The following is a 136762-nucleotide window of genomic DNA, read 5'->3' on the forward strand; positions in this document are numbered from 1 at the left end:
TTTGGCTGCGTTGGGTCTTCTTCACTGCGCGGGCTTTCTCTGGTTGCATCGAGCAGGGGCTACTCTTCGTTGCGGTGCATGGGTTTCTCATTGTGGTGGCTTCTCTTGTTGCGGAGCACGGGCTCTAGGTGCGCGGGCTACAGTAGTTGTGGTGCACGGGCTCAGTAGCTGTGGCTCGCGGGCTCTAGAGCGCAGGCTCAGTAGTTGTGGTGCATAGACTTACTTGCTCTGTGGCATGTGGGATCTTCCAGGACCAGGGCTCGAACCCGTGTCCCCTGCGTTGGCAGGCGGGTTCTTAACCACTGCGCCACCAGGGAAGCACCCATATATCTTTTCAAATTAGTGTTTTTGTTTTCTTTGAGTAAATACCCAAAAGTGAAATTGCTGGATCATATGGCAATACTATTTTTATTTTTTGAGGAACCTCTGTACCGTTTTCCATAGTGGCTGCACCAATTTACAATCCCACCAACGGTGCACGAGGGTTCCCTTTTATCCACATCCTTGCCAACACTTGTTATTTGTTGTCTTTTTTATTATAGCCATTCTGACAGGTGTGAGGTGGTATCTCATTGTGGTTTTGATGTGCATTTCTCTGAGGATTAGCGATATTGAGCATCTTTTCTTGTGTCTGTTGGCCATCTGTTTGTCTTCTTTGGAAAAATGTCTATTCAGGTCCCCTGCCCATTTTTAGTCAAGTTGTTTGGTTTTTTGATGTTGGGTTGCATGAGTGTTTTGTATATTTTGAATATTAACCCCTTATCGGATATACTGTTTGCAAATATCTTCTCCCATTTAGTAGGCTGTGTGTTTTTTTTTTTTTTTTTTTTTTTAAATTTTTTTTTATTATTTATTTATTTTTGGCTGTGTTGAGTCTTCGTTTCTGTGCGAGGGCTTTCTTTAGTTGTGGCGAGTGGGAGCCACTCTTCATCGCGGTGCGTGGGCCTCTCACTATCTCGGCCTCTCTTGTTGCGGAGCACAGGCTCCAGACGCACAGGCTCAGTAATTGTGGCTCACGGAGCTAGTTGCTCCGCGGCATGTGGGATCCTCCCAGACCAGGGCTCGAACCTGTGTCCCCTGCATTGGCAGGCGGATTCTCAACCACTGCGCCACCAGGGAAGCCCTGTGTGTTTGTTTTGTTGATGGTTTCCTTCACTGTGCAAAAGCTTTTTAATTTTTTGTAGTTCCATTTATTTATTTTTGCGTTTGTCTCCCTTGCCTGAGGAGACAAAAAGATGTTGTTAAGACCAGTGTCAAAGAGCCCACTGCCTATGTTTTCTTCTAAGAGTTTTATGGTTTCAGGTCTGACATTTGGTATGTCTAGTATAGCAGCCAGAACGGACTGAGACACCACAGGAACATTTTCTTATGAGGACATCACATGTTCGGTGTGCCTGGGTAGAAGTCATTTGAGAATGACACTGTGAGAGATATTGAGGTGTTTTAAATTTCAGGAAGGGTGGGTTTGCAGTGAGGTAAGCGGGATGGTTGTGGTGACTTAGTGTTTGCTTTGATATGCTCTCCCCCGGCAGAGACTCAGTTGTACTGAGGTGCAGTGAAAAGAGCAGAATCATTATTTGTAGGTTCAATGAGAATGAATGCAGCCTTTTTGGATGAGCAACGGTTGCAAATGTGTCCAGAGCCTGAGAAATATTCCCTGTAGAGCTGCAGTTCTTCAGGACTCTGGACAGCAGAGATCCTGGTGACTGGGGCTCAAGGGTCAGTGTGTGCCGGGGAAATGGAGCGCCCTCTGGGGGCAGCATCCTGAACTGCAGCACAAGCGTTATGGGCGGGAACTGGGATAGGTGTATCTGAATGATACAAAGATGCTAGCCAGGGGGTGTCTAAGATACTCCCTTCCCCCCAACAAAGGCTCCTAAGCACCCTCAGGGCCTCAACTACAGCCAGACCCAGACTCTTCATTCACCACTGGAATGCTTGCCTACATCTCCTTCATTCATCCCTCCTAATGAATCCAGCCCTCAGACCCACACCCAGCACCCTTCTAGGGCAGAATCCTGAACTACCTACCTACCTACCTCTCTTCCTCCTCCTCAGTTGCTCCCACCCCATACCTTCCCACCCACCCCCAGTCTCACTTCCTCTCAATATCTGTCTTTGCCCCCGTTGTGACCTCAGGGACAGACAAAACAGGTGTTCAACATCTGTTGAATTAGAGAAGGAAACCAGAGGCTTGTAGAGCTTTTTTCTTAAGGAATAGGCTCAGAGAAAAATCTGAACATTCTTAGGCAGAGAAGACAGATATGAGGATGACCGATAAAGATTCTCGTGGACTCAGGTAGCCCCTAGTCTGTGGTCTGCCCAAGGGTGGGGTGGGGGGGAAGGGTGGCTTGGATGAGAAGGCAATTGCAAAGTGGGGAGGTGCTCTGGTCACACTGAGGAAAGGTGGAAAGTTCAGAGGAGGCCAAAGAAATCACCAAAAATCTGGAAAAGTGTACGGGTGGGGAAATGTTGGGGCAAGTTGGTTGTAAGGTCAGGAAAAGCATTTCAGAAGAGATGGCCTTTGAGCTGAGAACAGTGAAAAGGGGGCCAGCCACGGGAAGAGCATTCCTGGAAGAGAGAACAGCTAGTGTCATGTTCTTGAGGCGGAAATGAATTTGGTAAATGTGAGAAACAGAGTGGGAATCGCCGGCGGGAATGCAGAAGTAAAGTTCTGGGTTCAAAGTGAGTTTGCAGGGGTCATTGGCGGTAACATCAGGTCGAGTTCTATAGGTTATGGTGATTAGTTTGGATTTTCTCCTAAATATAATAAGATGCCATTGAAATGTTTGGGCAAGAGGGTGACTTGATCTGATCTATATTTTAAAACTAACTCTGGTTGTTGTGTTGAAACTGCATTACGGGGGGAGCAAAAATAGAAGCAGGGAACTGTATTCAAGAGCCTGGGATAAACCGTAATGGAAAAGAGTCTGAAAAAGAATGTCTGTATATGTATCACTGACTCACTTTGCTGTACAGCAGAAATTAACATAACAATGTAAGTCCACTATACTTCAATAAAATAATTTTTTAAAAAAAGAAGCAGGAAGAATCATCGATAGATTTTTGTCAAACAGATGAGTGGTGATGGTGACCAGGACCTAGATAGTCATTCTCAATCAAGGGTGATTTTTATCAACAGGTGACAATGCCTGGAGACATTTTTAATTGTCACGACTGTGATGGGGGGAGGGAGGCAACTGGCATCCGGTGGGTAGAGGCCAGGGATGCTGCTCAACATCCTACAAGCTCGCAAGAGTTCACATGCCATAACTAAGGAGCCCGCGTGCCGCAACTAAGGAACCCACCTGCCACAACTAAGGAGTCGGCGAGGCAGAACTAAGGAGCCTGCCTGCTGCAACTAAGACCCAGTGCAACCAAATAAATAAATAAATATTTTTTAAAAAAAACAACAACAACATGCAGGAGAGAAGAGGCTCCGACGGTGTCAGGAGCCCTTTCTGCCGCACGCTGGCACACCTGCCACAAGCTTGTGATGCAGGAGTCCTGGAACCTTCCTGTCCGAAGGCCCTCGATAAGAGGCTAAATCCTTCCCTGGCAGCCACGGTGAAATAGACATCAACACACCCATCGCCACATCCTGTGTGTTTCCTATTCAGTCAGATTCATCCACGTCCATTGATTTTGGGATCCTCCTCTTACCATGTCACTTGCTTTCCCATCTCCTAAGTGCATACAGAAGAACTTCATTAGAAACACGTTTAGAAGCTATCCCTAATCATTTTCCAAATAGTGACAGAAAAGTAAGCAAATGTGATAGTAAGGAACTGGTTAGGCTACTTTATGCATTTTTTCATCCTCTGGGTGACCAAAGTAATAATCAAGACCTTGTATGTAGAATATAGGTTCTGTAGCATGTTCTTATTATATATCAGTGTCCTTCAAATTTTGACAAGCTTATTTGTCACCTTGGGAACCATGCTAAAATAAAGATTCCTTTTTTTAAAACAAACAAACAAACAAACAAAAAAACATCCTACAAGCTCAGGGCAGCTTCTACTCCCCAAGAATTATCTGACTCAAAATGTCAATAGTGCTGAGATTGTGAAATCTTGGCCTAGGGTAATGAATGGTAGTGGGGATGGGGATAAGTGGATAGATATTTTTTTAATATTTAAAAAGTTGAACTGACAGGTCTTGCAAGGACTGAGGCAAAGGAAGACATCAGAATGTTGCTAGGATATGGGCAGATGTTGGTACCACAAAACAATAACATTTAGACAACTGAAAAGGAGAGGGTTTGAGATGAGAAATAAGAATGCTGCATGAAAATTGAGATACCGAGTTTGAGATGCCCATTATATAGTCCTGAGTAGATGTCAAGTAGACAGGGGAGAATTGAAATATATAATTTAGGAGTCATCAGCATGTTTCTTTATTGTTGTTGTTGTGTGTCTTGTGATCATTTATTTTAGTTTGTAGTTTAACTTCATTTTGAAGCAACTAGAGACTCAAAGGAGGTTGCAGAGAAATGTACAGTGACGTCTCATGCATTCCACTTACCCCCAGTGTTAACATCTTACACAACTGTAGGACAATATGAAAATCAAAAAATTGATATTGGTAGTACAATTCTGATTACCGATTTCAAAGTGTGGGCCGGGGGGAAGCTCCCCACACCACCAGGCAATTCTCCGCACTAGCTGGGCATCCTACAACTCAACGCAACTCTGACACCACCTACCTGGAGATAGTGTCAGATCCCACAGGTTAAGGGCTCAGTCCCATAAGACTGTCCCCCCAACCCGCTTCAGATGCCAATCACAAGTTCATGTTGTCACTTGTGCTTCTGACTGATGGAGTATAGATCGGAGGTGCTCATGACCCATTCCTTGGGTTCAATTAATTTGCTAGAGTGGCACACAGAACTCAGAGAAACAGTCTACTTCTGAGATTACTGGCTTATTATAAAAGGATATAACTCAGGAACAGCCAGATGGAAATGATGCATAGGACGAAGTATGGGGAAAGGGCTTGGGGCTTCCATGCCCTCTCTTTGGGGAGGTGCACCACTCTCCCCAAATCTTCACGTGTTCTCCAACCTGGAAACTCTCCGAACCCCATACTTTTGGTTTTCATGGAGGCTTCATTCCATAGGCATGACTGATTAAATCATTGGCCATGGGCGACTGACTCAACCTCCAGCCCCTCACCCCTTCTGGGAGGTCAGGGATTGGACTGAAATTTCCTACCTTCTAATCACGTGGTTCATTCCCCTGGCAACCAGCCCCCATCCTTATGTGCTTTCCGAAAGTCACCTCATTAACAAAAACTCAGGTGTGGTGGAAAGGGGTTTGTTATGAATAGCAAGACATTCATTTCTGGCTCTGAAGTGTTTTCAGGAACTGAGGCCAAGAGACCAATATTATAACAAAAGATGCTCTCGTTGCTCTTATCACTCAGGAAATTCCAAGGGTTTTGGGTGCGGTGAGCCAGGAACCATGAACAAAGACCAAAATATATACTTACTATAAATCACAATATCACATGTAGCATGCATTTTTAAAGTCATGGATGAAATAGGACATCTAGGGAGAGTGATCCTGATGCATTCTAAGGTTTAGGAGTCAAGGGCAGAGGCAGAACCATTAAAGATGAAGAAGAGTGTCTAGAAAGGTCGAAGGAAAACCAAGGAAGTAATGGTGTCCTCTGTATGCTATGGGCAGCCCGACTCCGGCAGGTGCCTTCGAGATGGCAGTTCTAGGTGACAGGGGAAGCCAGACTGAAGTGTTTCAAGAAGGAAGGGGTGGGGCTTCCCTGGTAGCGCAATGGTTGAGAATCCGCCTGCCAATGCAGGGGACACGGGTTCCAGCCCTGGTCCGGGAAGATCCCACATGCCGCAGAGCAACTAAGCCCGTGCGCCACAACTACTGAAGCCCGCGCGCCTAGCGCCTGTGCTCTGTAACAAGAGAAGCCACCGCAGTGAGAAGCCCGTGCATCGCAACAAAGAGTAGCCCCCGCTCTCAGCGAGTAGAGAAAACCCGCGTGCAAGTGAAGACCCAGTGCAGCCAAAAATTAAATAAATGAATAAATAAATAAATGTATAAAAAAAAAAAGAAGGAAGGGGTGACGGAGCACACCAAATGCTGCTGGGCAGGCGGCATCCAAATTAGATGAGAATAGAAGTTACCTATGGGTTTTAGCCATTTGAGATCCTTGGTGATCCTGACAAGAAGAGTTTGAGGGATGCAGGGATGGAGGCAAGATTGGACTAAGATGTGCAGGATGGACAGTAAATAAAGGGCAGTTCCTGTGAAGAGAAGAGCGAACCCTCAGGGTTTCCGGGAAAGCGGAGGAGGGGAGCTCAGGACCACCTCCAGGAACCTGTTGGCAGCTGCCTCCGGAAGGGGATGGGTTGGTCCACAAGTGGGGTTACTGAAGGGTCCCCTGGCTCCACTCTGTTTCCATCTCTTCCTGGCCGCTTGGCTATGGATATAAAGCTGCCCAACTGACCTCACCTGGTACAGGAGACCTCCTCACCTCCACATGTCAGGGATCAGCTCTGAGCTTTGAAGGCATATCTAACCCTGAGGGTGGCCCACATTCGTCGGTGGGGCGTGTGAGACCTCTGGGTTGGCCTGGAGGAGCTGGGGATTGGTTTCTTTCAGCCCCAGGGTAGCAGACGGTCCTCTCTCCCTTTTCTGTCTGATGGGGTAGCATGGAATAGTGTGGAGAAACCCACGGAAGGCCTGAGATGTTGCCACTCTCCTGGTTCCTACTCCCATCAGCCCCATAGAGGCATGGAGATGCTCCAAGGCAGAGGTGAGGCTGGATCTAAGCTTTGGGGGGTGGGGAAGCGCAGTTCTCAGCTCCTTCAGGGCAAGCCCTCAGCAGGACCCAGGCATCCTTCCCTCCCTCTCACTCCTCCCTCTGAGAGGCCCTTCCTCTGTTAACTTGACAGAAGGAAGGGTGTGATGTCCCTGGATGCAAGGGCTCCCCTGGGAGAAGGGAAACCGCTTCCCCCCAGAGAAAGCCCAGGTTGGGCAGTGGGGACCCGGGAGCAGAGTGAAGAGGAGGGTGGATGTTATGGGTTGAATTGCACTCCCCCTGCCCCCAAGTTCATATGTTGAAGTCTTAAGCCCCAGTATCTCAGAATGTGTATTTGTAGATAGAGTCTTTGAAGAGGTAATTCAGTTGAAATGAGGTCATAGGGCAGAGTCCCAGACCAGTATGACTGGTGTCCTTATGGAGAACACACATACACACAAGGAAGACCAGGTGAAGACTGGAGGAGAAGACGGCCGTCTCCAAGTCAAGGAAAGAGACCTCAGAAGAAACAAACACTGCTGACACGTTGATCTTGAACTTGTAGCCTCCAGAACTGTGAGGAAATACATTTCTGTTGTTTAAGCCACTCATTCTGTGCTCTTTTATTATGGCAGCCTGAGCAGACTAATACATGGATTCAAGGACTCTTTTATTACGCAGCCTGAGCAGACTAATACGGTGGATTGGAGGACTCTTTTTTTTTTTTTTTTTAAGGAAATTCTTTTTTTTACATATAAACTTATTTATTTTATTTTATTTATTTTTGGCTGCGTTGGTTGCTGTGCATGGGCTTTCTCTAGTTGTGGCGAGCGGGGGCTACTCTTCGTTGCAGTGCATGGGCTTCTCATTGCAGTGGCTTCTCTTGTTGCAGAGCACGGGCTCTAGGTGCGTGGGCTTCAGTAGCTGTGGCACGTGGGCTCAGTAGTTGTGGCTTGAGGGCTCTAGAGCACAGGCTCAGTAGTTGTGGCACATGGGCTTAGTTGCTCCATGGCATGTGGGATCTTCTCGGACCAGGGATCGAACCCATGTCCCCTGCATTGGCAGGCAGACTCCTAACCACTGCGCCATCAGGGAAGTCCCTCGAGGACTCTTTTATTACACAGCCTAAGCAGACTAATGCAGTAGATGCGAGGACAGGGATAGTTACATGTCACTTCCTCTGGGAAGCCCCTCTTGACTTTGCCAGGAAGTAGTGACCACCCTTTCCCCAGGGCCCAGCAGGAATATCTGCCCCAGCATGTGGGGGGCAGGGCACTTATGAACACTTCAGTGCTCTTCTGTTTCTAAGGATCTTCGTTTACCAAGCTGGGTTCCCTTGAGGTCAGACACTGTCTGATTTACCTATGTGTGTCCCCCTCTGCCATATACAGCATGACACCTGCCACACACAAGCTTCCAGAGCATGGAGGTCAAATAGGCAAACACAGTGTCTCTACGTGACCAAAACAGAGAGTCATTTCAAGGGGAGGGGAACAACAGTCCGCATCTGGGGGAGTTTAACTGACTCACTCCACAAATCCCATGCCCCTTACATTGCCTAAGTCTCCCACCATCAGCATCACCCCTGGGTGTCTGTGTTCTTATCACAGCAGGTGTTACAAGTGTGTGTCGTCCAACTGTGTGACAGAAGGGGAGACTGGGAAGCAGACAAAGACCTTGGGGTGGGTGCTCCTGGGGGACCAGGAGTCAGTGAGTCCATCAGGGAGGGTGAAGGGTTGCCAGATTTAGCCGATAAAAATGCAAAGTGCCCAGTTAAAGTTGAATTTCAGATCTCAATAATGAATGATTTTAGTAGAAGTGTATCGCATGCACTCTCTGGGACATACTCATACTAAAAAAATTCATTATTTATCTGAAAACCAGTTTTAACCGGGCATCCTGCCTCTTGTCTGGCAAGACTAGCCCTGCACTATCACTCCCACCCTCTGCCCCAGAAATCCACCCTGCCCAGCACCCATCACCATCACCAGAGGCCCCTGTAAGAAGGACTTACTGGGGACTTTCACTTCTGCTTCCCCAACGGCTCAGGGTCCAGCGGGAGAGTCCCCAGCTTCCACCCACCCAAAGCCAGGCCCCAAGTCTAGACACATGTCCTCCACTCCCTCCCCCAGAGATGACTCGGGAAGGTGACCAGCTCAGGGACCCCAAACGTCAGGCGAGCCCCTCAGGAAAGAGTGAGTTCAAGTGGGCGAGACGGGGGTGGGGAGAGTCCAGAAAAGGAAAATGAGTAGTGTGGGTCTCAGAAGCTCATTTCATGCATCAGTCCCCCGGGGCTCAGCTTCCGCCTTCTGCCCTTGCCGAGTGCCAGACACAGTGTCTGGGGAATGAGCGTGTCCCAGGGCAGGTCCCCGTGCCTGAGATGCTCCCACCACTGCTCTTGGCTGTACTGTGGGCCGGTGAGTGAACGAGGTGGGGGGCCAGGAGGGGCCCGGTTGGGGGCCGGGACTGGGGTGGCAGCTTGAGCCTCTCTCTGTCTCCCCATAGGGTCATGGGCTCAGGATCCAGGTTTCCAGCTGCAGGTGCAGGAGTTGGTGAGGGTGCAGGAAGGCCTGTGCGTGGTCGTGCCCTGCTCCATCTCCTATCCCGCCATAGGCTGGGTTTCCTCCACCCCGGCTTACGGCTTCTGGTTCAAAGACCAGACCGCCACAGACAGTGGTCTGCCAGTGGCCACAAACAAGCCGGGTCAAGACGTGCAAACACACACCGAAGGCCGGTTCCAGCTCCTTGGCAATGTCAGACAGAATTGCTCTTTGCTCATCAGAAATGTACGTATGGAGGACAGTGCATTGTACTTCTTTCGCTTGGAGAGAGGCCGTTACGTGCGATATAATTTCATGGAATACAAGTTCCGTCTGGAGGTGACAGGTACGGAACTGGCTCGAGCTGGAATGGGGTGGGACCCCCCTCCCCCCTTCTCATACTGGGGAGGGGCTATGGGGAACGGACCATGGGGGACCCCCGGGAGTACCCCCATCGGGGTCTAGCATCCCACCCTCTCTCCCTCCATCCCAGCCCTGACTCAGAAGCCAGAGATCTACATCCCAGAGACTCTGAAGCCTGGGCACCAGGTGACACTCATCTGTATGTTTGACTGGCCCTTTGAGGAATGTCCAGCCCCTACTCTCTCCTGGAGGGGGGCCGCCGTCTCCGCCCACGAGGCCAGACCAAGAGCTTCCTACCTCTTAGCCCTCACCTTCACACCCAGACCCCAGGACCACGGCACTAAGCTCACCTGTCGAGTGGACGTCTCCAGAAAGGGACTGAGCACAGAGAACACCGTCCTACTTAGCGTGGCCTGTGAGTTTGGTGGCGGGAGGGACGTCAGGGTGCGCAGACAGGCACGGGGGATGCGGAGGTGGAGAGAGGCAGCAGGGCGATGATGGTCAGCTCTCTGCGGATCCGTGGGGAGGAAGGCGTGGAGTCTAGCGACGCTTGCCTCGGCTCAGGGAGGGGGAATGGGGATGCCGTCTGGACCTGTGCCCATAAGCGCATCTTTGGCACTCATTTGTCACTTGTCTTCCCGGAGGGTAGTCACACTTTCTTCTCCCCGAGGGGGTTCTCTCTGGCGGTGGGGAATCTCTCATTCCTCCCCAAAGCCAGCTCCCCATCCTGTTACAGATGCCCCCAAAGACCTGGTTATCAGCATTTCCCAGACCGATGTATCAGGTACTGAGGGCCACTTGGGGGTGTCAGGAGGGCTGGAGAGTGGTGTTCCCCCCTGCAGTCCTTCTCTCTCGCGCTCTCTCTCTCTGCAGCCCTGGAGCCGCAGGGAAACAGCCCCCATCTGGAAGTCCAGAAAGGCCAGTTCCTGCGGCTGCTCTGTACAGCTGACAGCATGCCGCTTGCCACACTGAGCTGGGCCCTGCAGGACAGAATCCTCTCTTGGTCCCACCCCTCGGGCTCCAGAACCCTGGAGCTGGTGCTGCCCCGGGTGAAGGCAGAGGATGCGGGTCGCTACACCTGCCGAGCTGAGAACGGGCTTGGCTCTCAGAGCCGCAGCCTGGAGCTCTTCGTGCAGTGTAAGTGTGACCAGCAGGGGCCTGGTTTGGGGGGGGGGCGGGGGGCGGGGAGGAGGGAGGGGGCTGAGGGCAGGGTCCCAGAGCTCTACGGGGACCTGGAACCCCAGGCCTATGGGGCTAGGGATTCTGCTTCCAGCTCCGACTGCGGTGCGCGCGGGGGCGGGGGCGGGGGATATCCCCACGCCACCAAGCAATTCTCCAACATCAGTGGCATGTGCTACGATTCCACTCAGTTCTGACGCTATCTACCCGGAGGTAGCGTCAGATCCCACAGGTTAAGGGATCAGTTTCTGGAAACTGGCCCCGCCCCCGCTTCAGCCACCAATCACAAGTCCAGGTTGTCTCCTGTGCTTCTGACCGGCCAGTGATAGATTGGAGGTTCCCATGACCTCCTCCTTGGGTTCAGTTAATTTGCTAGAGCTGCTCAGAGAAATATTTTACTCACTAGATTACCGGTTTATTATAAAAGAATATAACTCAGGAACAGCCAGATGGAAGCGATGCCTAGGGCAAGGTATGGGGAAGGGGCATCTAACTTCCATGCCCTCTTCCTGGGCACCACTCTCCCCAAATCTCCAAGTGTTCACCAACCTGGAAGCTCTCCAAACCCCATTTTGGGGGGGGGGGTGGTTTATGGAGGCTTCATTACATAGGCACGATTGATTAAATCATTGGCCATTGGTGAATGAACTCAATCTCCAGTCCCCTTTCCCTTCCTCAGAGGTCAGGGGGTGGGACTGAACGTTCTAACCCTGTGATCCTAACCCTGTGATCCGTGGTTGGTTCCCTTGGCAACAAGCCCTCACCCTTGGGCGCTTCTAAAAGTCACTTCATTAATGTAAACTCAGGAGTGGTGGAAAGGGGTTTGTTATAAACAACAAGGCACATTTATCATGCTTATCTACCATTCAGGAAATCCAAGAGTTTTAGAAGCTCTGTGCCATGAATAGGGACAAAGATCAAATACCTATTTCTGTTATAAATCACAATATCTTAGGGACCTGCCCTTCTTACGGGTCTATTCCCTTGGGTCATTCATCTGAGAATCACTCAGTGGGTGATTCAACCCCCCTCCCCCTCCCAGCCCTTCACCCCCAGGGACGTTCACTTTGCCCAGAAGGAAACCCCTGGCTTGTTTAGAGTCAAGTACCCTGTCTCTGTTTCAGATGCCCCAGAGGACCTGAAAGTGATGGTCTCCCAAGGAAACAGGACAGGTAGGAAAGGAGATCAGAGGAACCAGGGCTCCTCAGTGCCAAACTGGGAACCCAGACGTCTGGAATGTCAGCAGGAAGAGGGTCCCTGTGCCCTCAGCTGTTCATCCATCCTGCCTCTTCCCTCCCTAGTCCTGGAAAACTTCAGAAATGGCACATCTCTTCCGGTCCTGGAAGGCCAAAGCCTGCGTCTGCTCTGTGTCGCTCACAGCAACCCCCCAGCCCGGCTGAGCTGGGCCCGAGGGGGACAGACTCTGAGCCCCTCCCAGCCCTCAGATCCTGGGGTCCTGGAGCTGCCTCAGATACAAACAGAGCATGAAGGAGAATTCACCTGCGGAGCTCAAAACCCTCTGGGCTCCCAAAATATCTCTCTGAGCCTCTCCGTGGTCTGTGAGTGCGGGGACCCCTGGGGGCAGGACACCTGGGTCCCGGGGTGGGGGGAGGCACCGCTGACTCTCCTCCCTCTGTACAGACCCCCCGCAGCTGCTGGGACCCTCCTGCTCCCTGGAGGATGAGGGTCTGCACTGCGACTGCTCCTGTCGAGCTCAGCCGGCCCCCTCCCTGCGCTGGCGGCTGGGGGAGGGGCTGCTGGAGGGGAATTTCGGCAACGCCTCCTTCAAGGTCACCTCCAGCTCGGCTGGGCCCTGGGCCAACAGCTCCCTGAGCCTCAGCGAGGGGCTCAGCTCTGGCCTCAGACTCAGCTGCGAGGCCCTGAACGTCCACGGGGCCCAGAGCGCCACTGTCCTGCTACTGCCAGGTCAGGGGCCAACTGGACGCCCCGTGGAGGCGGGGGCTGAGAGCGACAGCGACAGGGTCCTGTGGTTGGGGCAGGAGCTGGGGAGCGGGGACACGGGGGCGCCTGTGGCTGGGGATGCGGAGCGGGGAAGTTAAATCGGAAAGCCTGACACTTGGGCCTGGGGTGTAGCGGAGTCTCCAAGAAGTCGATGGGAAGGGGCTCTAGATAAAAACCTCTGGAATGGGAGCCGGAAGCCGGAGCGCCTAGTGGCGGGTGGACGTGAGGACCCACGGAGATGGGAAGGGCTCAGAGATGGCTGACCGTTTCCTCGTGCAGATGAGAAGGGATTCGCCTCCAAAGCGTTCTCCAGCGGAATATTTCTAGGAATTGGCCTCATGACCCTCCTTTTACTCTGCCTCATACTGATCATGTGAGCTAGGTGCAGGGGCAGCGATGGAGGGAGCGTGGGATCCGGGACCGTGGAAAGGGGGGCGGGGCCGGGGCGCACACCAAGGCGGGGTGTTCCCTCAGCGTGAGGACTCTGAGGAAGAAGTGGACCCAAGCAGAGGTTCCGGCCCCGGCCCCGGGAGAGACTCCGAGGTCCAGGGTCTCACGGAAGAGCACGATCCTGCATTACATCAACGTGGTCCCTAAAACTGGCCCCCTGGTGAGTGGTCCCAACCAGCTGTCTCTTCTTCCCCCTCTCGGACTCCTGTATACCCTCCTCTCCAGCCCCGCCCCCGCCCTTTGCCCGGGAGACATCGCAGTGGAAAAGGCCCGGGTGCTGGATTCAAATCCTGATTCTGGCACTTAACGTCTATGAGATCTTGACCAAATCCCTCCCTCCACTGAGCCTCTACTGCTTCCTCCTTGAGAGTTGGTTTGAGGATTACAACACACGTTATTACCTAATAGGTAGCAGTTATTCCATTATTACTACTACCAACGACATTACTAAGTAAAATTAATGATGTCACCAATGATTAATATCACTGAGAGACGGTATGTCCTAGTGATGATTAAGGGTAGGGCTCTGAAGTCAGCCTGCCTGGGTTCCTGTCTGCTTTCATCACTGTGTGTTCTGGGATGAGTCACTTAACTTCTCTGTGCCTCGATTTCTTTAACTGTAAAATGGGGATAATAGTAGTACCGACCACGTAGGCTCATTCTGGGTATTCAGTATGCTCATTTTCTACTTGTAAAGCATTTAGAACAGTACCAGGCCCCTGGTAAGTGTTGGGTGAATGCTGGATATTTTCAGGAGAGAACATCTATATGCGGATGATTCCAAAATTTACGTCTCCCAGACTCATCCCTGAACTCTAGACTCATAGCCAACTGTCTAGGCAGTATCTCCATGTGGATGTCTAATAGGCCTCTCAAACTTAGCCTGTCCAAAACCAAACTCATGACTAAGCACCACTTAAAACCCTTCTCTTCCATCCTCTGCATCTCAGCAAATAGCACCACATTTGCCCAGCTGCTCAAGCCTAAAGACTTTAAGTCATTTCTTACTCCTCTCTTTTTTATCCACCCCGCACAATCAATCCATCTGCAAATCTCCTCCCAAATCCATCCAAACCATTTCTCCCCCCTCGGTTGGATAGAACTTAGGGACCAAGAAAAAAAAAAGTGAAAAATGCCAATTTCAGATGGTCACATACACAGGATTCCGTGTATATAACACTCTCAAATGATAAGATTGTAGAGATAGAGGACAGGTTAGTAGTTGCGAGGGGTTCGGGATGGGAGGATGATGAGAAGGACAGCAGGAGGGAGATGTTTGTGGTGATGGAGCAGTTCGGTGTCTTTTGGTGGTGGTTACACCAATCTATCTGCATTAGTTTGCTAGAGCGGCCATAGCAGAGAACCACAAGCTGGGAGGCTTAACCACAGACTTGTCTTTATTGTTTGTTCCTGTCCCGAGATGGAAGGCGAGCTCAGCGAGGGCAGGGTCTTTGTTTTACTGCCTGATGTAACCCCAGTTCCTCCATCGGTGCCTAGCACGTGGTAGGGGCTCAAGTATCTGTTGAATGAATGAATGAATGAATGAATGAAGGATGGTCATTTTTCCCTTAGGCTCAGAAACAGAAAGCCAAACCAAGCAGTCGTTCCTGGGCCCCTGCTCCAGATACTCACCCCCCGGAACCCAGAAAGAACCAGAAGGAGCTCCATCTTGTTTCCCACAATTGTCCAGGACCCAAATCATCCCCTCAAGCCCCAGAATCGGAGAACAACCAGGAGGAGCTCCATTATGCTGTCCTCAACTTCCCAGGCCTCAGACCATGGGACACCCAGAGGCTCAAGGATACTCACCCAGAATATGCTGAAATCCAGTTCCACTGAGGGTCTACTGGGCTGGAGAACTGGGATCCAGACCAGGGAGGAAGGCAGAGCAATTGGGAAGAGGAGAACAGAGCGTAGTCTGTCTGTCTTTCTGTCTCCCTCTCTCTCTCATTTCATCGTCCAAGGTTGGGATGATCCCATCCCAGATCCTAGCATTTTGGAACAGCTTGATGAATGTCTCCAGAGCGGCCTTCTCCAAATACACTATTCTAAGCAAGGTAAAACTTTTCCTCTGACAAACCCAGGCACCACCCTGGCTGAATACTCACAGTCTCAGTTTCTCAATGGTGGGAGGGCCTTTCAAGAAGATTAAGCGCTCATCTTTGCCAACCTCACAGGTCAAGTCTGGGCGGCTGCCTATTTTGCTGCCACCTGTGAGCCAAGAGTGTGTTTTACATTTTAAATGGTTAAGGGGAAAATCAAAAGAAGGATGCTTTATGATGCATGGAAATGACTTGAGATTCAAATTTCAGTGTCCATAAATAAAACTTTATTGGAGTGCAGCCATGCCCATTTTTTTCTGTATCGCCTATGGCTGATTTCAGGCAGAGTGGAGTTGTTGCCCTGCTAAGCCTAAGATAGATAGCCTTCGGTTTAGGAAAAGTTTGTGGAATTTTCATGTAATGTAAACTCACCCACTTATTTGTACAGAAGAGCAAACAGAAGCGGAGGTCCAGAGAGAGTTCAAGAGTAGCCAAGGTGACACTGGCTAGCTCTGTGACTAGATGGAAGGTTTCTAGGGTGAGAACTTGTAGGGCGAGGAGACTTGAGTGGCAGTTTAATAGTAAGAGGGAGGAAATTAATATTTTTGAACACCTGCTATGTATCACATTGTGAGCCAACTGTGCTGTAAGATTTAAGAGTATCTCCATTGGGAAGATATCTGAGACTCAGAGAGGTGAATTAACTTATCTAAAGACACACAGGAGAAATCGACAATATCAGGGGTCCCACCCATGGCTGACTCCAAAACCACTGCTCTCCCTGCTTTTTCACAATCCCTCCTGAAGTGGCGCTCTTGAGTGAAAAGGACCCAAAACTCAGGGCAGAACGTGAGGATGGTCAGTCATCTCAGATATAAAGAGAGGCTAGCTGGTCACCTCATCTCAGCAGGAAGGAGTGGTCGGGCTGTGTCCATGAAGCTGGCCTGTGTTGATCTTTTTTTTCCTTTCTAAGACCATGGTGGGGGAGTGGGGGTGGAGGGGATGTCTTTACTCCTTAGAAGGATAAATGCAATTAGATAAAGAGGGAAAGAAAAGAAAGAAAAAGATTTTGAGTTGGAATTTTCCAAGGGTTCCTTTATACAGATATTATCTCTATTATACAATTGGGCAAACTGAGTCATGAGAAGGTTACAGACACATCCAAAGCCACAGGATTAGTAAGGTTTGATTCCAGAGCCCAGGCTTTTGGTCATGACCTTATATTGGCCTCTTGGTGGCTTGTTGAGCAGAGGGGACCTGATAAGGAGGGGTGGCAGGTGCAGTATATGGAAAGGACAAAGGACTTGCACTTGTGTCCAGATTCTACTACATACTAATCAGAATAAGTGTAGGCAAGTGACTTTCTCTCTCTGAGCCTCGATTTCCCCATGTATTAAAATGAAGGTAACACCCTTACTTGGAAGGCTTGTTATAATGATTGAATAAGAGAGTACAGATGAGGGGGGTGGGGCAGTATAGGGGTAGGGGATTAAGAGGTACAAACTCTTAGGTATAAAATAAGCTACAAGTACGTATGGTACAACACAGGGAATATAACCAACATTCTACAATAATATAAATGGAATATAACCTTAAAAATTGTGGATCACTCTGTTGTACACCTGTAATTTATGTAATATTGTACATCAACTATACTTCAATAAAAACATGTTTTTTAAGAAAAAGAGAGAACACAGATGAAGGCACTTTATAAACTGTAAACTGTTACCCAGACTTTAAGTACGATGATCTGAGTATCAAGTATGATGAGTTATGTATGGTGGGTGTCCTTCTTTGATTCGGAAGAATAGAGAAAGTTATCATCTTACATTTGTTTAATGGCAACTATAGTGTTTTAAATTTTCTCAGCTTGTGGAAGGTATTAACTGACTAGCCCAGTTGGCTGAGCCATGGAGCTCCAGTCTGCAGGTGGGATGCAAATAGCTTTGGAGAAGAAGGTAGCAAAAAAGAGAGCTGTGCTCACTGTGTCCTAAGCGCTCTCTGTTTTTCCTCCATAGTCACCCCCGGAGCCCGGATTTGGTAGTTACTGCATATGATGATATGGTAAGGAGGCCCACGCTGACGTGTTTTGCCTCCTAAGTGTGCCAGTGCCTCTGTGTACTGAATAAAATAAAAAACTGAACTAGCTGCAAGCACTGAAGTTGGCCACCAGAAGCCAGTATACCCAGAGTAATTGAATTACAGAGCCATGGAGTAGGATCAACCAATGCAACTGCCTCATTTTTTAAAATTTTTTTTAAAAAATTGAGGTATAGTTGATATACAATATTATATGTTTCAGGTGTAAACATAGTGATTCACAGATTTTAAAAGTTATACTCTTGTTTATAGTTATTATAAAATATTGGCTCTATTCGCTGTGTTGTAAAAGATACCTTATAGCTTATTTATTTTATACATGGTAGTTTGTACAACTGCCTCATTTTATAGATGGGGCTTCGAGAGGGACAGGTTCACACAAAAAAATAGCAGAAGTGACATTCAAACTCAGACAGGTCCTAAAAGGGATGACCACTGCAGGTCCTGAATTCCTTTTAATAAACTTAGAGGGGGCAGAATGCTGGAGGGGCCTCTGTTTCCCTCCCTCTGCCCCCAAATCCTGCCGAGCGACCCTTCAAAATTTGTTTGACCTGGGAAATTGCAAGATTATGTTGCTAGGACAACAGGTTTGACCAGGGGTCAGTAACTTTTTTTTTTTTAATTTATTTACTTTATTTATTTTTGGCTGCATTGTGTCTTCGTTGCTGTGCGTGGGCTTTCTCTAGTTGCGGCGAGCGGGGGCTACTCTTCTTTGCGGTGCACGGACTTCTCATTGCGGTGGCTTCGCTTGTTGCGGAGCACGGGCTCTAGGTGCACGGGCTTTAGTAGTTGTGGCGCATGGGCTTAGCTGCTCCGCGGCATGTGGGATCTTCCCGGACCAGGGCTCGAACCCACGTCCCCTGCATTGGCAGGCAGATTCTTAACCACTGTGCCACCAGGGAAGCCCGGGGGGTGGGGGTCAGTAACTTTGAAATACATGTGTTAAAGTCCTGACTTCTGGAATAACGACTTGGGACTTGGAGTGGGGGGTTGGGGGAGGAGGGTGGTGGTGTCCTGTCCTCTTGGGGAAAGGCAGGTGTGGATGGATAGACACAGCGACAATGACAACGGGCTTGGAGCCAGTAGACTCAGCTTGGCGATTCCGCATTGCCAGATGCTCTCTATAGCCAGTTAATTGGAGACTATGAATGCCAGGAGGTATAACTAAAAAATAGGTCTACGTTTCTGATTTCTGACTCGATCGTGCTCTGTTAAAACTTTTTCTTATCTCCTAACAGTATCTCAGACCTTCTGTTACTGTCCAGTCAGCTCTGATTATTAAAACTCAGCCTGGTCTTAAATCTTCACCTCCAACTCCGTTTAAATCCCTTCGCCTCCCCTCTCCATCCAGTGGAGGTTTTAAGCGGGGACTGGACTCCATGGAGAAGGGAGGGAGACCAGTTGTCCCTGACACAGCCCCCGTTTCCCAGAGTATTGGGGCCTAGAGGAGGGACACCATGTATGGGGACAAGTGACTCTTGACCTAAGTGGCCACAGCAGTGGCCTCTTGTTGGTGGAAGCTTCTTCTCTGGCTAATCCTGGATGGCGCTCTGAGTGGCAGGTGTCCAAACACTGGCTCTGTTGTGGAGCAAAAATGTGAGGACTTGGGTGGATGGGTCTGAAGAGGTTTCCTGGACTCTTCTGCTGCTTCTTTTTTTTTTTTTGGATGGTAGTCACCTTTAAAAAAATTGTTTTTTAATTGAAGTATAGTTGGTTTACAATGTTATATTAGTTTCAGGTGTACAGCACAGTGATTCAGTTATATACATATATGGAAAAGACTATGAAAAAATATATATATATGTATAACTGAGTCACTTGCTGTACAGCAGAAATTAAACACAGTAAGTCAACTATACTTTAATAAAATTTTTTTTAAAAAGGCTTTCTAAAGACAATAAGAGAACTTGGAGTAGCTAACATTTTATGTGGAATGTATAAGGTAAAGTTCACCTAGTACTTCAAGTAAGCATGATTATAAATTATATACAACAAACTCCTCCAACATATAGTATGATTCTGATGTGAAATTTTGGGTGCATTTTCAATAAAGAACTGGTGAAAACCTTAAAAAAAAAAAGGTTATTATGACGAAGAGGCAGCACAAGAGAATCTGGAGGGATGATAAAAATACGCTGGATCTTGTTTGTGGTGATGGTTACATGGCTCTATACATTTGTCAAAACTCGGAACTGCACACCAAAAAGAGTGAATTTTACTGTATTAAAAGATAAATAGGGCTTCCCTGGTGGCGCAGTGGTTGAGAATCTGCCTGCTAATGCAGGGGACACGGGTTCGAGCCCTGGTCTGGGAAGATCCCACATGCCACGGAGCAGCTGGGCCCGTGAGCCACAACTACTGAGCCTGCGCGTCTGGAGCCTGTGCCCGGCAACGGGAGGGGCCGCGATAGTGAAAGGCCCGCGCACCGCGATGAAGAGCGGTCCCCGCACCGCGATGAAGAGTGGCCCCCACTTGCCGTTAACTAGAGAAAGCCCTCGCACGAACCGAAGACCCAACACAGCCAAAAATAAATAAATAAATAAATAATAAAAAAGTAGAAAAAAAAAAAAAAAAAAAAAAAAGATAAATAATACAAATGCAAAACAAACAGAGCACTTTTTAAAAGATTATGAGAATTTAAATGAGTTAATGCAAGTGAAAGTGTCTAAGTGATCTCCCTTTCTGGGGCCCTTCGACCTCCAGACTCCCACAGCCACTTGAGCAGACACTTCTAGCAAATCCCAGCTTCCAAGCAGTCTAAAAAGCATTCATGACAGCCACATAAACCTAGGGGCACTCATTCCAGCACAAACCTCAGCCCACGAATCTCTCACGCCAGTAACTTCTTGCCAAGCATCCCGGCCATTTTCTGGGGTAGTGGAAAAACCCCAAGACTGGAAGGGCCCCTAAGTTGGAGAAGTTGAACGAGTGGGTAAGGCTCAAGGGAGAGAGCAGGGCCCCCAGGGATCTCCTGCAGGGGGACGGAAGGCGGGGGTGGGGGTGGGGGTGGGATGGGGACTTAAGGGAATCCGTGAGCCCTGTGGGCTGGGAAGGCCCTGAAGATCTAATCTTGGGACTTTGACAGTCCGAGCCCTGTAGGGGGCAGTGAAAGGAAGAGACTGGTCCTAAGACTGGTAAGGGGCAATGAGGCTCCCTAGTGGGCCAAGAAGACCCCTGTATGGGACTCCCCTCAGCCTGAGGACCCCTCTCCACTCCAAGCTTCGCTCAGCATCGCTAGGCCTAGACTGGGTCTCCCCGGACGCGGACGCTGCCACCGTGCCGGAGATCAGACAAGGGACTCTGCTAAAGGCCGGGGCAAAATAGTCAGTTACAGCCCGGAGAAGGCGCGGAAAAGGAACAGCCAATCAGAGGGCGAGAGAGAGAGAATCGCGCTCAGAAACGTAGCCAATCAAAAAGCGAGGGTACTAGCCCTCCCCCCCCCGGATTTGACGGACGGAGGGAGGAGACGCGGAAGCAACGTGAGCTTACCCGCCAATCAGAGCTGAGGATTACGTCTCGCGCTGTTCAACGTAACAAGGAGTGGGCGGAGCTCAAACCTATTGCTGCAGGCGTTCCCCAACAAATCGGAACCTTCGTTCCCTCCCGACGCAGGAATTGATTGGTCACTTTTCAGAACTTGCCTGTCAATTGTGAAAGCTGGGTAAAGGGCATTTCCTTAGAAGCGCAAGAACACGCCTCCGCTCTCCCAGCTCGGGGAGGAGGGCCTTAAAGGGCCAGGTACATGGTAAGTGGCGAGGTCGGACCCTGACCGCAGAAACAGGAGGGACAGTAACAGAACAAAACCAGAAGCAGTGCCGTTACGCTGGAATTGAGTTTTATGTCGCAAAAATCCAGAGACTTAGCTTACTTTAGGTCAAGAGTCAGTAAGAAGCGGAACGAGGATTCGAACCCTTATTTCGGAGCCCTGTTCGACATAAGCTTCCTAACCGGATGGATGAGACCTGCATGCTAATCATAGGCGCCAGGAAAGGAAAGCCAGCCTTCTTGGTAAAAATCTTTAGATTCCAGCCACCTAGCCTTTGCTCGCGCCGTTTCTTCTACATCAAATACCCATTCACCCTAGACCTAGCCCAAAGGCCACCTCCTCTAAAACAAAACAAAACAAAACCCAAAAAACCCAAAAACCTCTCCGACCTTCTCCCCCACGCCTTGCAAGCTAGCAACAATGTTTTCCTGGCCCCCGACCTCCCCCTCCACCTCCTTGCCTCCAGGCAACGTTTAATCCGCTTCCGGCTCTCACTGTCCTGTTCCTCCCTGTGTCCCGGCTCCCATCACCCCAGAATGTTACTGTCCATCTCTGTGTCTGTCCCCCACCTCTCAAGACTGAGAGCCCTTCGAGAGCAGGTAGCGGTTCTGCGTCATCTCGGCGTCACCAACATCATCCAGCACAGAACTCGAAAGCTAGTCTCGGATTTCTCATCCTCAAAGTGGGATGTTGTGAAGTTCTTGTAAGAAAATTCATATTCAAAGGCGCCGCTCAGGTTGAGAACTTTGCATCATCCTTGATTCCCCATCACTCACGTCCAGCAGCCCCGCAGCAAATCCTGATGGTTCTCCCTCCAAAATACATCTTAAATCTATTCACATCTTCCCATCCCCACTACCCCCACCCTCCTTGGAGCCGTCACCACCCATGCCTGGAGGATGGCAGCTTTCTCCCTAGGCTTCCTGCTTCCACTCTTGCGTTCCACCACAACCCACTCTCCAAGCTGCAGGCACAGTGCTCTTCTTAAGACATAAATTATGTCACACTTCTGCTTACAAATGTTCAAAGTCATCTCAATGTTCCAGAATTAAAAAAAAAAAAAAATTCCAAAGTCAGCCTAGAAGGTACTATACAGTCTGCCTCCTACTTGTGTCTCCATTAATCACAGACTCTGGAGCCAGGGTTCAAATCCCAGTCGTGCTACTGACTAGCTCTGTGACCTTGAGTAACTTACTTAGCCTCTCTGAGGCACAGTTTGAACCTCTGTGAAATGAGGACTAAATAAATTGGAATTATTCATTAAAATAGACCTCTAGTTTGTTAAAAAGAAGAAACTGACCAGTAGTCCTCAAAGCTGTCAAAGTTGTGAAAAACAAGGAAAGACTGAGAAACTGCTGCAGAACAGAGGCGACTGAGGGGATGTGATGACTCAGTGGGATCCTGCCTTGGATTCTGGAACAGAAAAAAGAGGACATTCGTGTAAAAACTGGCAAAATCCAAATCAAGTCTGGAGTTTAGTGAGAAGTCTTAAGAGTCATGTTGGTTTCTTAGTTGTGACAAATGTTCCACGATAATGTAAGAAGATAGCAAGAGGGGAATTGGGGTGAGTTACAAAGTTATCTTTGTAACTTTTCTGTAAATATGAAGGTATTCCAAAATTTTAAATATATATATATTTTAAAAATAGACCTGTCCCTCTCCTCCTAGCTTATTGCTTCCCAGTCCCTCAAACACTATGTTTGCTTCACCCTGAGGGACCTTTGCACCTGCTTGTCCCTCCACTGGGAATAATCAACTCCCAGGTCAGCTGGCTGTGTCCCACAGTATCCTTCTCTAACCATCTTATCTAAAATAAGCCCATGGGGGACTTCCCTGGAAATCCAGTGGTTAAGACTCTGAGCTTCCACTGCAGGGGAACGCAGGTTCCATCCCTGGTCGGGGAACTAAGATCCCACATGCCCGGTGGCATGGCCAAAAAATAAAAAATAAAATAAAATAACCCTCTGCCCCCTGTGCATCTATATCACTTGTCCTGTCTTTACACCTTCACAGCCCTCCTGCATATAGGAAATGTACTGTGTATTGTGTGTTTCTCTCCCAACATGTAAAGTTTCGTTAGCGTGCATGTATTTTGTCCCGGGCTAAATCCCCGGCGCCCAACCTGGGGCGTAGCATATAGCAGGCACTGAATAATATTTTTTAAATAAATAGATATGAGAATGACTATTGCTTCTCAATAAAATACTACCACGACCACCAGCAATAACAATAAGAAACTCTCATTGGTTTGAGACTAATTGTAGTCCAGATCATGTGTTGACTACTTTACGCACGTGATACATCCTTTAAACCTCACGAGATCCGAGAAGGTAATATTAGTCCCGTTTCTCAAAAGCACAGAGACTAGAAGGGCTTAAGCTCACAAAGTTAAGTGAGAGACAGAGCTTAGAGTGAAATCCAGCCTCTACGATTGCCAATCCATCTACTAACCCCTCTGCCCCCGGGAGAACCCAATGTCCAGACTTCCCTAAATGTCCCTTTAGTCCTAAAGAACACCATCGGGTCCCATGAGGACACGGCCCAGGAATACAGGTGGAGAGAGAGGAGGGGGCTAGGGACTCCTGGGTCTGAGGGAGGAGGGTTTGGGGGCGGGGACTCCTGGGTCTGGGGGGGGAGGGGCCGGGGGCCTGGATCCTGGGTCTGAGGGAGGAGGGGCCGGGGGCCTGGACCCCTGGGTCTGAGGGGGGAGGGGCCGGGGGCCTGCACTCCTGGGTCTGAGGGGGGAGGGGCCGGGGGCCTGGACCCCTGGGTCTGAGGGGGGAGGGGCCGGGGGCCTGGACCCCTGGGTCTGAGGGCGGAGGGGCCGGGGGCCTGCACTCCTGAGGCTCGGGCGCCCGGCTCCTGGGTCTCCGGCAGGCGGGGTCTGCGACGTGAGATACGTGGGGTTGACGAACTGGAACCCCGCGAACTCAGCCGTGCACGCTTTCCTGCGGCTCTGCACGCCCCGCAAACCACGCCCCCTTTCTGACAAAGTCCCACCCATCTTCTTCCAGACGCCTCCCCGTCACTGGGCCCTGGAGAAATCGACGCGAAGGTGCTCGAAAAGACTTGAAAGACCCCGGTGAAGATGGAACAGCAAAAGGAAGGGACTGGGTCAGAGGGGTGAGAGACGCAAGACTTCTCGCGGGGGGCACGAAGACCCAGAAAGAGGGAGGACAGAGAAAATCAGAGAGTTGAACAGACCCAGAGAGTATCAGGAAAAAAAAAAAAAGTCTTGGGTATCATGACACAGAAACAGAATCTTCGACGATCTTGGTGACAGAGAGAGTTGAGCGAGATGCTTAGAAATAGGGAGAGAGCTAGAAATATATTTGTGGAACAGAGAAATTTCGAGAAGGAATCAGGAGAATTGAAGATGCCAGACACAGCCGTAGGGCTGGAGAAATAATAATTGTCCACATTTATTGAACACTTCCCAGACCCAGCCCTTTAATAGGCACCTTTGATACCACCAGAAGCTATCTCTTGGTATGAAAAAGTAAGGTTAGGAATGGGAAAATGATTTGCCCAAACACACCGCGAGGGAGGCAGCCTGGAATGGGAACCGCGTTCTGTGGGATGCTAAAGCTCTGGCAGAGCTGTCTGTCTGTCTGTCTGTAAAGAAAACGGGAAGAAACAGAGAGAGAAAGGGGCCCGGAAGTCAGAGGCCAGCTCCGTCCTGAGGATGGGGAGAAGTGGACTCCTGGCAGAAGCCGGGAAGCAGAGAGGCTGCAGTAGGGAAGGCATATGCAGATGGGGAGACCCGCTGACCTGTCCTTTTGTCATTCTAGGAACAACCTGCCGTCCCTGGGGACTGAGTCGTGGCCGCCTGCACCTTTCCCAGCCCTGTTCCCTTCTCTCCTGGGCACCCCAGATCCAGCCCACCTGGGGCTCCCCGAGACCCTGGCCTCTGTCACTGTGCCCGTCCGTCTGGATGCCCTCTCCTACCTCCTGCACAGCGCCCTGATGGGAGCCTACACGCTTCAGCAGTCCTTGCCCTCCTGCCCCTGCGCCCCCAATGCGTGCTGCACTCAGCCGGGCACCGCCAAGAGGCCGCCCAGGGGGCGCGGGGGCTGGGATGTCCGACGCAGGCCGGGCCGGGGTCAGGGCCAGCGGCAGTGGGGACTTGGGAGGGCTGAGCAGGCAGAGAGGGGCTGGGTGGGGAGCCCTGGGGCTGGCCCCAGGACCCCCCCGGTGACGCTGCCATCACCAACACCACCGGCCCAGGATGGGAAGAAGGACACCCAGGGTCCGGAGCCGCCCCTGGAGACGCCGCCTGCTGAGGACTGGGAGGCCGAGTACTAGGGCCCCGAGGACCCTGCACCCTGGACTCCGGAGGGCGCCCTGGAGGGTCACCAGGAGGGTGTTCCTGGAGCCCAGGGTGGCCTCAGCCCTGCCAGAGACACCCAAGAAACATCCTGCTCCCATCCCTCTTCCTCCCAAACCACAGCCTCAGCAGGGGGTCCTGCGAGTCGCCTGGTGAAACCCAGACCTGACATAGGATCCCAAGCCAGGGAGACAGCCCCGAACCTCAAGCCCAAACCCAAGCCTCTTCCCATTCCTGACACTGTGCCCAACTACAGCGACAACGCTCACCTCACTCTCGATGCCCAGGGCTCCTCCAGCCGTGCCCAGGCCCAGCCCTGACCCCAAAGCCATTCCCACCTGCCTCTGCCAACCCCATCCCCTGGCCGCACTGAGGCCCACATCCCCCAGCCGCTCACCCCCATTCCATTCTCCGTCTCTGCCCTGACCCATCCTCATTCCCAGCTCCCTCATCCCCATCCCCATCTGCCTAAAGGCCAGCCAACCCTCATCCTTGATTTCTCCTGCCTCCAGCCCATCTTCAACCCCGGCCAGCCCCGCCTCGTCTTCAACCTCCTTTCTGTCCCAGCCCCAAAGGTGACATGCCCTGTGACCCCACTTGCGAAGAACCCCATTGGCCCAACATACCCAGAGCCCTGCAGCCCCACCCCATTTCCTGCCTGTGGGGGAGGGGCCGGGCTGAACAATAAACGGCTCGGTGTCCCCATGTCTTGCGTCTGCGTGTGCTTACACAGCTTGGGCTAACCCCGAGGGTGCCGTGGAACGAGGCCTGTGAAAGGGTGCTAGCGTGGCTGGGAGGGTCACAGAGAGAGGCCGGTGGGACCAGGGGCTGCAGGGAGGGAGGGCCTGGATTCCTGCTTCAGCGAATTCCATCTGGGGCGTCTGCCACCACTGCACTTCTGCCTGCTGGAAGCTGCTGGGCCATGGGGCCATTGTATGGGGAGGCTTAAGGGATTTGGGAGACCCTGGGAGCAGAGAGGCCAGCGGCCTGACTGGGCTCAGTCTGCACAGAGGGGCCGAGGCAGACGGAGGGTTCAGGGCAGGCTCTGCCCCTCAGGTAGGGACCAGGCGTGGGAGCCATGGGCCCCTCCTCCCCCTAAACCTAGGCGGCCAGGCCTCCCTTCTCTCGCAGGGACTTGGTGGGGTCCTAGCCCTAGCCCCCTCCTCACCTCGAATCTGGGAGTCCAGGCCCCCAGCCCCCTCCATCCCCCAAAGACTTGGTGTCCCAGTGGCCAGCCCCTTCCTGACTTAGGACCTGGAAGTCTAGGCCCCCAGCCCCCTTCTCCCCCCAGGACCCAAGGGTCTAGGTTCTCAGCCTCTCCTCCCCCAGACTCAGGAGTCCAGATCCCTCCCTCTGCCCCCCAGACCCAGGGATCCGGGTGCCCAGTTCCTTCCTCTCATTGGGACCTAATGTCCCAGCCCCCCAGCTCCCTCCTCACCTAGGATCTGGAAGTCTAGGGCCCCAGCTTCTCCTCCCTCAGACTAGGAACCTAGTCCCCCAGCCCCTCCTCCCCCAGGACATGGGAATCCAGCTCCTGACCCCATCTCTCCCCTTACCCACAGATCACCATGTACAGCTTCATGGGTGGTGGCCTCTTCTGCGCCTGGGTGGGGACCATCCTCCTGGTGGTGGCCACGGCGACAGACCACTGGATGCAGTACCGGCTGTCGGGGGCCTTCGCCCACCAGGGCCTGTGGCGATATTGCCTGGGCAGCAAGTGCTACCTGCAGACGGAGAGCATCGGTGAGGCTCCGGGGCGGGGTCTGGGTTGTGCCTGGGATCAGAGCCTCCCGCAGGGCAGAACCTTACGGTGGAAAGGCCACCTGTTTTGCAGATGGAGAACCTTGTGGCTCAGAGAGGGAAAGCGTCCAGCCCAAGGTCGTTCAGCATGGAAGGGGCAGAGCTGGGATTTCAGTAGTTTTTTCTAGTACAATCACAGGATGTACCGATTGAGAGGTTAAGTAGAGAGGTGACATTTCCTGGCATGAAATAGAGGTCAGGTATAGCAGTTGGGGCTGGGGTTATCAGAAGAGCATTTTCTAAATATCTACTAGGTGTCGAGAACTATGTTAGGTACCAGGAGGATACAGAAGCAATACGGACCCTAAATTTGCTAATACTGGATGAGATACTTTTTAATATTTGCTGTGAGCCAAGCCATGTCATACATATGTGTATATGTATATATGTGTGTGTATGTATATGTGTATATAGGTATATACGTGTATATATTACATTATATATTGTAAAAATGGGGATAAAAATAGTACTTACAGTATAGGGTTCCTGCAATCTATATTATATAATACATATTTTTATAATATACTATGTACCTCTATGTGCCTCTTTCCATATACATATATATTTGTATATATGTACAGTCTTCCCTCAGTCCCTCAGTAGCCACAGAGAACTGGTTCCAGGACCCGCCGTGGATACCAAAGCCCCCGGATGCTCAAGTCATGTAGTCGACCCTCCGTATCCGCGGTTCCGTATCCGTGGTTCTGCATCTGGGGATTAAACCAACCGCGGATAGTGTAGTACTGTATGTATTTACTGAAAAAAATTCTCGTGTAAGTGGACCTGCACAGTTCAAACCTGTGCTGTTCAAGGGTCAGATGTGTATACATGCATATACATGGAAAGAGAGATGCATAGAGATGTATAGTGTATTACATAATATATATTATACAATATACATTATATAATATATTAATAATATATAGTGTATCACATGTTCTATATTATCTGTATCCAACACTAGTGTAGTAATAATAATAATAACAATTACTGGCATGTATTGTTACTGTGTCCTACGTGCTATTCTAAGCGCTTTGCCTGGATTAACTCCCTTCGGTGTCCCAACAACACTAAGAAGGCTGTTCCGTTGTGTCTATGAATTAAGACATGATACTTGACCTCAAAAAGTCAATTCTTTTGGTGGGGGGGGGTTGGGAGGAGGACCCAACCCTCACTGAGCCCTGTGATATGACAGGCTCGTGGCAGATTTCACCTACCCCATCTCACCAAACCTGCCCATTTGCTGGAGGGATAAATTGAGGCAGGGAGAAGTGGAAAGGTTTGCCCTGGGCTACCAGTTTCAGAGCCCCATCTGGCTGACTTGGTGCATCCTTTTCATTTCTGGCTGTCTCCTTTGTCACACTTCTACCTTTCCTCCTGCTTCAGACTGGGAATACCACCAGACACTCTGAGTTCCCTCTGCTGGGGATGGGAGAGAGGGAAGCTGGAGGGAGGTCTTCAAGTTCATTTGATATCTTCATGACCACAAGACTGAGAGCCTCAGGGACATACCTCACCCCGATTGATTCTTGGGTATTTGTCCAAACAGCAGGTTTAATTTGTTCATCCATTGTATAGCTGATGTAATCCGATCACCAAAATTAGAGCAGGAGCCCTGAGCTTGCTTCCCAGAGGCCAAACCCAACCCAAGACATGTATGCATAGCATTTTTTAAGTTTCCAAAGTCATTACCAGTATTTAAAAAATCTGGAGATTTTACATTAAAATCTGGACTTGCAGCTCTTTTTGAATAATCCAGTTTTGCCTGTCTTTTCCAGGCCCATGGTCAGCTGGGTATGAGCAGCAAATGCCCCCTTCAAATGGGGTACAACACCAGTCAGGGTCCCCTCAGGAGACGGAAACCACACTGTGATTTGAATAGGGAAGGTTTTATCTAAAGATGAAGCTGATAATTGATCGTTGGTACGTGGGACATACATGTTCCCCATGCAGCCTGCCGTCTCCTGCCTTTATTCACAGCTGCAGCCAAGCCTCAGAGGCATTTGTGTTTTCCACTCCTACATTAGCCCAACCATGAGAAAGAAATAGGCTATAACATCCCCCAAAAGTCCTCCAGACTTTTAAATACCCAGAGGCACGTGTATTCGTTTTCTAAGACTGCCATAACAAAGTACCACAAACTGGGTGGCTTAACAGAAATCTATTGCCTCACAGATCCGGAGGCTAGAAGTCCAAAATCAAGGTCTCTGCAGGGTTGGTTCCTTCTGAGGGCTGTGAGGAAGAATCTGTTCCCTGCCTCTCTCTTAGCTTCTGGTGGTTGCCTGGCAACCTTTGGTATTCCTTGGCTTGTAAATGCACCAGCCCATCTCTGCCTTCATCTTTGCGTGATGTTCCCCTGGGTGTGTGTCTGTCTCCAAATTTCCCCATTTTATGAGGACACCAATCATATTGGATTAGAAATCCACTCTACTCTGGTATGACCTCATCTTAACTACTTACATCTGCAAAGACCCTATTTCCAAATAAGGTCATATTCCGAGGCAGTGGGAGGAGGGGGGGAGCAGTTAGAACTTCAACATATGAACTTGAAAGGGGAGACACAACTGCAACTCAGCAACCCATAACAACATCCGTGGAGAAGTATCCAGGAATTGTTCTCCCCTAGACTTTCACAAGACGAAAGACTGCATTTTGCAAAGATCTAAGGCTTTTTCAGTGGCAGGATCCCCGTTCTGCCCGGGGTGATAATTGTCCTGGGTACTCCGAGAGACAGAATAACAAAGCAGTTAAGACTGAGGGCATGGAGCTTGGTTTTCAACTCCAGTGTCTCTGCTAATTATGGGACCTTGGGCAAATCACTTCACCTCTCTGAGCCTCCATTCCTTCACTTGAAAAATGGGCATGAAAATATTACTTAGAGCATAGGGCTCTTGGAAAGAATAAATAGGATCATACATGGGAAGGGAGCCTGGCACGTACTTGACAGTTGCCAAATGGAAGATGAGATCGTGATGAGTGGTCCCAGGGCATCTCCATTCATTCCACATGTTTCTTGAACACCTATTACATGCCAGGCACTAGGTGCTGGGGATACAGCAGTGAGTGAGAAAGCCAGGCCCTTGTCCTCACAGAGCTGAGAACTCGGTGGAGAGAGATAGGCAAGATAAACAAGTTAGAAATAAATAAATGGGACATTTCCAAATATGGGTAAGTGGCATGAAGGAAGGGAAAGGGAGCATGGGAGAGAGGATAGAGAGTGAGTAGCAGGAGGATATGGGAAATCGGCATTCATTCACTCATTCATTCATTGAACAAACACTTCTCCAGGCCCATGTGCAAATCAAACCTCTGCTGGGTGTGTCTGCGGTGTAGAATCAACCAGGTCCCCGTCCTCAGGGAGCAATCAGGCCGGAGAGGGAAACAGGCAAGGAGAGTCTCAGCCCAGAGCAGGGAGTGAGGATGGTGCCTGAGGGGTGAAGGGATAGCTTCCCAGAGGAGGGGATCTGGGAGCTGGGTTTTGGAGGATGAATAGGAGTCTGCCAGGTGAAGAGGAAGGCTTTTTCAGAGAGGTGAAGGAGGAGCTAGGTCAGGAATACTGAGAGGGGTGAGGCATTCCTGCCCTCAGAGGTAACAGCCTTCCCCACTGAGGGCAAGGAAGGCACAGGAGTGACCGTGAGGTGCTCCCACAGCATACTGGAATGCCACCCGGGCCTTCATGATCCTGTCCTCCCTGTGTGCCACCTCTGGCATCATCATCGGCATCATGGCGTTCTCTCAGCAGCCCACTTTCACCCGCTTCTCCCGGCCCTTCTCTGCGGGCATCGTGTTTTTCGCCTCCAGTGAGTGAATCACCCCCTACACCTACCCCTCTCCCAGCTCCCTCTCCAGCTCTGCCCCCAACACCACGTTCATTCCCCACTGCTCCTCACTCTCCGCTGCACCCGCACCCGAATCCCACCTCCACCGTCAACGACAACTTCAGGACTATTTCTAATGCCAGTCAGTTCTGACACCAGCTATGTGTACTGCCATTCAATTCTGGCACTAACCACCGGAGGTGGCATCAAACCCCACAGGTTTAAAGGCACTGTTCCCAACCAGACTGCCCCAACTTCAGCTGCAAGTGGGGTCCCCAGCTCACCTGTACTTTTGACCAATCGGCTACAGATTCAGGGGTTCCCGGGACCTGCTCAGGTTCAGAAATGTGCTAGAATAACTCACAGAACTCAAGAAAGCATAATACTTACAGTTTTATTCTAAAGAGTACAACTCAAGACCAGCCAACTAAAGAGATGCATGGCGTGAAGCCGGAGAGGGGTCCTGAACATGGAGTTTCCATGCACGCTCCCTGCAGAATTAGGGCTCGTCAGCCCCCACCCCCCGTCCCCGTCCCCCCAGCTCATCCACGCACTCACCAAACAGGGAGCTCCAGTGAGCGCCAGCATCCAGCATTTCTACTGGAGTTTCATTACAAGGGCATGAATCACTGGCCATGTGATTGAACTCAGTCTCCAGCTCCCCTTTCCTCCCCAGAGGCTGGACTGATTCCAAGCGGCTCAGAGCCCCAACCCTCTATTCCCACGGCTGGTCTTTCTGCTGACCAGCTCCTGTCCCCGAGTCATCTCTGCTCATCAGCATAGACTCAGGTGTGATCCAAGAACAACAGAGACACTCCTGGTACTCAGAAAACTCCAAGGATTTAGAGTTTCCCTCCCAGGAACCAGACACAAAGACCAGTCAGATTCTTTACGGCACAGCACAACCCCACAGCATTCCCACCCTAACCCTACTCCTCATTCATTTTTACTCCCACTTTCAACTCAACCCCCATCCTCACCCTTATCCCTACCTGCACCCATACCCCCTTCTCAATTTATTCATTCCCACCCGCATCTCCAAACCCGCCCCCATCCCCATTCCCCCTCCCTCCCCCCTCCCATCCACCGACCTCTCTCTCCAGCCTTTTTCGTCCTGCTGGCCTTGGCCATTTACACTGGAGTCACTGTCACCTTCCTCGGTCGCCGCTTTGGGGACTGGCGCTTTTCCTGGTCCTACATCCTGGGCTGGGTAGCCCTGCTCATGACCTTCTTTGCAGGTACTGGGTTTGGGGGTGGGAAGGCCAGTGTCTGTGGCACTGCGGGCAGCACTCAAGAGGGTGAGATGATGGGGGGGGTCCCACACAGGCGCCCCCGGCACTGAACCAGAAGGCAGACCCCAAGCCCTGTGGACACCAGGGAGAAAGGGAATCCTGTGTCTTTGTCTTGCGCTGGGAGCAGGGGCTGGGAGGGCTGATGGGGGTCTGGGCGGGGTCAACCGGGATCTCTTCTCGCGCAGGAATTTTCTACATGTGTGCCTACCGGATGAATGAATGTCGGCGCCTGTCCACTCCCCGCTGAACCCAAACGTGTGCCCCGACTTCATCTGGACGTCAAAGTCAGGTCACTGAAGAGGAGGGGGAGGGTCTAGAGGCCTGAAATCCTGGTTCCTAGGGCCTGGTGGAGGCAGTTGAGGAGACCCAAGGCCCCAGCCACCAGGGGGTGTTGTTAGAGAAATGGAATATCCATTAGAGAGATTTTTTGGAGTCTAATAAAACTGACGGAAACTACTGACGTGTGGTCCCTGAGGGGTTCGGGTGGAGAGAAAGAGGGGTGAAGTGTGGTGAGTGGGGCAGGGGTGGTGGCATTAGAGTAGACCCGCCTGCTCAGTTCCTGTAGGGATGGGCACAGAGATAAATTACACAGTCCCCACCCTACTAGGTTCACCCATTTTTTTTTTTTTTTGGCTGCACCCCTCGATGTGTAGGATCTTAGTTCTCCCGCTAGGGATCGAACCTGGGCCCCCTGCAGTGGAAGTGCGGAGTCCTAACCACTGGACCATCAGGGAAGTCCCTGGGTTCAACTGCTAGGAAACCGATGTGTAGGTCCAATTCTGATGGGTGTGCTTTTTCCCTACACCACCAAGCGAGTAACTCAATTCTGACACGATCTCCCTAGAGAAAGTGTCAGATCACACAAGTTAAAGACACAGCCCTAGAGGACCACCTCCCACTTCAGATGCCAATCACAAGCCCAGGTTGTCACTTGTGCTCCTGATCAACCAGCAATAGACTAGAGGTCCCAACAGCCCCCTCCTTGGGTTCCATTAATTTGCTAGAGCAGCTCCCAGAACTCAGGGAAACATTTTACTTACTAGATTCACCAGTGTTTTATAGAAGGATATAACTCAAAACAGCCAGATGGAAGAGATACACAGGTCAAGGTAAGTGGGAAGAGGTGCGGAGCTTCCGTGCTCTCTCCAAGTAGGTCACTCTCCCCCAAAAAGCACATGTTCACCAGCCCGGAAGCTCTCTGAATCCTCCTCTCCTTCTGGGTTTTTCTGGAGACTTCATTACATAGTTATGATTGATTAAATCATTGGCCTTTGGTGGTTGAACTCAATCTCCAACTTCTCTCCCCTCCCAGGAGGTCAAGGGGTGGGACTGCAAGTTCTGACCCTCTAATCATGTGGTTGGTTCCCCTCGCTCTCACAACTTAGGAAATTCCAAGAGTTTTAGGATCTCTATGCCAGAAGTGGGGACAAAGACTCAACAATATATATTTATCATAAAACATAATATCACAGTAGGATAATACGATAAATGAAAATATCTGTGGAACTTCCCTGGTGGTCCAGCGGTAAAGACTCCACACTCCCCATGCAGGGCGCATGGGTTCCATGCCTGGTCATGATAGGGACAGAATAAAGGGACAAAGTAGGTAATGAAATAGGGGATTAGTTAAATACGGGATTTACTTACACTAGGGGATTGTAAGTAAAGAAAAAGTATGGGAGACCCCTGTAAGTTAATGATCACTTAAGAAAGCAGGTTTGCTTAACCACAAAACCAAGCAGGCTTGCTTAGCAACAAAACCATGCGACAGAAGCATGAGACATGCCCCAAACAATAAAACAGTGGTGGCCTGAGACCCACATCCTGTCCAGTGAGCTCAGTAAGTTCATAACCCCTATGACATGCTCTCTGCACACATAAAAACCAATAATTTATGGAAAGGTGACATTTCAAAGTGAAAGACCCTCATTGTACTGAGACCTGAAATAATTTTTCCATAGTGCCATGACAGTCCTGGCTTGACCATGTAGGGACAAAAAAACTCCCCTGCCCAACTTGGAGGCGGAGCTGATGATGGAAGTATGACGACTACTCAAGAATGAGGAAGAAGGTGGTCTTCTCCCCCTCCCCACTTTTCCTTTGATTATAAAACGGTAGCCCACTAAGTTCTCGGGGAGGCACCCTCTCGCCCACCCGCTTGTAAGCCTCACAAGTGTCCTATTCAAATAATCTAATAAATCGCTTCTTATCTCACCACTTTGCCTCTCGCTGAATTCTTTCTGTGCTGAGACAACCAGAGCTCCTTGGAGCCCTCCAAAACGCCACTGAGAGAATTCAGCCTGGGAACTAAGATCCCACATGCTGCCCAGCACGGCCAAAAAAAAAAAAACAACAACTGTGAAAAACAACCTCCTTGCCCACTCGCGCCATCTCCAGTTGGCTCTCCCAAACTCCTGTCCCTTCCCTGGATGGACCCTTCCAAGGAGAAGCACCAGAACTCTGATCTGCACCTCGTCCTGCACCTGCCTCTTCATCCATCATTCATGACCTAGATCTTCTCTTCATTCACTCATTCATTAGTTCATTCAACAAACTCATGCCAACCGCCATGAGATTTACTAAAGCTTATCATAAAATAATAAGACTGGGCTTCCCTGGTGGCACAGTGGTTGAGAATCTGCCTGCCAATGCAGGGGACACGGGTTCGAGCCCTGGTCTGGGAAGATCCCACATGCCGCGGAGCGCCTAGGCCCGTGAGCCACAACTACTGAGCCTGCGCGTCTGGAGCCTGTGCCCCGCAACGGGAGGGGCCGCGACAGTGAGAGGCCCGGGCACCGCGATGAAGAGTGGCCCCCGCTTGCCGCAACTAGAGAAAGCCCTTGCACAGAAACGAAGACCCAACACAGCCAAAAATAAATGAATAAATAAATAAAAAATAAAAATAAAGGAATTCCTTTAAAAAAAAAAAAAGACTATTTAGGGAGGCTTATTCCAATAATAAGAACATTTATTACAGCCTATGCTAGGAACTGTTATATTAATAGAGGCTTACTCCCTAGAAATATTTATTGGGACCTCCTCAAATAACAAAAATACTCTATTTATAGAGGCTTCCTCTAGTAATAATAGCAACTGAAGGCTTCTTCTCTAATTAGAATTTATTGAGGCCTATTTAAGTAGAAATATTTACTGAGACTTATTCCAGGAATCATATTTATAGGGGCTGACTCTAGCAATAATAATGATGTTATAACTTCAGACTCGTATCTCCAACTACTTACTCAACATTTCCACTTGAAAAGAAGCGGCATCTCAATTTCCGCATATCTGAAGTTGAGCTCCTGATCTCTCTTACACTCCGCGTCTCCTCCTCCCGTGGTCTCCCCCAACTTAGTAAATGACAAGTCCATTTTCATCTAGCTGCTCAAGCCGAAAACATTGGGATCGCCCTCCATAGCTTTCCTTCTGTTACATCTCACATCTGATTCATCAGCAAATCGTGTTGGCTCTACCTTAAAAATGTATTCGGAATTTGACCCCTTCTTGCTCAGCCATGGTTACCCCCTGATCCAAGCCAACATCATATCTCACCTGGCTTCTTGCCACAGACTTCTAATCAGCTCAACCTCAACCCTTACCCACACCCCACCCAACCCCTGCCCCTGCAGTCCATTCTCTACACAGTATGTAAAGGATTTTTCTTTTCATTTTTTCTTTTTTTAATTTAATTTTTATTTTATATTGGTCAGGGAACTAAGATCCCGCAAGCCATGCGGTGTGGCACACACACACACACACAAAAGTAAATAAAATAAATAAATAAAAGGATGGGATTGAATTTGTTGTTGGGAATGAGAATGGGGTTGGGTTGGAGGGTAGGGACGGGGCTAAGGATGGGACTGGAGCTGCCTGCAGTTGGGATGGGGTCAAGATCACAGATGGGGGGAATTCCCTGGCAGTCCAGTGGCTAGGACTCCTTTCTTTCACAGCTGAGGGTCAGGGATCAATCCCTGGTTGGGGAACTAAGATCCCACAAGCCATGCAGTGAGGCCAAAAAAGAAAAAGAGAGAGAGAGAGAGGAGAAAAAAAAAAAAAAAAAAAAGAGAGAGAGAAAAAAAAAGATCTCAGATGGGTTCTGTGCATGTGATCACCACATGCCCTCGGCTGCGACTTCCTGAAGCTTGTCCGGCTGCTAATCACAGGAGCCATGTCCAGTGCCATTTTTGTGATGGCACCCCAGCTGCTCCAGACCTGGATCCCCTTCTGGGAGCCTGTCCTCATGAGCATGTTTTTAGGACTGGCCAGTTACCCCACTGGTGAGGACCTGGGTGAGGGATGGGGGCCTGCAAACTGGAGTCTCCAACCGAGGAAGAGGACCCAGCCTCCTGGGTCACTCCGGTTCTCCCCTTCGCCAGCTGTCCTGGGACTGTTAGCTCAGCTCATCTGCGGGACAGAAGTCCTCTTCCAGGTCATTCCTGCTTCATAGAGGTCAAGTTTGTCTGGGCCTTCTACCTGGGCTGTGGCACCTTCACCTTGTATTTGAGGTGGGGCCCAGGACCTGATGCTGCCGCGAGGGGAGGGCCAGAAAGTCCTGCACTGACATCCTTGACCCCCAACTCCCGCTCCCTGACCACAGAAACCCAGATCCTGTTGATGCAGCGCACCAGACTGAAGGCCTTGCTCAAAACAGCACTAAGTGTGAACTCATGTGTCAGATGAGGATGTGGGCACGTCTTCCCTCCACAAGCTCAAAACTGCGATCTCTGTTTACCTGCCCTGGGCATAAGCTCCAAGCAAGGAGCCGGGAGTCTGAGTGTCCCCACGCTCAGGACCTGGAGTCTAGGCCTCCTAGCGGCTTCCTCCTTCAGCCCCAGGTTTCCTAGCCTCCTGCCCCCTCCTTTTATGGAGACCCTAGAATTGGGGCCCCCGTCTGCCAGAACGGAAGGTTGCAGAACCCACAGGAAAGAACGAAAGAAGTTGGGGCCCCCAACTGTCCCCTCTGGCCACACCTCGCCCTCCCATTTAACTCACACCCTGGCCTCACTCACCACACCCCACCTCTGGGCCTCCCAAGCCTCTCTCTCACCTCTTCCAGGAAGCCCCCTCTGGGTGTGGAGGGCTCCAAGGGCAGGAGGCATAGAAACTTCTGTAGAGACAGAGAGGCACGTTCCACCCACCCAAACCACTGACAATGTGACATCTCCAGGGCCCTCCCCCCCACCATATACTGTGAGGGGAACCTCAAGGGGTGGGGGGGGGGGCGGGTGCCGATGAAAGCCGGGAAGGGAGGATGTGTGACATGAGTCAGTTGCCAGGAACTGGGTGAGACCAAACTAGTCTGATCTGAAAGACCACAGGTCCCCCAGCTGCCCCAACTGCTTGACTCTCCCAGGAGTCCGGGGGGCATAGCTTCCTCCTCTCTCAGAGACCCAGGAATCTGCATCACCAGGCTGTTCCTCACCCAGGACCCAGAAGCCCAGCCTTCGCCCCCATGGAGCCCTGCCGGTCCCTGGCCCTGCTCACTAGCTCCCTGGGCCTGCTGTCTCTCTTGGTGGCTCTGAGCACGAATTTCTGGTTTGTGGCCGAGGGGCCCAGCTCCTTGTCTCACTCGGGCCTCTGGACAAGGGGGGATCAGGGCTCAGTAAAAGGTAAGGGGGAGCGGTCTCCCTCGGGGTGGGGAAGGGCCTGAGGGGACGGGCACTCAGCGGTCCCGTCTCTGAGCAGGCTATATCCACGTGACACAGAGCTTCTGCATTCTGGCTGCCCTTTGGGGCCTGATCTCTGTGAGCTTTCTGGTCATGTCCTGCATCCCTTCACTGTCTGCCCCTGGACGCGGCCCCATCGTCTCGACCTTCATAGCCTTTGCCGCGGGTAAGGACTCCGGGCTGCGCTTGGGGCGCTGGGACCTGGTGAGTTTCTGCGGAGGGGCTGAGCCGTCTCTCTTGTCTCCGTCCCCAGCCCTCTCCCTGATAGTGGCCATGGTGGTCTACACTGTCGAGCGGTGGAAACAGCCTGGACACCCCCAGATCCAGTCCTTCTTTTCCTGGTCCTTCTACCTGGGCTGGGTTTCAACTGTCCTCTTTCTCTGTGCAGGTGACTGCTGCCCTGGGGAGTTCCAGGGGGTGGATAGGGGCCCAGCTGGGGGCTCTGAGGGAGCAGGGCAGGAGCAAGGGTCTAACTTCTCTCTGCCAACCCAGGTGGCCTGAGTCTGGGAGCTCACTACGGGGCCCACCGGCCTGGCTATGAGGCCATGTGAACCACAGGATGGCTTTGGCACTCCATTCTCTGAAGGCATCATCAGGAACCACGAAAATAGCTGGCTCTCCTCCCTGCCCTGACTCCCAGCGTCTGCAAGCTCTTTCCTTTGTGTCTTCATTCATTCAACAAAAATTTGCTGGGATCTGGTCATTCCGAGGTTAATGCTGCCACAACGGAAGGAGACGACACTCCAGCTCCACAGTGGATGACACTGGGCACCCAGAGAGGAGTCAGTCCTGCTACCTGCCCTGCCCTAGAGATGCTCCCACCAGAGTGGGGACCAGTGTGGGCTCGGGCATGGCCCCAGGGCCCTCGTCTCTCCATCCTTTATCTCTTTTCTTCCCTTCGTCTTTCTCCCTTTAGCTCTTTTCTTCTTGCCCCCTCTTTGATTTTGTCACCCTTGCCTTCACCCTTAGTGTGCCTTGCTCATTTCATTAATAAATTCCCTCTTGGGACTTCCCTGGTGGTCCGGAGGTTAAGAATCCGTGCTTCCACTGCAGGGGACACGGGTTCAATCCCTGGTCAGAGAACTAAGACCCCGCAAGCCGCGGGGTGCAGCCAAAAAAAAAAAAAAAAGAAAAAGAACAAATTCACTCTTTCAGCTGGCTTTTCCTGAGTGCATCCTTTCTGCTGGGCCTCCCACTGGGGATGCTGAGGTGAGTCAGATCAGGCCCTGCCCGCCAGGGGCTCCAAGTCCGGTGGGGGCAGGCAGAGCCCAGGGTGGGTTCGGCAGGAAGACTGGCTGTGTCTGGAGGAGGGGTGCGGTGTGGAGGTGAGCTTTCTGGGGAGATGGTGTTTAGGAACTTCTCCAGGGCCGAGGGAAGGTAATGCAGGCAGAGGGACCCTAAGGTGAAGGCGTGGAGAGGCTGGGAGTTTTCAGAGGATGGAGAATAGTGCTTTGTGGTCCACTGTAGAATGTGAGGGTACGGGGAAATGAGGATGGAGAGGCGGGTAGGAGGCAGCGCCTCTAGCCCAGCAGTTGACTGTCCCTTGAGGGTGATGGGGAGCTAAGGGTGTGAGCAGGGGAGGGACAGCGTCTGGTCTGGGTTCCAGAAAGCTCCTTCTGGGGCCCATGGGGGAGGCTTGAAGGGGAGAGAAGAGCTTGGCAATCCAACAGGTGGGACATGAGACAGGACAAGGGTGCACTGGGGCCAGGGCATGAGAGGGAAAGGAGGGAAGGAGCCAGAAAGTTTCAGGGGGTGGGAGGAACTGGACTCAGGGATCCAAGGGCTTTGTAGGGTGAGAGGCAAGAAGAGGGCAAGGATAGTGCCCGGGGGTGTGCTCCAACTAACTGGATGGGGTGATGGTGTCCTCCCTGGTTTGGTGGAAGATGCTGAGCTCAGTGGGGGTGTGGCTGAGTGTCAGGGTCTGGGAGACGGTCAGAAGCAGGTGAGGACCTGGGCTGGAGATGGAGTTTGGGATGCTCTCAGAGCATCAGAGGTCACTGGAGCTCACCTGGTAAGAAGATGCAGAATGGAGTTTTCCAGGAGAACCGGCCTTGAGAAGTGGAGGGAGGAGGAGGGGCAGGAGGCTGCATGGGGGCCTGGGAGGGCACAGAGAGCTGGGGACCAGGAGAGCTTATGGGGTCAAGGGAAGAGCAGTTTCTAGAAGGACATGGGCTGCCATGTCATGGCCCTCAGGGTCCCCCAGACTTGCCATCTGACTCTGAGCTGTCAGTTTGCCAGAAGAGCTGCCTCTGTGTGTGTGTGTGTGTGTGTGTGTGTGTGTGTGTGTGTATGGGTGGGTGGGTGGTTCTCTCTTTAAATGGCCACTAGAAGAGGGGGTTCTGGAACTCCTGCTGCCTCACAGAGACCCAGTCTCCCTTCCCCCACCCTCTGGGCTCTGTCTGAGAAGCCCTGGGAGCTGTGGGTGAGTCATTTAGGTGGGTGTGTGGTGGGGAAGGCAAGGGACAGGCCAAAGTCACGTCCACTGGGGGATGGAGGTCTCTGGAAGGCAGAGGTTCCTAAGCAGTGATGCCTGAGGGGGCAGGTGGTCTTGGGTCTGAGAGGGGCCTGAGGGGGGTGGTCCCAGAAGTAGGGGCACCAGGCAGGGGCACAGGCGTAGCCATCTGGGATATGGAGGGACACGCAGGAAGGGGTCTCAGGGACCTGGGGGTGGGAGGAGCGTTGGCCAATCCTGCACGTGTGGTCCTAGGCAGCAGCCTCCCTGGCATGGGGGTGAAGCGGAGCCTTCAAAGTGGGGGCACCTTGCTGGGCTTCTTGGCCAACATCCTCACCATTCTGTCCACGGCCACCAACTACTGGATCCGTTACTCTGGGGGCCACAGTGGCCTGTGGCAGGAGTGCAGCGGGGCCACCTGCTCCAACATCCCCTGCCAGAGTGAGGCCCGGCCGCCCAGCTGTCAGACCCTCCCCCCCTACTGGACAGACAGCCCCCCAGCACAGACCACAGCTGGCCCCCTCACCTGACACCACAGCCCGGCACATCCTGCGGTACCCCCGCCCCCAGCCCTTCCACTTCAGCCTAAGATCCGGCTGCCCCTCCGTGACCAGGCCACCAGGAACCCCAACTCGGGGACCTGCCTCCCTGTTGCAACATTAACCGCCGCTCACGATGTAACTTCCAAGTCCCCATCCAAAACCCTGACTCTGCTCCCAGCTCCGAGCCGGCGGATGGGGGTGGTGGCCAGGAGCGGCGCCCGCGGGGTTGATGTGGCCCGTTCTCCCCAGCCGTGCTGGCGGTGACCGGGGCGTGCACGGTGCTGGCGGTGACCGGGGCGTGCACGGTGCTGGCGGCGACCGGGGCGTGCACGGTGCTGGCGGCGACCGGGGCGTGCACGGTGCTGGCGGCGACCGGGGCGTGCACGGTGCTGGCGGCGACCGGGGCGTGCACGGTGCTGGCGGCGACCGGGGCGTGCACGGTGCTGGCGGTGACCGGGGCGTGCACGGTGCTGGCGGCGACCGGGGCGTGCACGGTGCTGGCGGCCGGCTGCAGCATCGTGGGCTTGGTGACGGGGCTGCGGATTCTGTGCCAGGAGGGCGACTCGCGGGGCCGGACCACGAGTGCCATCTTCTTCCTCTGCGGTGAGATGGCATAGGGTGGGCCTGGTAGTTGGAGGAGGTAGGCGCCCAGGGGTCGCGCGCGACTAGAGGCACCGGGAAGAGAGCCAGAGACCCGGGGCGGCGGGGGGAGCTCGGGGGGGACCAGGTCTCGAGGGGGAGGAGCTAAAGAGGCGGGGTCAGGGGCGGGGCCAGGGAGGTGGGGTAGAGCAGGGACGGGAGGGCGGGCAAGAAGGGCGTGGTCTGAGGCGGTGGGCGCGGTCAGGGTGGGGCCTGGGTGCAGCCCCCTGGCCGTCCTCACCTGGCGGGTGGGCGGGGCCCAGGCCTGCTGCTGCTGATCGCCGTGACAGGCTACACAGTGAAGAACGCATGGAAAAACGACGTCTTCTTCTCCTGGTCCTATTTTTCGGGGTGGCTGGCTTTACCCTTCTCTGTTCTCGCGGGTAACCTGGATAACGGAAGAGGGTGGAGAGGAGACTGCCCCGAGGACCCCCCCCTCCCTGCAGAGACTCCCCAGTTGTCCTCCCAGGAAACACCACAGTGACCTCCCAGGGACTCCCGAACACACTCCTGGGCTCCCGTGGACCCGACAGAAACGCCCTGGGAGCCCCAAACCCCAGTCCCCGGGGCCCTCCCGGCCATCCGCCCTAGGACCCACCCTCCTCCACCCGCCCTCCGTTCCCTTCCCGCCAGGCTTCTGCTTTCTGCTGGCGGACACGATCATGCAGAGCACGGATGCCATCAGTGGATTCCCCGTGTGCTTATGACCGCAGCTGCCTGGGGCAGAAAAAAGGAACTGCTTCCATTGCCGCGGCTCCACGTGCCTTTCTGGGGGACCTGAGGACGCGGACACGGGGGTACCTGGAGGCTCAGGGAGGAAGTAAGGACACGAACCTACAGGGAACGTGGAGACATGGGGGGACACGGGAACGGAGATTCGGACACGGACAGGACAAGGGTTTTGATGGGAACAGGGGCAGGGGGTAGTGGGGTCAGGAGGGGACAAGGGCTCGTGGAGAGGATGTAGGGACACAGACATGGAGGAAAAGTGGAAACAGGAACGGGGGAGGACGGATATGGGGGAACGTAGAGGCACGATCATAGAGGGAATGAGGAACACGGGCATGGAGAGAATGGGGGGACTCGGACACATAGGCACCGCGACTCGGAGAGGCGAGGAAGAGGTGGGGAGCTAGGGGAGAGGGCTAATCCTAGGGCACTGGGAAAAGCTTAGGACGACTCATTGGAGCTCCTCCCCGGCAGCGCTTCCCTCCCCCGCAAGACCTTTCCCCTAGTTCTCGGCCACGCCCCCTTCACGAAGCAGTTTTTCCCTTCCCCTCCGGGTTCCGCCTCTCTCCCCAGGATCCTCTCCCCATTGGCCCGCATCCGCTTGCCGCACCGCCCTCCCTTCCGGCCTCCTGATTGGTCCTTTGTCGGGGCGGGGAGGCGGGCACCGCAGCGGTTGACTGGCTGGTGACGCGGGGCGCCGGCGCAGAGAAGGACAGGGGGCGGGGCGTCCGGACCGTGAGGCCGAGGGTGAGGACCGACCCGGCGGGTCGCCGCGGCGGGAAGATGGCGGAACTGCGCGCGCTTGTGGCTGTCAAGAGGGTCATCGACTTCGCCGTGAAGGTGACCGGGCCCCCCTCTCCCTCCTCCCTGAGCCCCGCGGCCGTATACTTCCGGGGTCAAGAGCGCACACTGTATGAGGGTCCTCTGGTACCTCTGATCTCTGCAGCTCTTCCCTCAAACGTCAAAGTCACACCTGAGGGCAAAGATCAAGAACTGAGAGGTTCTGACGCCCCTTCCCTCTTCATTCAAACCCAGCCCTTCTGGGTCATGACCCCGTTCCCCTTCCGCCAGTTCTGTACTCACTCTCTTGAGAATTGTCTGCAGGGCGAGTTACCTTCTCTATTTCTTACCTGCTGGAGGAGCCATGGTTCCTGTTTAACACACGCAGAAACTGAGGCACAGAGGGGTCACTCAGCTGGGAAGGGGCACAGCCGGGATTCCTATCCAGGTCCCTCTGACTCCTCATCCCATCTAGTGCTTTGCGCACAATCCAGGCTTTTCACCCACTCGGCTGCATTGCACACTCAATTGACTGTTCAGCACAGAAAAAGTGCCATCATGGAGGTCCTATGGGAACCCAGAAGCTATCACAGCCCCAGGGCAGGTGAGGAGACTCTAGCTGGGAAGGGAGAAGTGTGTTTGCTAGACATGAAAACCAGTCTGACAAGTTGGTGGTCTAGCTTACAACCTCCACGAGAGGGGTGGAGGGCAAGGTCTCTGAGGGCCTGACTTGTCCCCAGACAGAAGCTGGTCCAGACGGAGGTAAATCAGACACAGTCCCTCAAGCCACTTTGTCTCAACAGTTGGCCTAAACCAGACTGAAGGCAGTGACTTTCCATCCATGTATGTTCGCACCCCGCAATGCCCATCAGACTAGGAGTCCACCTCTGTGTCCCCAGCGTTGCCCAGTACAGGGCCTGGAGGCCTGACCCTAGCATGAAAACTTAAGCAGTCATTAACAACTCACATTTAGTGGGTCCTTATTATGCACTAGGCAGCGTTCTGGGTCCTTGATGGAGATGAACCTATTCAGTCCTTTCAATACCGTCTAGATTTTTTTTTTTTTGGCCATGCCACGTGCCTTGTGGGATCTTAGTTCCCCAGCTGGAGATTGAATCCGGGCCACGGCAGTGAAAGTGCAGAGTCTTAACCACTGGACCGCCAGGGAATTCCCCTGTTTAGATGTTATTAATCCTGTTGGACAGGTGAGGACACAGGTCTGTGGAGGTTCTGTTAGCTGCCGGATCACCCGGCTAGGTAACCGCAGTCAGGTCAAAACGCAGCCAAGTCCTGCTCTCACTCAACAGCCACTTGGCCTAATGACAGCTCTGGCAGCGTGTGGCAGGGGGGTTGCTTGTTTGGGGGACAAGCTCGTCTTGGAGTCCTGGGACCCGATTCTTCTGGTGTCCTTCCCACTCTGACTGTCCCTTTGGGCTCCCATAGCCTCCCTCTGCCCCAGCCCTGGGCCCTGGCCTGAGATGTCTGGGGTCATGTTTGTCTCCCCCGCCGGACAGGCTCACATTTGACTCAGCTCTGGGTCCCAGCGTTGCCCAGCCCAGGACCTGGCCCATGGGTGCCTCTGGTGTTCGTGCCGAATGGGGAAGTGTGAACTCGTTCTGACATGAGCTCCTGTACTTTTTCGCAGTGTTGGCAGGGCCTGCCCTTTCCACAGTGCCCCAGGGCATCTCCCTGGACGTGTCTGAAACGAGTGATTCAAACGCTGCTAACTACCTAATCACCAACCCGGGCACCACCCCAGCCCTCCTTCCCTCATCTCCCAGAGCCTGTCATTTCTCAGTCCCGTCCCCCACCACCCCGCCACCCTCTCCATCTCTCTGCCCTGCTCCCTCTTCTCCAGCAGTTCAGGCTTCATCTTCTTCTACCTGAACCCTCACCGCTGTCTCCTCCTGGTTCCCCAGTCTCTCCCCTCCAGTCTGTCCCCTCCCAGCCTGCGTGTGGGGGGCTTCCTGCCCCCAGGGCTGACCATGCCCCTCCCCTCCTCCTCATCCCGCCACTCCCAGCACCCTGAGGACAAAGTCCCCGCCCCTCCGCCGGGTGCTCGAGCCCCTTCGCGGTCCAGCGCTGGCCCCCTGGCCCTCCATCGCCCCTCTGTGCCTCCCAGCTGCTCATACTTTCCTGACAGACCCGACTGCTGCTTGCCTCGGGCCTCTGCCCCTGCTGTGCCTTCTGTCTGGGTGCCCTTCCAGCTCCCCCCTCCCACCTCTGCTTCTCACCCCTCCTTTGTCCTGCCTAACTCTGGTCCCACTGATTGTAATAGGGTGTAGGGATTCTCCGGCATCACCACGTCCAGGAAGCCCCCCCGCCCCACCGCCCCATCCCCTCAGGCTACCCTGATGTGTCCTTGGGCGCTCCTGCAGCCCCCTGGGCTTGCGTCTCAGCCCTTCCCACACTGGATGGAGATCCTGTTTGCCCAGTTGTCACCCCCTGCGCCCAGACTGGCAGCTCCTTTCGGGAGGGGGTGGTGGTGTGCAAGGTCTGACCCAGCATTGCTTCCTCACTGCCTTCCAGACTTTCCTCAAAAGTCACCTTGTCTGTGAGGCCTTCCATGGTCACCTGCTTGGCCTCTTTGTGCCTGAGTTGACCCATCTAGCAAATGAGGGTGGTGGTGGCAGTAACCAACCTCCTGGGCTGTCCAGACGGTTAAATGAGTTAACACCTATAAAGCCCTTGGAGGCTTGCCTGCCTGCCTGTTTCTGGCTCTTTCTTTCTTTCTTTCTTTCTTTCTTTTGGCAGCGCTGTGTGGCATGCGGCCAGCCAGGGGTTGAACCCACGCTCCTCCATCCCCCAGCACTAGAAGCACGGAGTCTTAACCACTGGACCACCAGGGAAGTCCCCTCTGGCTGTTTCTGTTGAGAGTTAATTTGTTACACCTTAGAGAGAAAGCCTGGAAGCTTCACTGAATCATCTCCCTCAATTTATAAAACATCATTATTAAAAAAAAAAAAAAAAAAAGACCGTCACTGATTTTTCAGGCCAACCATGGTTTCCCGACTTACGTAATTTAACTAAACAGTGTTTTTGAAGCTTGAAATCAACTCAGGCTTCAAAGGTCGTCCATGGAGAAGGTGAGCTGGCACGGGTCCCTGGTGCTGGAGAGCTCGCACCCCTTCCTCCTTGGGGGTCAGGAGTCTGGGGCTGAGAGTCCTGCCAGGGCCGGAGCAGGCTTGAGGCCCTCTCTTGGGCCCCCTGGCTTCCCGGTGAGGCCTTATACTGATGGACTGCTTTCCTATTTATAAAGGGGAAACTCCTATCTTGGATTTTATTTTTTTCATGAAAGACAGGGCTTTGGCCTGTTAGTTTCAATGCTGTTTAGTAAGTGTTTGATGAACGGACAGGTGCAGGTTTTAATGCATTACCCTTGTGAGCAAATTCTCATTCATTCATCCGACAGATATTTCCAGTGCATCCACCACGTGCCAGGCACCGTTCTAGGCCTTGGGGATACGGTCATGACCAAAATGCCCGTAAATCCCTGTCCTCGTGGAGTTGACGATCTGCTGGGGAAAAGACAGCTAATCAGTACAGCATATGTCATATGGCAGGTGTGCTCTAGAAAGAAACAGAGGAAGGGGGCGGGGAGAGTTAGGAGGGATGCAGTTTGAGGAAGATGACCAGGGAAGGAGGTGAGGGGTGGAGCCAGGGGCGTGTCTGGGAAATTCTGGGGAAATCCTGGGTGACATGCCCAGCCCAGGTTCCAGTGAAAAAAAAAAAAACATGGACTCAGCGCATGGTGTTTGCGCCGTGGCTTTTTCTGTAAAGTGCATTTATTAAGTTCTGGGGTTTGAGCCTTACTGTTGGTGCTAAGGTGACTTTTTCAAAATGAAGTGACAGTGATAGAAAGTGCGAGTTGTCCTTTTCCTCTTTCTCCTCCTCCTTTGAATGTTACCGGTCCCTGAGGTACAGCCAGACTGGGGGACCCCTGCCTGAATCCCACATTCCCATCTCAGTTCTGTCCGGTGGATGGGAGGAATCACCGCGTCCTTCAGCCCCAGAGAAACGGGTACAGGGAAATAGTCCCAGAGAGAGAGTCCCTGCTGTCTGCCCGTGTCTGCTCCGGCCAAGGAGAAGAAAGAGGGCAGGTCCCGAGCCAGATTATGCAGGCTCCCAAGCCAGGCTTCTCTGGAAGTCTCTCTCTCAGGCTACAGCCAAATTCAGCATCCTCGCCCGCTGTACTAACGTACCCACCAGAAACCCGGGAGTCCTGCTAGACTCTTCCCTGTCCTCCCCCAGCGCCCTGTCAGTTTCAGCCCCACAGACCTCTCCAGTTCATCCCCTTCCACGTGTGGATGGATCGTCCGAGCCACTGCCACGGCTGTCCGAACCACTGCCATCTCTTATTTCGGTGACCAACAGCTGCCCAGCTGTCTCCCCACTTCCGCTCTTGCCATCTTTCCAGTTTTCTACACCAAGAATCCAGAACGACCTTGTACAAACTTAAGTTGGATCCACTCACCTCTTTACCTTTCCTTGTTGTTCTTTGGACCAAGACCCAGCTCCCCGGCATGGCCTGCTGGGCCCTGCGCAGTTGAATTCGTTTCCTATTGCTGCTGTAACTAGTTACCATAAACTTAGTGGCTCACAGCAACACAGATTTATTCTCTTACAGTTCTGGAGGTCAGAAGTCTGAAATGAGTCTACTGGGCTAAGATCAAGATGTCAGCAGGGCTGCATGACTTCCGGAGGCTCAAGAAGAGAATCCGTTTCCTGGCCTTTTCCAGCTTCTGGAGGCCACCTGCGTGCCTTGGCTTGTGGCCCCTTCTTATGTCTTCGATCAACAGTCTAGCGTTTTCTCTCTTGGACCCTGACGCTCTCTCCCCTCCCTCTTTCACTTATAAGGACCCTTGTGATTACTTTGGGTCCACCTGGATAATCCAGGATAATCTCCCTCTCTCAAAATCCTAAACTTAATCACTTTTGCAAAGTCCCTTTTGCCATGTAGGTGACAGTCACAGGTTCCAGGGATTAGGATGTGGGCATCCTGAGGATCTGTTATTGTGCCTGTCACCCCGGTTCAGCCCCTGCCAGCTTCTCTGACAGCACGCTGTGTTCCCCTGGCCACACCAGCCTCCTGGGACTCCGCAAACCTCAGGGCTTTTGCACGTGCTCCTCCCCCACCCCCAGCACTGTCCCTCACACTTCACCTGCTCGATGCCAGTTCCTGTTTCAGGTTCAGCTCAAGTGCCACTGCCTCAGGGAAGCCTTCCCTGATAGCCTCCAACATCAGACTGGGTCGGGCCCCGATCGCGCTGTCTCACAGCTCCTGGACTCCCCTTCAGGAATTGTCAGGTGGTACAGCAGGGGACTTGAGTGCTTGGGGCGCAGAGCACTGCTGACTGGCCGTGTGACTTTGGGACAGGTGCTTCCGTTCGGAGCATCAGTTTCCTCGTCTGCCCACAGGGACAGCGACAGCTCCTGTTTCACGGGGCTGTTGCCAGGACTGATGAGTTAGGGTGCGTGTGATTGCTTAGAACGGGGCTCCTGTGAGATGCTCCTGCAGTGGCCAATACTGTCGTCCCTGTTTGCCACCAAGAGGATTGTAGTGGGAGGAACAGTGGGCCCCCCTGGGCTATGAAGTTCCTCATCCGTGGAACCTGTGACTGTTACCTTCTTTGGAGATAGGGTCTTTGCAGATGTGATGGAGTTAAGGATTTTTTTTTTTTTTTTTTTTTTTTTTTTGGCTGCACGGGGCGGGTTGCGGGATCTTAGTTCCCCAACCAGCGACCAAACCCAGGGCCCTGGCAGTGGAAGTGCGGAGTCCTAACTACTGGACCACCAGGGAAGTCCCGACTGAGTTAAGGATCTGGAGATGGGGAGGTTCTCCTGGATTCCCCAGGTGGGCCCTAAATGCCACCTCAAGAGTCCTTATAAGAGAGGAGTCGAGTTTTGACACACACTCACTCGGAGAAGGCCGCACGAAGACAGAGCACAGAGTTGAGGGTGAAGTGATGCCACCCCAAGCCAAGGAATGCTGGCAGCCCCTCCAAGTTGAAGAAGCCAAGGAATAGATTCTCCCCTTGAGCCTCCCGAGGGACCGCAGCCCTGCCGACACCTTGATTTCACAGCGAAACCTGTTTTGGCCTTCTGGCCTCCAGAACTGTGAGACGGTAAGCCACCAAGTTTGTGGTCATTTGTCACAGCAGCCTCGGGAAACTAACAGAAGCAGTAGTTAGTTGTTCCTGCCGTGCCCCCCTGTGCCAGACCAGGAGCTCCCGGGCCAGCAGACCTGTCTGCCTTGCACACGGTGGTGCCTAGGAATCCAGCGCAGGGCCAGTGTTCAGTGAAGACTCACCATGTGAGGAAAGGAATAGACGAGGTTTGCTTGCCCTTGACCTTAGCCTGTTTGGCAGAGAGAGGCTTTCAATGCTAGTGTTTTTCAGACTAGATCTTAACCATGTGTCGGTCAGGAAAACCATGTGGCAGGCTGGCATTTAAAAAAAAAGAACAGAAAATGTCAGGGTATGGTGTATAATGGAAGGGTTAGAATCGATCACCGAACCTTGCATTGCCTTGGTATTTATGTTTATGTATAAATGTATGTTGTGCATTTATAATACCCTTGGGGATATTGTAACATGTACCTCTCGCAGTGGGTTATGGTCAAGAAAAATTTGAGAAACACTCTTTCAGGCCCCAGGAACAGCCACAGAGTAGGACGAGCATGGCAGACGTCCCTGGTGCTCAGCGAATGTCTGAGTGAGGAGGTGACCTCCACCCGTCTGTGAATTCTCACCCTCTCTGTCCCTGGAGCTGTGGGACCCTGGACAAGGCCCTGCCCCTTTCCAGATCCCTGTGGTCCCCGTCCAGCCTGTGCGAGGCTTGGTGTCCCGGCCACCGCCACCCACCCCCCGACCCCTGCCTTCTCGCCCGCTTCCCCCTGACCCTGCCACCTCCCCTCCCGGCTGAGCAGATCCGGGTGAAGTCCGACAGGACGGGTGTGGTCACGGATGGCGTGAAGCACTCCATGAACCCCTTCTGCGAGATCGCCGTGGAGGAGGCCGTACGGCTCAAGGAGAAGAAACTGGTGAAGGAGGTCATTGCCGTCAGCTGCGGGCCTACCCAGTGCCAGGTGCTCGGGGGCCTGGGGAGGGGCTGGGACCCCAAGTCCCGGGTCTAAGGGAGGAGGGACTGGGGCCTGGACTCCTGGGTCTGAGGGCGGAGGGACTGGGGCCTGGACTCCTGGGTCTGAGGGAGGAGAGTTTGGGGGCCTGGACTCCCGGGTCTGAGGGAGGAGGGTTTGGGGGCCTGGACTCCTGGGTCTGAGGGCGGAGGGACTGGGGGCGGGGACTCCTGGGTCTGAGGGAGGAGGGACTGGGGGCGGGGACTCCTGGGTCTGAGGGAGGAGGGACTGGGGGCCTGGACTCCTGGGTCTGAGGGAGGAGGGGTTGGGGGCGGGACTCCTGGGTCTGAGGGAGGAGGGACTGGGGGCGGGAACTCCTGGGTCTGAGGGCGGAGGGACTGGGGGCCTGGATTCCTGGGTCTGAGGGAGGAGGGGCTGGGGGCGGGGACTCCTGGGTCTGAGGGAGGAGGGGTTGGGGGCGGGGACTCCTGGGTCTGAGGGAGGAGGGGTTGGGGGCGGGACTCCTGGGTCTGAGGGAGGAGGGGCTGGGGGCCTGGATCCTGGGTCTGAGGGCGGAGGGCTGGAGACCGGGCTCCTGGGTCCCCCTAGGGCTAGAAGCCAAGTCAAGCCCCTTCTCTCCTCCGCAGGAGACCATCCGCACCGCTCTGGCCATGGGTGCAGACCGAGGCATCCACGTGGAGGTGCCGGCTGCGGAGGCGGATCGCCTGGGTCCCCTGCAGGTGGCCCGGGTCCTGGCCAAGCTGGCAGAGAAGGAGAAGGTGGACCTGGTGCTGCTGGGCAAGCAGGTAGGTGACAGAATCGTGACTCAAACTGGCTGAAGCCAAAAAGCAAACTCATTAGGTTATGTAACAAGCTTCAGGCACAGCTTGATCCAGTCCCACGTGCTCTACACTCCTCTCCTCTGTCTTGGCTTCACTCTGTGTATCTCCAGGCTCACATCCCACCAGCCTAACAAACCCAAGAGAAAGATAAGAATCTCTTTCCCAAGGGCTCCAGCAAAGCTTCTAGAGCTGGCACTTCATTGGTCCAGCTGGAGTCATGTGCCCATCCCTGAACCAATCACTGGGGTCAGGGATAAAACGTTCTCATTGGCCCAGATGCCATTTCATCTAGTTCCCTAGTGTGACTGGCACAGGGTTTGGCTAGAGGGAGGCCTCTGGAATATTTAGACAGGGGGCAAAGATTTGGCATCTGGGATGCCAGGTGCCCTCATGTGCTCCTGGACAAGTGACTGCCTGTCTCGGGGCCCAAGTGAGGGGATGGGATCATTCTAGACCAGGAGTCAGCAAACTGTGGTCCATGGCCACCACGGATTTTATAAATAAAGTTTTATTGAGATGCTACTGCGTTTGTTTACATAGATACTTATTGTCTATGGCTGCTCGTGCAATTGACTATGGCTGCTCGTGCACTGTAGCAGCAGAGTTGAGTGATTGTGACAGAGACCTTATGATATTTACTACCTGGCCCATTAGGGAAAACATTTGCCAGCCTGCATTCTAGAGAAAGGCCCAAATGGTACGTGAGAAGCTCCGTCATTGTACAGTCTTCTCTCTTTCCCCACCCAGGCCATCGATGATGATTGTAACCAGACAGGGCAGATGACAGCCGGATTTCTGGACTGGCCACAGGTGAGGCCGGAGTGGGGAGCATCTGCTGAAGGCCAGACCTGGGGGCTCAGAACACAACCACCCCTGTCCTTGCCCTTCTGGAGGGAGGCAGGTGTAAAGCAGGACGGCCACTCCAGTGGGCAGGAAGGAGGGGCGCACAGCCAGGACACCAGGCCACATCTGGGCCTTCACATGCCGCTTCCCCAACCTGTTGCTCCTCAGCCACACCACTCAGCCCTGCCTCAGGGCCTTTGCACTGACTGTTTCCTCAGCCTGGAGCAGGGTTCTCTCAGATCTCCTCAGGGCTTTTCACTCCCCACCAGGTCTCTCCTCAGACATCGCCTCTTCGGAGAGGCCTGCCTTGCCCACTGTCTATGAAAGTACTCACGCCCCCTCCCCAATCCCACGTTTCCCATTCCAGTCCAATAGAAATGCAAGCGACATGAGTCATTTAAAGCTTTTCACAGCTACATTAAAAAAGTAAAAAAGGCCAAATTCATTTTAATCCTATATTATTTCACACAATATATCGATAATATTATTTCAACATGTCATCAATAGAAAAAATATTGAGCTGGGAATTCTCTGGCGGTCCAGTGGTTAAGACTCTGCTTTCACTACCGAGGGCCTGGGTTCACTCCTGGTTGGGGAACTAAGATCCCACAAGCCGCGCGGCGTGGCCGAAAAAGAAAAAAAGAAAAAAAAATATTGAGTTATTTTACATTCTTTTGGCTTTTGGTACGAGGTCATCGAAAACCAGTGTGTATTTTATATTTACAGCACATCTCAATTCACATGCTCAATTTCCATAAGAAATACTTAGATTCCTAATACTCATTGTTGAAAAAGTAGATTCACGCGTCCAACTTGTTCTAAACAGACTTAAACGTTTTCCAATAACTGCATCAAGTATCCTTTTTTAAATCAGCTTTATTGAGATAAAACTGACCTGTACAATAAACTGCACACATGTAAAGTGTACAGTTAGGTGAGCTTTGACACGTGTAACACCTATGAAACCATCACCACAATCATGATAATGGATCTTGCTTATTGGTTTTAAAATGTAAATTAATGAAATAAAATGAAAAATTCCGTCCCTCCCTCGATGGAACTAACCACATTTCGCGTGCTCAGAAGCCACATGTGGCCAGTGGCCACTGTGTATTTACTTGGTTACCGGTGGTCTTCACTGCAGGATAAATGCCCCCAAAAGCTGGGTCCTTGTCGGTTGTGTTCATGGTGCATCCCCAGAGCCGGGCTCATGGGACATTCCAACTAAGACCTGAAAGATTTGTCCAGTGAATAAGTGAACAGAGAGAGCAGGTTGGTTAGACAGAGAGGGTGTAGGTCACGTCAGGAAATGGTGGTTCAGGACCGAAGGGCAGAGGAGCCTTGGGCCAGAGGGTGGGTGCCGAGGGGGCCCCAGAGGATGTTTCGAGGATCAAGGTACACAGGAGGCTCTGTTGTTGGCTCAGCAGAGGGACCTCAAAGGGAGCTCCTGGGGACAGAAAGGTGTGTAAGTGAGACCATGACATGGAGCCTGGAACCAGGCTGGACACATTTTTGAGCCTCTCTCTGCCTCAGTTTTCCTCATCTGTAAAATGGGAATAATAGCACTTACCTCATAGAGTTCCTACGAGGATCTGATGACTTAATACAGTTGCTTAGAACAGTGCCCAAAACTCAATACATGTTCATTATCATTAAGGAAGGGAGATCCAACGGGCAGGTTCAGGACATTAGGACCTACACCCTGGGTCCCAGGAAAGACACCCTCCCCTGGATTTTGGAGTTCCCTTCTTGTGGCTTCCTCCTGTTTTTGAGCTTGATGTCTGTAGGTCACCTTGCGGGACTCTCCCACTTCTGTTCTCATTCACTGGCTCATCCGTGTGGCGTGCACTCAGCAGTGGCCTGCTCTGTGCCTGCCCTGGGTTAACCTCACCTGTGCTCCCGCAACGCTGTCCCTCCCCAGGGCACATTCGCCTCCCAGGTGACGATGGAAGGCGACAAGATGAAAGTGGAGCGGGAGATCGATGGGGGCCTGGAGACCCTGCGCCTGAAGCTGCCTGCCGTGGTGACCGCTGACCTGCGGCTCAACGAGCCCCGCTACGCCACGTTGCCCAACATCATGGTGAGTGCTTGGCAGATGGGCCACTGGGGGCCTGGGGACGGGTGAGTGCTGCAGGCCCAGTGCCTCCCTTGTGGTCAGGTCGGAGGAGAGAGGACCCAAGGGACGTCTCCTCCAAAGGAAGGGGTCACCCGGTCAGTTTGACTAACGGAGCGGGTTCACTGAATCATTTCTGCCAATAGTGAGAGTTCGGGGTTGGGGGGTGTGGCTGTTTTGGCGAACAGGGAGGGTTTGCTGGTTACCTCAGCCAATAGAAAGGCTTCACTGGACTCTAGGAAGGGTTCCTCTGTCATTCCAACCAATGGGAAAAGTTCATTGTATAATCTTAGCCAAATAAGGAGGATTCATTAAGTCATCTTGGTTTGTCAGGGAAGGTTCCCCCGGTAATCATTACCAAGAGGAAGGAATCATTTAGGCCATCATGGCTAACTAGGAAGAGTTCATGGGGTCTCTTGGCTAACAGGAAGAGTTCACTGTTCACCATGGCTCTAGAATGGGTTCATTGGGTCATCTCAGCCAATAGGAAGAGTTCAGTGTATCATCTCAGGCAATACGGAGGGTTTAGTGTGTCATCTCAGCCAATAGCGTTTAATGTGTCATCTCAGCCAATAGGGTGAGTTGTCATCTCAGCCGAAATGGAGAGTTCGGTGTGTCATCTCATCTGATAGGGGGCGTTCAGTATGTCATTTCATCCAACAAGGAGGGTTCATTGAGTCATCTCAGCCAATAGGTGAGTTCAAGTGAGTCATCTCAGCCAGTAGGAAGGTTTCAGCATGTCATCCTAGGCAATAGGGAGGGTTCAGTAGGTCATCTCATCTAATAGGGAGGGTTCAATGAGTCATCATCTCAGCCAACAGGGAGAGTACAGTTGGTCATCTTGGCCAAAAGTCTATTGAGTTATTATTGCCAGAAGGATGACTTTGCCAGTCCGTTCCAGCCAGTGAAGGACTTCCCACGGCGGTTGACTAAAGGCGGGCTCCCACGATAGGAGGGCTCCCCAGGGCATCCCAGCCAGCAGGGATGTAGCAGGAATTGTCCACAGCAGGTGTGGCCCTGTAAGAGGTCACGTGTGCCCTGGCCAGTGGGCAGGTCCAGAAGGGTTCAGCCAGTGGGAGTGGTTCTGCGGACGTGGCACCCATGGAAGGGGGCTGCAGGAGTGTGGGCAGGGGCTTGGGCAGCCCTGTGAACCGTGGGCCTCCCATGTGCAGAAAGCCAAGAAGAAGAAGATCGAGGTGATCAAGGCTGGGGACCTGGGTGTGGACCTGACCTCCAAGCTCTCCGTGATTAGCGTGGAAGACCCACCCCAGCGCACGGCCGGTGTCAAGGTGGAGACCACAGAGGACCTGGTGGCCAAGCTGAAGGAGATTGGGCGCATTTGAGCCCTTTCCCTGAAACCCGGCAATAAAACCATGACTCTTCTGACGTCTGTCTTTGTTAACTCATTCCCCAGAAACCCATTCTTTGATTCATTCAACAAACATTTACTTAAGTCTCCTGCGTGCCAGGTCCTGTGCTGGGTGACACTGGGGAACCAGGGGAGTCACATCTGGCCCCTGCCTGTGAGGAGCTTCCATGGTGAAGGGGGCACAGACAATGGGGCCAGGCTCTTGTTGAGACTTGGGACACGAGAGGGAATGAGGCCGGAAGGTCTGGTCCTGGTTGGGGAGACAGACAAGCAACAGACAATCAAAACCTAGTGTGAGGATGAAGAGCGGGGGCCTGGAGTCAGACATAGTGATTTTAGACCCTCACTGTCACACTTACCAGCTGTGAGATCTTGAGTGAGTTACTTCCCGTCTCTGATCTTCAGTTTCCTCATGTGGACGATCGAAATAGTAAGAGCTTGGTGTAGTGGTTGGGGGCCTAGGGTCTAGATCCCAAGGCCCTGGGTTCAGCTCCCAGCCTGGCCAGTCCCTGGCTCTGAGAGGACCTTTGGCAGGTTCCTATTCTCTGAGCCTGGGTTTCTTCCTCCATCAGGTGGAGTTAGTAATAATACCCATTTTCTGGTTGTCTGTCATGGCATGACAGACCTCTCCACAACTTGGTGGCTTAAGCCAAAAATCATTTATTTTGCTTGTAAATCTGAAATTTGGGCAGGGCTTGGCGAGGCAGCTTGCCTGTCCTCCATGTGGCGTCAGTCTGGGTGGCTCAAATGGCGTGTCTAAGATGCCTCGGTCATGTGCCTGGCAAGCTGGCTGGGGATGTTGACTTGAGCTGGCTGCTGGCCAGGGACCATGATTCCTCTCCACTGGGATGATTGAGCTTCCTCACATCATGGCGGCTGGGTCCCGAGCGGGAGCATTCTGTAATGCGGGAAGTGGAGTATGCCAGTCTCTCAAGGCCTAGACGCAGAAACTAGCACAGGGCCACTTGTGCTGTACTCTCTGGGTCTGACAGTCACAGAGCCTACCTAGATCCAAGGGAGGGCGAGATAGACCCTATTTCTTAGTAGGAGGAGGGTTGAATTTGTAGCCATTTTTAAGCTACAAAACCTGCCCCATGGGTTGTTGTTGTTTTTTTTTTTAATATCTATTTATTTATTGGCTGCGCCAGGTCTTAGTTGTGGCGTATGGGATCTAGTTCCCTGACCAGGGATCGAACCTGGGTCCCCTGCATTGGGGGCGCGGAGTCAACCACTGGACCACCAGCAAAGTCCTCCCATGGGGTTTTGAAGGGTCATTAATGTAGCATCTTCAGAACCCTAGCTGACATGCAGAAAATGTTACTCTGTATTATCACCACTACTAGCACGGGGTGGTAGGGAAGGCTTTCAGGAGGAGTGAGCAGCCTGACCTTTGTGGACCAAGCTCTTCCCTCTGGCTGTGCAACCTCCAGCAGTTCCCTTGATGTCTCTGAGCCATGGTATCCTTGTTTGTAAACACCCGGCTCATAGAGCATTTGGAAGTGTTCAGCCTGATAACGCCCAGGAAGAATTTCGCACAGTTCCTGGACCACAGTACATGGGTAATTATTATTTTGGTTCTTGATAAGGTGAGACTTGAAGGACAAGTTGTGGTTAAGCCAGGTTGGAAGGGGTGGGGGAGTGAGCCAGAGCTTTCAGGCAAAGGAAACTGTCCCGGCCAAGGCTGGGAGGGGAGAGATGGCCTAAGAACGGCAGGGTGTTCAAAGAGGAAGTGCTGGAGGGGGAAAGGAGGGGGTGGGTGTAGGCCATGCAGGGCCTGGAAGTTCTGATGAGGAACTCGGTTGTCTTCCAAGGCCAGGTGCTGGGGAGCCACAGGAGGGCTGTGAGGGATGGGGGGTGCCGCTCTGGGGGTAGAAAGACTCAAGGACCATCTGGGGGGGGCCACGGACTGGAGGGAGGAGGCTAGGCAAGCGGACAGAGGAAGTCAGGGCCTGTGCTGGGGTCTGGCTGGTAGAAAGAGGAAGGGATGGAGCAGAGAGATTGAGGGGGCAGGAGGGGTGGGATCCAGAGACTGACAGCAGTGAGGGGAAGGAAGAAGGGAGGAAGGCTCCCAGCATCCCTCTAGGTGGCAGAGCCGCACCGGAGATGGAGGATGCAGGAGGGTGGGGTTAGGGGGAAGACTCTTAAGTTTAGTGGGACACGGGGCATGTTAAGACCTGGGGGTTGAGGAGACACAGTGCTGGCTCTCAGGAGAGACAACTGGGTGGAAGATAGCCACTTGAGACTTGGCCCTGAGGGCAGCAGGGGACCGTGGAGAGCAGACGAGGAGCAGGATCGGACCTGCGGGCGGGTGGGGGCGTGCTCTCCTCCAGGAAGTCTTCCTGACTTCACCTCCCCACCCCCCTCCACAAGTTTGTTACTAAGTTTCCAGCTGGGACTCCAGTCTCACCGTCTGCCCCCAGGGGCTGGGGAGTGCAGAGGTTACGCTGGGCCTAGCTGATGAGGACAAGTGGGGCAGGGTGTGGGTGGCTCAGCCATAATATCTGGGCGGGGGATCCTGCCACCTCCCCCTGGATCTGGCTTCCTTCTCCGCCCAGGAAGCTATCAGTCCTGTTGGACTCGTCTAGCCCGGGAGGAATGGGTGCAGGCCCTGGGTCTTGCCCCAGTATCCTCGTGGGTGCAGCTGGCACCATGGACACCTCGCGGGCTCTGCTGCTCTTCCTGTTCCTGGGTAAGCCCCCCTACTCAGCCCCTTGCCCACCACTTCCCTTCTCTGCAGCCCAGCAACTCCCTCCCCTCCTTTCCTCTGCAGCCTCGGGAGTAAGAGTCCTCGCCGTCAAAGCCTCTTCTGGAATTCAGAGAACCAATCTCTCCTCGGACTCGGAAAGCTCTTCCCAGGGCCCGGGTTTGAAAGTTCCCTCCATCAAACCCCCCAGCTGGAAATTTCCAGATCAGTCTCCAGGTTCAAAAGCCTCTGCTGATATCCCTCATTCTGAATGGTCTCCTGAGGTGCTGAATTTGAAGGATGTGCCCGGGTCCTTCCGGTCCAGTGTTTCTGCTGAGAGCAAAAATCGGAACCTGGACCCCTTCTCCGGAATCCCTGGCTCCCAAGTATTTCCTCGTACCTCGGGTTCTCAAGTTCCTGCCCCAAACCCGGAGCCTTCCTCCTCTGTTAAGACCCCAGCTTCCAAAAGTCAAGTCCCCAATACTACCGTCTCTGTGGAGGCCCCAGTTTCAAAACTCTCCCCTCAGGATCAGGATCTTAAATCCTCTGCCTGGAGCCTGGACTCCAAAGTTACCTCAGAGGCCTGCTCGGGGCCAAGCTTGCCCCCGCAAATGGGGGGCCCTCTGGCGGTGCTGGTGGGGACCACAATCCAACTCCCTCTGGCTCCAGTTCCTGGCCTTGGTCCCCCTTCCCCTCTGCTGGTTTGGCGCCAAGGTTCCAAGGTGCTGGTAGCTGGGAGTCTGGGGCCAGGGGCCCCGCTCATCAGCCTGGACCCCACGTACGGAGACCGCCTACGATTTGACGAGACCCGAGGGAGTCTGGAACTCTCCTCTGCCCAGCTAGAGGATGCTGGGCTCTACACAGCTGAGGTCATCCAGGCCGGGGTCTCCCGGCAGATTTGGGAGTTCGTGGTGCGTGTATATGGTAAGTGGGCCCTGAGGTCCCGAGGGCTGGCTGCAGGGGCTGCTGTGGGCAGGTTACTGAGGATGTGTTTCCTGCCCCAGAGGAAGGGGTTCCTAGACAGGGGAGAGGGACTTCTGGGCTGGAGGGAGGGAGAAGAGGAGCTGGGGGTCAAGACGGGTGCTTGAGGGAAATTGGACCTGGGGACCAAAACTCCTGGGAGCCCGGACTCCCGAGTCCCAGAGAGGAGAGAGCTGGGTACTCGGACTCGGGTCTGTGAGAAGAAGAGGACTCTTGGGGCTAAGAGGAGGGCTAAGAGAGGGCCTCGGCTGGGGCGAAATCCTGGGTGTAAGAGGTGGAGGGGGCTGGGGCTCCCTGGGCCTAAGGGACGAGGGGGCTGAGAACCGAGTCCTGAGTCCGTTCCCCCTCTCCCAGAGCCCGTGTCCAAGCTGTCGGTGAAGCCTGAGGTCCCGGAGACCGAGGAGGGGGCGGCGGAGCTCCGGCTGCGCTGTGTTGGGTGGAGGCCGGGTCGCGGGGAGCTGAGCTGGACCCGGGACGGACGCGTCCTGGGGTCAGCGGACCCTGCGGGAGTGGAGCCACTCCGGATCCGCGTAGAGGGCGACGAGCTGCTCATCGCGCGCCCTACGCGCAGCGACCAGGCCCGGTACACCTGCCGCGTCCACAGCCCCTTCGGCCACACGGAGGCCGCGACCAACGTCAGTGTTTTCTGTGAGTGCGGGGGTGCCTCCGGTCGGGGACAGGGATCTGAGGGCTCAGGCTCCTGGAGTCCCTGGGGAGGAGAGGGCTGGCGGTCCAGTCTCCGGAAATCCTGGAGGAGCCCCAGTTGACCCCGACTCTCGCGGTTCCGACCCCCTTCCTCCGCCTAGACGGCCCGGATCTGCCGGTCATCACTGTCTCCTCGGACCGCGACGCCGACCCCTCCCTCTTTGTCACCGCGGGCAGCAACGTGACCCTGCGCTGCACCGCCGCCTCGCGGCCACCGGCCGACATCGCATGGAGCCTGGCCGACCCGGCCGAGGCCGCGGTGCCCGCCGGCCCGCGCCTCCTGCTGCCCGCGGTCCGGCCCGGCCACGGCGGCGCCTACGCCTGTCTCGCAGCGAACCCTCGCACCGGCTACCGCCGCCGCTCGCTGCTCAAACTCACGGTGGCGGGTGAGGGCGGCGGGGTGGGATGGAGGGGCGGGGTCAGCAAGGAAGGGCGGACGTGCCCGGGAGAAGGGGCGGAACCGGCAAGGGGCTGGGATACCCGGGGGGGATGGGCGGGGGGGAAAAAGCGTGGTGGGGCGTGGCCGGCAGGGAGGGGCGGAGATCCCCGTAGAAGGAACGGGGGGATGCACAAGAGAAGGGGAGGAGCAAGGATGGCCAGGAGAGGGGGCGGGGCCAGCACTGAGAGGGCGGGGCTTCCTCGGGATGAAGGCGTCTCATCAAATTAAGCAGCGGACTTCAACGGCAGAGTAGGAGACAGAAAGGAAAGGGACTAAGTTGCTTGGGCCAGTAAGTGGGATCAGCAAGAGAGAGAAGTTACCTGGGAAAGGGGGCAGAGTCACGAGAGAAAGGGGTGGAATCATTCTAGAAAGGGGCAGAGTCGTCTTAGAAAGGGGGCAGGGTCCACTAGGAAGGGCAGGGATGTCAAGAAAAGGGGAGGGTTCAGTAGGAAGAGGCTACTCGCGGAGTAATCAAAGAGGGGGGGCCAAAGTAACCTGGTGGAAGGGGTGGAGCTAGAAAAAAGGGTCGGGGTTACGTTTGGAAGGACAGGTATCAGTGTGGGAAGATGAAGTTTCCTTCGGAAAGGGGGACAGTCAGTGGGGCTGCGACTGCCCACCTAGCCCAGGAGTTGCCGGGGAAAGGGAGCGGGGTCTGTAAGAGAACGGGGCGGGGTCAGTGCCTACAGGGCGGGCCCAGGTGAAGAAGGGGTGGAGTGAACGCGCGAGAGGCGGGGCTAGAGGGGAACTGGGAGAGAACTGACTGACCCCTTGATCTCTCCCTCCCCTCCACAGATCTGCCCCCCGGGTCCCCACAGTGCTCAGTCGAAGGGGGTCCTGGGGATCGCTTCCTCCGCTTCCGCTGCTCGTGGCCCGGCGGGTTCCCTGCCGCCTCCCTGCAGTTCCAGGGTCTCCCCAAAGGCGTCCAGGCGGGACCGGTGTCCTCTGTGCTCCTGGAGGCTGTCCCCGCCCAGCCCCGGCTCAGCGGCGTCCCCGTCACCTGCCTTGCTCGCCACCTGATGACCACGCGCACCTGCACTGTCACCCCGGGTGAGAGCCTGTGGGACTTCTTTCCTGTTTTCCGAGGAGGAGGGGCTATTTCTTTCCTCCTTTAGAACTTGAGAAAAGGGGACTTCCTAACTACAGGAAGAGAGATTTCCTCTATCTGTAACCCTACAGAAGGTATGAGGTTTTCCCTATACCTCAAGGAGGGGCGGGGCCAAAATTTCTTTCCTGGACCCAGGAAGAGGACTGACACTTTCCCACGTGTTCAGAGCAATACATGGTTGAGAATAATATGAGTTTCCCAGGCCAGGACCTGGCCTGTCTTACGTACTTCCTAAGTCCTTGTTAAGGAAATCAGATGAATGAATGAGGGAGTGATTGAAAGGGCAGATCTTCTTCTTTTGGCTAAGGTGCCCTATTAGATTCACCAAAGGGCACAGGACTTGTTCTCTTTCTTGATTGGGTTTCTTCCACCTGCAGAGGCCCCTCGAGAGGTGCTGTTGCATCCGATGGTCGAGGAGACACAGTCAGGGAAGGCGGAAGTGGCGCTGCAGGCCTCTGGCTGTCTCCCACCTTCTCGAGCATCTTGGGCCCGGGAAGGGCGGCCCCTGGCCTCCGGAGACCAGGGACGCCTGCGGCCTAGCCAGGATGGGCAGAGGCTCCTCATCGGCAACTTCAGCCTGGACTGGGACCTGGGAAATTACTCCGTGCTGTGCAGTGGGGCGCTGGGTGCTGGGGGCGACGAGATCACCCTCACTGGTGAGCCCCATCCTTTCCCAGAACCCAGGTCCTCCAGCCCTCTCTTCTCTCAAACCCAGGAGACTGGGATTCCAGCCTGTTCCTCCCTCAGACCAAGGAGTCCAGGCCCCCAGTTCCCTCCTCCCTTGGACACAGATATCTTGGTCCCCGGCCTCTGCCGACCCCAGACCCTAGAACTCCCACCCCCAGATCCCTGACCCGTCAGGGAATCCTAGACCCCAGTCACTTTTTCCATTAAACCCTCAGACCCAAGAGTTTGGGCCCCCAGTCCCTTCCTTTCTTAGACCCAGGAGTTGGGGTCTCCAGACCCTCTGCCCCTGGGACCTAGGAGTCCAGGCCCGTGGCCCTCTTTCCTCTCCCTGCTAGGACCCATGAATCCAACCCCCACCTTGATTCCACCCCCACCCCCTCAGGACCTTCTATCTCCTCATGGAGGCTGCAGAGAACCCGGGATGCAGCAGTGCTGACTTGGGATGTGGAGCGAGGGGCCCTGATCAGCAGTTTCCAGATCCAGGCACAGGTAGAGAACCCTGACCTGAGCAAAGCCACCGCGTCCGAGGACTGGATCTCCCTGCTCACCCTCGGACCTCGGGATCGCTCAGCTGTGGTGCCCCTCCTTCCTCAGAAGCCTCGGGCCTGGGTCTTTCGTATCCTGCCCACTCTGGGGCACCAGCCAGGGACCCCATCCCAAAGCCAGGTCTACCGCACCGGTGAGTGAGAGCTGCTGGGCTTCCAGCTGGGCTGAGAAGCCCTTCTCCTGGGCTTCCTCCTGTCAGTCTGTTTTGTTGGATCTTCCTTCTTTCTCTGTGTTAGTTTCCTGGGCTTGCTGTAAGAAGGTACCATGAACTGTGTGGCTGGAAACAACAGAAATGTATTCTCTCCTAACTCTGGAGGCCAGGATTCTGAAATCGGGGTGTCTGCAGGGCCATGCTTTCTCCGAGACTCTGCATAGACCCCTTGCTTGCCTCTTTCTAGCTTCTGACGGTGACGGTCAATCCTTGGCGCCACTCCAACCTCTGCCCTCAGCTTCTCACAGCCTCCTCCTCCTCCCTGTGTGTGCCTCTGTCTTCTTCCTCTTCTTCTTTTTTTTTTATAAATTTATTTATTTACTTGTTTTTATTTTTGGCCATATTGGGTCTTCATTGCGGTGCGCGGGCTTCTCATTGCGGTGGCTTCTCTTGTTGCGGAGCACGGGCTCTAGGCGCGAGGGCTTCAGTAGTTGTGGCGCACGGGCTTAGTTGCTCCGTGGCATGTGGGATCTTCCTGGCCCAGGGCTTGAACCCGTGTTCCCTGCATTGGCAGGCGGATTCTTAACCACTGTGCCACTAGGGAAGCCCTGCCTCTGTCTTCTTGTAAGGACACAAGTCATATCAGATTAGGGCCCACCCTCATGATCTCATCTCGACTTGATTGGTTGAATTGTGTCTCCCCCCCAAAGATACAGTAGTCCCCTTTTATCCTCGGTTTTGATTTCTGAGGTTTCAGTTACCAGGGGTCAACCGTGGTCTGAAAATATTAAATGGAAAATTTCAGAAATAGGCGATTCATAAGTTGTAAATTGTGTGCCTGAGTAGCGTGATGAAATCTCACGCTGGCCCCTCCATCCCACCAGGGATGTGAATCACACCTTTGTCCGGAGTATTCTGCCTGTTACTTTGAAACTGTCTCAGTTATCAGTTCAACCGTCATGCTGTGTCAGTGCTTGGGTTCAGGTAACCCTTATTTTAGTAATGGCCCCAAAGCGCAAGAGTAGTGATGCTGGAAAAAGCATAGAATACATAGGGTTTTGCACTATCCGTGGTTTCAGGCATCCACTGAGGGTCTTGGAATGTATCCCCTGAAGATAAGGGCAGGGGGAACTACTGTATACTGACGTCCTGACCCTCAGTACCTGTGAATGTGACCTTCTTTGGAAAAGAAGTCTCTGCATATTATCTTGACTTGATCACATCTGCAAAGACTCTATTTCCAAAGAAGGTCACATTCACAGGTACTGAGGGTTAGGATATCACTGTGTCTTTTTTGGGGACACACAATTCAACCAGCAACACTCCCCACCTTCTAAGTATTGGATGTGTCAGTCCTCAGCCCTCTTCTCCACCTATATTTCTCCCCAGTGTGGCCTGTCCACTCTCATCACCTTAAATATCATTAATACTCAGATGACTCTCAAATGTCTGATCTCCAGCCCAGACCTCTGAACTCCAGACTTGAAAAGCCACCTCCCTACTTGACATCTTCACTTTGGATGTCCAGCTGGCATTTCAGACTTTACATGTCCAAAATAGATCTCTTGAGGTTTTTTTCTCCCCAACTACACCCTCCCCCCCAGCCCCCACCAACTCTCCAGTCTTCCCATCCTGGGACATGGCACCACCCACGTGCTGACGTCACCTCCAACATCCCAAATACCAGCAGGGTCCCATCACTTCCTTCTGAAATGCTTTCCCAATCCATCCACTTCTTTGCATTACACTCTGGTCAGACACCACCATCCTCTCTTGCCTGGGCTGCAGCAGCCGTTTACCTGGTCTCTATACGCCCCCTCTTGCCCTCTTACAATCCATTCTCCAGGTAGAAGCCGAAGTTATGCAAATCCGATCACGTTGTTGCTGCCTTGCTTAAAAGCCTTTCATGCCTAGCCTCTGGCCCCTGTTAATCCCTCTAACTTCATCCTTTACCTCTTCCACCTTCATTCCGTGTCCGCCACCCACAGTTTTCATTGAACGCAGAAAACTCTTTCCTACGTCTGAGTCTTTGCATGTTCTGTTCCCTCTGCTTGGAACACCCTTCCCCCTGTTTAGCATGCCCGGCTCCTTATTCCCCAGGTCTCTGCTCAAATGTTCCTCAAGGACCTTCCTTCACCAACTTTTCTAAATGTCACCTCCCCTTCCATTATTTCTATCATAGCCCATTTATTTTTTCTTCTGAGCACAATCTGAAATTATGTTATTTATTTGCACATTCGTTTCTGATTTCCCTCCTAAAATTAATCCTCACGGTAGCAGGTATGTTGGTTTGCTCACCAATGGAGCTTCACCACCTGGCAGAATGCCAGGCACACCACATTCACTCAGGAAATGTTAAATGAATTGAGAGTGCTGGGGTCCCAGATTCCTGGGTTCTGAGGGGGGCTGGGGCAGGGGCTCAGGAAACAGGTCCGGATTTGGCTCCTGCTCCCCTTATCCGCCTTCTCTTGGTCTCTTCCAGGCCCCACCTTGGGCCCTGGGGCCATCGCTGGCATCGTCCTGGGCTCCCTACTGGGCCTGGCGCTCCTGGCAGCACTTCTCATCCTGTGCATCTGCTATCTGTGCCACTTTCAAGGTGAGTGAGTGACCAACTGGTAGGTTCCCTACAGAGAGTCCCATTGCTTCAGGCTCTGAACCAATCAGCAGCAGTTACCTCATCCAGCCTGCCTTCCTACCTCCGTATCAGCCAATCAGAGTAAGGCTCCACCTCTCAGCCCAGCTTCCCTTGCCATTGACTGGGTGGGCATGTCAGAGCAGCCAATCAACTGTTTCTATTTCTCTTCCTGTCCCTTTCCCAGGAGAGACTCCTAACAAAAAGAAGCATCCTCCCAGGTTGACCCCTGTATTCTCCCTACCGAAAAGGAAGTTTCAGAGCGAGACCCCAGAGCAGACCCCACAGCCTCTGCCCCTCAGCGTTCCACTGGAGGACCCTAGCCCGACCAGGCCCCACCCAGTGAGTGTGGGTGCCCCAGTGTCCTGGAATGGAGGTGGAACTTTTTGTGTTTTAGTCAGGCAGAGGAGATGGTTTGAATTCTCTTCCTCCAGCTTTTCTTATTGGTTTACAAAGTTGGTAGATTTTCCCTGTCTTTTTTTTTTTTTTTTAATATATAAAAGTTGAACGGGACTTCCCATCCAATTTTTATATATATTAAAAGAAGTGCGAAATTCCAATTCCCCCCCAAATGAAGGAAAACACCTTCATTCTTCTCCATAAAAATTGGCAAAACTTCCATTTTCTCTCCGAAGTGGGATAGAACGTCTTCTTCCCCATAAAATTCAGGTTGTTGCATGTCTTATCTCTCCCAAGGGGGGCTAGACATTTTTTCCTCCTTGCAAATGGAGGGAACTCAGCTAATTTCGGAATGGTGCGAGCTAGCTCTAGAAAAGGGTGAGTTATGTCACATCCAGGGTAACCCCTGAAGTTGTCCCCCATCCCTCCTTTCTCTTTCAGGCCACTGATCCCAGGACAGTCAACTTTTCACATGGGGTCCCCAAGACTGTTCGGGCAGCCACGCAGGTGTGACCAGGGCTTGTGGCCTGCTCTGCACAGGACTTTCGGGACGGGACTTCCTGTTTCACCCCAGCAGCAGTAGGGGACCTCCTGTCCTGCTGTGATTGAAGGATGGACCCATAAAGTGGGACTTCCTGTCTCCCTCTCTCAGCGCAGAAGACTCGCCTTGTATTTGTGCAACTAAGGAGATGGGACTCCTGGGCTAGGAGAGACTCCTGTTGACCTAACAGTGTGGCTTGCACAACTTTCAAGCAGTCGAGGATCTGTGGCCGACTGGCAGGGCTTGCTGTGCTGCCCCGAGCTGGAGGGGGCGCCCTGCCTCCATCTCTGGAAAGGTCTTCCTATATCAACGTTTGCCTGCTTCAGGCCACGCTCCATCCAGCTCCCAGAGTCTTCATCTTAGATCAGATCGCGTTCCTCTTCTCTTTAAGCCCTTCTGTGGCTGCTCGTTACCCTTCAGATATTGTCCAGACTCCCTCCTCAGCGTGACCTTCAAAGTCTTGTGGTTTGGCCTCTGTCACAGCCTCTCTGACCTTCCCTTCCAGAAATTTCACCCCTGCTTCTCTCCACCATACTTAAGTTTGCCTCCAGGCCTTTGCTCCCAGAGTGTACTGTGCCTGCAGCAGCATTCTTTGCTCTATGTCATTCATTTTTCAAGCGTAAAGGTAACCGTTACCATCTTAGAGGACCCTTCTCTAACCCGTGACCCTAACATGCCTCAGTCGTGGGTTAGGTCCCAGAGGCCCTGAGCCTCCTACTCCTCGTACTTAGATACATAACTGTTTGCTTAGCCTCCGACCCCCTCTTAACTGGGAGCTCCACGAGGGTAGAGACCGTGTCATTATCCTGAGCACTTAACACAGAGTTTGGTACACCGCAGGCCATCCATATTTGTTGACTGATCAAATATTTGGGGCCAGTGAAGGCCTGGGCTTGCTGCTACCATCCCCAGCAGGATGCCTTCCTCTTCCTCCTGGGTTTCTCATTGGAAATTTAAGGAGTGCATCCATGAAGATTCTTTTGGCTGTAAGTCACAAAATAAATGATGGCAAGAGATGGAGGTAGGTGGTTTCAGGCTGGCTCAGCAACTTAGTGACACCATCAAGTACCTGGGCTCTTCGTGTCCTTCTACTCTGCCACCCTCAGTGGGTCAGCATAGTGTCTCACGTAGCAAGATGGTTGCTGCAGCTCACATCTTCACACAACTGTATCTGACGACAAAAGGAAGGGAGCAGGGTTCCTCTCCTCTCATGAGTGGGGGAAAAAATTTCCTGGAAGCCTAACAGTAAACTTCCCTTATGTCTCATTGAACAAAAACTGGCCACATCACTGCAAGGGAGGCTGGGAAACCAAATATCTCAGCCTGTATCGTGGGAGGTGGGCAGAGAGGAAAGTGGAAACAACGAAAGTATAGGCAACCAGCATCTGTCTCAGGGAAGGAAAGGATTCTGGTTAAAGATCGGGGTGAAAGCGGCCTTTAAGAAATACAGTCCTTGGATCTTTTTTAAAAGGTGGTGCCTGGGGTCCTGGATACCTGGACTCTCTACATCTATATCAGCTAGAATTTTCATTTCCTTTTTAATCACTAGAAACAGAAAACCTAGCATGAGTTGGCTTAAACATACATGGGACTTTATTGCTTATGTAAGTGAATGTGGGCATCAGGTAAGTTTTGATCCACTTACTCAAGTGATGTCCTCATGGACTCAGTTTCTCTAGACCTTCCACTCTGCATTCCATAGTGTTTCTGTCATTCTCAGGCTCCACGTGTTGTCTTCCCCACCATCGCTATCCCCATAGACCCAAGATCTCTCCATGCAATGGAGAAAAGGAACCCTGCAGATCTAGACTTCACACCATTGAGCCACATGATCCAGCAGAAGACCATCTCTTCTTGGGAAATCCACACAGCTCTGGTGTTCACTCTCTCATTAGTCTGGCTGGGTCACGTGTCCACCTCTAAACCAGTCACAGTGGGAAATGGGCTATGCCGAGTGGCTTAAGCCAATCGGGTCACCTCTGCAAATGGATCAATTCCAAATCTACCAAAGAGAAAAGGGAGGGCAGAAATGATGCTGGGGGGGCACCACACATGACCACAACTCTCTGCCCTCCACTCACCCATATCCTTAATGACATTGACACCTGCAGGCGGAGACTTTGGAAAAAGGCGTTTATTGGTGTGGTGGTCTCAACACTCCCCATGACTTGGAACACACGGCCCCCAGGGCCCCCCGTCCCCCCTCCCTTGCATCCCTCCCCCTGCCCTCCCTGTCCCCCGGACCCTGGGAATGGAAGACAATGTGGGATGGGGCCCACGCCCCCGTCTGAGGTACAGTCACTACCCCTTGCCCCTCTGCCCCTGCTCTGCCCTCTCTCCCCGTCCCAAGCTCTGGGTGGTGTAGTTCAGGGTGGGTGTTTATAGAGGGTCTCCCGGGAGTTGGAGCTGGTGACTTGACATCTTGGTCTGGGCTCAGGATGTCTGTGTGATGCCTCTCTCTCCCCCACTTTGTGTGATGTGGTGTGCCAGGGCGGGGTGTTCCTACAATCAGAGCTGAAGTTACAGCCTCAGAGCCCCTTCCTGATAACAGTTGCCCATCCCGGGGGGAACTACAGCTGGTCACCAGCTACAGGACAGCTGGAGCCGGGGGGCTATTGCTGGTCACAGCCGCTGGTGTGTGTGTGTGTGTGTGTGTGTCTGAGTGTGTGTGAGGGCGGTCAGGTCAGCCTTTGGGAGGTTCAGCCGCTGGAGAGGCCAGGGAATGGTAGCCCAGCAAGCCCACACCTGTGGGCCGGCTGCAGGGGGGCTGAAGGCAGCTGGTTGGCGCTGCAGGTGGTCGAGGGGAGGGGGCAGGGTGGGGCAAAGCACTGAGACAGACAGGTGACAACAGGCACCAGCCTGACAGTTGGATGGAAGCACCGATTGGCCCAGGAGGGGGCCAGAAAGTCCAGGGTGGGGAGGGACAGGAAAAGTGGGAAGGTCTCAGGCCGCTGAGACAGCGATGGGGCCTCTGGCTCCAGGCGGCCGGCCGGCTGACAGCAGGGAGGCCCAGAGCCAAGAAGGAGATCCTGCACCTGCTCACAGAGGCTGAGTGACAGCTTGACAGACAAGCGTGAGGTCCTTGCCCACTCCCAACCTGCCCAGGAGACGGTCTTTCAACAGGGTGGGGAGCGGGTGGTGTGAATGCATATACTGGGAAAGCAGGGAGCCTGGAAAACCTCTCCTCACAGCTTCCGCCACGAAGCCCCCATACCTACCTCTAGCCAGAGGTGAGAGACAGCAAGGTTGGGGGCAGTGGATGTGCGGGGTGTCGAGGAGGGAAGAGTGCTGAGCTCCCTTCCCCACCCATTCACACACACACACACGCGCGCGCGCGCAGGCTCACGCTCACACCCACTATACACACGCGATCCAGTTGACAGCCTGAACTAAGAGAGGGATGTGGGGTGGCCGGGGGTGGGTCACAATCAGAAAGGTGAACGGTGGCGAGAATGGCTGTAGAAAGATGCATAATTTTGCGTTATCCCTCACAGTGATGGGTTCTGTAAAGATCTTTCCTCCTTCCCTTCCTTTTCCTCTCTTCTTCCTCGGCGGCCGAGAGCTCCTCTGCCCCCTCGAGACCCGCGGCGCTTGTTCCCCCTTCTCCTCTTGCTCTCGGCCTCAGGCCCCCCGAGGGGGCACTCCAGGGCACTGGATTCTTCCTACATCCTCCACCACAGCCAGCCCAGGGCGGAGAGGAGGGTCAGAGGCCCTGGGGGCCTCGGGGCCGAGTTCTCCAGGGATCCTGGGCCTGGGGAAAGAGAGGGGGTCAGGGGAGGAGGCCCAGAGTGGGGAGACCCCACGTGTGTCTCTCCCGGGCGTCTTGTCTCTGCTCTGAGGGTGTTGTCTGAGGATGCCTCCTGGGGACCTTTCTGGGCTTTCACTCAGTGCGCCTGTTCTCTGACTCTGTTTTAGTCTAAGCATCAGGCACGTCACTGGCCGCTCCGCCTACAAAGCTCTTCCCACAGATCTCGGCAGGGCTGGCTTCTCTTGACCATTCAGGTCTCAGGTCAAAGGTTACCCCCTCCAGGAAGCTTTCTCTGATGAGCTTATCCAATGCTACCATCCCCAGTTCTATTATTTATTTTCTTCATAGCCCTTATTGATATGTGAAATTATATTTTTGCTTATTTATGTGTGTATTTGTTGGCTTTTCATTCTACTTATGTGTCTACCTGTTTATTGCTTTTCTACTACTGCTAGACCGTAAGCCGTGCGAGTCCCTAGACCTCGGCTCTTTTGTGCGTTGCTGTGTCCCCAGCACCCAGTGCCTGGCCCTTAGTGGGCGCCCAATGAATACGTCTGTAGAAGGGATCGGTTTCTTGCTGAGTCAAGGGTGCGTCTCTTTCCTAAGTTCGGGGACAGTCTGGGGGCGGCCCGGCATCTCCACCTCCCTGGCCCCGCCCATTCAGCCCCGGCCCCGCCCCTCCTGCCGCTCAGTGACGCACGCAGGAGCCGCATGGAGGCGCTGGACATTCCCAGCCGGTTGGCTGCGCGACACGTGTAGTTGCCGTAATGCCGGGCGCTCACGTTGGCGAAGAGAAGCATCGAGCGGGTGCGCTCCGTCTGCACCTTCAGGCCCTCGGCCGTGCCACTGCTCAGCCTGCCGGGGATCCGGGTCAGGGACCAGGCCGCAGGACCCCGGCCCGGGGCCCTCTCCAGGCGGAAAGCCCAGCCCCCTGACTGTCAGGCTCCCCGATTCCCTGGAGACCCTACATTCTGTCCCCTACCCCAGCGACCCGTGGATCTCGGGCCACTCCCACCGACGCCCCTCTCCAGGCAGCCCAGCCCCTCAGGGACACTGGACTCTCTCAGTGTGTACCTCCGACCACTAGGGGCACCCAGGCCCCGCTGGACCCCAGACCCAATGGTCTCCTAACCCTAAAACTTCTCTGCCAGATCCTCAGTATCGACCCCCACCCCAGACCTTCTTCCTGAAGAGCCGGAGGAGACCAGGCTCCAGCATTCATCATCCTGGGACCCAAATTTCCAGTAAGCCACCACAGTTTCCCTGGGGCTCAGAGGACCCCAACACCTAGAAGCCGGACCCCCAAGTTCTCAGGAGCCAGTACTCTGCTCCCTCTGCCCCCCTCCCCGCGGTCCAAAGGACCAAGGACCCCACCACCACCACCACCATCACCACCACGGCGGGCCCCGGTGCCGTCCTCACAGTCTGTCATCCTTGTACCACTGGAAATCCGCGGGGGGCACCGCCATAGCTTCGCAGCGCAGGAGGGCGGCCCGGCCCACGGCTGTGCGGGCGCTGGTCACGTCCGTGATGGTCGGAGGATCTGGTGAGGGACCAGGGTCAGCGAATTCTCCTAGCCGGGTGGGGACGAAGGGGTCCCACCCCCAGCCCACTCCTCTCTCCTTACCAGGAGTCCAGGTCTCCAGCATCCCCCCACCCCCCCAAGACTCCTTCCTCACGCAGACCCCCTCATACCCTTCATCCCCAGGGACCCAGGACCCGCCCCGCTTTCGTGCCCAGTGCCGGGGGGCTCACAGTTGACTGTGACCAGCACGCGGCGGCTGTCAGGTGCAGAGGTCACCCCGTTGTGAGTCACGCACTCGTATTCCCCGGCCTGGCCCCGCTGGATGTCGTAAATCTCAAGGATCTCGCCTTCGGAGGTGAAGCCATCTGTGGGGGGAGGGGAGGGGAGGGGCGGGGCCAGACACAAACACTTAACACGGGACAACACGGGCACAACACGGACACACATCAGCGGGGCGGACAGCGCAGGGCCTGGAGTGCCCGGGTCAGTGGGAATGGGGAGGGGCTTGCCGGGCCTGGGATCTCCTGCTAGGGGTGGGGCAGAGAATGAGCATCTGGGGCTTAGTAACTAGAACCCAGTGGGGAGGGTCCTAGAACTGGGGGCGTTCAGGGGATACAGTGATCTGGGAGTCCATAACTCAGATCATGCGGCTCACAGGACCCAGTGGGGAGGATCCTAGGATCTTGGGGCTCAGAAAGATCTAGAAAATACAGACCCAGTGGGGGAGGATCCAGAGTTCTGGGATCTAGCCCTTGGGGCCCAAGGAATCAGGATCTGGTGATTGGGATCAGCAATCCAGATATCTGGGGTCTTATGACAGAGCGCCGGCTCAGAAGACCCTCTGGGACTCAGAGCATCCAGGGATCCAGAAACTCGAGACCAGGACTGTGGGGCTCAGATGAACCAGGAGGGGAGGATCCAAGGATCTGAGACCTAGTTACTGGGTTCTGGGGTCCCAAGGGATCTAGTGATTGGCACAATTGGTCTCCAAAGACCCAGTGAGTGAGGATCTAGGGATCTGGGAAATGGCAGTAGAGATCTAGGTAAAAGGGGAGTGGGTGATGTCTGCGATCTGGAACGTCCCTTTCAGGCCCCTTGGCACTCTGTTTGGGGGCAGCCGTGGTTCTTAGCCCTATCACTGGAATCACTTGAAGGGCTTGTTCAGACAGGTTGTGGTGGTGATGCGGGGAGGGGTGGTTCTGACTCATTAACTCTGGGGTGGGCCCAAGAATGTGCATTTCTGGCAAGTTTCCAGGTGATGCCAATGCTGCCAGCCTGGGGACCACACTTTGAGAAGCACTGGCCTAAGGCATCTGGCAGAGATGTAGTGATGTGCGCAGGAGACGGGAACGTGGGCCAGGGTCATGGCCGTAACCTGGCTCTGGCCATCTAGTGGTAGGGGTCTGAGTCCCGGAGAATCCTGTGAGCTTGGGGGGAAGAGACTGAGGCCACTGGGGTCGGGGATGTGGGGCAAGTTGGGATCTAGGAGGTGATTTGGAGGAAACAGCCCAGGCCTGGGATGGCAAGTGGGGAAGGCTCTAAGGCTCTGGGGTCTTCCACTGAAATAACAGGACCAGGGTAGGAGGGGGAAATCCAGTCATCACAAGGGTTCCGGGGGGAATCAAAGGAGGGGAGTAATGGGAGATTCTGGGTATCTAGCTAGGGATATGGGGAATTGAGAGGCCCAGACTGCGGAGTGAGGGAAGGGGCTTTTGGCCAGGAGTGGGGTCCTCACCTCGGAGCTGCCTCCAGGTGACCGTGGGCTCCGGCCGCCCCACGGCCAGGCAGAGCAGGTTCACATTACTCCCCTCGTTCACGGTCACGGGCGAAGAGATATTCACGATGCGGGCGGGGACTGCAGGCCGGAGGGAAGGTCAGTGAGAGGCCAGATGTGGGCTCCCAAGACCCAGGATCCAGGCCTGGCCCCTCCTTCTTCAGACCAGGATCCAGGCCTGGCCCCTCCTTCTTCAGACCAGGATCCAGGCCTGGCCCCTCCTTCTTCAGACCAGGATCCAGGCCCCCAGCTCCTCCCCCCTCAGACCCAGGAGTCCCCGTCCCCAGCCACTCCTCCCTCAGACCCAGGGGTCCAGGCCCCCAGCCCCTCCTCCTTCAGACCCAGGAGTCCCAGCTGACATTCCTCTGTCTTTCTGTAAGAAATCCTCTGTGTTTTCCATTCCCTCTGGGTCTGGCTCCTTCTCCAGCTGCTGGTCTTGTCTTCCTCACTCTTTCTCAGTCTCTCTCCACCTTCCTCCTAACTTGGTTTCTATTTTCTATCTTCTGGTCTGAATTCCTCCTTCCCCGTCTCTATTTTTATTGATTAGTATTATTATTTAAAAAAATTATTTAACGAATGCTTGTATGGCGCTTACTGTGTGTAAGCTTACAGTGTTCTAAGTGTTTGACAAAAATTAACCCATTAAACCCTCACTACTCCCTTCTGGGGTAGATGTTGCTATATTCATCAATTCTAACACACAGGGGCGTTTCCCACCTCGACCCCACCCGTTTGCACATTTCTCCAATCAGGATGGCTTTACGATGTAGGACGCCAGTGTTTAATTGGAAGGGTTTTTTTTGTTTTGTTTTGTTTTTCCGTTTCTAGCAAGGCATAAAATAAAGGTGCCCCTTCCAACTGACGATGTTTTGGACTTGATACATGACAGCGTCATCCCCGTTTTGCAGATGAGGAGTCTGAGACCGCCCGGCTCGCTCTGGATCCCTCAGCCACTGGGTGGTGGCGGTGAGGTGGGAACCTGGGGGAATCTGGCTTCAGGTCGGGGCTTGTCAGCGGCCCCGCTGGGCTGTCCCTGTGGTCCTGTCTCTCCAAGTGCTCCCTGCCCTCCAGACCACCTCTGAGGCCATGTGAGGCAGCCGCCTGCCCTCTCCGTGGCTCTCTCCAACCCCACCTCTCCCACTCTGCGCATCCAGCCCCCGCACGTGCTGTTCTTTTTCCGGGACCAGCCCCGCACCCACCCGAAGGTCTCAGCTCAGACGTTATGTCTGGGAAGCTGCCTGTCCTTGGAAAGTCACCTCCAAAGGGGCAGGGACAGCCTGCCTGGCTCCTTCTCTGTGCCCAGCCCGGGGAGCAATGCTTGCAGCTGGGAGGCGCTCCATAAACAGGGCTGAGTGGATGAATGCGCTCTTCCTCCGAGTTCACCCTCGCCCCTGTAGCGCTCCTGCCCTAGAAGTTGCCTGTGACGTTCCCTCCCTCTGCTTGGCTGGAATTCGTGAGGGCAGGGTGTGTGTCTGCCTCCCCATGGCTGTGTCCCAGGGATCGGCGAGGACATGAGGGTCTCCTGTCCCCTGCGCCCGCCACCCGGGCCCAGCCCGCCCTCCCCCACCCAGGGCCTCAGCTGGGGGCTCACCGTGGACGATGAGGTAGACCTGAGTGGTGTACGGCTGGCGGCGGGTCTGGAAGGAGCAGGTGTAGAGGCCCTCGTCGCCCAGCCCCACCTGGGTGATGAGGATGGAGAACTCCTCGGGCGTGTTGGTGAGCAGCCGCACCCTCGGGTCACTGGTCCAGCGGTCGTTGCCCGCGTACAGGATGTTGGAGCGGTTCAGCCAGGCCACTCGGGTCACATGCTCGTCGATGAAGCAGCTGGCGGGGAGGACGAGGGCAGGGTGGTTTTCTTCTATCCCTCACCCCCGCCTGGCCCTCCAGGGTCCCCCGTCGCGGGGGCTTGGTGGTGGTGGGAGGAAGGCCCACTGCATCTCCAGTTCCCACTGCAGTCCTTGGAGGCAGGTGTGACTGCACCCACTTTACAGGTGGGCAAACTGAGCCTCAGTGAGGGAGAGCTGTGAGCCCAGGTGCACAACAGAATGACAGCTCATGGTTATTGAGTGACTGTTGTGTGTCAGAGACCCAAAAAGAGGGGGACAGACACACTGGGGGAGAGGGACAAAGATGCAGAATGATGAGGGACCCAGAGATAGAAGGACAGAGACCCAGAGAGAGGGGGACAGAGACTCAGAGAGAGGGGGACACGGATCCAGAGAGAGGGGGACAGACCCAGACTGGGGAGGCAGAGAGCTGGGGGAGTGTAAGCCCGGCTCTCACGGAGCAGGCACAGTGTGCCAGGCTCTCTAAGCTCAGGGCGTGTGTACAGACTCTTGAATCCTCACAACAACCCAGGTGGTGGTCACCATTCCTCCACCCATTTGACAGATGGGGACACTGAGGCCCAGGGGTGGACCTGGGCCCAGAGTCTGGGCCCCAGTGACCTCTCTCTTGACAGGGGAGGTGTGGGCTGTGCCTGGGGGTCAGGACCATTTCCCCCCAAGGAAGGTGAAGGGGCAGCACCCTCCGGGTCTCCCTACCTGAGCGTGGCGTTGTCACCTTCGCACACTGTGTAGTTGTCCGCAGGGGAGCTGAACTCCAGGCTCTGGGACAGCAGCCCTGTGGAAGGGAGGGCAGCTCAGCTCGGCGGGACTGTACACATCTGTACACACACACACACCCCCCCCAGCAGATACAGACACTTCCCACACCCACCAGCACACACGTTCACTGTTGTTTTCAGAGACACACATGGCAGACACACTCAGAGCAGACACACGCAACACCTTCCCACAAGCCCACACTGACCCAGACAGACTGGGACACACAAACCTATGCACCTCCAGAGACATTGAGACAGCACACAATCACACACACAAACACACATGTACATGCACACAGACACACATACACAATACATATACACACTCAGAGGTGCTGTGTACAGACGTGCACACACACAGACATATGCGCAGATTCACAATTACAGAACTGCATATGCGCAGATACAAACAGATATGCACAGGTGTGCACACAGGTACGTCTACAAGCACAGATACACATGTACACAGACACACACGCAGACATGGCACAAGGCACACACATACATGTTCACAGTGTACAGACACACATACACATATTCACAGACTCACGAGTACATAGATACACATATACACAGATACATATACAGATGTAACAGACATGTGCACACGGATACACACAGGTACACACATTAATTCAGAAACACGTGGAAAGACATGCTTCAGGGAGATACTCAACACCCACATAAGTGCACACAGACATCCAGACATGCAAATGCAAGCACGCACACAAACACGGATGGACGCGAATATCCACGCGGACACACGTCTATCACAGACACGCAGGACGCACTGAGGCGTGCTACAGAGACCCTCGCGTCTACACAGACTCCCCCGTGTACCCGTGCCCGGTGGGGCACGCCCTTGAGGGCGCATGCCACCTGCCTGCGCGCTGCAGCGACCCCCCGCCCCCGCCATTCATCTCTCTGTGGACCGTGGCCAGCGGCTGGACCGGGGCCAGGGAGTGGGAGCTGGGCACGCGGAGGCGGCAGATGGAGACAGCACCGGGAGGGAAAAGGAGGCAGCCGATGACCTTGGACGCCTGAGCGGCACGGGCCTACACCGGGCTGCCCTGGCCCCCGCCCCAGGATGAGGAGCTCATTAATCTAATGAGTTAATTGCCCGTGTCCCGCCAACGACTCCCGGAGGCCCTCTCCATCAGCAGCCCCTCTGGACGGGGCTGGGCCAGAGCCAGTGCAGTGGGCTCGCCAGGCCCTGGGGGTTTGCACCCCTCACCCTGGGCTCGCCCGGGCCAGAGTCGCTCCTGTAATCTGAAGGGCCCTGGAGGGAGGGAAGGGACTTGCCCGTCCTGAGCTGTGCAGAAAGGGTGCTGCCACGCACAACCCTAGTAACAGGAGGGGGCGGCCAGGGGACAGACAGACACACACACAGTCACCAGCGTCCGGGAAAGATGCGCAGAGCCCGCCCGGGGGCCAGGAGATAGCCCCACGCGTGGCAGTGGGTCCTGCTCAGAGGGACAGAGACCTACATACTCATGCTGACGCACACAGCCCAGGACACACACCCAGGAGAAGGTCAGTTAGGACAGACAACTCTCTCCCAGAAGCATGCGTCTCAGCCGTCAGAGGGAGAACTCCAGGCCAAGCAGCCACGGCACCCTGACCCTCCCCACCATATACAACCGGACCCACACGGTTACCCGGACGCCAGCGGGCCCACACGCGCAGGTGCAAAGTCTACACGCGGCTACAGCCCTATCTGGAGGGCTGTCTCTCTCTCTCACACACACACACACACACACACACACACTGGCTGATTCGGTCACAGTGACACTACCAGCGGGAGGGCTGTGCTCACCCCCGGCCCTGGAAAGTCGTGCATGAAGATACGGCCTGTGCAGTGAAACAGCGACACAGTTGCAGCCTCTCAAATGCAAAGGGGCTGCCCTGGGCCAAGAATCGGGCGCATGCAGTCAGGCTGTCACCTATGATCAGATCACACACAGCCCTATCCACACACACACACCCACAGCCCACAGGATTTGTCATACCCCTGGTCACACACATCCTAGACCAAGCTTTCTCCATCTTGGCACCACTGACATTGGGGGCTGGATGATTCTTCATTGTGGGGCCGTCCTGTGAGTGTAGGATGTTCCGCAGCTCCCCTGGCCTCGACCCCCTAGACGCCAGTAGCTCCCCTGCCCCAAGCAAAATTACCTCTGGACATTGCCAGATACCTCCCAGGGGGCGAAATCACCCCACCTGCCCCCCCTCCCCCCAGCCCTGTGACGGCCACTGTCTAGGGTTCAAGGAGGACAACCCCAGTCTGGGGGTTGAAGAGGAAGCTGTCCAAGGTGCCCCACTTCAGGGAAGAACCCAGGGCTCCTGAGCTCAGGCTAGGGCCCTGGGGGGGGGTGTGGACCTCACAGAGGTGGGCAGGATCTTAATCATATGTCCAGCAGACAGAAAAACAGACAGACACACACACACTCCTTGCCAGAGGGATCTTTCCAACACTCGGAGTGGCCCCCAGGACAAAGTCCCAGCCCCTCAGCCTGGAGTCTGGGGTCCCGGCGTCACTCTCCTGCTTCCTCTCCCCTAGTGTAGCCCAGCTCTGCATTTCCCACTTTTCTCCCCTCTCCCTCCTTCCCACTGTTTCCCATCAAAACGTTTCTCCTTCTCCAGGGACCTAGTATATGGGGGCCTCTCCTAGGAGAGATGGCCCATCCGAGCCCATGTGAGCTCCCGCTCTGCTCCCAGGGCTCCGGGGACCAGAGTTCTCTGCCTCCCCCAGCTGCTCCTCCAGGGCCGGGCCTGGCTCACACCATCTGTTTCCCCAGCACGCCCAGCTGGGCCCTGGCTGTGGGCAGTCTCGGGAGATGAGTGATGAAGTTATCTCAAGTGGGTCTTCGATTCCTGGTCTGTGTGTCTATACATTTGGATGTTGTGGGTCTGCATGTCTGTCTCACACAGTTCCCAGACTCCAGGCTCAGGAGGACCCTCCATGCTGTGTGACCTTGGGTAAGTCCCTTCCCCTCTCTGGGCTCCGGTAAATGGGGGTGGGGGTCTGGTTAGCGATTCCACCACCCTGTCTGTCACCAGGCCCGGCCCCTCCCTCTGTCTCAGTCCCAGTCACCCTGCACTGTTTTCAGGTCTGCTTTCCTCACCAGACGGGAGCCTCTTAGGGCAGGGCCTGGGTCTCCCCACCTCCAGCATCACCCAGCTCAGGGCCTGGTCCACAGGAGGCCTCAAGAGATGTTTAATATGAAAATAAACAAGCTAGTGCACATGAGGTCCCCTCTGCAGGAATTCTCCTTGGGAAACTCCGACTCCCTACCCCCTCCAGCCCTAGTCTGTGTTCCCACAATGCCTGGACTACCTCCCTTACAGCTGTGGTGACTGTATCTGTCTCCCCCAGCAGACTATAAGTTTCTTTTTTTTTTTTTTGACCATACCACGCGGCATGTGGGATCTTTGTTCCCTGACCAGGGATTGAACCCGTGCCCCCTGCAGTGGAAGTGCAGAGTCCTAACCCCTGGACCGCCAGGGAAGTCCCAGCTATAAGTTTCTTGAGGGCAGAGCCTGGGTCTGACTCAGGTCTGTATCCCCAGCATCTTCCAGCACAGGGCCTGGCCTGGAAAGCCTTGGGAAATATTTGTTGAATGAGTGAATGTAAATGGATTCCTACAACATGCTTTGCCACCTCTTGGACTCTTACACATTCTTCAAAACCCCAACTCAAACGCCCCCTCCTCCAGAAGGACCTCCCTGACTGTTCAAGGCAGAGAGTCTCCACTCTCTCTACTGCGTACCCTCTGATTCAGCTGGGACACTGTCCAGTGGTGTCTTCCCTACCTGACCAGGAGTTCCCTGAGGGCCCGAATCTTGGTTGTGTCCCCCAGAGCTGGGCTTAGCTCCAAGCGGGGAACTGTTTGTAGAGGGGATGGATGGTCTCTAGAGACTCGCTAAGAAAGCCCTAAGGAGCCTGGGTTGATAAGATCAAATGTCTGTCCCCCTGTTTCCTGGCTGGGTGACCCCCGGCCAGTCTGAGCCTCAGTTTCCCCAACTGTAGAAAGGAGAAAAATAGTAGTTCTTCCCTCGGAGGGTTTTTTTGTCAGGGATTCCATGAGAATGTACAAGCAAAATGTTTAGCTCAGCACTTAGCAGGCAAAAAGGGCCCAAGAAATGCTAGCTGTTCCTAACAGCACCTTCTTTTTAAAGAAACATCTATTGTTATCCCCCGGTTCGGTGTCGGTCCCCCGGGAGTGGAGGGATGGGGGGCAGAGTGGGTCTGGCCTGTAGGTTGCTCTATGCCCAGCACCCACCCCTGAGTCGGCGACGCATGTAAAGACGCGGTCAGCATCTGCTCTGCCACGACTATGCCAGCACGACCAGGCTGCTAAAAGAACGGACCGGGGATCCGGGCTGCCAGGGTGGAAATCCCAGCTGTGCCACTGGGTTACACAAGTTACTTCCCCCTCCCTGAGACTCAGTTTCCCCACCTGTAAAGTGGGGACGATCATCGTGCCTCCCTCATTGGGTTGTGGGGGAGAGGGTGAAAGGAGGTCACCCAAGCAACGGGCTCACTACAGTGCCTGCTAGTTAAGTGCTTGCAAACAGCTCTATGTGTGTGTTGGCTGATGGGATGGTTACGGGGCAGGTGCCAGCCTGGCGGGAGATCCAGTGGTGATGGGACGGACCACACGGGTCTCTGCCAGTCCAGACCAGTGGCTCTCATACCCGTTTGATAAACCAAGGGATGAAGGTTGCAGTGGGTGAATTCCCTTCTCTTGAGAGAAGGGGATTTCTGGGACTTCCCTGGTGGCGCAGTGGTTAAGAATCCGCCTGCCAATGCAGGGGACACGGCTTCGAGCCCTGGTCCGGGAAGATCCCACGTGTCGCGGAGCAACTAAGCCCGTGCGCCCCAACTACTGAGCCTGTGCTCTAGAGCCCTCGAGCCACAACTACTGAGCCCACGTGCTGCGACTGCTGAAGCCCGTATGCCTAGAGCCTGTGCTCCGCAACAAGAGAAGCCACCGCAACGAGAAGCCCAAGCACCGCAAGGAAGAGTAGCCCCTGCTCGCCGCAACTAGAGAAAGCCCGCGCGCAGCAATGAAGACCCAACGCAGCCAAACAAACAAACAAACAAAAAAACCGAAAAAAAAAAAAAGAGAGAAGGGGATTTCTAACAAGCTGAGTGACCTTGAGCTGGACATAAGAACCTCCTGCCTCCCCTCAAAGGAACTTAGGTGGAAATGGGACCCTCCAATGCAGGGGATGCTTAGATTCCACCGTCCCAGAACTCACAGATGGGGAAACCGAGGCCCAGGAGTGTGTGTGAACTTGTGGCGGGTGTTTGGGGAGGAGACGCCGGGCTGGAGGGAGGGGTGGGGGCCGCGTGAGTGCGGGTCCGTGTGGCTTTGGCAGGGAAGAGCCGTGAGAAGGGGCCGGGCCTGGTCCAACAGCCATTGAGGAGCCCCCAGAGCCCTCTTCCTCTTTGCTGATCTCCCAAGTCCTTCTTAGCACTGATGCCCGGAGTCTGGTTGCAGAGCCAAGCGCCCGGGAACCTCCCACATACTGGCTGTTTCTTTACGCTGGTTCTCACCGCAGGGCCTCTGCCTCTGCCGTTCCCTCGGGATCTTTCCAAGGCTGATTTCTCCCCTCCTTTCAGTCTGAACTCCCCTCAGCTGCTCAGACACCACCTGAGGTCACAAGGCCAGCTTCTGCCGAGTCATTCTTATTTTCTCGACGTGACTCATCACATTCTGAAATTACCTGTTTACTTCTGAGGGTTTTTTTTTTACTTTGTGGATCTCTCTCCATCCCACGAGGATGTAAGCTCTGCGAGGGCAGGGACTTCACTGCTGTGTTTATAGATTCCCAGGGCTTAGAACAGCGACTATGTGCTCAGTAAACACCTGTTAAATGAGCCGATGACGCGGCGCCCACAGTCCAGACAAATCGGGGGCCTGGGGGGGGTCACCCATGCCCAGGTTCACCCTGTCCCCACTCCGTGTAATATGGCAAAGGAACTGCCCCCAAATCTCCGGCAGCATCTACTTTTCTAAGGGGGTGTGTGTGTGTGTGTGTGTGTGTGTGTGTGTGTGTGTGTGTGTGTGTGTGTTGGCATAAAGAATTTGGGGTGGGGGGAAGGCACGATAGAACAATATCTACAGATGCTGGGGAGGTAGAGTTAAGTGGGGAAAAAGTGCCAGTTTTGCAGAGAAATGGCTTTATTTTGTTTCTATCTGGGGAAGAACATCAACAAACTAACCAATCCCTTACAGATGCTGAACTGCGCGTCTGACTGTGTAGGTGGGAGAAGGCTGGGGACGCTGGGCCAGGGCTGTGGACCCCGGCTCCCTGTCGAGAGTGGGTTTGGGGAGGGTAGGGGAGCGGGACGCAGTGGGGTTTGCTCTTATGCGTATTTGTAGTGGGTGGTTCACTTTATGCTTTCCTCCGTAATCTGGAAACCATCCAATGAATAAAAGAGAGGAGGGGATGCAATTTGGTGTGTCTTCCACCGGCTTTTTCTCAGCCCCAACGGTCAGAGGGTGGTGGGTGAGTGGGGCTCTCTTTCTGCCTCCTTAATCCCGTCTCAGCTCATCCCCCACTCTGCCCTGTCCCCCTTGCTCGCAGTGGGACTGGACTTGACCTAGGTCACAGACCACCTCCTGGTTCCACTAAGATCCCAGCCCAGCACCTGTGAACAGCAGTGATTTCTAGGGTTCTGAAGAGTAAAAGTAGAAGGAAAGTGGGAAGTTACTTGAGAGTAAAGGAAGAGAGGGAGAGAGCTAACGGGAGACAGCCAGAGACAGTGAAAGCACAAGGAGGAAAATGAGTGGGTGAGATGAGACCTGAGTTCCCAGAAGTGAATGAGGACCAAGGCACATCTCAGGGGCCAGAAAGAGACAGAGAGACACACGTGGTGTGACATGGAGAAGCAGTTCCAGAGGCAGGGAGGGACAGATGTGAAATTGTGCTGAGCCCAGCAGGGATGGAGAGAAGGGGACCCAGAGACAGAGACAAACGGAATGTCACCCAGAGCCAGGGAGCCTCCGGAAATGGCTGAGATGTGAGAGAGACCTCAGGAGACAAGTGACAGAGACAGAGACACAGACAGGCAGGGATTCAGACGGGTCAAGTGGGAGGGGCACTCAGACGGTCTGCACCAGGGAGGGAGGGACCCTCCGGCTCAGCATCCTGTGTCCTGTGTGTGCAGGGCCGGGTTTGTGTGACCGTGGGTGTCTGCAGGTGCGGCTCCGGGTCAGACCGGGGGGATGGGTGTTTACGTGGCTGTGCGAGGCCGGTGTGTGTGGGCGGGTGGCTCAGAGCCGCTGGCGCTGTCTCGCTGAGACTGTTGGGGGTTCTAGGGTGTTCCCGATTGTTTGTCCCTGGCTCTGTGATCCTGGCTTGGGGCAGGGCCTGGGGGAATCCTCCGAATTAACCCTGTCCCCTGCCCCCTGCCTTCTTGCTCTCCCCTCCTCTCCTTAGGGGGCATCTACTGGACCATCCCCAGGTTGCCAGCCCGCTGGGGAGACACAAGATCCAGCTACACGTCCTCTAAACAGAGACTGCCAAGTTCACTCCCCAGCCCCCCCCTCCCCACTTTCCATTCTCCCCTTCCTGCTCAACAAAAGACCAGCCCCAGTCCCCCTCCCCCACTGGGAGGGCTGAGTTTAACCCTTTGACCCCGTGTTAACCCTTCCCTTCCCTCCCTCCTCAATCTGCCCGTCTCTTAGGCTCCGTCCTGCCCTGAACCCAAATATTCAGCCAGAGCTTTCCATATCTGAGTCCCCAGCCCAGCACCCCAACTTCTTGGATCTCCAGCTCCATTGCCCCCCCACACAACTGTAACCCTCCAAATACTAATACTTTCTTCCAACCTAGACCACCCAGCTGGGGAATTTCAGACCCTTCCCAGCTGGGAGACCAGACCCCACCCCCTTCTTTTCCCGGCCCTGGGACGGAGGTCTATGGACACCCCTGCCCCCTCCTCTTACTGACCCTGGGAAGACACCATCCCCCCAACCTTTCCCCAGAAACGCTGACCCCAGCCCTCAGGCAGGGACCCCCTGCGGGACCCTCTCCACGCAGAGACGAAGACCCCCGACGGGGCCATCCCTCTTCCTACCCTCCTCCCACCCCCACCAACTCAGTTCAGAGATCCTGCCGGGGACCCTTACTGAGCTTCTATCTCCCTCCCCGATCCGGAGCCGCAGACTCCCGCCCCCAGGCCGGGACCAGGTGTCCGAGACCCTCTCGCCGGCCCGGAGAAGCACACCTCCGCCCCTAGGCCCAGGCTCGGGCCCCAGGACGCGGACCCCCGCCCCCGGGCATGGATCCAGACGTCCGAGGACCCCTTTCCCAGCCAGAGGATGCAGCCCCCGCCCCCGGGCCCAGACCTCCGCGTCCGGGGGCCTCCTCTTCCCCGCCCAGGGTTGCACCCTCCCCCGCCCCCAATCCCCGCCCGGGACCCTGGAGTCCCGGCCGAGCCCCCCGCCCCCGGCGCTGCGGTACCTCGACTGATGACGGCCAGGCCGGCCAGGGCGGCGGCGGCGAGAAGCCGGAGCCGGGCCCCGGGCGCAGGGGGGGGCATCGCGGCAGCGGCGGCGCGAAGGGGGAGGGGAAAGGGGGGGCCGGTCCGGGGCGCGCGAGGCCTGGGGGGAGAGGGGGAGGGGGAGGGGGGGGACCCCGCCTGCGGCTGCACCGGCCCGGGGGGCGGCGGGGGCGGGGGGAGGGGGCTGGGGGGGCGCGACGAGGCGGCCGGAGCTGCTGCAGACCCGGGGAGGGGGCGGTGCTGACGGGCAGGAAGGCCGACCAATCAGGGGAGGCGGGGGGCCGGGGAGGCGGGGCCGAGGAGGGTTGCTCGGTGGAGGAGAGGCCTTTGTTACTGCGGCCCGGCCCCTACCCCCTCCCGCCCCCGGCGTCCACACGGCTTCCCACCTCGGATCCCTAGAACCCCGGGTCTGGGACACTTTTCCTGGAGCCCACCTCCCTCCTGCTCCAGGTCCCAATCTCATCCTCCCTCAGACCCAGGAATTCCGGCCCCCCAACCCCAGGAGTCCGGGCCCCCAGCCCCCTCAGGCCCAGGGGTCTGCTCCCCAAGTCCCCACCTCCCCCAGACCCAGGAATCAGAACTCCCAGCCCCCTCTTCCTGTGGGACGTAGTTCCGCTTCTCCATCTACTTTCATGAATAGCACTGACTTTGGGGTGAAATTTCCTTCTTCCGTCCATCCCAACCCTCATCCCCAGGATAACAGGGGACCGGGGAGAGACAGGGGGACTTGACCTTGGGAGATGGGAATCCAGGGTTCAGGTACAAAGAATCCCCACTGCTCATTCTTTCAGTCACTTGGCTGCGGCGGGACCTTGGACCAGTCACTTCTTTCCCCAGAATCTCAGTGTCTTCCTTGCAAGATGGAATCATCTCTATTTCTCAAGGTTATTGAGAAGAACAACGGAGATTCTGGGGAGGGTGCTAGCTCAGCCCGGTGCCCTAACAACCTGAAGTTAGTTCTTCCTCCTGGTCCTACTATGCATCCATTTACCGGGTATCGTCCTCCCTCCTGGCCCACCAGGTATCCCTGTCCCCTGTGCCCCCATCTAGGCTCTGAGGCAAGAGAACAATCCCTGAGCCCACTCCATGTCTGGGGCACTTGGAGGCAGAAGTTTTTGAAGTCACCCCCTAGGGGCTGTTTAACTGCAAAAGCATATCCATCCTCTATTCCTACTGCCCCCCACCCCAAATCCAATCTGTCTGCAAGAGAGGCTAGCTCGGCCTCCACCTTCAAAACAGATCTCTACTCTGTCCTCTTCTTCCCACTCCACCCTTCTCTGAGCTGTCACGTCTCCCCTGGATGACTGCTCTGAAGGCAGCAGCCAATGCCCTGGTCTCTAGGCTTCCGCCTTCAGATCAACAAGCACTGAGCTCATAAACCAGCTATTGCTACTGCACTGCCTCACTCACTCAGCTCCAGCTGCTGTGGCCTTCATTCGGCTCCTTGAACAAGCCCAACTTGTTCCAACCTCAGGGCCTTTGCACTTGCTGTTCCCTCTGCCGGAATGCTCTTCTCACCAGAATGACACAAGACTCTTTCTTATCATTCAGGTCTCACCTTTCAGAAGCCTTTGTTGGGACTTCCCTGGTGGTCCAGTGGTAAAGAATCTGCCTTACAATGCAGGGGACGTGGGTTCGATCCCTGGTCAGGGAATGAAGATCCCACATGCCGCGGGGCAAGCCTGCATGCCATAGCTACTGAGCTCACGCACCTCAACTAGAGAGCCTTTGAGCCACAACTGCAGAGCTCACGTGCCCTGGAGCCCATGCGCCACAACTAGAGAAGAGAAGATTCACCACCACAACCAGAGAGAAGCCCGCACGCCACAATGAAGTGACGGCGTGCCGCAACTAAGACCTGACACCGCCAAAAATAAATAAATAAATAGAATAGAATAAATAAATAATAAATCTTAAAAAAAATAAGCCTTTGTTGATCATGCTATCCAAAGTAACCCCCGCTCCCAATGCAACAGCTCTCTGTGTCATCAGTTTTGTTTTCCCCATAGCCTTTACCATTCCCTTATTTCATGTGTTCACTTGTTTGTTTCCAGTCACTTCCCTTCCCCTCCATCTCCCACTTCCAGAATGTAAGCTTTGCTAAGGCAAGGTTTTGTGTTTTTGTTTGTTTGTTTAATTGAGGTATAGTGGATTTGCAATATTATATTAGTTTCAGGTGTACAATATAGTGATTCAAAATTTTTACAGATTATACTCCATTTAAAGTTATAAAATATTGGTTTTATTCCCTGTGCTATACAATATAATCTTATAGTTTATTTCTTTTATACATAGTAGTTTGTACCTCTTAATCCCCTGCCCCATCTTGCCCCTCCATCCTTCCCTCTCCCCGCTGGTAACCACTAGTTTGTTCTCTATATCTGTGAGTCTGTTTCTGTTTTGTAATATTCATCCATTTATTTTATTTTTTAGATTCCACATATAAGTGATATCATACAGTATTTGTCTGTCTGACTTATTTTACTAAGCATAATACCCTCCAGGTTCATCCATGTTGTTGCAAAAGGCAAAATTTCATTCTTTTTTTTTTTTGGCTGAGTAGTATTCATATATATACATATATGAATATTTATCCATTTATCTGTTGATGGACACTTAGGTTGCTACCATGTCTTGGCTATTGTAAATAATGCTGCTATGAACACTGGGGTGCATGTGTCTTTTCAAATTAATGTTTTTCATTTTCTTTGGATATACGCCCAGGAGTAGAATTGCTGGATCATATGGTTGTTCTATTTTATTTTTTTGAGGAACCTCCATACTGTTTTCCACAGTGGCTGCACCAATTTACATTCCCCCCAACAGTGTAGAAGAGTTCTCTTTTCTCCACATCCTCACCAGCATTTGTTATTTGTGCTCTTTTTGCTGATAGCCATTCTGACAGGCGTGAGGTGAGAGCTCATTGTGGTTTTGATTTTCATTTCTCTGGTGATTAGCAATGTTGAGCATCTAGGACAGGTTCTTTGTTTGTTTGTTTTTTGTCTGCTTTTGCTCAAGGCTTATCTCCAGAGCTTAGCCCAGTGACTGACACCTAGTAGGTACTCAACAAATATGTACTGTATGCATGGGTTGGATGACTTACTAGCCTTATTTGGATAGATGGAGAGAACGAAGATCCAGAGAGGGAAAGAGACCCACGTACGTTAACACACCCAGGTGGCGTAAGAGCTGGTGGTGTGCTGCTGCTTGTTCACACTGATTTGTGAGAACTGATGGTTAAATTTTCAGGAATTTTGCAAAATGGACGTTAAACCATTGTTAGCCTGAAATTGGACATGATGGAAGTATTTACACTGTGGCAACTGGCAAACACTACAAATCAGGACTTTTTGTTTGAGAGCCACTGTACCAACACACCCTTGTACAAAATCCATTGGGATCCCGGCAAAAGGTCATTTATTGCTTCCCTATGATGAAGCTTAGGATGAGGACGGGGTTCCCTCTTCCTGGAATGACCCATCCCAGGCCTGATGACAATATGAGCACTTCCTACATGCAGGCATCTTTCTGAGCACATTTTACATTCTCCTTGAAGCCTTATGATGTCCTTGTGGGTGTGTCTTATCTTTACCTCTGTTTCACAGATGAGGAAACAGACATAGAGAAGTAAAAGCAGAGAAGTAAAAAAGTAAAGGAATTCCCCAAAGCTGTAGACACAGCTGAAGACATTTGCCATATGTGTATCTGATAACAAACTTATAGCCAGACTATATCAATATAAAGAGCTCCCACAAATCAACAAAAAAAGAGACGACTCAATTTTTAAATGGGCAAAAGACTTGAACAAATACTTCACAGAAAGAGGATTTCTAATAAGCACATGTAGAAAATACCCAACACCATTAGTCATCAGGGAAATCAAATCAAGACCACAGTGAGATACTCCTATTCACCCACTAGAATGGCTAAAAGGATTGATAGTAGCAAGTGTTGGCAAGGATGTGGAGCACCTGGAACTCTCATACCCTGCAAGCTTACTTGCCCTTTGACCTCAAGGGGGGTCTGGCCAAAGGGAGGCACAGGCAGAACACTGAAGGGTGGCTGGAGAATGCTCTGGTTCTTGCCCGCTGCCCTACCTTGGGGCCTGTCAGGTGGCCCTTTGGCCACGGCTCTGGTTCTCAGTAAGGCCTCAGAGACATCATTTCTCTCCTTAGTTCCTCAAGGATGCAGCAAAATTTGGAAGGAATCTTTTCCTTCTGTTGCTGGTTCCTGGGAGCCTTACCATCCCTGTATCCCTAACCCTGCTCACACCTCTGTGAATGGTACCTTTATCACAAAGTCTGTTTAGGAATCCCTCTGGAAGTGGCTGTCTCTTTCCGGCCAGGACCCCTGCTCTCCTAACACTATTGGGGTTTCACAGTCGAGGCCCAAAGCCCCCTGAAGATGGCTCAGGAGTGTGGAAGATGCTCCATTTCACACCTAACAAGTGAAATAAAGATTCTGATGGCCACAGGTACTATTTTTTCATACATTGGATAGGCAAAGTTCAAAGGACCCAGAAACACACCAGGTTGGCGATGGCAGTTGTTGGCAAGAGTGAAATCGGTTCCCTTTCTATGAAGGGCAAGTTGGCATTATCCCTGAAAACTATGTACCTCACCCTTAACCTTGAAAGTCCATATCCAGAATTTTCTCCTGCAGGTGTATTCTCGTTCATGCCCAACAGCTGAGGGACCAGATCATCAATGTAGCGTTGTCTGCAGTGCTTAGAGGACAAACTACCTGAATACTCAACAAGGGACTGGTTTGATACATCATATGCATTGATAGGCAGCTGTTAAAGAGTGAGGTTAGTGATACAGACTGTGTGGTATTCTGTAAGTGAAAGGAAGCAAAGTACATAACGCAAATGTGTAACACACACGTATGTTTGTATGTCCATCTTATTCCTCTAGAAGAGGCTTTCTCAGTCTTGGCATTGCTGACATTTGGGGCTGGGTGATTCTTTGTGGTGGGGGCTGCCCCGTGTGTTGAAGGGTGTTAAGCAGCATTCCGGAACTCCATCCACTAGATGTCATGACAACCCAGACTGTCCCCTGGGAGGCGCAACATGGCTCCTGGTTGAGACCCACCTCTCTGGGAGGAGACACTAGGCAACAGAACAGTGTTTGTCTCTGGGAAGGAGGACCATGCTCCAGCCTGTCTGGGAGATGCGGAGAAGTGATCCTAACGGGCCCAGGTCCTAGGAGCAGCCAGGAGAGGGCAGGTGCACCCGGATGGATTTGGCTTTGCCTCTCAGGCTGTGAGCCCCTGGGAAGGACCCTCCCCTTTCTGAATCTCAGCGTCCTCATCCTCGAGGGTAGGGGTGGGGGCCTAGCTCCCATCTCACAAGGTTGCAGTGTGACCATAGAGAGGCTTCTGAACCTCTCTGGGTCTCAGTTTCCTCCTCTGTGAAAGGGTCACAGTGACCAGACCACAGGGCCGCTGGGTTAAGTGGATAAGGACCGAGGGCTTGGGTCACTCAGTCCTGGCCAGGGCCATTATCATGGTTGTTGCCATCACCTCCTGAAGGGACAGAAGGGTTTTATACCGATCTGTCTTCCCGTGAGCTCCTCTTTCTCTCCCTCTGTGCACCTCCCCTTCATCCTTCTCTCTCTCTGGTTTATGTCCCTGTCTCCGCCTCCGTGTCATTCTCCAGCTCGGTTGCCATCTGTCTCTTTCCGTCTCTGTCCCCACCTTTCTGTCTCTCCCTCACGGTTTCTCATTCCTTCCTTCTGTTGCTCATCTAGCAAATGTTTCCACACTCCGTGCTGAGCAGTGCAGGGGTGCAGAGATGAGACAGGCCTCCCCCTGTCCAGACTGGGACACAGGTCAACCCAGGGGGGTGGGAGGGGCAGGGCAGGGCTCTGTGAGTGGGAGATGCCAAGGCTCAGAGGTGGGCACTAAACAGCCTAGACCACCGAGTCCCATCATCTCTCAGAGGAGGACGCTCTTATCCTCATCTCGGCTGACTCACCTGCATCTCCTGCACTTCCACCTGGCCTCAGACAGGTGTGCAGTGAAGGGTTAACGCAGCAGGCCTGGGTTGTCCAAACCCTGCCCATTCTAAACAGAGGACTGGCTCCTGGAAGGGAAACTCTAAGCCCTTGGAATGTCCTGATACGAGTGCCTTTGTTTATCTGGGGACCTTGGGCCACACTAGATAGTCTATGCTAACAGTGTGATTTATGGGGGATGCCCTGGGTCGTGTGGTAGCAGCTTGACCCCATGGTGGGCGGTGGCCCTGGAAAGTAAGAGCTACATAACCAGCCTCCAATAAAACCCTGGACACCGAGGCTCAGGTGAGCAGCCCTTGTCGACAACACTCTGCGTCTTGTCACACGTTGCTGCTGGGGGATCACGCAAACTTCCCACTCCACTGGGACAGGACCACTGGAGGCTCCTGGCCTCTCTGGGACTCTGCCCTGTGTGCTCTTCCCATGGCTAGTTTTTTTTTTTCCAAAATAAAATTTGTTTATTTATTTATTTATTTTTGGCTGCCTGGGGTCTTTGTTGCTGCGCGCAGGCTTTTCTCTGGCTGCGGCGAGCGGGGGCTACTCTCCGTTGCGGTGCGCGGGCTTCTTGTTGCGGTGGCTTCTCTTGTTGCGGAGCACGGGCTCTAGGTGCGCGGGCTTCAGTAGATGTGGGGCAGGCGGGCTTAGTTGCTCCGTGGCATGTGGGATCTTCCTGGACCAGGGCTTGAACCCGTGTCCCCTGCATTGGCAGGCGGATTCTTATAACCACTGCGCCACCAGGGAAGCCCCCATGGCTAGTTTTAATCTCTATCCTTTTGCTGCAATAAACCGTGAGCATGACAGCTTTGCAGAGTTCTGGGATCCTTCCCGTGAATTGCTGAAACACAGTGGACATCAGCAAATGTCTGCTCAGAAGGGGGTGAGCTGTAGGTTCCTGGGGGCCCTCTGCGTGGGGGCCCCCCGTGCACGACTACATTTCAAGCATTTGATTCTTATCCTGGTGCAGAGAGGCTGTGCCTGGCCCGATGTCACACAGCCTGGGGTTGGAGCCGTGTCTGACCCCTTAGCGCCCTCTCGTGTCTCTCTCTTGACTCTGGAGGAAAAGGTCAGCCCTGTAACCACTTCTAGGAAGATGATCCACTTTCCAACCTCATCTTTATTCATGGAGCTGCTGCCGGCTCCCTTCCGTCCCCACCCTGCCGCCCACCCAGGAGGACGTACCATTTTTCCTGAATTCCGTCTCCGTGTCTCCACGAGCCCCTAACTGGTGGAGTGTGGGTTTTTTTTTTTTTTTTTTTGGAAAAATCCCGAATCTTTAATGTTACTCCTCGCCTGGTTCAGCCCAGACGTGAGACACCTGAGCTTGGCAGAGTGTGGGGTCTTTGAAGTCGAACTCAAGGATGTTGCCACGTGTGTTCTTACAATGAGAAAAACAACTTTTGAGGAAAATTACTTTGCTTTTCCCACTTGTGTCTCGGTGTTTTATAGCGTGATTACTCTGCTCACACCCGGAGTCTGAACATTAGATAAGGACTTGAGTGAAGGATGCTCGCCATAAGTTCACACTTTGTTTTTCCCAAGACACCTTTTAGAATAACCACTTGGGGGCTTCCCTGGTGACACAGTGGTTAAGAATCCGCCTGCCAATGCAGGGGACACGGGTTTGAGCCCTGGTCTGGGAAGATCCCACATGCCGCGGAGCAACTAAGCCCGTGAGCCACAACTACTGAGCCCGCGCGCCTAGAGCCCGTGTTCCGCAACAAGAGAAGCCATAGCAACGAGAAGCCCACGCACCCCAACAAAAAGTAGCCCCTGCTCGCCGCAACTAGAGAAAGCCCGCGTGCAGCAACAAAGACCCAACGCAGCCAAATATAATAAATAAATAAATTTATTAAAAAAAAATAAAAATAAAAAAAATAAAACAACCACTTAAGAGTTGGGCCCGAGTTAGTGACCTGGCCCCAACCACCTTACAAGTAATAGGTGCTGCTACCCCGCGATCTCGGGCTTGCCAGTGCCCGGGGGTGGAGGACTGCCCTTCCCCGGCTCAACCGCGCCCCCTTGCGTCTGGGATCTGTAAGTCACCAAAATCCTGTGACGCTATTGAAACCGCACCTTCCCCGAAGTGGGAGCTGGATGCTGAGGGGACCATATGCCAGCCCCGTATGGGTGGCTTCTGCCTCCCCAGTTAGCAGGTCATAAGCTCATAAGCTGCATATATATATTTTTAATGCAATACCCCAGCTCTGGCTTCTCCACCGGGTTCGTCCTGGAGGGTGGGGGGAGCCGGCCAGGCACGGCCCCTCTTGATTCTCCTGAGAGTGGATTGGGTGAAGGTTGAGGCCTGTTTGCAGGGAGCCTCATCCAGGCACAGCCAGTGGCACCTTGCCTGGCTTGTTTCTCCCTGTCGTCTGCCCCCTGCCAAGACCCTCTGCTTGCCCTGCCCTGGCTGGAGCGCTCCAAGCCCCCTGGGTGCCCCCTGGTTTTGATCCTGTGGCTTACTGTGCCTGGACTGCCATCAGCCCTCCCAGCTCAGGTGGCACCGCTCCAGCTCCCCAGGCGAGGTCAAGCCCCCCCCTTCCCCAGTGCCGGCCCCCCGCCCTCCCAGAGGCTCCCTGTACACAGCCCCTGGCCGCGCAGGCTGTGACAACCTGGATTCCTTGCGGGCAGGACCTGGATCCGACTCATCTCCGGGCCCTCCCTCCGGGGCCTGGCACACGGGAGGCCTCCGGGGACGTTCGTGGCAGCACGAGTGAATGACTTCCTGGATCTTCCCTCTCCCCCGGGAACTCGTCCTCATCCTCCCAGCCCTGAGCGGGGGGTTCTGTTTGCGCTTGGCCTGAGGTGTTTGAACTCTGACTAAGGACACCTCCTGTTGGCAGGGGTTGGGTTTAGAGAAAGGGAGACCCTCTACGTCTGTGCTTCTGATGAGATTTGCAAATGAGAGGCCCACGTATGGCTTTTCCTGGGCCCATGCTGTTTTTTAAAAAACATGGTCTCGATTACCAACATATTTGAATCCAGAAATTTCCCACGGAAATCTGGATCTCTGGGGAAAAAACCCCCTCAGATCCGGCCATAGAGATCCTATTCCTGCTCGGGGCGGGTGGGTGGTGGAAGGCGTGGGAGTGGAGACGGCGGCTGCGGGGCGGCCCCTTCAGGTGGGGCACCTGCTCTCAAGGTGCATGCGGTCCCGCCAGGCACTTGTTTTGCTACCCGCCTGGCTCCTGTGGGCTTGAGTTTGCAGCCTCTGCACTGGAGGCTTACAAGGTCGGGAGAAAATGATCAGGGACTCGGACAGCTGCTCCAGGGACCCAGGGGTCCTGAGCGGGGCAAGGTCTTGCTGTGTGGCCTGGGGCGCTGTGAGCCTCAGTTTCCCCGTTTGCCGTGTGGGGATGGGGAGGATCCCCAGAGTCCCTGCGGAGGGACCTATAGGGTCTCACTTCCCTTCTGCGGGTCTCAGTTTCTCTCCCTGTAGAATGCTGGGCTGGACTTGGTCGGTGGTCGCTGTCACTCTGGTTCACAGGGCCCCATGTGGCCTCTGCCGCGGTAACAGCCCATACCCTAGTACTGCCCCCTACAGGGTTCTTGTATTTCACCTGTGCTCCTGGGTGACGGAGGCCGGTCCAGACCTCGCTCCTCCAGGGCAGGGAGCAGGCGTGTGGGCGGACAGGAGGCCTGGGGGGGTGTCTGCCCAGTGAATGGGTGAGTGCTGGGCAGGGCCTCTGGTCTTAGCTTCTGAATTGTAGCCGCCGATCCTGCCCTGCGGGTCTGCGCGGGTCTGCCCCGGCCGCTGGATCTAGGCAGCTGTGAGCCACGTGCTGGGCTTGATCTGTCCTGGAGTTCACGTGTCTGCGGTCTTCTTTCTCTCTCAAGAGCCCTAGACTGTGGGAGAACCAGATCCTGGCATCTGTCTGCCGTGGGCAAGCCCCTTCCCCTCGAAGGGTCTCCCACAAACGGAGGGATCCAATTAGCTCCTTGAAGCCTCTGTTATGGGCTGAATTGTGTCCCTTCCCCGCCTCACCCCATCCATACGTTGAAGCCCTAATCCTCAGCACCTCAGAATGTGACTTTGTTTGGAGACAGGACCTTTAAAGAGATGAGGTAAAATGAGGTCACATGGGTGGGCCCTAATCCAATGGGACTGATGCCCTCAATAAGGAGGAAACTAGGACACAGACATACACAGAAGGATGACCACGTGAGGACACAAGAGGAAGATGACTGTCTACGAGCCAAGGGGAGAGGCCTCAGAAGGAATCAACCCTGCCCACACCTTGATCTTGGACTTGTAGTTTCCAGAATCGTGAAAAAATAAATTTCTGTTGTTTAAGCCCCCAAGTCTGTGGTGCTTTCTTATGGCAGCACAAGCGGACTCATAAGCCCCCTTCTAGATTTTGCTCTCCTTTCCTGGTGGGGCAAGGGCTGCCTGTGGGCGGGGCAGCAGGTAGGGGCTGGGACCCCTCAGGGTCGTCACCATCTGGGGCACGGGGGGCTTGGCTGCCGGAATGGGGCGTCGGCTTGAAGAAGCAGACAGATGCTCTGCTTTGGCTGAGCCCTGGGTCTCCCGGCCGGTTGCCAGGCATCCGGGGGCTCTGGGCATCTTTGTGTCTAACGCGCGCCCTCTGGTGGCCTCAGCTGTGCAGCAGCCCAGCCCAGGGACTTACCTCTGACAGAAGCAGGTGAGGTTTCAGCTTCAGACTCCTTGGGTGTTTCTGGCTCCTCCAGCAGCTCTGGTTTCTTGAGGATCAGGGCCTCACCGGCCATGGGAATATGACTCTCCTCCCACCACTTACGCATCTTCATTTTAAGGCAGTGAGCCCCATGGTTAATGCTGTGCTCAGTACCCCCTGGTTCCCAGAAGGAGCCCTGGGCTGGGGGTCAGAAGACCAAATTTCCCTCCGTTTGCTGGTTCTGTGACCAGCGTCGCCTCCCCTCATCAAATGGGGATCCAAGTCCCTACTCCCTTGGCCTGGACCCTCTTCCCAGCCTCTTGTTCACAGCCCTCCCATGGCGCCCCCGTGTTCCCCAGGACAAAGTCCCAGCCCTCCAGCCTGGTGGCCCTTCATGACTGTGCCTTTCCTCTGCTTCTCTCCTGGCCCTCTAAAGTCTCGATATGTATGCAATTTCTTTTTATAGACAAATCTTTTTTTTTTTAATTAAAAAAAATATTTTTTTGGCTGTGCTGCACAGCTTGTGGGATCTTAGTTCCCCGACCAGGGATCGAACCCACACCCTCGGCAGTGAAAGCACGGGGTCCTAACCACTGGACAGCCAGGGAATTCCCTAGACAAATCTCTTCTGCATCTCTTTTCTTTCTCAATATTCCTGGCATATTTGTGCATATCAGTGTACAGAGAGTTCCCTTAGTCTTTTCACAGTTGTAAGTTTTGGGCACTCCTCCCAGGGAGAGGTGGGGTTTATTTCCTCTCCCCTTGAATCTTGACTAGCTTATGACTTTTTGTAAAAGAATATGGCAGAAATGACACTGTCAATTCCAGGTCTAGCCCTAAACGGGACTGGCAACTTATGCCTTGGAAGAGACCAGGATGAGAGGCCCTGAGACTCCAGGGAAAGGGAGAGGGGCCCAGCAATCTTCTGATGGTCCCCATCAAAATGCCACAGCCCAGCCCAGCTGCTAACTAACGACCACCACGTGACCTCAGTAGATGGCACAGGAGGGCAGAAGACTCATCCAGTTGGGTCCTACCCACATTCCTGATCTATGAAATTGTGAGATACATTAAAACGATCATGGCTTAAAATCATGGCTTAAAATCATGGCTTAGGTAATCGGGCCGGGAGATTATGACAACAGGCAAACAGAACTGTCGTCAAGTTCTCTTGAACTTGTTGAGTTCAGCTCTTGTCACCCACAACTGGAAGAGTTCTGACTAATGCAACTTATCTCCCTTAATAACCACCAAGTTTCCATTATCCTCCAAAGTTTTCCACCTGTGAAAATATGAACCCCAATGCCCCCATGCTCTCCCTGGTTCTACTCTATCAGCTTTCCTGTGCTGTCATTCCAATCTCGTGTTCCTCTTCTTTGATCCCACAGGTGGAAACTTCAAGGCCAAGACACCATGTTCTCTAGCACCTGTGAAGACCCTCTTGGTTTCCCTTCCTTCCCAACCCCACAGGGTACAACTGGTTGCCCACTTGAAGCGCTCTCTCCCTCCAGCCTCCCTGCCTCCCTTTCCCCCACCCCATCACCCTTCCATGGGACCCTGCCTGCAAAGACCCAAACCTAGATCAATGCCACCATCTACTCTTTCTTTCCAATGACCACTGGTGGAAGGAAACATCACAGGGCAATGACGCTTGGTGCCATTAACAATTAATAATCTCCAAAAAAAAAAATTAATCACCTCCAGTCACTGCTGGGCCTTTGCTGCTGCTTACCAAGTGTTTTCCTTGTCCTTGTACAGATCCCAATTATTCTCCTCAGTGACTATTCTAACCACACCTAACACTGTCCCTCTTCTTAATTCTCTACCCCTCACCCCTGCTCCCACCCACATCACTTTCAGAAGATGGCTTTGCCATATTTCTTCCCTCTGGAAAGGAGCCACTGGGTAGGATCCAATCACAAATGGCCACCCAGTGATAAATGTCACTTAAAGGTGAACCAGAAAAAGAACATCTGCTATTGGATTTTGAACACTGGATGGTACATAGAAGGAGTTTGTGGGGCTGAGGTGGGAGAGATTTGGACATGCTTATATGATTCAGAGAAAGAGCCAGTGAAGAAAGAGTGATTGATAATTTAAGAGACAGGAGGAATGATTAATGGAGTGTGAAGGAGATGGATTCCCAAGCAAAGGAGGTAGGGCTAACCTTGGACGGGAAAAGGGATGCCTCTTTCTCTGAAAAAGGCAAGGAGTAAATCATCAGTGCCCGTGGTAAATAACTCTGTAGGTTTGGGGAGCTGCTTTTTTCCTGCGAAGTAGGGAAACCTTATTGCTAAGAGTGAGAGGGGAAGAGATAAGAGAGTTGGGGGAAAAAGGAAAACATTTGTAGTACTGACAGAGTGCTATGTCGGAAAGGGCTAGCTAGAGGTAGTCTGACGGATTTCTGGGCAGTATTGATGCTTGCTCCCAAGGGATAAGGAGATGCTGAAGGGGTAAGTTTCCCTTAGAATCTTCCTCGTGCAGGCCTCTAACCCAGCACTTGTTTACTTGTCTATATCCTTAGAAAATACAGGAGACAAGGTTAGAGGGAAAAAAAAAGAGAAAGAAGCTTTGACAAATATTAAATGAGAATCCCATAGTGAACGGAAAGGGCAGAGGCATATATGAAAGAATGTTTGAGACTTTTCCAGGACTGATAAAAGACACCAACGCAGAGATTAAAGAGGTCAAACAAATATAACAACAAACAAAAAAAGATATCCACACTTAGTCACATCAGAGTGAAACCATTAGTGCTAATACCCCAAAGCCCAGATGGATATGGGGGCCCTGAAAAGGCACCCAGCCCAGGTACCAGGGAAGGTTTCCTGGAGCACATGATGGAAGAGCTGTGAGCTGAGTCCTAAACAATGAGTAAACGTCAGCCAGGTAAGAGAGGGGTTCAGGGATGGGAGATGAAGTGTAGAGAAGGGCACCAAGCAGAACTCACAGTACAGCTCGAAAAGATTTAAACAACATGACTAATAAATTTGGTTTAAAGGATATATATATATACATGTACATATATATAATATTTATATAAAACACTGCATTCAACAAGTGTAGAATGCATATTCTTTTCAAGCCCACCTTGGAATATTTATTTATATAAACTAAACAAAAATTCTGTCACAAAGAAATAAAGAACTGAAATCATGCATAGCATATTCTTTGACCTTATTGGAGTTAAATAGAAATAAAGAAATGAGGATTATTAGAAAATATTGATGCCTCTAAAAAAAACCTCTATGGGTCAAAAAATAATAATGGAAATTAGAGATATTTTAACCAAAAGATAATAGAAGACTTTATATTAAAATTTGTGAGATTCAGCTACAGTCATGCTTACGGGGAAATTTATAGCCTTAAATGGAAAACTGGAAAAGAAGAATGGCTGAAATTTAACGATGTAAGCGTCTGTATCAAGAAAACTGACAGAGCTGAATTAACTGGACGAATCATAAGGTAGGAAATAAAGAATGTAAATAAATGTGGTAGGCTTCGGGGAAGGCTTGCTGTTGAATTTTAACTTGATACTCACGCAAGGAGGACAAGGAAGAAGAAGAACAGTGCTGATGTAATGGACCCATACACAATGCCCTGGATCAGCCCTTTCACGAACGCACTGGAAACTGAATTCTTATCTGGAATCAGAGGGAAGTGAGAGTAGTTTTTCTCCTATGGCTATACATTCTGAGCCACGACTCTTTACTCTGGCTCTGTACCCAGCCTCATCCTGGTCCCTAGGTGTCGTCATTCTAGCCCAGTAACTAGACCCCTGTATACTTACCTGTTATGAGGAAGATGCTTGAAGTATGGATTCCGTATTGGTTCTTCCCCTCACAGTGGAGACCCGTGACTATTTCAGGCTCCCCGAGGAGGCTGATGGTGCTGTTGGCCCAAGGGGCAATTATGCTAAAAGTCACCTGCAGGATGTTATTCATGTTGTTCAGACCCACGGGAACACCTCCCATCAACCACTGCACGGAGGGCGTGGGGATCCCGTGGAAGGAACCGTTGCACTGCAGAGTCTTCTCCAAGGAACAAGAAGAATAAAGCAGCCTGGTGGGGGCTGTAGGGAAGCAGGGTCAAGAGTCAGCAAGCATCCTGACTTCCCTTCTCTGCTTCCTCCAGGACCCAGCCTTCTCCTTATTTGTGATGCACATGGGGCTTCAGAAAGACTTTCCGGAAGCCCAGAGGGGCTGGGACTCAGACTAGCTCCCCTTCATCTTCTCTCCTCACCTGCCTCAGAATCAGCCTCAGCTCTTACCTCTGGCCTTTCAGCCCAGAACTTAGGGGAAGAGGAGACGGCGCCCCAGACTGTTCCTGTCCCCCAGCCCAGGACTTAGGTCTTTCTCTTGGGCCCACCGTTCCTCACAGACTCTGGATTTTCCCTTGCCCACCAGCACTCACAGGCCTCCTGGAGGCAGACCATGCTGCTCCCGGTCAGGTTAGCTGGGGAGAAGTTCAGATGACATCCGAGAGTGGTGCCATGGTCCTTAGGCTTCAGGGTGAAGTGCAGCACCAAGGAGGAGGAGTTGTTGGAGCCGTCTGTGTTAGAGGACGTATTGGGCCTTTTCCAGGAGAGGAAGAGGGCTTTGGTTTCTTTGCAGGTGCTTCTGAAGGCACAGGCCAAGGACATACGTCCCCCAGCTGCAAGAATCTCTGGGATGTGGCGCCCTGGTTTCTGGGTCAGGTCTGGAGGAGAGAGACAGATTGGACCCAAAACTTGGAGACAAGGGACCCTCATGGACACTTCAGTGAGGCACAGTGTTGCAGGTTGCAAAGTGCTTTCCCACCCATTAGCTCATTTGGTACCCCTCCCTTAATCCAACCACCTCATAGAAGCTGGGATTGTTACTATTGGGTGGCTTTTCACAAGTATATTTCCCTTCTCCATATGGAAGGGGCACACCTCAGGGTCTAGGTGAGCAAACTGAAGAGAGTTGCTTAAGGTGGCAGAGCTTGAACCAGAACCTTGACTTTCAAGACAGGATGAGTGAATTTTCTGAGGATCTACATAGCCTTCGATTCTTTACCTGTCTCTTAGCCTCCTCCCTCCTACTCTGCCTTCTCCCTCCCAATCCATCTCTTCCCTTAGGCTCTGCCCCTTCCCAGCTGATCTATGATCATTTACACCCCCAACTCTTACTGGCTGGATACTGCTGGGCAAGTCACTTCTCCCCCTCTTTGCCATTCCTATTCGGGGGAAAAAGTTATCAGCTGTGCCAATTGAGTTGTATTATGGTTGTAAAAATGAAATACCTAAGATTTTGTAAAGCCCGGAACCAGGTGAAGCAAAAGCCACACAATTACCAGAACGCCTTCTGGAGTTCCTTCTTTCCAAACCATCCATTGTATGAGATTGAATGTCACCTGACACGGAGAGATCGATATTCTCCCTCAGCAAAGCACTCGTGTGTTCTCCTAGATCTGCATAGAGTAAGTACGTCGTGTTGTCCCTTTTGAGTATGTCGTGGATCAGCTGAGTACATTCTTGCCCTTCGAGACTCCAAATAGTGTGGGATCTGTCCTTGGTGTTACCATCTATGGCAGCATTGGGTTGATTTGTAGCTACAGGGGAGCTGATGCTTTTACTGAGCCAGGAGGCCAGGGTCATGGAGCTGCTTGCGGATTCTTTGGGAAATTCAAATACACAAGAGATTGCAGAGCACAGGCTCTCTTCCACTGGTATCTTCTTGACTTCTACCAACACATGAAAAAGTAATCCTGTGGGGAGAGATTCAAGTTGAAAAAGACTCACCTCGTGTCCTATAGTATCCTACCTGTGCATTAAAGGATTAATCTTACCCTAGAAAGGCTTGGCTCTCGCCCAGGTTCTGGGTGGGAAGCTCTGGGCCCTTGCAATGTTCTGTCTAGTAATGACCAGTGTCTTGGTTTACCTGGGCCCTTGGGCCACACCAAACAGTCTATGCTAAAAGCATGATTTAGGGGAAGACTTGGGCTATGCAGTATCAATTTGATCTCTGGAGGGGCTGCAGACAATGGTCAGCCAAGGGGGTGGTCTGCCATGATTATGTGATCGAGCCACAATAAAAACCCTGGACACCAAGGTCTGGTGAGTTTCCCATACTTTGTTGCTGGGAGAGGAGGGGTGCTGTCCACTGGGAGATGACAACTGGAAACTGGCGTCTGGTCTCTCCTAGGTCCTGCCTTATGTGCTCTTCCCTCTGCTGATTTTAGTCTCTGTTCTTTTGCTATAATAAATCATAACCAGGGGAGACTTCCCTGGTGGCGCAGTGGTTAAGAGTCCACCTGTCAATGCAGGGGACACGGGTTCGAGCCCTGGTCCGGGAAGATCCCACATGCCGCAGAGCAACTAAGCCCGTGTGCCACAACTACTGAGCCTGTGCTCTAGAGCCCGTGAGCCACAACTACTGAACCTGCGTACCACAACTACTGAAGCCTGTGTGCCTAGAGCCCGTGGTCTGCAACAAGAGAAGCCACTGCAATGAGAAGCCTGCGCACCACAACGAAGAGTAGCCCCTGTTGGTCGCAACTAGAGAAAGCCCGCGTGCAGCAACGAAGACCCAACGCAGCCAAAAATAAATAAATAAATAAAGTAAATTTATAAATAAATAAGTAAATAAATAAATAAATTGTAACCAGGAATAGAATAGTTCTGCTGAATTCCACTTCACCTGACCTCAGCCCAGCCCAGCTTCCACCCCCGCACCCACACCCACCCCGGCACTTCCTTGGCTTTCTCAACCACCTCCCACCCTGCCTCTCATTCCACTTACCCAGCCATAACAGTGGTCGTACCATCAGCACCAACAGGCTCTCAGGGACAAGAGAGGATCAGGACCTATTATGCTGCTAACTCTTGGTCTCAGGTCCACACGTCCTGGAGCGCAGGATTTGGAAGGCAAGAGGAGAGGAGCAGCAGTAAGAAGCAGAAGGTGGAGGTAGAAATAAATTCACTGTTTACTGGGGATTCTTATCTCTGCGATCACCCTTAAGGTCTGTCCACCTGTGAATTAGGAGACTCAGGGGACCAGAGGCTGAGCAGCTTCAAGAACAGGGACAGGGAAGTTTCCCCCTGACTCTCTGTGGAGCCTCAAGACCATGTCTGCTTTCTTCTCTTTCCTCTAGTCTTCACCCCCAGCCCCTTCTCCCTTTAAAGGGTCTCAAATGCCAGGCTGAGGAGCTTGGGCTTTTTCACAAGTCGATGGGGAAGTCATGGAAATCATGGAAAGGTTTTGAACCATGGTTGGGGGGGTGGCAGACAACAGGTGTGGATGTTATAAAGGTCTCTATGGTCTGCGTTGAGGAGGAAGCAATAGTTCAAGAGAAAGATGATGTGGCCTGAGCTGGCCCAGTGGCTATGGGGGATGGAGAGGATGGGGTATATTTAAGAGATATTCGAGTGATAAAAGACATTTCTACGGCTGGCAAGATAAATTCCAAACTCCCTTGCCTTGCATCAAGGCTGTCCATGATTTGGGCTCACACTTGCCCTATCTCTACTGCTCCCCTTTCTGCCATTCTTTGCAAGCTTAAGAGAAACAAGTATGTATACATATATATCACATCTACTCCGTGCATTCCTACCTCTGTATGTTTACTTGGGCCACTCCCTTTTTCATGGCATCCTTCTGCAACTCTCCCCTCTGCCCACATTCAAATCATACCTCTCTTTCTAGCCCAGGTCAAATGTAACTTCCTCCTGGTAGCCTTCCTGGATCCTCACAACCACAAAAAAGCCTCTTTTCTCAGACTTGCTTCAGCACTTCTATATATTCATCTCTTTTAGGGCAATGTATCAGGCAGAACCCAAGAGTTGCCTGATATTTACCTTCTTGTATGTTCTTATTATTTCAAATTTGTTCAGGTGGTGAAGTTATCAGTTAAAAAAAAAAAACCTATTTCCCTTCCTCCTTTACATCTAGGGCTGGCCATGTGACATAGTTCTGGCCAACGAAGCAAGTACAAGAAAAATGCTATTAAATTATTATCACCAAATAGAATTCTATTGAGCCGTTACCCCATTTTTTGCCATCACAATTGAGCTCTGAAGGTCTGTTTTTTGCATATAATACTAGCTAATGAAATTTGAGAGCTCGTTTTTTTTTTTTTAAAATAAGTGTTCATGATAAAGGAAACATGTCTCAGAAAGAATTGAAGATGTTCCCTTCCCCTGCAGCTATAAATCAAAAGATACGGTTTTGTGTTATAAAAGAGTTCAGGGAGTCTGATTTGATATTGTGCAAAACTGAGAATGCTTATAAGAACATAATTTATGTTCTCCTCTGCAATATACAGTTTCATATGAATATTCAAGACTGGTACTGATTTGTTCTGTTCTCTGTTGATATAAATCCACCCTTGGAAGAACAATTCAAACAAAGCGGTCTTACAATACTCCAAAGACATTAGAAATTATTCCATGTCTTATGAAAATGATATCCAAATAAAATGGAATTCTGACCGGTTGTCTTACTTGATAATTTCTTGCTCTGGTAACAATAACATTGTAATTGACATCTCTGTTTCTTAAATTGTATACCTATCTGTAGGATGGTACTGTTCTCTTCTCCCATGTAGACAATGCAAAAATAAAAACCACAGACTCTGCTGTTAGATTTATTATTAAGCAAATATTTTGAGAGACTTGCCTACTTGAAATACCAAATGTCTGAGGCTATCTGCTGGAGACTTTTGGGGAGTTCTGGTTTTCTGATATTAGCACCACTACTTTCTTCTTGTTGCTTTTCTTCTTCTTTTTCCCTGGAATATAGATGTGATACTGGGAGTGGAGCAGCCGTCTGGCAACCGTGAGGAACCATGTAGATCAAAGCCACAGACTGAGGATATTATTGACAACAGTATAGGGATCCTTGTTCCCTGACAGCCTTGTGGAGTTGCTACACAAACCTGCACAGTCTACCACACGCTTCTTCATTTGGTTACTGCTTTTGTTGGGAAACTGATGAAATACCCTACCAGGGAATCTATCCAAGAGTGAGCTCCTTGAGAAAAGGCCCTACATCAAATACATCTTTGTGTCCTTCCCAGTGCTTAGAAAGGTTCTCTTCTGAAAAATATATTCCTTATTATCCTTGTAATGTCTTTAGGATCTGTGGTTATAACTACTCTTTCATTCCTGGTATTCAAAATTTGTGTCTTCTGTCTTTTTCTCAGTCAGTTTACTTAAGGTCTATCAATTTTATTGGGTTTTTTTTTTTTAAAGAAAAAGCTTTTGGTTTCAACCGATTTTTCTGTATCGCTTCTGTTTTTTTTTTTTTAATGAAAAAGTCACTTTATTGAAAATTTAATTGTTTCCAATTCTGGAAGGTTAATTTTTTTTTTTAAACATCTTTATTGGAGTATAGTTGTTTTACAATGTGTTAGTTTCTGCTTTATAACAAAGTGGATCAGTTATACATATACATATGTCTCCATATCTCTTCCTTCTTGCATCTCCTTCCCTCCAACCCTCCCTATCCCACCCCTCTATGTGGTCACAAAGCACCTAGCTGATCTCCCTGTGCTATGCAGCTGCTTCCCACTAGCTATCTATTTTACATTTGGTAGTGTATATATGTCCATGCCACTCTCTCACTTTGTCCCAGCTTACCCTTCCCCCTCCCCATATCCTCAAGTCCATTCTCTAGTAGGTCTGCATCTTTATTCCCGTCTTGCCCCTAGGTTCTTCATGACCATTTTTTTTTTTTTAGATTCCATATATATGTGTTAGCATACAGTATTTGTTTTTCTCCTTCTGACTTACTTCACTCTGAATGACAGTCTCTAGGTCCATCCTTCTCACTACAAATAACTCAGTTTCATTCCTTTTTATGGCTGAGTAATATTCCATTGTATATATGTGCCACATCTTCTTTATCCATTCATCTGTTGATGGACACTTAGGTTGCTTCCATGTCCTGGCTATTGTAAATAGAGCCGCAATGAACATTTTGATACATGACTCTTTTTGAATTATGGTTTTCTCAGGGTATATGCCCAGTTGTGGGATTGCTGGGTCGTACGGTAGTTCTATTTTTAATTTTTTAAGGAACCTCCACACTGTTCTCCATAGTAGCTGTATCAATTTACATTCTCACAACAGTGCAAGAGGGTTCCCTTTCCTCCACACCCTCTCCAGCATTTATTGTTTGTAGATTTTTTGATGATGGCCATTCTGACCGGTGTGAGATGATACCTCATTGTAGTTTTGATTTGCATTTCTCTAATGATTAATGATGTTGAGCATTCTTTCATGTGTTTGTTGGCAATCTGTAGTATATCTTCTTTAGAGAAATGTCTATTTAGGTCTTCTGCCCATTTTTGGACTGGGTTGTTTTTTTTTTTTTTGATATTGAGCTGCATGAGCTGCTTGTAAATTTTGGAGATTAATCCTTTGTCAGTTGCTTCATTTGCAAATATTTTCTCCCATTCTGAGGGTTGTCTTTTAGTCTTGTTTATGGTTTCCTTTGCTGTGCAAAAGCTTTGAAGTTTCATTAGGTCCCATTTGTTTATTTTTGTTTTTATTTCCATTTCTCCAGGAGGTGGGTCAAAAAGGATCTTGCTGTGATTTATGTCATAGAGTGTTCTGCCTATGTTTTCCTCTAAGAGTTTGATGGTGTCTGGCCTTACATTTAGGTCTTTAATCCATTTTGAGTTTATTTTTGTGTATGGTGTTAGGGAGTGTTCTAATTTCATTCTTTTACATGTAGCTGTCCAGTTTTCCCAGCACCACTTATTGAAGAGGCTGTCTTTTCTCCATTGTATATTCTTGCCTCCTTTATCAAAGATAAGGTGACCATATGTGTGTGGGTTTATCTCTGGGCTTTCTAACCTGTTCCATTGATCTATATTTCTGTTTCTGTGCCAGTACCATACTGTCTTGATTACTGTAGCTTTGTAGTATAGTCTGAAGTCAGGGAGCCTAATTCCTCCAGTTCCATTCTTCTTTCTCAAGATTGCTTTGGCTATTCGGTGTCTTTTGTGTTTCCATACAAATAGTGAAATTTTTTGTTCTAGTTCTGTGAAAAATGCCAGTGGTAGTTTGATAGGGATTGCACTGAATCTGTAGATTGCTTTGGGTAGTAGAGTCATTTTCACAATGTTGATTCTTCCAATCCAAGAACATGGTATATCTCTCCATCTATTTATATCATCTTTAATTTCTTTCATCAGTGTCTTATAATTTTCTGCATACAGGTCTTTTGTCTCCTTTGGTAGGTTTATTCCTAGATATTTTATTCTTTTTGTTGCAATGGTAAATGGGAGTGTTTTCTTAATTTCACTTTCAGATTTTTCATCATTAGTGTATAGGAATGCAAGAGATTTCTGTGCATTAATTTTGTATCCTGCTACTTTACCAAATTCATTGATTAGATCTAGTAGTTTTCTGGTAGCATCTTTAGGATTCTCTATGTATAGTATCATGTCATCTGCAAACAGTGACAGCTTTACTTCTTCTTTTCCAATTTGGATTCCTTTTATTTCTTTTTCTTCTCTGAGTGCTGTGGCTAAAACTATGTTGAATAATAGTGGTGAGAGTGGGCAACCTTGTCTTATTCCTGATCTTAGTGGAAATGGTTTCAGTTTTTCACCATTGAGGATGATGTTGGCTGTGGGTTTGTCATATATGACCTTTATTATGTTGAGGAAAGTTCCCTCTATGCCTAATTTCTGGAGGTTTTTTTTTTATCATAAATGGGTGTTGAATTTTGTCAAAAGCTTTCTCTGCATCAATTGAGATGATCATATGGTTTTTCTCCTTCAATTTTTTAATATGGTGTATCACGTTGATTGATTTGCATATATTGAAGAATCCTTGCATTCCTGGGATAAACCCCACTTGATCATAGTGTATGATCCTTTTAATGTGCTGTTGGATTCTGTTTGCTAGTATTTTGTTGAGGATTTTTGCATCTATGTTCATAAGTGATATTGGCCTGTAGTTTTCTTTCTTTGTGACATCTTTGTCTGGTTTTGGTATCAGAGTGATGGTGGCCTCATAGGATGAGTTTGGGAGTGTTCCTCCCTCTGCTATATTTTGGAAGAGTTTGAGAAGGATAGGTGTTAGCTCTTCTCTAAATGTTTGATAGAATTCGCCTGTGAAGCCATCTGGTCCTGGGCTTTTGTTTGTTGGAAGATTTTTAATCACAGTTTCAATTTCAGTGCTTGTGATTGGTCTGTTCATATTTTCTATTTCTTCCTGGTTCAGTCTTGGAAGGTTGTGCATTTCTAAGAATTTGTCCATTTCTTCCAGGTTGTCCATTTTATTGGCATATAGTTGCTTGTAGTAATCTCTCATGATCCTTTGTATTTCTGCAGCGTCAGTTGCTTCTGTTGTTAATTTAATTGATTTCTGCTTTCTCTTATTTCTTTCCTTCTGCCTTGCTTTCACTGTGTGTGGGGCTCTTTCCCCAAGAAAAGACTCGTTGTGTGTGTGTCTGTGTCTGTATCTGTGACGGGTCTCAGAGGCTCAGCTGACCGAGGATCCCTGGGCAGAGTCTCAAGGAGAATCAGCTCATTTTCTGAGATGTGGTCCATTTTCTAGGGTGCTATGTCCAGGGTACCCTAGGTGGGGGCAGTGCTATACAACCATTTACATGGCTGAAGGCCGGGGTGGGTGGGCTGACCTGGGGGTGACCCTGCTTGGCGAGGGGGTGGGCTCCAGTGGTGGAGGTTGGGTTCCCCCGCCCCCCTCCGGAGGCAGATTAAGTGGTGGCAAGAGCCTTCCTAAGTTCCTCACTCCTCTTGTGGTCAAGGTCTTCCAGTTCCTGTAGTTTCTGGGAGATTTCAGTAAGGATGATCCCTCGGTACCGTCTGCCCTGCCCTAGGGCCTCCATGTCAGCCAGGAATTCTTTCCTCTCCTGGATTTCCTTCACCAATTCTTCACACCGGTCCAGCTCAGGGGCTGTGTCCTCCTGTCGCACAGGAGGGGACTTTCTTTTCCGTTCCTCTGGCTCCTTCCCGGTGGCAAAAATATTTTGGAGTCTTTGCTTCTCCTTCTCCAGATCTCGGGTGGCTTGAGGCTTCAACTGCTCCCGGCTGTAGGTCCCGTTGGCTTGGCACATGCTGGCAGTCCGGAGGTGGGACCGGGAGGCCAGGATGGGAGGCAAGCAGATGACTGAGGCCGGCGGCTTGGAAGGCAAGACCCTCTGGCTGGAAGTTGGGCTGCACTGTAGTGGGAGAGTGTCTCCTCTTTTCATGGTGTCCACGATGTGGCGCTGTTGGAAATTTGTCAGTTTGGATTCCTTCAACATCGCTCTGAGCAGCTCGCAGGTCCCTGGGGTGTAAGTGGCCGGCTTGGGGCAGCGCCAGAACCCAGTTCCTTTGGTCACTGTCTCCACCCTCTCCTGGGAAGCCATGGGAGGGCTCCTAAAGTGAGACCCCGGCTGGGTGGCCCCTCCCCACAGAGAGTGGCGGCTGGGCTCCGCAGACTGTAACCAAGGCTCTGAAGCAGCGCCGGGGGCGCCGCAGAGATCTCACTCTTTTCCTCCTTCTTTTCTTAAAGCGGCAGCTCTTACCATGGATTTGAGCCCCCCCCCCTTTTTTTTTCTAGTCTAAGCACTGCTTTAGTGGCATCTTATAGCTTTTGATATGTTGTTTTAAAAATACATTCAATTCTAAATATTTTCCAATTTTGTGCTATGGGTTGAATTGTGCCCCCAAGAAGGTTGTGTTGAAACCCTAACCCTACATACCTGTGAATGTGACCTAATTTGAAACTGGGTCTTTGCAGATTACCTTTGGAGTGGGCCCTACTCCAACACAACCGGTGTCCTTATAAGAAGAGGGAAATTTGGATGCAGAAACACACATCCAACACACATGGATAAGGCCGTGTGAAGATGAGGGCAGAGATTGCAGTGTTGCATCTACAAGCCAAGGAATGCCAAGGATTACCAGTCGTCACCATAAACTAAAAGACAGGCAGGGAACAGATTCTCTCTCAGAGACTTCAGAAGGAACCAACCCTGCCAACACCTTGATTTTTGGACTTCCAGCTTCCAGAACTATGAGACGATAAATTTCTGTTGTTTTAAGCCACCCAGTTTGCAGTACTTTTTTATGGCAGCCCTCAAAATCTAACACACCCTGTGATTTTTTTCTTTGACCCATCAGTTGTTTAGAAGTGCATTGTTTAGTTTCCAGATATTTGGTGATTTTCTAGTTGTCTATTATTAATTTCTGGTTTAATTCCATTGTGCTTAGAGAACATACTTTATATGATTTCAATTCCTTTAAATTTGTTGAGACTTGTATTGGGGCCCAGGTTATGGTCTATTTTGGTAAATGTTCCATGAGCCCTTGAATAGAATGTGTATTCTACTATTGCTGGGTGAATATTTTATAAATATCACTTATGTCAATTTGGTTGATAGTATTCTATATCCATTCTGATTTTTTTGTCTACTTGCTCAGTTACTGAGAGGGGAGAGTTGATGTGTCCAGTTCTCCTTTCAGTCAGAGTATATATTAAAAATTTGTTTTTGAAATAAAAATTTTAGTTAGGAATTTTCAGAATCTAATTGCTTCAGAGAATATAGTGATTTATACACTACCTCAGACTGAAGATTGAGAAGAGCTCTGGGGTGGCTCCAGCCAGGGTTTTACCAGGAAAGCAAAGTACTTTAGGCAAGTATCGTGCCCTCCCTGGATTCCCCTCATTTTCCTCATCTGTAAAATGAGTGGGTTTTATTGCCCAGCATGTAAGGGTCCTTCAGACTTGAAAATTCTGATCTCTTCCAGGTCTCATTCCCTTCCCTGGGCCTTGGTGCTTCCATGGGTTGCCTCCACGGGCAACCTTTCTCCTCCCCCTAAATAATCATTTCTTTTTCCAAATTAACCTCCTTGTCTGGGGTTCAGAGAGTTCCAGCCTAGACCTTCCTTAGCACAACTCCATCTGGCTATTTCCTTGAAAACTGAGTGTCCTCCTTGACTTGTGCTGAGTGCATCAAGTGACAGGCTAACTTACTATTATAGAAACATTGACTGGAGAACTTACTTTCCAGAGGGACGACTTGTTGGATTGATTTAACACCTCACGATGAGCCCAATGAACTGACACGTGGGATAACCGTGGGCACAACGACTAACTCACCAGGAAGTGACTAAGGTGGAGGAAGGCTAACTCATCAGCTGTCCTATAACCAGCTCATTAGGCGGCCGGGAGTCCCCGAGCCTCTCCAACGCCCCCCACCCCCAGGAGGTCACTCGGGGATTCCCGCCCCACCACCCTGTCCCCACCAAGCTCCACTCCCCAGGCGCGCCAGTGAGCATGCGCGAGTCCATCCAGAGCCAATCGGGACAGACCTTGCGCCAGGAGTCTCTACTGTCTGTGCCAGCACCGAACAGCCGACCAACCATCACTACTGGGTGCCCTGGGCTCTAGCGGTCCTGGTGAGAATCGTCTTTCTTGAGGAGGCATTTCTAAACCCCTGCTAGACCTTGAGACTACAGATCTCATCAGCGTTAATGACACTCCTTTTGCAACCCAGTACTTCTGGGCAAGAAGGTGATGGGTGGATTGGAAGCCATTGATCAAGGAACAAAATGCCAAGTGTGCGACCTTCAGGGCCGATCAGGAGGCACCTTGGTACCCCCTTGTTTCCTGTCCTGTAACCAAGGCCCTTATCACGAACGAAACAAGACCCACCTTTCCATTTTCATGTCCAAACCCATCACTGACCTATTCCTGTAATAGGGGCGTGGCAGGGGCGTGGCTGTCAAGCTAGTGACCGGTAGCGGTCCTGCTCAGCCATTGGCCAGCATTGCAGTGGGCCCCGCCCCCAAGCGAGCAACGGTTAGCAGTCCTGCTCAGCCATTGGTTGGGGTCTCAGTGGGCCCCTCCCCCAAGTGAGCGACAGTTAGCGACGACCGTTAGTCAGCCACCGTTAGGGGTCCCGCTCAGTCATTGGTTGGAATTGCAGTGGGCCCCTCCCCCTCCCCCTCTGCCTCCTCTGTATAAAAGGAGCCCAAATTCGGACGGAGGGAAGATGGTTTTTTTGAGGCACTAGTCTGCCATCTTCTCCGTCTGCTAGCTTCCAGATTAAAGTCGTTATTCCTTGCCCCAACAACTTGTCTCCTGATTTATTGGCCTGTTATGGGGTAAAGCAGAGTGAGCTTGGGCTCGGTAAAAAATTTGACGAAGTTAGCCAAGAGCCTTGCTGCTTGTGGCCAGTGGGCCCTGCTTGGGGAATTTTCGGGTAAGGCCCTAGCAGCTGACAGGACCACTTGTCTTGAGGATCTTTCCTTCAAAATCCCCTGAAGTGGCACCGGCTGCCCCAGCACTTGGCAGTTGGAGCCAGGAATCGACATTTGGGAGCCAACGGGCTCCATACAGTAGGGTAAGTAACTCTGCTGTGTACAACCGGGAAAATTCTCCCCTCTCAGTTTAGGCTTTTCCTTTAGGGGAAAAGCCAGTTTATTTTGCATGGATTGGAGTGCCCTGTTGAAGAGGGGAATTGTTGTTGGACTCTATACCCGATTTGTGAACTGGTTTGTTTTGCTTTTGTTTTGTATTCATTCGTGATGGAATCTGTGCTTTTGGTATTGGAATTTGCTTGTGCTTTTTGTGTTTTGTTGTTTTTGAACTAACAAATATGGGAAATACTCCATCGGTCCCTAAGGAAAGCACTTTGGGACGTATCTTAAATAAATGGGCAAAATATAGTTGTGGGTCTGTGACTAAGAAAGAGATGATATTCTATTGTATAGTGTGTGGTCCCAATATACGTTAGGATCAGGAGAGCAATGGCGCTTGAATGGCTCACTTATTATACAATCTTGCAATTACAATTGCTTTGTGAAAGAGCACGTATAAATGATGAGATTCCATATGTAGAAGAATTTATGCTATTGCATCAGGAGGAAAAGAAGTCAGACAGCTGCCGCCTTATGGTACAGTGGTCTGAAAGGAAAACCAAGGGAAAAATCTGTTCTACAAGAGGGAGAGGGAGAAAATGAGACTGAGGACATATTATTTCAAAACTTAACCTCCCCCTCCGGCCAACCTGGCTCCCCCAGTGGCCGAGCAGTCTACACCAGTGGTTGTTCCGACTGCCCCCATGCCACCAACATATTCACTCCTTTCACCACCTCCTGTTTCCCCTACTTATGGGGACCGATTAGAAGTTTCTGTGTTAACCCCTGGGGCACAGGGACCTGGTTTGGTGTCACCATCTAAGATGCGACAGAGCATCCAGTTTGGACTGGGCGCCACTTCTGGAGCAGGCAATTTCCCTTGCACCGATACCCCGTAGGAGGCCTTAATACAGATGGCCAATCAGCTGGGTTTCTATGGATGCACAATCCATTCTCAATTTCAGATTTAATTGGAAAAACCATAACCCTACATACCGAGAGGACCCCCTCCACATGACTGAACTTTTCACTTCTATCTTTGTCACTCACTATCCCTCTTGGGGGGACATTCTCACCCTTATGAATATGATGCTTACTGGGGATGAAAGGAGGATGGTCATTGACAAGACTAGCGAGGAAGTGCATCAGCGCCATCTAGCGGACCCAGGTGGAACTCCAGAAGCAAATCTGGCAGTTCCTCCTGAGCCTGACTGCGAACCTAATAACGGAGATATGCCGCACGTAGAGCGTTATAGGAAGTGTATCCCAGCGGGTCTTCGAAAGAGAGTAGCTAGGCAAAAGAGCTTAAACAAAATTCAAGAGATACACCAAAAACCCAATGAGGATCCATCAGAGTTTCTAGAAAGAATTTATCAAGCTTATAGGCGCTACACTGATGCAGACCCTGAGGCCCCCAAAATCGAGAATGGTAAATATGACCTTCATTGGGCAAAGCGCCCCAGATATAAGAAGAAAATTACAAAGTTAGATGGTGCATTTGGAATGAACCCTTCTCCATCGGTAGATGTTGTTTTTAAAGTGTTCAACAACGGGGAACAACGAAAGGAGCTCTTTGCAAGACTTAACACCACTTATCTGGTGGCAGCACTGGATTCCTGGAAGGTGAGTAACCTGGAGAGAGGTGAGCCCCACTGGGGAGGGAACAATGTGCTTACTGTAAGGAGGAAGGGCATTGGAAAAAAGACGGCGCTCGGCTAAGGAATAAGAAAGAAAACAACAAAAGAAAGACGGGAGCCTCTCCTATGGTAGAGAGAGAGCAACGCTCTGAAGATGCCCCACAGGAGCCCCGGGTAACTCTGACAGTGGCGGACAAGCTGATTGACTTTCTGATAGATACGGGTGCAACATACTCTGTGGTAAACAGCACAGTGGCGCAGAAAACATCTCAATCCATCCCAGTCACAGGAGTTTCTGGGGAAGGACAAAATTGTTCTTTCATACAACCTCTAGAATGCCAATTAGGGGACCTCACCTTGAAACACAGCTTCTTATATATGCCAGCGTGTCCAATCCCTCTTTTGGGCCGAGATCTCCTTTGTAAATTAAACGCTCAAGTAACTTTTTCACCAGAACAGCCTGACATCAGGGTCCCATCACAGCACACTGTAAGCCTGCAGATGTCACTCATGGACGCCCCAGAAAAGGAGACTGAGCTCTTTATCCCGAGATCTATGAAAAGGTAAGGCCAGAAGTGTGGCACCCCAGGGAAGGCCAAAAATGCATGGTCAATACAAATCCCATTAAAAAGGGATCCTGGGACACTTAATCTAAAACAATACCCTCGGGGTTCCCTGGTGGTGCAGTGGTTAAGAATCCGCCTGCCAGTGCAGGGGACACGAGTTCGAGCCCTGGTCTGGGAAGATCCACATGCCACAGAGCAACTAAGCCCGTGAGGCACAACTACTGAGCCTGCACCCTAGAGCCCACGAGCCACAACTACTGAAGCCCACGCACCTAGAGCCCGTGCTCCGCAACAAGAGAAGCCACCGCCATGAGAAGCCTGAGCACCGCAACGGAGAGTAGCCCCCACTTGCCGCAACTAGGGAAAGCCCGTGCGCAGCAACACAGATGCAACTCAGCCAAAAATAAATAAATAAGTAAATTTAAAAAAAAACAAACAAAAAACCAATACCTTCTGAGGCAAGAGACCCCAAAAGGGAATTCAGCCAATTCTCAAAAAGTTTTTGAAAACAGGACTGATTAAACCTTGCAGGTCCCCGAATAACACCCCTATCCTCCCGGTCAAAAAGCCAAACTCAACAGAGTATTGCTTTGTCCAAGACTTGAGGGCTATTAATGAAATAGTCCAAGATTTGCACCCTGTGGTACCTCATCCATACACTCTGCTCACAACTATTCTGCGAGAACACAGCTGGTTCTGTTTTGGACTTGAAAGATGCTTTTTTCTGCACTCCTACTACAGAAGAATCACAGCAGCTGTTTGTTTCTGAATGGCAGGACCCAGAAACACAGGTAGTAAAAGCTGAGGAAATGAATTATACATTACAAAGGAGCATTGCTAAAATATGACGAGACTAATTGAACGTGGGATGAGGCCTTACCAGCTGCCCTGCTATGGATGATAGTGGCTCCCAGAAGCAGGCTTAAATTAAGCCCCTTTGAAATATTGTATGGTAGGCGATTCCAGGTGTCTGCCTGGGTGGGAGAATCTATAAATGCCCCCCAAAATCTAGCAGTAGCCAATTGTGTTAAAACTCTGGGCACTGGGACTTCCCTGGTGGCGCAGTGGTTAAGAATCCGCCTGCCAATGCAGGGGACATGGGTTCGAGCCCCGGTCAGGGAAGATCCCATAAGCCGCGGAGCAACTAAGCCCGTGCACCACAACTATTGAGTGTGCAGTCTAGAGCCTGCGAGGCACAACTACTGAGCCCGTGTGCCACAACTACTGAAGCCCGCGCGCCTAGAGCCTGTGCTCCGCAACAAGAGAAGCCACCGCAACGAGAAGCCCGCGCACCGCAACGAAGAGTAGCCCCTGCTCGCCGCAACTAGAGAAAGCCTGCGCGCAGCAACGAAGACCCAACGCAGCTAAAAATAAATAAATAAATAAATAAATAAATTTATAAAAAAACAAAAAAACTTCAACTTCTCATCAGAGTCTTGGAGGCCCTGAAAGGTCTGGCCGCTTGGGAGCTCACCCCACAATCTCAGCTCCATCCTCATAGACCCGCTCTGGGCTCCTGACCTCACCAAACCTCTCCCATCTCAGAGCCTAGAATATGCTTTTCCTTCTGACTAGCTCCTCCTACTCCTTCAGGTCTCAGCACAAGTGTCACTTTCTCAGAGAGGCCTCCTCCGACCCTCTGTCCAAACTAGGTGCCTCCCCTGGTCCCTTAGACTTTCTCATCGCATTCTTTCCTCTTTTCCTGACAGTTATCAACATTTTAAGCTATCATTTTGTGTTTATTTCTTCATCGTCTGTGTACTTGTGCAGACTGTGAGGTCCAGTGTATGGCTTCTTTGCCTCATTGTATAGCGCACGGTGGATGCTGATATTTCTGTGAAACGTGTGAACTGCGTGCATATATGCACGGCTTATATAAACACCTACCCTGAGCACAGGATGACCATCTCACTGGTGACGAAGGGAGAACCCCTGGATTTACTCACAAATAATGTCCCAGCAAAGAGATGACACTATCCCCAAACTCTGAAAAATTTTCAGCATCTGGCTTCCAAAATGAGGTTGTCATCAAATCTGAAGGGAGCACACAGCCGTGGTCCGTTCTCATGCCAGAATCCCATTCTCATTCCTTGTATTCCTTTCTGGCCAAGAAATATTGCAATAACTTCCTCACTGGGCACTTTGCCTCCAGTCTTACCTCTTCTAAATACACCTCAATAACTACTCCTAGGATCATCTTTCACTATATATCTGGTCACTCTACTTTGCTTTGAACCTTCCAACAGCTTAATCATTCAATTATTCGACAAATATTTTTGAAAGCCTATTTTAGGAGCCATTCTGGTGCTGGTGATAAAAGTAGAAAATAAGACAGACAAGATCTCCGTTCTCATGGAACTTACATTCTAAGGAATCAGGATAAGGCCCTACCAGAAAAGTCCCAATGCCTTATCTTGGCATTCGGGCCTTTTATGTCGTTATGTCTTTCCTCCTCTTGTATCTCTGGACACCACTTTTCACTCACTCTCTACCCAGGTACACCTCAAGTGAGGATACTGAAGTTCAAAGTGAAGGGGGTGGGGGAGGTGGGCAAAAGATCGTATCCAAAGACATATAACCAGTAAGCATTCAAGGGAGGATTCAATCCATATGTGATGGCTCTTGTATGGTTCATGTATTAGGCACATAGCAGGGGCTCAAAAGCTACTTCTTGGTGGACTTATTTCACAGTCTCACATTTATTTTTCCTTCCTTTGACACCATCCCAGGATGGGGCATACTTCTTCTGGCTAACCCAAACGACAGATCTTAGAGTTTGCTTTCAAGGGTTCAATGACCAGGTCCAAGAGTAACTCTGTTCAATAGATAACCAGTGAGAGGGGTAGGTGGGGCTTGAGAGGGCTTTGTGAGCTGAGGAGACTCTGTGGGCTCCGAGTTTGTCATAGACTCCAGGGTTCCTGAGGTCTCTAAGGATTCTGTGAACGTTTGTAATTCCAGGGATGATGGGGACTCCAGGTATGAATGTCGTTTTCACAGGCTTTGTCAGCTCCACTTTATCTTGCTTTTCCTGGAAGTTTAGGGCAATGGGTCCTGCAGGGCAGGGCAAAGAAAGAAGGATGTTGGAACCGGTCTAGAGGTGAGGTACCCAAAGCTGAAAAGGACAGAATTCTGTCCCTCCCTTTGAGCACAGAATTAAAGGCAGTGTGGAGCAGGGATTGGCTTCGCCTCTCATCAAAATCCCGTGGTTGGAGCTTGCAACACTGTCTTCTCCTGTTGATCCTTCCTCCCTGTGAATTCCCACCACCAGGAGCCACCCGACTGTTCCCCAGACTCCCCTGGGAAGTTCTGCCTGACTTCTCCAGCGAGATTCAGTCCCTCCCTCCTCTGGGCAACCTTAACCCCCAGCTCAGCCCTGTTACTGTGGGGCTGCCTTCCCCACCAGCCTGGTTGCCCTGAGGGCAGGCCCTTTCTGAGATCCCAGCATTGCCCCACGTGGAGAATAGGAGATACTGCAGGAAATATTGGTGGAAATTAACAGATGCATGGTTTATCCACAAAGGGACACCAGCTCCTAGTGCAGGGTGTAAGGAGAGCAGCAGGGCACTTTGGTCCTAGAGAATCATAAAGAGTAAAGAATAGTGAGACCCAGCCACTCAGGTGCTGACCCTTCCAAGCCCTGCGGAGGATATGGGGTGCAGGGTAAATGAAGGAGTAACCTGGGCTTGGCCTGGTCTTCAAGCACTTTGGGCTGACCTGGGCCTCTGGTATCTACACACTGTGCTGACTGCAGCCTGCCAAACAGAGACCAAACCCTTTGATTTCCACTCTGATGCTACAACTGCTGTTAGGGGTTCTCCCAACCCTCTTCTCGGTGGGGACTCAGTGTGTGTGTGTGTGTGTGTGTGTGTGTGCGTGTGTGTGCTTAATTTTCATCCTTCTCCTCCTCCCCGGGCCCTAGCACCATCATCTATAAGATGATTTGGAAGCACGTCCTGGCATTCTAGAAGTCCTGTAGGATTGAGGACGGTACTTCCTTTAAACCCTGTATGTACCTCTTCTCATGGGTGTTATGCCCATTACTCTGATAGACTGGATTCCAGACACATGGGGTACCCACCAATATCCGGCTCTCAGAAGATGGGGTGACTATGGATTTTTCTCGTCCCTCAGGCCTCAGAGACATCTCGGGTTCTTGGTGCGCTCTGACTTTAGGGTTCTTTTCTGCTTTGATTGTTGCAATTTTCTTTGCCTGCTTCATTCTGATATGCTTTGCTCTAAGGAAATGAACTTCCTGATCAGTTCTGGCTCTCCACCCCACCATATGGGCTCTGGTCTTGATAGGAAGTGCTGGTTTAGAGCCTCAGCACGCTGCCAGCTTGCCGTGTGGTCTGGGGCAAGCCACGCAGCCTCTCTGGGAATTGCTTTCATACTCTGGACAATGGGGACACAATGCTTGGGGGCTCAGATGAGGTCAGCTGTGAAAGGGCTTTGCAAACTGTGAAGGATTCTTGTTGGTCTTTAAGTCCAGCTGACTATACTTTAAACATATCCCCCCACAGACTTCCTTGGTGGTCCAGTGGTTAAGACTCTGCACTTCCATTGCAGGGGGCATGGGTTCAATCCCTGGTCGGGGAACTAAGGTCCCACAGGGTGAGTGTTAAGCCCGGTACTCACGTGAGCGCGAGGAGGCAGAGGAAGAGCAGTGTCATCGCGATGGCTCCGTAGGAAACGCCCTGGGTCCGTCCTTTCATGAAAGTCTGGGGAACAAAAGAACTCTTCCCTGGAAGTAGAGAGCGCGTGAGAAGGGCCTGTCCCCTGAGACCTCCCTGCTCCCTCCCCTGGCTCCAGGGCCCACCCTGCTCTTCCCCACCCGTCCCTGGGCCCCTCTACTGTCACCTGACGTCAGCAGGATGCTCAAGGCGTGGGTTCCCTTTTGGTTCCTGCCCTCACAGCGGAGGCTCGTGCCCACTTGGGGCTGCTCCGTCAGGCTGGTGGTGCTGTTGGCCCAGGGGCCAAGCGTGGTGGAAGTCACCTGGAGGCCACCGTCCATGCCGTTCATACCCACGGGAGCGCCCCCCGTCCACCACCGCACGGAGGGCGTGGGGGTCCCATGGAAGGAACAGCTGCACTGCAGCGTCTTCTTCAAGGAACAAGAGGAATCGAGCAGCCTGGCGGGGGCTTGGGGGGGGAGAGTCAGGAGTCGGCAAGGCAGCCTGATTCCCTCTGCGCTGCCCCCAGGACCCAGCCTCCTCCTTACTCCTGATTCACAGGGAGCTTCGGAAAGACTTTCTGGAAGCCCAGAGGAGTCGGGCCTCACAGACCAGTTGCCCTTCATTCTTTCTCCTCATCTGGCCTGCAGCTGAATGCTCAACTTTCCAGACCAATGGCAAGGCAATCTCCTCAGGATCTGTGACACATTGCCTGCGCTCCCTTATCTGCCCCCCACCCCCAGGCTAGACTTCTCACCCTCAGCTTCTCTCTTCCTCCCATCGCCAACTCTGCCCCTTCCCAGCTCCACCTGTGATCAGATTTTCCCTCTGTCACTGTCTGGATGCCGTTGGCCAGTCACTTCTCCTCTCTGCTCTTTCCTAGTCTGGAAAATAGGGATAGTCACTGAACCCGTATCATACTATCCTTGCTGTAAGAATGCATGCCCTAAGGTTTGCCGTGTTCCTGGCTCAATGCATGGCCAAGTACTATCCACTCAATAAACAGAACCCCTCTCTAGATTTTCTTCTTCCCAATCCCAGTGGCCGTTGACTGAGCATTCATCTTAAGCAAAGATTGTTATGCCAGTTTCTGAGGAAGAACATGTGAAACTGCCTCACTCTACATAGACTAGCTAGGACATGCTGCCCATTTGGTGAGATCATGGCTTGATAAGGGACAGTCACGCTCTTCAAGGTCTCCAGTAATGAGGACTCGGTCCTTAGTGCTTCCACGTGCTTTCTCATTGGAGTTGTTTGAAGTTACTGGAAGAAAGGGGTAATTTCCCCTGAACAGTAGCCCTTGATCTTGGACTTTTTATCTGGGTCACGTGTTGGTGGGGGGGATGAGGAATTTGCAGGGAATTGTGATGTAGGGCTTCTCCTCCACTGCTGTCCTCCAAATTATTCATTTTTACCATCTGGGGAAGCATGCCACGGAGAGCGACCAACAGACGCTGAAAAACTGGCTAACCTTGGAGCTCCCAGCACGTGCTAGTGATATTCAGACTGCTCCTGTGCTCTCATCTCTTCAAACCCCCCTTACTGAGCTCCTACCCTGGCCCCCAACTCCACTCCCTGGCGCAGACCCCCCAGCCCTGCCAGAATCTGGCACGCAGATGTCTAACCCACATCGATTACTTGGTACCCTACACCCTCAAATCCTCTTTCGTCACATCACTGCAGCCCAACCCACCCCTGGCTCTGGGGCCTCCGCTTCCTCAGACCCCTCCAGCTCTGCCTCTCATCCCACTCACCCAGCCGGAGCCGTGGCGGCACCATCTGCGGCCTCAATGGTTCTCAGGAACAGGAGAGACCCAGGGCCTTCTGTTCTGGCTCCGAAGAGAACCGTCTGGTTCAGAATGGGTGAGATGATGAGTAACTGAAAGAGGCTGTGGGAGTGGGGAGAGCAGAAAGTATTCTTAGCAAAGCCAGGGGCTTCTGCCTCTTTGGTCATCCGGAAGGCCTGTTCCCTCTGGGAAGCAGGAATTCTGTGGGATGTGTTGCTTGAGTGCCTGGGGAGAGGGTGGCACCACCCCGATCCTCTGTGAAGCTCCAGTGCGGTGTCTCCTTTCTCCCCTAGTCTGTCACTCCCCACCCCAGCTCCCTTAGTAGGGTCTCAAGTACCAGGTCTTCAGGTTTTCTCTCAAAGCTAATGGGGATCCATGGAAGGGCTGGGTACCACAGAGGGACAGGATCAGGTCTGGATGTTTGCAATGTCCCATTGGGACCCATGTGAGAAATGGCTTGGAGGGGGAGTGACTGCAGGCCAGGTGGCCAGGGGAGAGACTGGTGTGGTGATCGGGGAAGAATGACCCACTTGAGCTGGTCCATGGGCTGTGAAGGATGGAGAGGATGGAACCGACTTAACATCTTTTGGGGGAAATAAAAATGGATAGGGGTTCTTACTGCCGATGGGAAAAGTTCCCAACTTCCTCGCTTTGTAGATGAGGTTGTCCACAACTTTTCCTCCCTCTTGCCTTATGTCCCCCTGTGCCTTTTCCAACATTTGCCAAATGTTCCCCTCTCCAAAGTCCACCCTAAACATACCTCTCTCATCACCCAAGTTTTCCCCCTTTTGCAGCTTTCCCTCTTGCAACTCTCCTCTGTCCACATTCAAATCCTACTTCAACTTCACAGCTGAGTTCAATGCCTCTTCCTCCTCCATGCAACCTTTCCTGATCGTCCTACCCAGTCAGAAGCGGGTAATTTCTCCCCTATCAGAATTATCAAGTGATTTTATCTGTTCTTTTCGGGGGAAGTAATTTTTTCCTCATGAGAGAGTTACTTGTTTTTGTGTATGTGCCAGACAGTAACCTATCCTGCTCTTCATTACTAATAAATTCAACCTGTTTAGGGGTGCAATATTGCAAGCTAAAGCACTAATTTGGCCTCCTTTGCAGTTAAGGGGGTGCCATGTGACATTGTTTTAGTGGAAGTGAGCTGGGGAATCCTGGGAAAGTTTTGGCTTTCCTGATATTGTCCTTTTCTTCTTCCTGTCACTTCCTTCTTCTTCCTCCCTGGACTATGGATGTGATACTGGAGGTGGAGCAGCGGTTTGGCAACCATGAGGTAACCATGAGGATGAAAGCCACTCATTAAGGATGTTTTGCCAGAACAACTCAAGAAGCTTAGTTCCCTGATGGTCTCGTGGAGCTGCTACGCCAACACTGCACAACCCACCTCCACACATCTTTTTTTTTTTTAATTGAAGTATAGTTGATTTAATGTTAATGTCTGCTGTACAGCAAAGTGATTCAGTTGTACATATATATGCATTCTTTTTCATATTCTCTTCCATTATGGTTTATAAAAGGATATTGAATATAGTTCCCTGTGCTATACAGTAGGACCCTGTTGTTTATCTATCCTATATATAATAGTTTGCATCTGCTAATCCCAGACTCCCAGTCCGTCCCTCCCCCACCCCCTCCCTCTTGGCAACCACAAGTCTGTTCTCTATGTCTGTGAGTCTGTTTCTGTTTTGTAGATAGGTTCATTTGTTTGCACATCTTCTTACATGAGGAAAATAAACTCTAATTTGGGTAGGTCACTCTAGTTAGGAAACTAATGAAATATCTCACTAGAGAATCTACCTGAGAGTGAGCTCTTTAAAAGAAAGCCCGATATCAAGTAGACCTTTGTGCCCTCTGCAGAGCTTGGAAATGAACTTGTTTGATAGTCACTGATAAAACGTTCATGTCAATCTCACCTTTCTTGGGGCGTGCGGTGGTGGTGGGATGAATTGGGAGATTGGGATTGACATATATACACTAATATGTATAAAATAGATAACTAATAAGAACCTGCTGTATAAAAAATAAATAAAAATTTTAAAAAAATCTCACCTTTCTTGAAACTATTCCTCCCCCCAGCCCCCTGCTTTTTTTTTTTTTTTTTGGAAAGCACTGACTTCACAGCAGGAATCCTGGGTTTGAGTGCTGATTATGTAAGCCATGACACTGATTCATTGGGGAACCAGAGACAATTCCTTTTCCTCTCTAGGTCATTTCTGCAATAATTCTGCAATAATTCCTGGGAAAGAGGCAGAATGAGAAAATACGTCTGGACATGGTCTTCCTTATTAGCATTTTTATCAAACATTACCAAAGACATCATGGGTATTTCAGGTTCCAGAATTATTTTATGTCCTCAGACATAGGGGCGATCTCAATTAAAGCCCAATAGCGGGACTTCCCTGGTGGTGCAGTGGTTAAGAATCCACCTGCCAATGCAGGGGACACGGGTTCTATCCCTGGTCCGGGAAGATCCCACATGCCGCGGAGCAACTAAGCCCGTTCGCCACATCTACTGAGCCCACGTGCCTAGAGCCTGTGCTCTGCAACAAGAGAAGTCACCACAATGAGAAGCCCACGCACCGCAATGAAGAGTAGCCCCCGCTCGCCACAACTAGAGAAAAGCCCGCGTGCAGCAACAAAGACCCAACGCAGCCAAAAAGAAGAAAAAAAAAAAAAAGCCCAATAGCTGCCTAGTTGTCTCTCAAGTGGAAAATTTCCAGTATTTTTATGGGCAGGGGCTAGAAATAATCCCAGATGTAGAATACTGTCCTCTAGAATCCAAATAAGCCAATCAAACACTGGGCTTCTAACATCTTTTTTCAACCAGATATCCTATACTTTTCGAATTAACAAACTGTGTGAGCTTGGGCAGTTTTATTGGTTCCTATTTATCAAGTTCAATCAGTTTTGGTTGAAGGGAGGATTTACATGACTCCTGTTTAATAATACTAGGAAGGGGAAATGTTCCCTAGTCATACATGGTATCTATTTACATTAAGGTAAAAGAGGAGACCCAGTGACTTCACATAAAATCTGTTCAAACATTCCAAATTTCATCCAAACTCTCACCTTAATCCCATCAAACCTTGCATTCCCATAGCTTCCCAATCTAACTATAATTCCCATTCAGACTCAACTACAGGTTTTAGAATCACAGTGCGTGGGGCTCCCGTGTTAAGGAGTCCCAGAAATATCTCTTCTCCATTTTAACACTAATGTGCATAACATATGGCTTTGAGTCCCCAGCTGGGAGTGGGGTTAAGGAACCCAGGCCCTCTTATCAGTCTTTATCTTGACTAGATAATGGGGCCATCATCTCAGGCGATTTGCAGTCAGATTTCTCATTGTCATTTCTGTCCTGTGGCTTTTTGAATTCCTCCAAACTAGGGTAAATGCTCCCCAGCTAGAGAAGCCACCACAATGAGAAGCCCACACACCACAACGAAGAGTAGCCCCCACTCGCTACAACTAGAGAAAGCCTGCACGCAGCAACAAAGACCCAATGCAGCCAAAAATAAATTAAAAAAATTTTTTTTTTAATTGGTAACTTTTAACCTCCTGTAACTAATTATAGAACTGTTGTATTTCCATACCCTTGAGTGACCCTGGGGCCACCCAGGAGTCAAAGATTCATCATCACCTGTCCTCACATCCTTCCTTTTCCCAAATGATATGTTTCAGTGAGTTGTCTTTGTTCTAGTAGATTTCATTTCTGATGCCACCAGCAAAGCTAGGAAACAGTCCACAAGATGCCCTCACTCCTGACAGCAACTGCAGATTTCAAGGGTCCCTAAAACCCCCTAATTTCTGATATCTATTGAAAATTTTGATAGATATCAAAAGACTACCCTCAGGCTTGATAATTCACTAGATGTACTCCCAGAATTCACTGAAAGCTGTTATAGTCATGGTTAGCATTTTTTTTGCATCTAAAGGGTACAGATTAGAACCTTGCCAAGGGAAGGAGCCCATAGAGCAGAGTCTGGGCAAGTTCCAACCACAGAACCAGAGAACTTCCTGTTTTCCTCTTCCTGAGGAGTCATAGACAGAGCAAACTAAATGTTCTGCTATTAATGTGTGACAACAGGCGCAGAAGACTGACAACCAGAGAAGCTCACCCAAACCCTGGGTCCAGAGTTTTTACCGAGCCTTCGTCACGTGCGCATGATTGCCTGCCCCCGTGGCTGATTTCATTCTCCCGCTCCTTCTGAAGGTGAGCTGATACCACAGGATCCAAAGACCCCACTGTAAATCACATTGTTAAACTATCTAGTGTGGCCAGCCCCTGCCCTTAATCACAGGTTAAGACTATTCAGTGTGATGCCAGGTCCCCAGGCAAACAAAGACACTCCTTTCAGGCAGGCAGGACTTCTAAGGGTTTAGAGATTATATCTCCTGGAATCCAAGGGCAAAGGCCAGACCTCTCTTCAGGCTCTGTTAAATTCCTTACTCTACAGAATGATGTGTGCCTACTTCCAGGTAGCAGTTATTACTAGGTTTTAGTGGGAGATGTAGTTGGGGAAGGGGTACACAAGGGTTAGTGTTTTAAATTTTAAGCTGGATGACAGGTACGTGCTCTTGTTACACCATTTTTATACATTTCTATATGTCTGAAATATATCGTAATATTTAAATGAAAATTTGATCATTTGTCATTTATGTAAAAGTTTTATATATGTGTATTACATGTAAATATGTATGCTCATATATAATACTTATGTGCTTATATATAACATATTCATAAATGAATAAAACAATGATCTAAAAAGATCCAAAATAAGCTGATGCCAGTACTTACCTGTGGGTAGAGCAGTGGTTAAGGCAAAAGGATTAATGAAAAGGTTAATGAAGAAGGATTTTCAGTTTTTATTACATACATTGTGTGATTGTTTGATATATAAGTTCACATTCATGTATTACACTGGTGAACAAATTCTTTTCATAAAGATGGATTAGTAAGAGAAAAAAAAAAGAAAAAAGAAAGGATCACCTAATTAGGCCATAACAAGATTTTAAAAATCTTTAACTTAAACCAATATATATTTATTGTTTACTACATGTCTGTCAATTTCACATACACATCATCTCATTTACACCCCTGCCAAGAACCTGAGAGACAGTATACAGAAACAATAGCCAGACTATATATGACCCTCAAGCCTTAACTACATGGCACGTACAACTCTGATCCCCGATTTCCAGCAACCAGTCCAAGAAGCCAAACCACACCGCTGCGGCAATTAGCCCAGAACAGTCGGAATTTGGTCAGTATCAGGTTCCTTATTATTTGCCCCTGCTTCCAGCTTAGAACCAACCAAAGGAAGCCAAACATGCTTCCCAATCCAACCACCTAAGGTGCTAACTGCCAGCTTCCCCACGATCACCGTCATCTCTAGACACCTCTGAGACTCCTCCACTTTTTTTCACTCTAAAGGTCTCCCACGACCCTGCCGGCCTTTGAGTCTGTGCCTTATGCAAAGGGCTGTGCTGGCTCTCTCACTATACCAAGCTCTGAATACATTGCCTGTGTGTTCTCATTTGAGTGGCCTTCGTTTATTTCCACAAACCCTGTGCAGTTAAGTCTTATGATTCCCTCTTCATAGAGGAGGAAACTGCAACTCAGAGAAATACGTGATTTTCTCAGAGTCACTGAGCAAATATGGTTAGAGATGGATTTAAAACTCAGGTTTCTCTTTCCCCACACCAATTATCAAGAGAGTAGAAATTTTATAAGCTCCCCACATTCTCTGGCCAATTGGCACTATGGGAAGGGTAGAAATTAATCTCAGACGTTTAATTTTTATTTATTTATTTATTTATTTATGGCTGTGTTGGGTCTTCGTTTCTGTGCGAGGGCTTTCTCTAGTTGCGGCGAGCAGGGACCACTCTTCATCTTGGTGCGCGGGCCTCTCTCACTGTCGCGGCCTCTCTTGTTGCGGAGCACAGGCTCCAGACGCGCAGGTTCAGTAGTTGTGGTTCACGGGCCTAGTTGCTCCGCGGCATGTGGGATCTTCCCGGACCAGGGCTCGAACCCGTGTCCCCTGCATTGGCAGGCAGATTCTCAACCACTGCGCCACCAGGGAAGCCCCTTAAACGTTTAAACAACCTCACCCTCATCTCAGAAAAAGGAAAAAGTCAATCACCTAAAATCTAGGACACATGTCTCAGAGCCCAATAAAATCACGTTCAGCAGGAAATCAAGAATCAAAACCTCGGTGTCCGCTTTGACTACTCTTTTCTCTCACGCCCCACAGCCAATATGTCAGAAAATCCTGTTGGCACTGTTTTCAAAATATATTCCAAGTCTCACCACTTCTAGTCACCTGCACTGTGGCCACCCTGGCGCAAGCCACCATCCTCTCACTCAGATCGCTGCGATCATCTTCTCACTGGCTTGCCTGCTTTAACCTGTGTCTCCCTGCATTCTATTCCCCCTCGTGGCAGCCGGAGGGATTCTAGCAACACCTCGGTAAGATCCTGCCCCTTTCTCCGCTCAGAACTCTCCCAACGGCTCTCTTCTCACTCGGAGTAAAAGGCAAAGTTCTGCACGATGTGGCCCTTTCCCTTGCCCTCTCTGATCTCACCTCCTGCCACTCTGCAGAGACTCTACATCAAAGAGCAGTCTGGCCCTCTCCTGAGCCTTTCTGGAGAAGCACATGCCTTTTTTTTTTTTTTTTAAATAACAGCTTTATTGAGATATAATTCACATGCCATAAAATTCAGCCTTTTAAAGTTTATAATTCAGTGGTTCTTAATATATTCATAAAATTGTGCAACCATCACCACTTTTGAATTTTAGAGCATTTTCAGCTCTCCCCCCAACCCACCCCCAAGACTGCAGTATTCATTAGGAGCCACACCTTATTCTACTCTTTAAAGATTTTTTTATGTTTAAAGTTTTTTTTGTTGTTATTCTGGATGCCTTGAATTTCCATATGAATTTTACCGTCAACATGTCAATTTCTTAAAGAAGCAGGTCAGCTGGGATTTTTTTTTTTTTTTTAATATTAGCTCAAGGGGGAAATTCCCTGGTGGCACAGTGATTAAGAATCCGCCTGCCAGTGCAGGGGACACGGGTTCGAGCCCTGGTCCGGGAAGATCCCACATGCCACGGAGCAACTAAGCCCGCGAGCCACAACTACTGAAGCCCGCGAGCCACAACTACTGAAGCCCGTGCGCCTAGAGCAACAAGAGAAGCCACCGCGATGAGAAGTCTGTGCACTGCAAAGAAGAGTAGCCCACACTCGCCACAACTAGAGAAAGCCTGCACACAGCAACGAAGACCCAATGCAGCCGAAAATGAATAAATAAATAAATTTATAATAAATAAATAACTAAATAAATATTAGCTCAAGACCAATAGGGGGATGGGAAGCTTGGATCTGAATCTAGATAGTTGTCTCCAACCAGCTGGGATTTTGATGGGAATGTGTTGAATCAGCAGGTCAATTTAGGGAGTATTGTCTTTTTTTTTAAAATTAATTTTTATTGGAGTATAGTTGCTTTACAATGTTGTGTTAGTTTCTGCTGTACAACAAAGTGAATCAGCTATATGTGTACATATATCTTCTCTTTTTTGGATTTCCTTCCGATTTAGGTCACCACAAAGCACTGAGTAGAGTTCCCTGGAGAAACACATGCCTTTGTGATGGCACTCTTTCATTCCTTCCTTCAGTTAACCAACATTTTTGAGCACCTCCTTTATGCCAGGCACTGTTTTAGGGTTTTGGCAGTAGAAAAGGATGACAAAACCCCTGTCCTCAATAAACAAGTTGACAGTGAGCATAATTTGATAGCTGTAAGCACGATGAAGAAAAAGAACCCAGGATAATAGGACAGAGAGTTATGGGATGGGGGACGATGGGGAAACAGTTTAGGTCGAGTGGTCAGAGAAGGTTTCTTTGAGGAAGTAACATCTGAGCAGAAACCTAGAGGGAGGAAAGCCATGCCAAGCTGGGGCAAGGAAAGCTGCAGGTCGAGGGAACAGCAACGGCAAGGCTTGAGGAGTTTAGCATGTTTAAGAGAAAAACAATGTTAGCAGCTGAAGGGCAGTGAGAGAGGGGAGATTGGCATGAGACGAAGTCAGATAACAGGTGGAGTCAGCTCCTGTAAGCCATGAGGAGGAGAGTGAATGCAATTCCATTGGAGTATATTAAGAGGCATGACCATGAACTGATTAATTCGGGTTTTAGTTCCCTCTGGCTACCGTGTGAAAAATGGACCACGTCGGGGGCAAGAGTGGAAGCACAGAGACCATTGGGAAACTACTTCAGGCCGCCAGAAAAGGTGATGATGGCTTGGCCCACGGTGGTAGCAGTGTAGATCTGGGAGTTATTGTACTGAGGATAGATTCTGGAGTTAAAATGAGAAGATAAGTTGGTGAATTAGACACGGAGAGATGAGTGAAAGAAAAGACTCAAAAATGGGACTACCCTGGTGGTGCAGTGGTTTAAGAATCCGCCTGCCAATGCAGGGGACACGGGTTCGAGCCCTGGTCTGGGAAGATCCCACATGCCGTGGAGCAACTAAGCCCATGCGCCACAACCACTGAGCCCGCGTGCTGCAACTACTGAAGCCTGCATGCCTAGAGCCCGTGCTCCACAACAAGAGGAGCCACAGCAATAAGAAGCCGACGCGCTGCAACGAAGAGTAGCCCCTGCTCGCCGCAACTAGAGTAAGCCCGCACGCAGCAACGAAGACCCAACGCAGCCAAAAATCAATCAATCAATAAATTTATTTAAAAAAAAAAGACTCAAAGATGACTCAAGTTTTTCACCCAGTTCACTGGGTGGATTTCATCTTATTGTAACTGACAGTTACTACATCTGTCTCCCCCATCAAACTTTGAGCCCCCTGAGGAAATCACTGGGACTGAGTCACGCTGACTCTCCAGCACCCAGCACAGAGGCTGGAACATAGTAAGTGTCCAATAAATACTGCTGGCGAAAGAACAGTTTTGAATTGGGAGTTGAGTTTTAGTTGTGGTTCTGCCGAGAATTACATTTTTTATAAATAGTTTTAAAAATTGAAATATAATGGACACACCATATAATTACATATAATTATTACCCTTTTAAACTGTGTGATTCAGGAGTTGTCGGTATATTCACAAAAATGTGCAACCATCACCATGATCAAATTCCAGGACATTGTCATCACCCCAAATGAAACGAAAAGAAACACAGTATCCGTTAACATGCAGTCCCCATTTCCCCTAAGCCCCACCCCCATCCCCATCCTCCGGTCTTAAGCAACCACTGAGCTACTTTCTGTATCTGTGTGTTTGCCTATTCTGGACATTTAGCATAAAGGAGATGATGCAATATGTGGTCTTTTGTGTCTGGCTTCTTTCATTAGCATGATGTTTTCAAGGTTCATTCATCTTCAATCAGAACTCCTTTCATTACTGTGGATGAACAGCATTCCGTTGCACGGATAGACCACATTTTGTTTATCCATTCATCAACTGATGGACATTTGGGTTGTTTCTACTCTTTGGCTATTATGAATTAGTTACGAATCACACTGCTACAACTGGTCACTACTTTTCAGTTCACAGCTAATGAGAAATTATCCTTGCCATTCACAGCTCTAGAGATTTAGAAATTTTATCTTACTGAATCCTCTCAACAACCCTGTGAGAGAGATCTCATTGTCACCACTTCACAGAAGGGAGCAGACACCCCGAGAAGTACAGTGGTCCCCCCTTTATCTTCAGGGGATACGCTCCAAGACCCCCAGTGGATGCCTGTAACTGTATATAGTACTGAACCCTATATATACTATATTTTTTCCTATTCTTACATACTACACTAAAGTTTAATTTATAAATTGGGCACACTAAGAGATGAACAACAATAACTAATAATAAACAATATAGAACAATTATAATAATATACTGTAGTAAAATGGCTCACAATTTAAAACTTATGCATTGTTTACTTCTGGAATTTCCATTTAATATTTTCAGACCACAGTTGACTGCAGGTCACTGAAACCACAGAAAGTGAAACCACAGATAAGGGGGGACTACTGTATAGAGATTGACCCAAAGGCTTGCAGCCCTTAGTTTGACAAATTTCAGACTCAATCCTTGACTCCAAAAGCAGTGTCCTTTCCATGACATCATTTTCCCTTAAAAACTGCTGTGTAAGCATGATCAAAGCCATTCTCCTTTCTGAGCCCATTTCCTCATGAATAAAATATGGAAATAAATCAGCTAGCCCTGACCACCTCACAGGGTTGGTAAGATATGCAGAGAAAGAGCTATACACTGTACAGCAATGTGAGTTAAAGGCATCTTCAGCTATGACCTGATGTGACACACAGTATGCCCACCTTTCGCTCCTTCCCTCCCTCCCCCCTTCCTTTCCTTCCTTCCCTCCTTTCTTTCTTTCAAAAGGGTTCTAGATTCTTCCTGGAAGTAGACCAGGAGTCAGAAAGCCTAATCTTTGTCTCCTGCTTCTGGAAGATTCTGGGTAAGTCACTGCCCTCACTCTTGGTCTGCATCAGAGATTGCAGACTGGTGGTACCCAAGCTGTATTTGACCCATAAATAGGTTTTGTTTGGCCTCCTAAAAGCTTAATTTATTAAATCAACTTTTTTCGTGAGGGGGGATAACATTTAAAAATCAGGCTATTTCACACAAAAAAGTGGCAGTCCAGTGGTTAGGACTCTGTGCTCTGTCAAGGGCCTGAGTCTCACAGGGTCGTTCTTAGGATTAAACAAATTACTAGAACAGAGCCTTACATAGTATACACTCAATAAATGCTAGTTACTATTTATTAAATTACCTACTTGGCCTCTCTCAGCATTTGAATTGGGACTACTTCTTTCCACCTCTGTTCTTCTGGTTTTAGAGCCAGCTCTCTGCTTTCCTTTTTTTTTTTCCTGGTTCTAGAACCAGAGCTCTGCTTTCCTTTCTTTTTCTTTCTCTCTTTTCTTTTTTCCCCCTTTTTACTTATACTTCAATTTTTTTCTCTCTCTCTTTTTAAATTTATTTTTTTGGCTGTGTTGGGTCTTCGTTGCTGCGCGCGGGCTTTCTCTAGTTGCGGTGAGCGGGGGCTACTCTTCGCTGCGGTGTTCGGGCTTCTCATTGCGGTGGCTTCTCTTGTTGCAGAGCACGGGCTCCAGGCATATGGGCTTCAGTAGTTGTGGCACACGGGCTCATTAGTTGTGGCTCGCGGGCTCCAGAGCGCAGGCTCAGTAGTAGTGGTGCACGGGCTTAGTTGCTCCGCGGCATGTGGGATCTTCCCGGACCAGGGCTCGAACCCGTGTCCCCTGCATTGGCAGGCGGATTCTTAACCACTGCACCACCAGGGAAGTCCTCTCTCTCTGTTTCCACTGTTTTTCTGGTTCAGAGTCAGATCTCTGCTTTTTTTCTTTTTTCTTTTTTCTAATATTTTATTTCCTCTCCCCCACCCACCCACTTTCCTATTCCATATTTCTACATGCTTTACAGGACCCCTTTGAGTGGACTCTGCACCAACCCTTAATCCCCACATGTCAAAACAGATTTCCTTTCTCCTACTTACATAAATAAGATGCCGTCCAGGCTTCCAGGTAATGAAGTATTTTCTCTTCTTCACACCCCACAACCATTCCCTTTTTGCACTGCCAAATTTTTTTTTTCTTTTTCCCTTCTCTGATTTAAAACTGCATTTGGGTGTTGGAAAGAGCCCTGTCTGGGTCCTGGCCCAGGCTTAGCCAGTAAATCACGGAATAACCTTGGTCAACTATTTTCCTCTCTGGTTTTTCTTTTATTTCTCCATCTGTAACATGAGTGGGCTTGATTGTTTGAGATGTGATGATCAGCCTAGCTCTAAAATTCTGATTTCTTCTTGCTCCTCTCTGCCAGCCTTTACAGATACATGGGATGAATCCTCATTACCCTCTTTTTTTTCCTGCCCTTCTATTGCCCTTCATCCATCACTTCTCCTCTCAATTTTACCTTTGTCTCTCATTCCAAGGGTTCCAGGAGATTCTTTATCCTCAGCACACCTCCCTCAGCAGAACGTAAGTAACTCAAAGGGCTTTCCAGACTTCCTAAGGGAGGGACTGAATTTTGGATGACTGACCTACTTAGGTTGCCTGGAAAACGAATTTTCTAGAGAAACCAAGGACTAACAGTGAAACTGATTAGCTGGTTTACACGCGGGATAACTGTGTGACTAATGACTGACTGCCTTGTAGGGGGATTAGCTTATTAAGAGGCTGATTTACAGGGAGCCTAATTTGACTGATTAACAGGGCAGGCTGTGAAGGGGGTGGATGATCTGATTAACTGATTAAATGACTTACGAGGGGACTAACTGTTGCCTCATCAGGGCACTAGCCTGAGCCTCCATGGACACACCGATTGGTGGTCTTACTGATATTGGTGACCCCCTAGCTCCCCTTCAGGCTGACTGGGTGACCCACTTGGTGGCAGGCTGACAAATACAGAGACAGGCTCCCGGTGAACTGACTGGCTAGTTGGTGAGCTGGCTCTCGGGGAGCCTCCCAATCTGATCCAGAATTGGCCTTTCTGACTAAGGGGCTCTCGGGGGGCCTCTCAGGCCCGACAGCCACCTTGGGAGGCCTCACTGACGTCGTAGCTGCCTAGCTGCCCAAGGTCACGCTGACTCACAGAGATGCCCTACTTTCATGGAAGCCCAGTTTGGACAGTCCCAACGCAGGTTCTGCACTCAATAACTGACGGGAAAGCCAACAGGCCCAGTGCGGCCCCGCGAGGCCCCGCGAGGCCCGATGCCGTTGCCTGTCTGCAAATGGAAGGCTGCAGCGCAGTGCCACGTGGAAACTGCCCTGATCCAGGCTGTGTGTCTCCTGCGCATGCGCTGTACGCGTCTACCCGGCAGCCAATCAGCTACTGCATGGGCCTGTCTCATAGCCAATCAGCAACTTCATGGATTAGTAGTCCACAGCCAATCAATGAGGCAGACAAAGCTTTGGGAGTTGATGCACAGCTGCAAGAGCCAATCAGGAGCTGAAAGCGCATGTCCCTCACCTCTTTGTGTGTGTTGGGGGGGGGGGCGTGGTGGGGGAAGGGGATCAATCTTCAGGGCTTGAGCCAATCAGTAGTGTGGGTGGTGCTATGGAAATTTAGGAGTCAATTTTCTTCTCGGAGAAGCCTTTTTTGACCATGTTAATGAAAACCATGGAGGGGGGGGTGGTAAATTAGGAGTTTGGGATGAACAGATACACACTACTATATATAAAATAGATAAACAACAAGGACCTACTGTATAGCACAGGGAACTATATTAATATCTTGTAATAACGTATAATGGAAAAAAACCTGAAAAAAAATAGTCACTTTGCTGTACACCTGAAACTAACACAACATTGTAAATCAACTATACTTCAATAAAAAAAATTTCAAAAACAAAAAACACTCTACCCTCACCCTGATGGCTCTCATTCACACACACACACACCTTCCAGAATTCTGATTGGGATTTCATTGAATTAACAGATGAATTTGGGGACAATCTGACCAGGAACACAGCATAATATTCTTTTTCAAAACTGTGATAGGCCTTTTCTCACCTTCTGAGATGGCCCACACTATGTCTGTGTAGTGTGTTTCTCTATAAATAGATCCATTTCTTACTTTAAAACAAAAATTGTGATAAAATATACATTACATAAAATTCATCATTTTAATCATTTCCAAGTGTATAATTGAGTGTCACTAAGTACATTCACATTGCTGTGCAACCATCACCTCTATCCATCTCCAGAAAACTTTCCATCATCCCAAATTTAAACTCTGTAACCATTAAACAATACCTCCCATTCCTCTCTCCCCTCAACCCCTCGTGATCACCATTCCACTTCCCTTCTCTAAGAATCTGATTAGTCTAAGTACCTCATATAAGTGGGACCACATAATATTTATCCTTTTGTGTTTGGCTTCTTTCACTTAACATAATGTTTTCAAGGTTCATCCATGTTGTAGCATGTAACAAGATTTCTTTCCTTTTTAAGGCTGAATAATATTCTGGTGTGTGTGTGTGTCTGTGTGTGTGTGTGTATATATATATATGCCACATTTTGTTTATCCATTCATCTGCCAATAGACACTTTGGTTGTTCCACCTTTTGGCTATTGTGGTGCTGCTGCTATGAACATTGGTTTACAAATACCTGTTTGAGTCCTTGCTTTCATTTCTTTGGGGTACATACCCAGAAGTGGAATTACTGGATCATATGGTCATTCTATGTGTAATTTTTTGAGGATCCTTCAGACTGTTTTCCACAGTGGCTTCAACATTTTACATTCTCACCAGCAATGCACAAGGGTTCCAATTTCTCTGAAACTTCATCAACCTTATTTTTTCTTTCTTTGGTAATAGCCATCCTAATAGGTATGAAGTAATATCTCATTATTACTTTTATATCTTCTTTGGAGAAACGTCTTTTCAAGTCTTTGACATTTTAAAAATTGGATTATTTGTATTTGTTGAGTTGTAGGAGCTCTTTATATCTTGTAGATGTTAACCCTTTTTCAGAGATATGATTTGCAAATATTTTCTCCCATTCTGGGTGTTGCCTTTTCACTATGTTGATAATGTTACTAGATACACAAATGTTTTTAATTTTGGTGAAGCCCAATTTTTTCACTTTTCTTTTGTTGTCTCTGTTTCGCTGTCATATCTAAGGAATATTGGTCTGTGGTTTTATTTTCTTGTAGTCTCTTTGTCTGGCTTTGGTATCAGGGTAACATTGGCCTCAAAGAATGAGTTAGGAAGTGTTCCCTCCTCTTTGATTTTTTGGAAGAGTTTAATAAAGATTGGTGTTAATTCTTCTTTAAATGTTTAGTAGAATTCATTCATGAAGCCATCTGGTCCTGAGCTTTTCTTTGTTGTGAGGTTTTAAATTACTGATTCAATCTTATTACTAGTTACAGGTCTATTCAGATTTTCTATTTCTTCATGATTTAGTCTTAGTAGATTGTGTGTTTCTAGGAATTTGTCCATTCATCTGGGTTACCCAATTTGTTGCTATACAATTGTTAATAGTACTCTTATAATCTTTTTTTTTTATTTTTGTAGAATCAGTAGTAATATTCTCACTTTCATTTCTGATTTTTGTAATTTGAGTCTTTTCTCTTTCATTCTTAGTTGATCTAGTTAAAAGTTGGTCAGTCTTGTACTTCCCTGGTGGTACAGTGGTTAAGAATCCGGCTGCCAATGCAGGGGACACGGGTTCGAGCCCTGGTCCGGGAAGATCCCACATGCCATGGAGCAACTAAGCCTGTGCGCCACAACTACTGAGCCTGCGCTCTAGAGCCCGCGAGCCACAACTACTGAGCCCACATGCTGCAACTACTGAAGCCCACGTGCCTAGAGCCCATGCTCTGCAGCTAGAGAAGCCACCGCAATGAGAAGCCCACGCACTGCGACGAAGAGTAGCCCCCACTCACCGCGACTAGAGAAAGCCCACGCGCAGCAACGAGGACCCAGCACAGCCAAAAATAAAATAAATAAATTTATATTTAAAAAAGTTGGTCAGTCTTGTTGATCTTTTCAAAGAATCAACTTTTAGTTTTGTTGATTTCTTCTATTGCTTTTCTATTCATTTATCTCCATTCTAATCTTTATTATTTATTTCCTTCTGCCAGCTTTAGGTTTAGTTTTGTTTTGTTTTTCTAGCTTCTTAATCTGTAAAATTATGTGGTTTGTTTGAGACCTTTCTTCTTTTTCAATGTAAGCATCTACAGCTATAAATTTTTCTTTTAGCACTGCTTTGACAGCATCCCATAAATTTTGGTATGTGTTTTGGTTTTCATTTGTCCCAAGGTATTTTCTAATTTCCCCAGTGACTTCTTCTTGGACTCTTGATTGTTGAAGAGCGTGCTGTTTAATTTCCACATATTTGTGAGTTTTCCAGTTTCCTTTCTGTTATCGATTTCTAGTTTTATTCCACTGTGATCGGAAGAGATGCTTTGTTTGATTTCCATATTTTAAACTTTATTAAGACTTGTTTTTTAACAAAGAGAAGTTTCCTTTTCCCTGTTGCAATAATCCCATTCCCCTTATTGCAATAATCCTTTTGAACAAACTCTCTTTTTATCTTAATCCAGATTTGTTTTTTGTGTGACAGACTGAAGGATGAAGTCCAGCCTCCTCAACATGGCTACAGAGTCTTTGGAGAGCAGAGACCAGTCAAAGTTTCTAGGGATGTGACCTCACCTTGTCTCCTTTACCCCAGGTTTCACTACTGCACACTGATCACTCTTGCCCAAACAGCTGCCAGATCCTCTCCCACCTCCTTGTTTTATACCTGATGTTATTACTATCTGGGCTGCTTTTCGTTTTCTCTGCTTGGCCAACTCCTGCTTTTCTCTTAATACCCTATGTCCATCTTGAAAGGAACCTCATCACACTGTGTTTTAATAGGTTACGTATTTCTGTTCCTTTCCCAAACCTTACCCCATGAACTTGAACTCCTCTGAGGCAGAAACTGTATCTTCTTCCTCTTGTTATTCTCAGTGTATGGTAGAATGCAGATTGGGAACAACAACAAAAAGAAGTTTGGGGAACAAAGAAATGAGGAGCAAATGTAGGAATTTCCCAAGCCTCCCCTCATGAAT

At 51.3% G+C, this 136762-nt stretch overlaps 11 protein-coding genes across 18 annotated transcripts; 7 read left to right on the forward strand and 4 right to left on the reverse strand.

Annotated features, from left to right (window-relative positions):
• Positions 1-8696: 8696 nt before the first annotated feature.
• LOC118885076 (sialic acid-binding Ig-like lectin 10) lies at positions 8697-15112 on the forward strand. 2 transcript variants are annotated; one of them, XM_036833416.1, is made up of 11 exons: positions 8697-9185; positions 9274-9654; positions 9802-10086; positions 10408-10455; positions 10545-10808; positions 11975-12022; positions 12152-12409; positions 12492-12776; positions 13092-13185; positions 13287-13422; positions 14835-15112. In XM_036833416.1, exons 1-11 carry the CDS (start codon positions 9044-9046, stop codon positions 15099-15101), a joined length of 2208 nt encoding a protein of 735 aa, XP_036689311.1. In that variant the 5' UTR covers positions 8697-9043; the 3' UTR covers positions 15102-15112. The 2 variants fall into 2 exon arrangements, with proteins under 2 accessions (XP_036689311.1, XP_036689312.1); XM_036833417.1 differs by having other exon boundaries at positions 8697-8915; positions 9382-9654.
• A 9013-nt stretch (positions 15113-24125) lies between these two features.
• C19H19orf84 (chromosome 19 C19orf84 homolog) lies at positions 24126-26635 on the forward strand. The gene is made up of 2 exons (XM_036833535.1): positions 24126-24293; positions 24962-26635. The coding sequence occupies exons 1-2, from the start codon at positions 24259-24261 to the stop codon at positions 25473-25475; spliced, it is 549 nt and encodes a 182-aa protein (XP_036689430.1). The 5' UTR covers positions 24126-24258; the 3' UTR covers positions 25476-26635.
• Positions 26636-27059: 424 nt separating this feature from the next.
• LIM2 (lens intrinsic membrane protein 2) lies at positions 27060-32788 on the forward strand. Of its 2 annotated transcripts, none has more exons than XM_036833523.1 (4): positions 27060-27375; positions 30948-31097; positions 32219-32353; positions 32593-32788. In XM_036833523.1, exons 1-4 carry the CDS (start codon positions 27066-27068, stop codon positions 32652-32654), a joined length of 657 nt encoding a protein of 218 aa, XP_036689418.1. In that variant the 5' UTR covers positions 27060-27065; the 3' UTR covers positions 32655-32788. The 2 variants fall into 2 exon arrangements, with proteins under 2 accessions (XP_036689418.1, XP_036689419.1); XM_036833524.1 differs by having other exon boundaries at positions 27060-27240.
• A 3668-nt stretch (positions 32789-36456) lies between these two features.
• NKG7 (natural killer cell granule protein 7) lies at positions 36457-39100 on the forward strand. Of its 2 annotated transcripts, XM_036833528.1 has the most exons (4): positions 36457-38016; positions 38093-38239; positions 38327-38461; positions 38566-39100. In XM_036833528.1, the coding sequence occupies exons 1-4, from the start codon at positions 37860-37862 to the stop codon at positions 38622-38624; spliced, it is 498 nt and encodes a 165-aa protein (XP_036689423.1). In that variant the 5' UTR covers positions 36457-37859; the 3' UTR covers positions 38625-39100. The 2 variants fall into 2 exon arrangements, with proteins under 2 accessions (XP_036689423.1, XP_036689422.1); XM_036833527.1 differs by having other exon boundaries at positions 38093-38461; positions 38566-38872.
• Positions 39101-39274: 174 nt separating this feature from the next.
• CLDND2 (claudin domain containing 2) lies at positions 39275-42453 on the forward strand. Its single transcript, XM_036833553.1, has 4 exons — positions 39275-40968; positions 41535-41670; positions 41970-42089; positions 42340-42453. Exons 1-4 carry the CDS (start codon positions 40600-40602, stop codon positions 42411-42413), a joined length of 699 nt encoding a protein of 232 aa, XP_036689448.1. The 5' UTR covers positions 39275-40599; the 3' UTR covers positions 42414-42453.
• Positions 42454-43116: 663 nt separating this feature from the next.
• Positions 43117-55477, forward strand: ETFB (electron transfer flavoprotein subunit beta). The gene is made up of 6 exons (XM_036833509.1): positions 43117-43275; positions 50144-50302; positions 50941-51099; positions 51883-51945; positions 53900-54058; positions 55264-55477. The coding sequence occupies exons 1-6, from the start codon at positions 43219-43221 to the stop codon at positions 55432-55434; spliced, it is 768 nt and encodes a 255-aa protein (XP_036689404.1). The 5' UTR covers positions 43117-43218; the 3' UTR covers positions 55435-55477.
• Positions 55478-57494: 2017 nt separating this feature from the next.
• Positions 57495-67308, forward strand: VSIG10L (V-set and immunoglobulin domain containing 10 like). 3 transcript variants are annotated; one of them, XM_036833394.1, is made up of 10 exons: positions 57498-58149; positions 58231-59067; positions 59479-59772; positions 59931-60215; positions 61061-61315; positions 61751-62029; positions 62443-62739; positions 65240-65353; positions 65577-65731; positions 66230-67308. In XM_036833394.1, exons 1-10 carry the CDS (start codon positions 57918-57920, stop codon positions 66299-66301), a joined length of 2820 nt encoding a protein of 939 aa, XP_036689289.1. In that variant the 5' UTR covers positions 57498-57917; the 3' UTR covers positions 66302-67308. The 3 variants fall into 3 exon arrangements, with proteins under 3 accessions (XP_036689287.1, XP_036689289.1, XP_036689290.1); XM_036833392.1 differs by having other exon boundaries at positions 57495-59067; XM_036833395.1 differs by lacking the exon at positions 65577-65731 and having other exon boundaries at positions 57499-59067.
• Positions 67309-68302: 994 nt separating this feature from the next.
• Positions 68303-84567, reverse strand: IGLON5 (IgLON family member 5). 2 transcript variants are annotated; one of them, XM_036833489.1, is made up of 8 exons: positions 84463-84567; positions 75920-75998; positions 74968-75200; positions 73338-73457; positions 71833-71967; positions 71500-71620; positions 70778-70932; positions 68315-70080 (listed from the first exon to the last, which is right to left on the reverse strand). In XM_036833489.1, the coding sequence occupies exons 1-8, from the start codon at positions 84539-84541 to the stop codon at positions 69992-69994; spliced, it is 1011 nt and encodes a 336-aa protein (XP_036689384.1). In that variant the 5' UTR covers positions 84542-84567; the 3' UTR covers positions 68315-69991. The 2 variants fall into 2 exon arrangements, with proteins under 2 accessions (XP_036689385.1, XP_036689384.1); XM_036833490.1 differs by lacking the exon at positions 70778-70932 and having other exon boundaries at positions 68303-70080.
• Positions 84568-98687: 14120 nt separating this feature from the next.
• Positions 98688-99792, reverse strand: LOC118885392 (SIGLEC family-like protein 1). Its single transcript, XM_036834022.1, has 3 exons — positions 99564-99792; positions 98941-99222; positions 98688-98794 (listed from the first exon to the last, which is right to left on the reverse strand). The coding sequence occupies exons 1-3, from the start codon at positions 99790-99792 to the stop codon at positions 98688-98690; spliced, it is 618 nt and encodes a 205-aa protein (XP_036689917.1).
• Positions 99793-107526: 7734 nt separating this feature from the next.
• Positions 107527-108502, reverse strand: LOC118885129 (UPF0193 protein EVG1-like). 2 transcript variants are annotated; one of them, XM_036833521.1, is made up of 2 exons: positions 108393-108499; positions 107575-108332 (listed from the first exon to the last, which is right to left on the reverse strand). In XM_036833521.1, exons 1-2 carry the CDS (start codon positions 108497-108499, stop codon positions 107846-107848), a joined length of 594 nt encoding a protein of 197 aa, XP_036689416.1. In that variant the 3' UTR covers positions 107575-107845. The 2 variants fall into 2 exon arrangements, with proteins under 2 accessions (XP_036689415.1, XP_036689416.1); XM_036833520.1 differs by having other exon boundaries at positions 107527-108502.
• Positions 108503-112626: 4124 nt separating this feature from the next.
• Positions 112627-120149, reverse strand: SIGLECL1 (SIGLEC family like 1). The gene is made up of 6 exons (XM_036834023.1): positions 120125-120149; positions 118558-118839; positions 118336-118441; positions 117779-117935; positions 116696-116728; positions 112627-112716 (listed from the first exon to the last, which is right to left on the reverse strand). Exons 1-6 carry the CDS (start codon positions 120147-120149, stop codon positions 112627-112629), a joined length of 693 nt encoding a protein of 230 aa, XP_036689918.1.
• Between the last annotated feature and the right edge of the window lie 16613 nt (positions 120150-136762).

This window comes from Balaenoptera musculus, chromosome 19, assembly GCF_009873245.2.
Source record: "Balaenoptera musculus isolate JJ_BM4_2016_0621 chromosome 19, mBalMus1.pri.v3, whole genome shotgun sequence".
NCBI classification, from domain to species: Eukaryota; Metazoa; Chordata; class Mammalia; order Artiodactyla; family Balaenopteridae; genus Balaenoptera; species Balaenoptera musculus.

Bases quoted from the DNA above. Each gene is read 5' to 3' on its own strand.
- SIGLECL1 (XM_036834023.1), bottom strand. From the start codon at position 120,149: ATGGTGCCGCCACGGCTCCGGCTGG. The intron at 118,840-120,124 runs GTGAGTGGGATG...TCCCCCCCCAAG, and splicing joins GCCGCCACGGCTCCGGCTGG to CCCCCGCCAGGCTGCTCGAT. The intron at 118,442-118,557 runs GTGACAGTAGAG...CTCTACTTCCAG, and splicing joins GAGCATCCTGCTGACGTCAG to GGAAGAGTTCTTTTGTTCCC.
- LOC118885392 (XM_036834022.1), bottom strand. From the start codon at position 99,792: ATGTCCTTGGCCTGTGCCTTCAGAAGCACCTGCAAAGAAACCAAAGCC. The intron at 99,223-99,563 runs GTGAGTGCTGGT...GCTTCCCTACAG, and splicing joins GGTCTGCCTCCAGGAGGCCT to CCCCCACCAGGCTGCTTTAT. The intron at 98,795-98,940 runs GTAAGTATACAG...CTCTGATTCCAG, and splicing joins AAGCATCTTCCTCATAACAG to ATAAGAATTCAGTTTCCAGT.
- LOC118885076 (XM_036833416.1), top strand. From the start codon at position 9,044: ATGCATCAGTCCCCCGGGGCTCAGCTTCCGCCTTCTGCCCTTGCCGAG. The intron at 9,655-9,801 runs GTACGGAACTGG...CCTCCATCCCAG, and splicing joins GTTCCGTCTGGAGGTGACAG to CCCTGACTCAGAAGCCAGAG. The intron at 12,410-12,491 runs GTGAGTGCGGGG...CCCTCTGTACAG, and splicing joins TCTGAGCCTCTCCGTGGTCT to ACCCCCCGCAGCTGCTGGGA.
- IGLON5 (XM_036833489.1), bottom strand. From the start codon at position 84,541: ATGCCCCCCCCTGCGCCCGGGGCCCGGCTCCGGCTTCTCGCCGCCGCC. The intron at 75,999-84,462 runs GTACCGCAGCGC...TCCCTTCCACAG, and splicing joins CCTGGCCGTCATCAGTCGAG to GGCTGCTGTCCCAGAGCCTG. The intron at 71,968-73,337 runs GTGAGGACCCCA...CTCCCCCCACAG, and splicing joins CACCTGGAGGCAGCTCCGAG to ATGGCTTCACCTCCGAAGGC.
- LOC118885129 (XM_036833520.1), bottom strand. From the start codon at position 108,499: ATGGCTTCCCAGGAGAGGGTGGAGACAGTGACCAAAGGAACTGGGTTC.
- ETFB (XM_036833509.1), top strand. From the start codon at position 43,219: ATGGCGGAACTGCGCGCGCTTGTGGCTGTCAAGAGGGTCATCGACTTC. The intron at 51,100-51,882 runs GTAGGTGACAGA...TTCCCCACCCAG, and splicing joins TGGTGCTGCTGGGCAAGCAG to GCCATCGATGATGATTGTAA. The intron at 54,059-55,263 runs GTGAGTGCTTGG...TCCCATGTGCAG, and splicing joins CCACGTTGCCCAACATCATG to AAAGCCAAGAAGAAGAAGAT.
- NKG7 (XM_036833527.1), top strand. From the start codon at position 37,860: ATGGAGCCCTGCCGGTCCCTGGCCCTGCTCACTAGCTCCCTGGGCCTG. The intron at 38,017-38,092 runs GTAAGGGGGAGC...GTCTCTGAGCAG, and splicing joins GGATCAGGGCTCAGTAAAAG to GCTATATCCACGTGACACAG. The intron at 38,462-38,565 runs GTGACTGCTGCC...CTGCCAACCCAG, and splicing joins TGTCCTCTTTCTCTGTGCAG to GTGGCCTGAGTCTGGGAGCT.
- LIM2 (XM_036833523.1), top strand. From the start codon at position 27,066: ATGTACAGCTTCATGGGTGGTGGCCTCTTCTGCGCCTGGGTGGGGACC. The intron at 27,376-30,947 runs GTCGTTCAGCAT...GTGCTCCCACAG, and splicing joins GGGAAAGCGTCCAGCCCAAG to CATACTGGAATGCCACCCGG. The intron at 31,098-32,218 runs GTGAGTGAATCA...CTCTCTCTCCAG, and splicing joins CATCGTGTTTTTCGCCTCCA to CCTTTTTCGTCCTGCTGGCC.
- VSIG10L (XM_036833392.1), top strand. From the start codon at position 57,918: ATGAGGACAAGTGGGGCAGGGTGTGGGTGGCTCAGCCATAATATCTGG. The intron at 62,030-62,442 runs GTGAGCCCCATC...CCACCCCCTCAG, and splicing joins CGACGAGATCACCCTCACTG to GACCTTCTATCTCCTCATGG. The intron at 62,740-65,239 runs GTGAGTGAGAGC...GGTCTCTTCCAG, and splicing joins AAGCCAGGTCTACCGCACCG to GCCCCACCTTGGGCCCTGGG.
- CLDND2 (XM_036833553.1), top strand. From the start codon at position 40,600: ATGCCTGAGGGGGCAGGTGGTCTTGGGTCTGAGAGGGGCCTGAGGGGG. The intron at 40,969-41,534 runs GAGGCCCGGCCG...GGGGCGTGCACG, and splicing joins CCAACATCCCCTGCCAGAGT to GTGCTGGCGGCGACCGGGGC. The intron at 42,090-42,339 runs GTAACCTGGATA...CCTTCCCGCCAG, and splicing joins ACCCTTCTCTGTTCTCGCGG to GCTTCTGCTTTCTGCTGGCG.
- C19H19orf84 (XM_036833535.1), top strand. From the start codon at position 24,259: ATGGAACAGCAAAAGGAAGGGACTGGGTCAGAGGG. The intron at 24,294-24,961 runs GTGAGAGACGCA...TTGTCATTCTAG, and splicing joins GAAGGGACTGGGTCAGAGGG to GAACAACCTGCCGTCCCTGG.